At 41.3% G+C, this 107,937-nt stretch overlaps 7 protein-coding genes and 1 non-coding gene across 9 annotated transcripts; 3 read left to right on the top strand and 5 right to left on the bottom strand.

Annotated features, from left to right (window-relative positions):
• Window positions 1-8,166: 8,166 nt before the first annotated feature.
• Window positions 8,167-17,268, bottom strand: kctd7 (potassium channel tetramerization domain containing 7). The gene is made up of 4 exons (XM_061085676.1): window positions 16,684-17,268; window positions 14,299-14,468; window positions 11,768-11,946; window positions 8,167-10,778 (listed from the first exon to the last, which is right to left on the bottom strand). The coding sequence occupies exons 1-4, from the start codon at window positions 17,032-17,034 to the stop codon at window positions 10,402-10,404; spliced, it is 1,077 nt and encodes a 358-aa protein (XP_060941659.1). The 5' UTR covers window positions 17,035-17,268; the 3' UTR covers window positions 8,167-10,401.
• An 86-nt stretch (window positions 17,269-17,354) lies between these two features.
• Window positions 17,355-24,431, top strand: si:dkey-183i3.6 (LAT2 domain-containing protein). Its single transcript, XM_061085300.1, has 13 exons — window positions 17,355-17,440; window positions 18,549-18,631; window positions 20,401-20,505; window positions 21,071-21,113; window positions 21,444-21,487; window positions 21,623-21,656; window positions 21,753-21,778; window positions 21,904-21,945; window positions 22,054-22,099; window positions 22,584-22,639; window positions 22,769-22,828; window positions 22,921-22,968; window positions 24,229-24,431. The coding sequence occupies exons 1-13, from the start codon at window positions 17,355-17,357 to the stop codon at window positions 24,297-24,299; spliced, it is 744 nt and encodes a 247-aa protein (XP_060941283.1). The 3' UTR covers window positions 24,300-24,431.
• Window positions 24,432-25,454: 1,023 nt separating this feature from the next.
• On the bottom strand, window positions 25,455-35,371 carry pgk1 (phosphoglycerate kinase 1). The gene is made up of 11 exons (XM_061085670.1): window positions 35,184-35,371; window positions 31,975-32,025; window positions 31,681-31,836; window positions 31,322-31,466; window positions 29,607-29,710; window positions 29,249-29,368; window positions 27,616-27,730; window positions 27,203-27,382; window positions 26,937-27,114; window positions 26,633-26,731; window positions 25,455-26,231 (listed from the first exon to the last, which is right to left on the bottom strand). The coding sequence occupies exons 1-11, from the start codon at window positions 35,246-35,248 to the stop codon at window positions 26,191-26,193; spliced, it is 1,254 nt and encodes a 417-aa protein (XP_060941653.1). The 5' UTR covers window positions 35,249-35,371; the 3' UTR covers window positions 25,455-26,190.
• A 1,093-nt stretch (window positions 35,372-36,464) lies between these two features.
• On the bottom strand, window positions 36,465-38,972 carry LOC133019479 (cytochrome c oxidase subunit 7B, mitochondrial). Its single transcript, XM_061085982.1, has 3 exons — window positions 38,885-38,972; window positions 37,287-37,402; window positions 36,465-36,700 (listed from the first exon to the last, which is right to left on the bottom strand). The coding sequence occupies exons 1-3, from the start codon at window positions 38,919-38,921 to the stop codon at window positions 36,617-36,619; spliced, it is 237 nt and encodes a 78-aa protein (XP_060941965.1). The 5' UTR covers window positions 38,922-38,972; the 3' UTR covers window positions 36,465-36,616.
• A 209-nt stretch (window positions 38,973-39,181) lies between these two features.
• Window positions 39,182-39,292, top strand: trnal-caa (transfer RNA leucine (anticodon CAA)). Its single transcript has 2 exons — window positions 39,182-39,219; window positions 39,247-39,292. It is a non-coding gene; the product is annotated as a tRNA-Leu (tRNA).
• Window positions 39,293-40,368: 1,076 nt separating this feature from the next.
• pgrmc1 (progesterone receptor membrane component 1) lies at window positions 40,369-46,135 on the bottom strand. The gene is made up of 3 exons (XM_061085453.1): window positions 45,789-46,135; window positions 43,418-43,573; window positions 40,369-42,365 (listed from the first exon to the last, which is right to left on the bottom strand). Exons 1-3 carry the CDS (start codon window positions 46,081-46,083, stop codon window positions 42,271-42,273), a joined length of 546 nt encoding a protein of 181 aa, XP_060941436.1. The 5' UTR covers window positions 46,084-46,135; the 3' UTR covers window positions 40,369-42,270.
• A 2,539-nt stretch (window positions 46,136-48,674) lies between these two features.
• rab24 (RAB24, member RAS oncogene family) lies at window positions 48,675-55,495 on the top strand. Of its 2 annotated transcripts, none has more exons than XM_061085725.1 (9): window positions 48,675-49,061; window positions 50,058-50,277; window positions 50,655-50,723; window positions 51,508-51,586; window positions 52,433-52,500; window positions 52,615-52,714; window positions 53,086-53,136; window positions 53,495-53,554; window positions 53,971-55,495. In XM_061085725.1, exons 2-9 carry the CDS (start codon window positions 50,161-50,163, stop codon window positions 54,036-54,038), a joined length of 612 nt encoding a protein of 203 aa, XP_060941708.1. In that variant the 5' UTR covers window positions 48,675-49,061; window positions 50,058-50,160; the 3' UTR covers window positions 54,039-55,495. The 2 variants fall into 2 exon arrangements, with proteins under 2 accessions (XP_060941708.1, XP_060941707.1); XM_061085724.1 differs by having other exon boundaries at window positions 53,968-55,495.
• An 891-nt stretch (window positions 55,496-56,386) lies between these two features.
• On the bottom strand, window positions 56,387-73,988 carry nsd1b (nuclear receptor binding SET domain protein 1b). Its single transcript, XM_061085299.1, has 24 exons — window positions 73,885-73,988; window positions 72,131-73,029; window positions 71,500-71,641; window positions 70,981-71,153; window positions 67,701-70,830; window positions 66,897-67,009; window positions 66,530-66,785; window positions 66,153-66,253; window positions 65,801-65,843; window positions 65,411-65,670; window positions 64,302-64,439; window positions 63,465-63,588; window positions 62,980-63,180; window positions 62,711-62,890; window positions 62,448-62,604; window positions 61,722-61,927; window positions 61,503-61,615; window positions 61,165-61,311; window positions 60,467-60,589; window positions 60,194-60,310; window positions 59,950-60,091; window positions 59,360-59,466; window positions 58,979-59,174; window positions 56,387-58,791 (listed from the first exon to the last, which is right to left on the bottom strand). The coding sequence occupies exons 2-24, from the start codon at window positions 73,010-73,012 to the stop codon at window positions 58,001-58,003; spliced, it is 7,842 nt and encodes a 2,613-aa protein (XP_060941282.1). The 5' UTR covers window positions 73,013-73,029; window positions 73,885-73,988; the 3' UTR covers window positions 56,387-58,000.
• Between the last annotated feature and the right edge of the window lie 33,949 nt (window positions 73,989-107,937).

Here is a 107,937-nt window from a genome sequence, read left to right as displayed (position 1 = left end):
ATATTAGATCTTTAAAGGTTACATATTTTTCTTTCTTTTACTGGTCAGTTAAAGAAACATGCGGAAGACTTCAGGTGAGAGGAGTGAGTGTCAGGAAACAAGTTCCCCGGCTGGAATCATTATCGTTATTTTGTCGGTATGTGTCATCGACAGCGTTTGTCAGATGGTTGCACCGTTCCCAAGCTGTAATTGTGTCTGACAATTTTAGACAATCTGACATTCACACCCACAATATGCTGTGATGAGACAGCTGTGTGGAGGTGACAAAGTAAACTGGGTTTGAACTCTCTCTCTCTCTCTCTCTCTGCAAAGCTAATTTTCCAGTTATTACAGTACTTTGGGTTTAAATATGCACTATTATACCCATATTTAAATCATACGTAATCTCCTCCTTTCTACATCAGCAGACTTCACTCTTCCAGTGTGGACATTCAGAACAGCTACCCCAAAGGAATAGACCCCAAAACATTAGCATTTTACACATATCCAGCAGCAGCTTGTATATTTGTCAGTATTTGTATAATCCTACAGATTTCCCACAGTAACTAAGGCTACAATAAAATCCAGCTCTAAATGGAGGAATCTCTGTGTATCTGTATGAAGTTTGATTTCCTCAATGAAGGCTCGACTGATCAGACTTGGCGGTTCTTGGACTGGAGTATTGCTTAGGACCCGACTGTGACGTTGCAGTTCTGGCCAAAGCTTTGAACTGCATTTCAACAGGTTACTTGATATGAAGAAAAAGGCAGAAAAGAAGCTTGAGCTAAAGTATTTGATCATCACTCCCATCATATCTGTGTAATCATAGGGGGTGGGGGGGTGGGGTGATTTAGTCAGAGCCTATACGCCAAACACTAAACCTGTTCTACTATTTCAATTAACATTTGAACGTGAGTTGTTTGAGTGAACTGCACTACAAGGCAGCATTACCATTTTCACGTATATACTGTACTCGAACGCAAGATTTCAGGGCACATTTTACACAGAGACTGTTTCGCAGCTTTCATGGTTCAACTTTATATTTGCTGTGCTTTTCAGTAACAAGTCATTTGAGTATGGATCTGAGGGCACCGTCTACAAATCTGGTGGCACGTACTATGAATCCAAGAGCATGTCTTCTAAACACTGCACACCGATTTCTAATCACAAAGCCTACATATTTACACATTGATCTTTTTGCACTAACTGGCCTCAGGGACAAAGGAGCTCTATACATTCAGTATTTTTCTGTAATGGGACATTTTCCACACTGAAAGGGGACTAGCTTCATTCAGTGGCGACTATTAGACTGAGACACAATGGAACATTGGTTGTGTGTTGCCCTGAAAGGACATTCAAAATTAATGAAGGCACCTTTCAAGCAGGCAACGCACTAGTATTTCTAAAGACAGTGCTGCCCCCCCCTGCTTTTTATCCTCGCTGTAAAGTGCATTACATCCTACATCCATTACAACCAGAGTAGAGGCTGACACAGTCTGTTGAATTATTTAATTGAATCAGTTTAAACTTTTGAATTTGACTTCTTTAACTTCTAAATTCCTATTTCTTAATTTCAAAATGAGGATTTACTGCTTTTGATTCGTATTAATTCATATTAATTATAATATCATTTACATAATTAAGAAATAATGAAGCCCTGTGAAGGTATCAATATTTTCTAAAAAAACCAAAATTTAACAAAAGAAAATTAGCATAGAGATTAAACAATACAGAAAATAATTGGGTGCAGCGCTACATAGTTATGAATTAGCTCCACCTTAGCCAAACTACAATGAAAAGGTACTTACGCATTCATGTTTGAGTAAAGAAATTTCTTTACTTTTAATACTTTGAGCACATTCTGATGATATTGACTTTCACTTCAGTTACATTTTCAATGTAAAGCTTTTAATAGAATATTTTTACATCGTTGTGATATTACTTTTACGTAAGGAAAGAATTTGAATACATTTTCCTCCAGAGAAAAAATAAATCCAGTATCTTTGAAATACAATGGAGTCGTTATGTGAATCCTCTGATGTGGCTGTCACAGTTTTATTGTTTTATTGTTTTTTTTGACTGCTGTGCTGTGCTCACTGTCCTGAGGTTGTGGCAGATTTCCTCCCCTTAGCACCAAGCCTAAGCCACCATCAGTGTTTTTACCAGTGGAACAAATAGCTGGGTTGAGGCTGCTCTGCTCTCCATTCACAGGGGAATATTATGAGCTTCGGCAGCGCTGGTTTCTATGGCAACACGCAGCTCACTCTACCAAGTGCTCACAATATATCAGAAATGTAGTGGATGAGGCTGCAGCGTTGGATAACGTTTGTCTGTTTCATCTGGTTTCAGAAAGCCTGAGGACGAACAATGTTCTGTATCTGCTTTGTGCACGAAGCTGTCATTCACATCACAGCTGGGTTTTTCTATTAGCTGGAGCACATGTGAATACAAAAATATAATGATGCAGGTTCTTTGTTATGATGAAACCGACACTTAAAAGCTAATACTGTCAACAAATTGTTAATTTTTGATAGCAGTCGACTGGCATTTTAGCAACATTACTGTTCCCAATTGTTTTGTTCAACTGCAACAAGCAAATTTTCAGCAATTAATCTGTAAAAGACAACACTTAAAACTTCCTGCAGGGAACAACAACATTTCACTACCTCATTTTAAATTCTACCTTATTTTAAATTCACAGTAACAATGGCGTCTTTATTTTGCAAAAGAAGGCAGCATTGGGTATAGACTGGTGTAGCTAGCTTGCTAATTAATGCTAACTGAATGAGTTGGTTGCAACTTTCCAGAAACTCAAGTCTTCATTTGTCCGATTTAAAAACAGGAACAAATTAAAGGTTTTTAACATGAACATTATTGTAGCATACATCATGATTAATGACCAAGGCTTGAGCTAAGGGGTTCATGTCCTGGGTAAAGCGTCATATCCGATTTGCTGCTGGTAAAAGAACAAACTAACATAAATGCCCCACATTATTCAGAAACAATTTATATGCAGAATGTAATTTTATCGATAGTATTTTTTGTTTTGCATTATTGTGCTAGAGTTTATTTATAGCAAGAAGCAGTAGCACAAGAACACTTGAGCTGTAAACACATCAATATTTTCCAACATTACTTTCCCTCCCACATGATGTGAACGTAGCATTGGCATTTTTTATGTACATAGACTTCCTGCAAACAATAGAAGGGCTGCGATCAATGTAATACTGTCTAAGGGAAATATTAATGGGGCTTTCACTTCCTGATCCCAAAATAGCTCCTTCTTGGAATCAGAGGCCACCATGAATGGAATTAAATTGAATCACTGGAGGTTACTGCAAAGAAGATAATCAGTTTCACTCATGGTTATAGAAGAGCATCAACTCTGTGTCTGGTCAGCAGGGTCTGGTGTATAGTGTGGCAGATGGACGTCAATCTCTCCACATGGAACACATGAGCAGACACTCATTTTATGATTCAGTTTCTAGCTTTCTCATTACCTGCTGTGTGGGGAAGATTGTTGAACAGGTATTAATCCAGATGTGGCCAAAATTGAGCTGAGGCTGCATGGGGATGTGCTATTTTTAGCTCAGCTCCTCAGTATAAACATCACATACAAATAATTTTCAGATCTCACCACAGTATTTCTCCATCTTTTAGACCTCGGGTTCAAATAGGATGGATGGATGAAAACAATTCCAATTTAACAACTGATTCTCTGAAATAAAAGTGAAACAAATGTACATGGGCGAACTGTGGGGGCCTTTTCAACCTGTCGACAAATGGAAATAATAGTTACGGAAATAATCCAACTCTTAAACATAGCATGCCAGGAAGCTCAATGATAAGGGCCCATTAAACCTAATTTCCCTTTCACTCAGTGTCAGGTCAGATATTGATTGTGCTTCTATAGTGTTTTCTGCTCAATAAGTTCCCTTTGAGTGAAGTAACTACGGTAAGTGGCTGCCATTAGTAACCGTTGGTCAAAGTCTGTAAAGGTGTTTTGTTGCTTAATATTCAGCAGAACACACTGGATTCTCCTTTACGTAAAGTAACATTTATAGGGACGCACCTTGTTGGCAGATCCATGGAGAAACAACAGTGTGCCTGATTCGATTTAAGAATATCACAGCTATTTTTATACAGTCTACGGGCTATTAGCCGACATGGCTCTACAAACAATACAAGCCATGCTATCTAGCTAGCTACCACGCAGGCCCACTGAGAGTGTGCTGCACTCGTGTCTGCAAGAGTGAACACAGCCCTGAAATAAGCTTCACACACGAACGCTCCTACGCTGATGATAGTACGCAGCGGATCTAGTTTATCTGTCTGCAGAGGAGCTAGCTGCCCTTTTATTGGCTCTCCCGTACAAATTCAATTTTGTTCAGCTTGTGTGATTACCAGACACTTTCACTTGAATTCTCAACATCCAAAAACTATATTAAACCTTGCTGAGAAGTAAACGGGGAATTTTGGCCACAGGGAAGTCGGCGGTGTGGCCGAAAAAAACCCCAATTCTTCTGTCTGAGATGCTGGTGTTACATCTAGTGGCAGCGTTAATTATATGAATGACCTTTAAAGGGTTCTTCATCACATAACAATATGACGGGTAGAAACATAATGCAGTTTATCTGATGGTTTCTCAATCCAGGTCAGTTGTTTTACCAGCCTAGAAACTGTGTCACTTCCTGCATCCTTCAAAGAATGAAGATGATAAACTACAGTGAGAGTTTCTGCTTTCCTGTTGTTGCAGAGAAGGTGGCAGACAGAGCAACACAAACTAAACCAGTCAGAGGTAAATCTTCTTCAGTAGAATGTATCTTTTAATTGAAAATTAAGCAATTGTATTGGGAATAAACCAGTAAGCTTTTTAAAAATTTAACGTTTTATTCCAGTTAAATTTAGTTTAGTTAGGCTTGGGAATAACTATCTTCACAAACAAGATTAAAACTTGTTTAAAAATTACTTATTTCATTGTAGTTATCGGTTTCATTAAAGATGAATTAATTCACTTGAGGTTGAACGCTTCATATAAGCAGAATTGATTTTCCATTTTGTGGTTTTATTAGTGGTTACATAAGCAATCCATAATTAATGGGACGCCACTAATTACATCATTCAGAGCTCAACATCAGATCCAGTAATCTCTTCCACGTTAATTAGCAAGTATTATAGATTCAATAGAAACTAGCTAATATCATTATGGGTGATTACTGCTTTCCGATGCTGATATTTGATACCTCAGGATGTTTATCTATAAAGCTCCTTGACATTCTTCACAATTACTCCACACCTCTTCTCTCATTTAAATCTCATACCTGCAGTATACATGAGGAAATTACCATTTAACTTTAGATATCAGATATTTAAAAAGGACACAAATCATGTTTTCAGACGTGGTATGAACCGTAAAAAATAATTTAGTTATTTTTTGTTCCAATGGACAAGCATGCTGGACATCTGGACTTTTTAACTGCTTTTAATGACTAATGAACAGGTAGAGTTTGACTATAGCTGTTGATATGTAAGGCAAACATTAAGAAAACACAGTGTATTAATGTTTCCCGACATAAAGCGTAACAATATGAATATCTTTCTGAAAAGAGCATTGGGTTTCTCACTTTCCAATGATCCATTACCAAAATAGCTTAGAAATCACACAGCTGTGGATATTTTGTATATGGATTGTGGTACAGAGGTCCCTCAGCCATTTCCATGCAGGAGACCCCCGAAATCAGTCCAAGCGGATGGTCTCCCTGATGACCGTAAGTGCTGGAGGAGGTATATCCATATACCCAGCACCTTAAAAGTTGCTCTTGTAGCCTTAATGGATTATAACTGATATACAACACATTAGTAAATAATAGGCTATAATAATCATTAATAGGGTAATTAATTGGGGAGTACAGCTGAACCTCAGCTAGTGCATAATCATGAAATTGGAATCAATATGTCTATAATTTCCATTTAGGGTCACGTTACAAACGTAAACAGTGATTTCCCATCTACGAAGCTATAGTTCAGATTTCTGCACCTACTCCTCTTGCTTTTAACTAGCTGTGTAGAGAGTAGATGTGGTTAGAGGATACCTGGTTTCACTGCTATTATCCTGTGGCTGCTGTTTTAAAATCCAGAAAACTGCACAACATGATTTGGTCATGGAGCAGGCGGGGCTAAGTGGTTTTGTTGGGATCAGGTGCATCTGCATGGACAGACTGGGAGATTTCCCGTTGCCATGGCGATGAAGGTGATCCAGATGATAATAAAAGCTTAGTTAAGTGTTAGTTAATTTTCAGCCTGTATCAGCTGCAGTGTGTCTGGTTGAGTGTGTGTGTTGTGGTGTGAGGCTGCGGGCCTGCAGGCTCTCTCAGCCCGGAACATTTTCCTTCCAACACCTCCTGGTTTCTTCCATCTACCGGCTGCTTCCCTCCATCATGTCACAGCAGGAAACCAACTACAACCATCAACGGTCCACATGCAGATGCGTCTTTCCCTGGATTCTGATTATTGCCAATTAATCTGTGAGTCGCCTCGCACTGTTGTGTAACCATCCGCCCCCTCCACCGCCCCCCATGTAACAAATGATCCCATTTAAGATGCGATGATCGCCGCCAGCAGCAGCAGCGGGGAGGCTTCATACCTGGTGCAGCAGACCGACGATCACTCTCCGGCTCATCTGCACCCGCGTTGCTCCCATGGAAAGAAATGCTCCACCAAGTTCGTAGCTTGTGGTCATCGAGACGCTCAGTGAGATCTGACCGAGCAGCGAGCCTCTAGTTCCCCTTGTTCTCCATCCTCCTCTCCTCAGAAGAAGCATCGGCCGTCAGCCTCCACCCCTCACAATGGTAGAGAGACATGGAAGAACACCGGGGATAGAGGGAGTGAGAGGGAGAGAGAGAGGGAGAGGGGGCGGGAGAGAGAGAGAGAGAGAGAGAGAGAGAGAGAGAGAGAGAACCCCTGTTACAATATCGAGTTGCAACCAGTTGAAACCTTTATTTTTCTTATTTAAATTAGCTTCATTTGTTATACATTTGTGTTTTTTTGTTGTTGCTTCCATTATTGTTACTGTCAACAATAATTTACACAAAGCAGAAATTGAATTAGTTAATTAAGAGAATTGACAATCATTTTCACTGACAATTACATCTGATGACTGCTTTCTTTAATAATTGTTTGATTGATCGATCATTTGGTCATTGAAAAATTCAGATAAACACGGATATAAATATATATATAACAGTGAAAACTGAATTATGCACCTTTCTATACTGGTTCACAGGGGAAAAGCTGGTCCAAGGAAATGTTTTCCTAAAAATTATAAATACATACATTTCCTGTTAACTGATCACTTACTCATTTATCCCTTCAGTACTGACTTCGGTGCTAAAAGTGAATACAACATAATACACTGCTGCATTTTACTCAGTTACCTTACACCTCAATGCTCATATCAACTCAGTTCAATGACCATCCTTAAAACCTATAAAAGTACTTCCTAATGACATTTAATGTTCATGACTTAGTTGCTTTAGATTCAAACATTCTTATTAATATGTAAGTATATTCTTTTCACTTTTTATTTCTACCGCACAACAATTATATACTCTACTACAATTATTTGACAACTTAAGTTACTAGTTAATTGACAGAACATGCTTTATATACAGAAGAATATTATGAGGACCTAAAATACAATGCTGTGCAATAGATTAGAATACAGCAACTGATAATAAAGAGCTGTCCATGGTACTGAAGCTGGGAGCTGTCCACTCTCCGCACACCCGCAGTGGAAATGCTAACATTCGAATTTTAAGCAGGTTTGAGGTTAACCATGGTCACCATTGTAGTTGAGCATGTTAGCTTGCTCTCATTTGCCAAGTACAGTTGAGCCTGATGGAAAATCTATTCGTTTTTCATGCATTTCACCTTAATAGGACGTATATAATACATAGTGTAAGTGACTGTATGTTGCTGTTTGGAGTTCACGCAGACCAACAAGCTTCTTATCACATCGTAATGTTTTTCAGATTTCAAGATGCATGTGCTGGACCGGCATTGACAATAGACTCTTATCCACTCAGTAATGATGTTGATGTGTTCTTGTCAATGCTTTTTCATGCAGTATTTTCATAAATAGATTGGGACACATTTACCTTTTAACAGTCATATTTAATTTTAGATAAACAATAAAAAATCACACTTTGCTTTTTCACTTTAAACTAACTGAACACATAGAGGACAATAGATCCATAGCTTCCTAGAAGCTAACAGAAAATATAGGTTGTTAGAACAATATAAAAAACATTCAAACCTAGTGCTCAAAACTGCATGTTCTATCTTAGTGAAGATAAATGAACTGATGTCGATGCTGTTACACTCCAGTTAATAACCACAGAGCTGTTTGAGTTTAACACAAAATATCTTGGTGACAATCACAAGGTGCTCAGACTTCATCATCAAGTACAGTAGGAAATACCCATTTAACTTAACTTGTGTATGCAAGTTGCAAGCGGAAGTTGACATTAAATAACTACTTAAGTTGTTTGATTTAAGATTCTCTCTTGTATACTTCGGCTACAACAGCTGCACATTAACATTAGTGTGCAACAAATTCAGCTTCCTTCAATTTGTCTCCCTTCAATCTCCAACTCTCTACAACTGAGTGATTCTACGTAACCACGTCAAATGTGAAGACTGTTCTGAGAAAAGCAGACACCACCCAACCTCATTTAAATCTTTAAAAACAAACTCCTCAGGAGGTTGCATAATTAAAATATACTGTTTTCCCAAAAGGAACAGGTTCACAGTTACACATCTGTATTCTGAAACAAACATTAGTCCTAAAAATACAGATTTGACTTGTTTTCTCGCTCATAATATAATTCTCTATATTTACTGGAAATGTGGTGAGACCATCCTGAACTCATTCACATATCAATCCACGGCAAAGGAACAGATAGACTGATAAACGAACTATGAATAAATTAATGTGGGAAATGACAGTGATACTAATTTTAACAATGGCGACAAGATAACAACATCTAGGATTGGGTTTTAAATGAGGTAAATAATAATATCGTCTTACGTGACAATCATCTCAGGATTTTGATTGTTTTTGCACATTCAGAGTTTTACCTTGTTTACATTTGCTGCAAAGCAAGATGCCAGCGACAGCTACGATCCTTCATCAGTGTCTACACTTGTTGAATTTAGCCACAACACTGCCCAACATTCAGATTGCGCTGAGCAGATCTTGCAGTCGAACACAATCTCCAGTTACACACATAAGTTGGAATAAAAAGCATTAAAAGACAACGTTACGTGTCTTAAAACAACCGTGTAACTTCTGAAAATGTGATAATCCATCTGGGGCGCTTTAGAGTTTTCCATACAGCAGTGTGTCTCTCATTTATAACGTCTCTGGAGTAGACGGCTGTATTGATAACAATAAAAGCTCATCTGTTCCACGAGGCGCGCATAATACTGTCTCCATCAACATGTTTCATGTTTTTTTGACAGATTCACTTCAGTGTTAATCAACACAACTGTCTACAGAAGCTGAAAAATGATCCTACTTTCACTCACACATACAGTAGCTGTGACTTGGGGGGGTGTTTTTTGCCATTGTGTCCTAAGCTTGCATGTAACTACTGTGACTGTGCCAGGCTGTCAGCGTCGCAGAAACAGGTGCCTGAACTCGTCTAGTGCAGAAACTGGTGGAGGAAATAAAAATGTATGTAATGTGTCAAAAATGCCTTCATCTGAAATCAAAGGCTGAGGAGGAGTGTTCTGACCTTTGACAGTTATAAGTCTGTTTCACCTCTTCTTCACAACGGATGTAGTGACATGGTGTCATGAGGTCCCAGAGTAAACCTTTGCATCACACTGGAGGTCAGCAACAACAGGAGATTCAGTAATAGTACTGTATCAATGGCCTGGATCTCAGTGGAAGTGTTTGTATTTATGGCCAGTATATAAGTCACACCAAGTTAAACTGGTTTGGTTTTTTTGAAAGTGTTTTAGTGAAGTTTTGATTCAGTTATATGATTATTCAAGAGGCTCAAGGTTTGAGGTGCTGTTGACTATCACTGCTTTATACTGAGAAGAGTTTCTATTGCTTTGTTCTCGCCATTCAATTAAATGAGTGTTGGCAAAAAACAGAAACACCTGTCTGTATAATGGAGGACATGTTCCAGCTTAACTGAATAGTGTGTATTTCGGTTTTTTTTGCTTCATTGTGTTTGATGAGACAGAATATTTTGGGGAAACTGAATATTTAAAAATTAGAACGGGATTTAAAGGGTCACATTTCAGCAAAAAATATTGGCGCTTTGATACAAAAACCAATATCGGCCGAGTTATAGAAAGAAATGGAACATCCATTTTGGTCCAATCAGCCACGAGTGTCTCCCTCCAGCTTCACCACCACGTGATCTTGAACTCATAGATGGGCCTCTTGCAGTAGTAGTGATTGATGAGGTGCTTGTCGCAGACACCGATGCACTGCTGCTCGGCGGTGATGCCCCGCTCGCCCAGGTCACTGACGATGCAGTGCAGCAGGTCGTACACGTCCGCCACCGCCTCCCAAGGTCCGAAAGAAACATCCACCTCGCAGTGATGCTCAAAGAGCTTGGCCTCGCTGTCTGAGCGTTCAAAGCGCAGAGAGTTAAAGAGAGGACGCTCGTACGGCGTGATGGGCATCTCCTCTTTGTAGACACAGATCTTCAACTTGGCAAATCGGGCCTTTTTTTGCATGGCCCTCAGTTTGGCGATCTCGACAATGCGCTCCAGATTGTCTGAAATGAAAACAGTTATACTTATTGATGCAATTTTTGAATATTTATAAACCTATCAAAGGATTGTGTTCACAAAGTTTAAATTCTGTCTTGTCGGTTGCAATATGAATAGTTTTTGGTTGCTGTAATTTTTCTCCTATTCGTTCTGACTCATCATGTTTCAAAACAAAATCCTGAAGCAAATCCACTGGATCGATCGCGTGTACTGTTAAAGCCACGGTCCTGTGAAACTTACAAAGTGAACACTGTACTCAGCAGTAATCCCTTTGCAATGAGTAGGTCTATAATTTATAAGAGAAATGTGCTGCAGTGTGGATTTTGCAATAATGCAGAGAGTTTTAACCACACAGGAGAGCTGAGCAGGCGTCTGAGAGATGAGGAAAATATGCTGTGTGGGAGGGAGAAGGATGCAGGTGCTCTAAAAACGACAGGAAGTCTGTATTGTATGTTTGGCCCGCTGACTTGGCCCAGGAACGCAATTAAAGCAGAAAAATGCGACTGCTGCATTTTTTTTTTAAAGAAGCATTTTATCTTTTATTCAACAGCACAGAATTTATTGTGAGAGGGAGAGAAAGGGGGGAAGAGTGAGTGTGGTGAGTGTCGCTGAGTCACAAATCAGTCAAATTGTAACACAAACATGAAACACATACTTTAAATTGTGTCTTCTAAAGAAGAACTTATTGCAGATGACCATCGTGAATGGATCAATATATGCTCTGAGAAAAATACGCTACAATATATTGATAGAGCTGATATGAGCTAGTGAAGTATTAATGGTCCCAGTTTGCTAATATGTGAACAAATATTGGCAAAAAAAAAATTGGACTCAAATTGTAATTAACTGAATCCGTAGTTAACAGTGTTTGACTTTGAAAACCTCTACAATTACTCATGGTTAAAATACACGGATGAAGCTTTGACGCTCATTTTGTAATATTTGCCCTGGATAACAAACATTGAAATGGTGATTCTTGGTGATTTTCAGTTACCTCTGTAATAGGGCAGCAGATCGAGGAAAGCTTGTCGAACCTTCTCTCCCGTGAGCGGCTGGATGTCCTCCAGGCTGTCCAGCAGCGGGCCGAGGGAGTAGTACTGAGCTTCCCTGTGCACCGGTCGCACTCGGCTCCTGTGGGGGAGCTCGCCTTCACGCAGGAAGTTCAGGATGTCCCTTTGGGCGGAAAACGGTACGAGTAGAACATGTCCACACATGACTATAATCCCACCAGATGAATCCTACTTTAAATAACACAGACGATGACAGTGCAGGGATTAGTTGAACTACACTGAACAATAAAGATAGTCAGGAAACACAGGTTTTAACAAAACATACTTTGCAATGGTGTAGCCACCTTTTAAGAAGACACATAATACATTTGGATGATTAGTACCTTTTAGTACTAACATTTCTAATTCTAATTTCTAGTAACAAGATATATACAGATGTGCCCGGGTGGGGAAAGTAACTAACACAGAAAACTAAAATAAATTGAAAACATCACACTGTCTTGGTTTCTTGGATGTGCTGGATATTCCAGCCCTAAAATTTCTAAATTTAATTTATCTATCTTTTATGTACATTTATGTTTAAATTTTTTTACAAACACTATTGAGATTATTTTCTTAAATCAGAATTCTATATGCTTGGTTGTATGTGTTTTTATTTATAGTTATTTATCATAACGTTTATGTATGATCTGTAAAATGTCAAGCCTCCATTACATTTCTCTGTCACAACATCTTTTATGTATTTAGCCCACTTCTGTACTTCCTGAAATTATTACAAAATGATTCAAACAATGTCCCTACTCTGCTGAGGTCAATCTGGTCACTATCTAACTATTCAACTTCACCTTGTTGAAGAGTCATTTTCGTTTTTTCTTTAATCCGTGACACTACTTTGCAAAAAGAGTGGCCTTGTGGTGAATGTGGGTAGCACACCTGTTTCTGTTACGATTCATGTTTTCCACACGACTGAAATCACTGACTTTTCAGTAACTGACCCCTCCGTGATCGATACTTTAACTTTCAGGAGTACAACATACATCACCCCCCAAATTATTGTAATTTGTCCTTTGTACAAAACGACATCTGTGGTTTGTGTTGGTTTTATACTGCATCTATTTTCATACCAATAAATTACCTTGTACATACAAGCTTCATATCTAGGTCTCACCATCTCTATTTAGTGGTAACTCTATATTAATCACTTCCTTTACTTCTGTGAGAACATTTATTTAGAGCTTCTGTAGCCTGGTCTCACTTGTACTTGTATGCATCAACATTCTTGGCCGATAAAGTTGATTCTGCTTCTGTGTAGCAGAACCTGCAGGGCTTGTGAACGCTGAGGCTAAAATTAATTCAGAAAAATACAGAGAGGTCCTGGAGGAAAAGCTGCCGCAGTGTACACAGCAGCACGAAAGAAGATTTATTTTCCAGCAATACAATAACCACCAGAGCACCAGGACTAATATCCCAAATGAAAAGGCTCCTTCAGAGTATTTGTATACCTACAGTGGGCCGGCTGCCTCTGATGGGTTTTAATATATCGCTTTTTATAGTTAACCATCATTCTGTGAACTACTGGTGTTTGAATCATTAATAAACACCTCCTCACACAGACGCACAATGGGGGGGGGGGGGCACTCAGACAGAACTAACTGTACCCAATCCTACTCCTCACTTAGGTTGTACATCTTTGCTCTGCTTGTTATCTCAATCATTTTTCATCTAAGTCATTTGCTTTTCGTTTGTAGCCTTGAAAGCGATGTGGCTCCAGGGATGATGATGATGTCGGTCCGTTTTATATCTTATAAAAATCAGCACAGACATTACGGCCCCCTGGGGACGAATCCTTCCGCCTACATGTAAGGATGTAGTCACTTTGGTGATTTCTCAACTTCTCAATCCTCTGCCCTCTGCCCTCTGGGAGGTGCTACAAATCCTCGTCCACCCACACAACCTGGTTTAAGAAAAGCTTTTATCCTTATCCTGCCTCTTAATTCCTAATCCTTACATCTGGTATTGTGAGACATTAAGGTTTTGATTGTCGAGGAATATTGTGATTCATTTTTATTGTGTAATATGACGTGTCTGCCTCTATGTTGTGTTGTCAACACTGACACTTGGCACAACGCATTTTATTCACTACGAGTCTTGTCACGTGAAAATTAAAGTGAAGAGCTAGTTGCCTCCTACAGATAATCCTCAGATTAGATAACAGATCATTCTCATTCACACTGTGACATATTCTATATATTTCACATGTGGATCTTTACAATTTTTATTTAAGTCACAATTTAATATTATGTTGTATGTTACTGTACATGTATCACTGCACTGTTTATGTTTCTTTTAAAGATTGTCTGTATGTTATTTTGCACTAAATAAGATAAAAACATCCTCTCTGTATATCATTAGTTTTTTCTGGACACTGCCGGATCTCTATTGAAGAGGATTAGGGCCACCGGATTTTTCGGGGGGATAAAGAAAACATTCATCACTAGGACTTTTTGCTGCTCACCCAAAATACGTTCCATCCCGATCGATGAAGTAGCGTCCATCGGCATCACGTGGGATGTGGTGACGCCCACTGAACATGGCCGACAGCATCGTGTCCTCGTGTCGCCGCAGCGTGGACAGACGGGTGGTGAAGTACATGCCCCCAACGTTCAGAGAGATGACCTCTGGAAACTGGGGATGAGAATGGAACTAAATTCAGTGAACGAGACTAAAAGTCCACAGACGTCAGACACGAACAACTTACTGAACAGATTAAGAAAATTAATAAAAAAGGGCGATTGTGTTTAGTGCTGTTTCAATCCTTAGACCATTATCAGGGTAAATTAATATAGCTAAACAGCCTCAGTGTTAGGGATGGGGGGAAAAATCGATTCAGTTACAAATCGCGATTCTTGTGAATGACGATTTTAAATGGATATGCTGCCTCCCAAATCGATTTTTGCTACATGCAAACAATAGCCTACTTTTTGTTTATTTCAAAGTTTATATTTTAAGTAAACGTTTATTCATTCTATTTAATTTACCTTTTGTTTATTGTTTAAAAGTAGCCTAAGTGGCATACATTTCTTAATCTGTCAGTTTGTGTGCAGTTGACAGGGGCTATACAATAATAAGGCACATTTTTATTTATTTTCTCTATTGGCTGCCCGGCAGTCATTAAGTTAATGTTAATATCTGAAATAAAACTGGTAAAGCTCTAAATGAATTTGACTGTGTTGTATTTGAAGGAATGATTCAACATTTTTCCATGGTCCAGTATTTAAAAAAAAAAAATAACCAAAAGAAATCCCAGGAAATCGTAATATCGAATCGCAATACCCACAGAAATCGCAATACATATCGTATCGCCACCTAAGTATCGTGATAGTATCGTATCGGGAGGTCCCTGCCGATTCCCGTCCCTACTCAGTGTAGTGTAGTACTACAGACTACTCTAATCAACTACATTATACTATAGCAGTTAAACGATGTAGCTCCCCCACCCCCTGTACTTTAGCACTATGAACACACTATCTTACATAAGGCAGTTGATTACCTCAGCCAAGGAGATTATATGTTTTCTTCAGTGTTTGTTTTTTAGCAGGATTACACAAAAACTGCTCAAGCGATTTCGATGAAATGTTGTGAAGGGGTGGGGCATGAGCCAAAGAAGAACCCCTTACATTTTGTAGCAGATCCGGATGAACAGGTGGATTCAGGAATATTATTAAATGTTCTGTTACATTGTGAGACAGAGCATTAGCCTTGTGTGTGCTCTCTTTATAAACCTTCTTGTTTCTTGTACAAAAGATGCATTATGTTGTTGTGTGTCAGCAAAAGAAACTGAATAAAAACGCTGCCCTGTCAGTTCAGTTGTTAATGTTTCCATGTGAGGAAGAATCTGCCACTGCAGGCCTCCAGTCAGCTGACACTTTGCAGCCACACCACAGAGAACCATAAGAGGATTATTCTGCTGTGGCCATGTTTAGTACACATCATATGTTGGCTCGTTAACGAGAGTCAGGTGACACAACTGTCAGCCAATCCTGACCTGAATCAGGGCCCAGCTGAATCCGGCCAACCAGACAACATACTTCAGAATCATCTGTGGATAATCTTTGAAGCACTCCCTGTACATATTGTTTCCATAAACCTCACTGTGAAAACTAGTATGAGCCCCTAGTTCTGTTTAACACCCATGGACATGGGTATATAGAGTATTACAGCCATGGTGCATACTTTGACTGTGTGTGTGGATGTTTTTCATGTTGTGGTCCTAAGAGGACTGACAAGTGTATTAATATCCACATGCAGCCAACATGCAAATGATGAGGTTCAACAGATAGGAAATTAAGCTGCAGCTATTTTGATAATGGAATACTCGTTATTTCATCATTTGTTTGAATAAACATTTGAAGCTAGATATATACATCCACCCAAAAGGTTTTTAAGTTTTCTTTTTGTTTTGGGTTTCTTTCTTAAGCACTTTGTTTCATACAAACACAGTTTATTATGAGGAGTGAAACAAAAGATTGGAAACGTTGTCAATAGTAAAAAGGGGAAGGTTATAGTTCTGATCAAGGGAAGATTCAGGTTATATTGATCACATGACGTGCAGTCATAATGTGATGTATTGGACACTGTGCTTATACAGACTGGTGTCACATGGAGACTATTGAACTGTGAGGCTGTGTGTTTAGTACTTTACTGGTGTCAGGGATGGCAGCTGTTATTATCCAATGGTAAATTAATATTAGGTTTACGTGTTTATTTCCTTACTGTGTAGCTTTTCTGTCTGAAGCTGGACATTACGTGAGTGTGGTTTCCAGTGTGTTAGCCTGTGTTATGTTGCTAGTTGTGTGACGTGGGGCTGGTCCCTGTCCAGCGGGTCCGTGGAGCGGCCTACCTCCTGCTCCTGCTCGCTCAGCGGGGGGCGAGGCGGCTTGCCCGGGCTGCGGCTCGGCGAGGGGGAGGCCGGCGGCTTCCGTAGCTCGTCCTCCGCAGGGTCCGGGACCGACGCGTCCTCGCCGGGCTTGTCGGTGTCCCCCGCGGCCGAGAACACCACCATCACCCTGGGCAGAGGCAGCGTGCGTCTCTCCTGGATGAAGCGCCTCACCCGCGTCGTGGCGGAGGGCAGCGGGCTGAAGGACGGAAGAGCAGGCTGCCGCTCCCGACCGCCGCCCCCCCCGGGACCGGGACTGGCAGAGCCGCCGGAACCGCCGGAGCCGCCGGAACAGCCGGAGCCATTCTGATGCATGCGCGCGTCCCAGCACTAGACCCGGGCGGTTACACACAACAACCAAAACAACAACAACAACACGTCGTGGAGAGGGAGGAGCCGCTGCGGGGACACACCCAGACTCTAACCCGGCTCCGCGAACATGGAGGCAGCGTCCTCACCGACCCCCCGGCACCGTGGAGACACATCCCGGGCTGCGGGGAGATGGAACAGCCACAGCCGAGAGGAGCGAGCCCGTCATGACTGCTGGCGTGCGTGCTGTGACGCGACAGCGCCGTCATGACGTCACGCAGCGACTTATTTAAAGGGGATGGAGAACCTGTGGTCCGGGAATCAAGATGGACGACGTGACAGCTCCCCGTCGAAGTGAAGCCAAAGAGCCTCCACCGCCCCCTGGCATGCCGCGTTCCGGAACAACTCGGATGTCTGAATTTTCCGACCTCATACTTGAAAAAGTGCAACAGAACGCCACTCAAAGTCAATGGAACGCCTCCTCCATGACACTGTTCACACCCTGTATTTATACCATGTTCCATTACACCTCGGAGCTCGGCCTGAGCTCTGACGGAAAACCTGAGAAACCCGAGTTGACATCGCTCCAGTTGCACAGGAACAATGTTTACGTTAACCATTGTTGCTTAAACATTCATAATTACTAATCACGTTGCATTTTACGCATAATACCACTCTATTAAAACATCCACAGACAGTAATTGGACAGCGCTATATGTATGACATATTAAATGACACGAGTGCTGATAAACATGTTTCTTCCACGAATGAGGGAGTTTTTCTTTCCACACTTCCAAGGGTTTGCTCATTATGGAATACTGTTAAGGATTCTAAATAATTTTGTAAGTAACATTAGAGTTCCAGACATTCAATGCCAAGGTGCAATGAAGTTGTGGTAACACATGGTAGCACAACACCGTAAACACTAATCCTCTATTTCGTCACCTCTCTGTATATAAGTTATATAACAGCCCTTGGTTGAAGCACAAGTCTTCTTGGGTATGATGCCACAGGCTTTTCACAACAGGGTTCCATGATTTTCTGTCTTTCATTTCTGTAGAACCTCTGAAACTTAGTCAGGTTGGATGGGGATCATCAATGACCAGCTATTTGCAGGTCTCTCTGGAAATGTTTTATTGGGTTCAAGCTAATGTTACAAAGCACTTTGGTACATGTCAGGCTTCTGGAAACCCCCAGAGTTGTCGTGCATTGGCTGTATGTGCTGATCATCATTGTCCTGCTAGAACAGAATATTTGGCCCAGGCTGAGAACCCGAGGACTATAGACCAGGTTTTCAAAATGATTGAGGCTAAACTGTTTACTTTAGATTTCTCACAATCTGTTTTCATGCACTTAAACTTAAACACAGCTGAAGTGGAAACTTAGTCTCACCACCAAGGCTTTTTTATAAAGAGCAGCATCAGATAAATGAAGCGGCAAGCGGTTGTCTGTCCAGTTCAAACCACACGGAGATCACAGGCGTGCGCTTCGGGGAGGTCTTTTCTCATCTGTCTTGCGAGTGACGGATGTGGCGAGGTGTTGAAAGAGGAAGCACAGGCTGCTCTGCTTCTCGTGAAGAATGAAGGCAGCCGGACCACTGAAGGTAACACGGCAACATTTTACACATCACAATCTCTCACTAATGTCTGTACCTTTAGAAATCAATTAACAATGTCTTTAATATGTTTGTGTGTTTGACCTGAATATAATGTTACCGTTGGAGACACTAACATTTCTGTCAGGTCTATGAAACCATCCTTCCATCTACTATCTGTACTGCTTAACCTTAAAGGGTCACAGTGGGACCCGAGCTACTCCCAGCTGAAATCGGACGAGAGGAGGGCTACCCTTGACGGTGTGAAACTAACTCTTATATAATTCACTGTTATTTCACATGCTGAAGTCCTACTCTCTTCCTGGTCTTCTCCTGATGAGAGGACCACTGCAGTTTGGGGACAAGTCCGTGTCCCATCACCGACAAACAACTCACCACTTTCCTTCACATTAACCATACCGTTGTTTGCATTCACAGATATTCTAGATTTTACATATTTAGAAACGCTGTCAGTGAACATAAAACCAACTCATTCAAGACGGACATGACAATTTGTCTTTACATTACATTTCATTTAGCTGACGCTTTTATCCAAAGCGACTTACAATTAGTGCATTCTACCCTGAGGGTACAAACCCAGAACAACAAGAATCAAGAAAGTACAATTTCTTCAAAAAAAAAGCAAAACTACAAAGTGATATAAGTAAGTGCAATTTAAGTGCTACTAAATTGCTAGTTTTAAATTTTAAATTTTATAGAAGGTATAGTCGGAAGAGGTGTGTTTTTAGTTTGCGGCCGAAGATGTGTAAACTTTCTGATGTCCTGATGTCCATGGGGATCTCGTTCCATCATTTAGGAGCCAGGACAGAGTGTTTAGTCTTCTGATAGAGTCTTGAGGTGAAGTATGGCGGTCGATCAGAGACATTGTTTACACGTATTTTATCATCAGACGCCATCAGCTTTACAACAGAGTGTCAAAGATAAAATAAGAAACTCAAGCCACATGTGGGAGTGGACCTGTCTGACCACGTTTCGCAGCACAAATGCAGAGAATGAGGACTTCAATCAAGAATCAACACTTTTACCACTGATTTCTTTATTGCCAGCGAGGTTATAGTCTCTTCTCTTTTTTTTCTTCTTCTTCTTCTGCTTCTTACTTTTAATGTTTTAAAGTAAACTATTTTTGTTTTATTTCTTCACTTGTATTTTTTTTTTTCTATTTTTATTTCTGCTGATAATTGCAGAAGTACGTACACTGAAGGTAAGTTCTGTTTTCTGCATCAGTAGTATCACTTTAGAAACAAAGCCCTGGGACTGAATAGTGTAAAAGTTGTGTTTTAAAGGTTAAAATCTAACATTTAACATTTATCAATCACTTTTATAACTTAAATTAATCCCATCTGAAAGCTAAAGTGTACCAGACCTTTGTGAGTCCACTGCCTGTAGATACGGATATAAATAATGACTTAAAACTGTATAACACTTAATGTCACTGTACCATATTATTATTGAGTCGAGCCCTTGCATGTAGGTGTTAGTCTACATTATAGAACCTACACTGCGTTTCAGTTTTGTTTCAGACCACCACTTCCTGTTCATCGGTTTTATTAACAGGAAGACAGCAGCTACCTCAACCATGACAGAGAAGTGGAGAGTTGACTAATGGACCAGCAGTGTCTTCATTGATAAACTCTCAACAACTCAATAACTGACATATCAGTCCACTTGTGAGCCGGCCGATAGTTATTGAGCACTGTTGAGAGCGTGTTTGTGCAAATAGGACAGTGGGTCATGTGTGTCTTTTGTGTCTCTTGTAGGTATGCTTGAAAACACCAGTGTGTTGGCTGCAGTCCTGAGTGTGGTGTCAGTGGTGTCACTGAGTCTCCTGTCTCTTCTCTGTATTTGCTGTAAAAGGAAGACCAGTAAGTGCAGCTGACAAACAGCAGCCTCACTCACACTGAACTTGTGCGTTGTTTTGTTTGTTTTTCTCGTATTCAGGCTCATCATTTTAATTGGAGTTATTACTTGAAAAGGTTTACAGGCTCTAATGTTCAGTAAACACATCACTTTCCTCATCCTGTACATTGCTGCTGCTTCTCTTTTCAGCCACTTAAAACTAAAAGTGACCCATCCCTATTTTCCCAGGGAGTATTTTATGGATCTTGATGGAAAAAACATTTAGGGATCTGATATCTACAAGTGAACGCAATTTGATGCCGTTTGATTTAATTAAAGGAGACTTTTGAGCCTCGGCGGTGGTCTGAGCTCTACTGAGTATCACCGTAGTTCACCGTCTGCTTCCATTGCAAAGGTCACATCTAGTTTTTAGAAACACACAAACTTTCCAACTCAGTCGACATGTGGACGAACATGGAAACTCACAAAACGAGTTTATCAAACGTCTGAGCGCGGTTTCTTAAAATGCAACTTAGTTTAAATTGTTGACTACAGAGTTAAAAATGTTTCACTGTGTTTTATTTTTTGCAGAGGTCATACATGAGGAGGATCACACATACGACCTGCAGACTTTGTAAGTACCTAATATTCAGTCCACTTTCTTAAAGCCATGTTTGCATGTTACTGTCATTTGTACATTCCTGTTGTTTATGACAATTTTACACAGCATCAGTTTAATTGTTGTGACCTAATTTACTTAAAGATATTCAGCAGAAACTGTAAAACGAATATCTAAACTTTATCTTATGAAGCTATCGCAGTGTAAAATGGATCCTATTACGTCATTACAGTAAATTTGTGGGAGGCTAAATTTGCAATACATGTTTTAAAATGTTCTTATTAAATTAGTCATTTTTCTATTACTGTATAAAATGTTGTCATTTTAATATTCTTATCTCGACAGTCAACGCGGGGGAAGTATTTTTGCGGTGATGCAGTCAAGACCAGGTAAAGAACATCAGCTCCAGCTTCAGACAATGACTCTGTTGATCACAAGTTATTAAAGATATTTCCCACAGGAATTTGTATTTTTTAATCACTTTTAATTTGCATATTCAACCAACTCTGACATATTTTTCCCAGTCACCAGAACCAATCAGATAACTTCAACCACAGTGTATGTATATAACAATATATAAGCTACTCTCATCTCTGTGTTTTGCAGTGTTTGTTGTATTATAAACAGAAAACTACTGTTTTATGTGTTTTTCAGAGAAATTCAAGAGGAACCATCACAAGGTAAGCTTATCTTTTATTTTCTCACGGTTTCCATTTTAAGACAAAGATTTAGCAGCTCTCATTTTTCCTAACTCTGCAGTGAGCTGAATTATCTGAAGAGTTTTATCCTTCACCGTGTTTTACAGACGCAGCTGATGATCAGTCAGACTATGAAAATATCAAACATGGTAAGTTTACATACACAACACACACATTAAACACCAGTACATTCATTGTCAAGTGTATGTGTTTTTTATATATCATTGTCTGACTGCATCATTGCTCTGTTGTGTCAGTCGTCACTGCTGCACATCACACAGGGAGACTGGAACATACATATGTGTAAGTACATCAGCTCAACTCATTCCCTTTCTCATCAAAAACAGAGAGAATGCAAAGTACTAAATGGATGTGGATACATTTTTACAAATAGTTTATTTCTGCATCAATTATTTTAAGAATTTTTGTCCTAGCATTAAATTAAATAAAGTATGAGGTCTAAACCTTTTATTCATTAAAAATATAATAAAGTAAAATGATTTCAATATTATTTTTCATATAAAACTGGTTTTGCTCAAAATTCTGAAAACTCAAAAACAAAATAACCTTTACCAAAACTTTGTGACCTCATTAAATGTGTTTTTATTAATTTTTGCTTCTATTGAAATTGAATAACTCTATGGAGTCAAAATCCATGAGGAACATTTTAACATTTAGTCTGAATCCCTGAATAATGAGGGAGTAGCCTACGTGGCCATTAATGTATAAAACTATTTACATAAAAAACAGTGGGTTCACAAATGTCATGTGTGTGTATTGTTTTTAGATCTCCCATCCCGAACGCAGTTTATGGAAATGAAATGGTCCAAAAAGATGAAAATGGTGAGCATTTTTTTTTATTCCTCTTCTCTTTACCCTTTAATACTGAAAATGTGTTTGTCACCAGTTTCTCAAAATGAAACAGTTGAATGTTTCTACATTACTCACACGTATTTGTTGTCTGTTGTCTAGATGCTGATCCAACAATCGGTGTTTATCAAAACTTTATCCAATCCTTGCCTATAATAGATGGTACGTCCCCTGTCCTCTGTATCAACATATCTGGTAGAAAGAAATGCTTACTCATGGTTTCCAGTGCATTAAAGCTTGACTCATTCCAACAGATGAGGACGACTACGAAAACTCTGAATTCCTGCAGCAACAAGAAGATGGTGAGTAGAACAAACAGTATTTGCTTGTGTTATGCATTGTTTATCTGTAATTAACAGTAAATGACAGACTCCCTGTAGCCTCCTCTAGCTTAAGTGAACCTACAGATTGAATTAATCCAGGCAATTATTATAACAGACACGTCCATCAACAGGAAATTTACAATTTGGATCAATTACAAATCATCTTTTAAGGAGAGATGTCAAAGTTTTTCTGGTTCGAGCCTTCTAAACGTTTAGATTTTTATTTTGTATTTTGTAAGCTAATATTGTTAACTTCAACTCTAAGAAGAAAATTTAGAAAATATAATGTAATATTCTTTTACACCTGCAGAATAGTTGAATGAACTGCTGGTATTTAATTTTTCCCTTGAATACAGTGCATTGGCCGTAAGGCATATAACTCCACCGGTGTCTCAGCATAGAACTCGTGTAAAGTTCTCGGATAATGTGGTTAAACCTGCTGCAGAACCTGAGTGAACTCTCCAACAAACACACACTGAACATTGAAATCATTCACCCGTCCTTAGCAATCACCCTGAATCACCCTAGCAACCACAAAATCAATCCTCTCAACTGCCTAGAAACACCATAGAAACGGGCCGGCCAACCCAAACAACCACCCAATCAGATTCCATCGTCCAAACTTGACTTTTCTCTAACAGCTTATCGAGAGCGAACAGTCAAACATCCGGCAGCTTATCCAGCGTGTTTCCCCCACAAATCCATTGATTTCTGTCGAGTGTTACATAACATCTAAGGCCAGTTACAATCAACTTGTTAAAATGCTGACGGATGCCTCTGCCAGTTGTTCACAGAGATAAATAAAACCCCAGTCATAAGGGTTTGTGCAAAGGTCACGAGCAGAGTTAGAACCTAGAAATCACATCAAATATTTTTCTGTACTTGAAAAAGAAGAAAAACAATGTCATGACATTAACACTGCTGCCTGTGGAATATTAGAGATTATATGAATTTATATTTTTGTTAATTCAGATTTTTTTTAATACCCTAAAATGAATTGGTACACTTAACTCTTTTACGCTTTTTAAGACTTTAAGACCTACAGATACCCTGATGTTACAGCTGACTCATACACAATGTAACACAGCATTTACTTAAGCATAAAACCCTTTATGCTGTTGGTGAATATACTGTATAGACAGCTGCTATATTGCTGTGTTCACTTATTACACTGAATGTGACATTTCTCATTTTCTCTCAACCTTTTTTCAATTTTCACCATTTATTTATCTGTGACAGATGAGCTCGATTATGTGAATGAAAGCCGGGTTGTGCACTCGACGGGGACCATGACCAGAAAACATCAGTGAATGACGCAGGCTACCTCTACTGTCTGTTTTCCATGGCTAAAAGTACAAGTTGTTCCCTTTTATTGTGTGACTGCTGTGTGTGATGTGCAAATTATGTGGACAGCTGTGTGAATAAATACACATGAACCCTCATTGTGTATCGTCTGTGAAAAAGGAGGTCGCCACCTAGCGGTTAACAACATGCAAAACATGCAGAATTATAAAGGGTAAGCGATGCATCGTCTCACCACATTTACAGCAAGAGAGCAACTGCCACTTCCTGTGAAAGTTGTTTTTCTTTGATGTTCTTGTGCACTTGTTTTGATACAAGTGATTATTTGGGTAATGTAAAATACTGTTGGAAACAAGTAGCAGTTTAATTCTCAAATTCAAGAATGCATTTAAATCTCTCTAGCTAAACAGACTTGCATCACTCTTTTTTCTCTGTCCAAAACTCTCTTACACAGAATTTATGAAAATGTCAGAACAGAAATAATCTCTATAGTTAATGTATTAAAAGTGGTAGCACCTCTACCAGCCCTATGTTGCGTTTTAAAGGAGCACAAGGTTTCAAAGAGTATATAGTCATTGTAAGTACCAAGTGTTTAAGACGGAGATACTCAGAGAGGTAACTAAAGGTCATATGAAGCAGTCATGTACGTCACATAGTGTATTAACTGCACGCTTACATTTTGATTCAGATATTTGCAGAAACGACATGACTGCTACCTGAAAGTGAAACAAGTGTGTTGCAGTCTACCTCCTTAACCCTGCCTCTTCTGTGTTAGTGGATGGAACAAGAGTCAAACTAAAAGGGTTGCATCTTACATTTTTCATTTAGGTAGTTTTTACACTGTTTCTAAGTTATTTGTTTTTTGATGCTATGAAAAAAGTCATTATTGACATGACACTGACTCACGATTGGTCCATCCCCTGACTGCTGCTGTGCAAATTCTGGCTCCACATGATGTGATTGGTGCAAGATGGCAGCGCTTATGCTTATTTTGGCTTCATTTCTGATGAAGTTTTCTGAAATTCCTGAAATTGAGACACAACCTCCAACTTTATACACCGACAAGGAATTCTCATTGTATCTCAGCTTGTGGATAACTGTGTTGCACATAATATATACATCATGAAAAGCCCTTCAGAATAAAGGAACAGGTCAGAGAACAGTTTTACACAGAAACGGTTTTATTAACCTGAACAGATCAGACTGAGATCGACACACCTCAGTCTGACCACCTCGAGATCGACACACCTCAGTCTGACGCTGCTCAAACCAACAGCCAGAGAGGACGAGAACCGAGCCGACGTCAGTGCGAACAGACAGAAAATATAACGTCAAGGTACACACATTAACCATTTCTATATATATATACCGAATGTATACCACGTTGTCAAAGGAAGTGCAGTGATGTTCCGGGGCAGCTATGGAAAAGTGACGTAGCAGTACACACATTCATACAAGCACATACACTCAAGAGCCAGTGTTCAAGTTCCTCGGAGGTGAACCGATGACTCATCTCATGATTTTTTTAAGAAACACAGCAGTACTCCAGACGAGTCAGACAAGTAAAGCAGAACTCTGACACCCCTGTGACAGTAACACTTCCACCACAACAAGCCATTTGATCTGTTCTAGTCTTAATTCTGAAAAATAAGGCAGAGGGCTCTACTTGTTACAGCCATCATCGATGGATTAGAGGCAAAGGAAAGGATTCCTCCGTGAATCACAGCTGACATTACTTTAAATACAAAGCCTGAATACGAGATGAAATGGCAGAGAAAGCAGTTGGGTGTTTTTGCAGGGTGGAGAATGTTTCAGGAGTAAACAGGAATCTGGCTGAGCAGCTACACACCTTTCACACAATCACTCACACACACACACACCAGTGAGCTGATGGAAAGTTTAGGCACTGCTGAGGGCATCCACGCCGGGCAGGACTTTACCTGAGGACACAAAGACAGTGAACACACCGTCAACATCATCGTTATCATCGTTATGCTTCAGTACAACTCGGCACTGAAATGAGATTTGTATTTGTTCATCATCCTGTGAGGTTTATTATTTTTTTATTGACATTTTATGGGGGGGGGGGGCTCCATATTCAAACTGTAATGATCTGTTTGAGTTTAAAATATTGAGTCTATAAGAGCATCAGATTGCTGAAGTAGTTTGCCTCAAGATCCAGCAGAGGGCGCTCACTATCAACTTGACTGAACGCATGCCCTCTTGACCCATTAGTAAAGGTAGTCAGTCATGTTGTCACAAAGAATTGAGGATGCAAATCAAATGTATTCAAACTTTGGAGTTTTGGGACAAAGCATTGTGTTGTTTTCCTGTCACTCACCCTCCAGCAGCTCCAGGCTGGCACCGCCCCCTGTGCTGACATGGCTGACCTTGTCCTCTGTGTCCCACTTGGCACAGCAGGTGGCAGTGTCGCCCCCACCTGGACACAAACACACATTGTTAGTTTAATTCTAAATTATACAAGAACCTTGTTTGAAGGTAATTTATCTTAGGTTCTAATTACTTTGAACAGCCATGAAAACATACTTGAATTTGTTTAGATTTTGGCAGACTCACCAACTGAATAACCTGGCTACAAACAAGCAAACAGCAAAGGCTTCCGTCCACCTTCTTGTCTTTCTTACCGATAATTGTGATGCACCCAGCTTTGGTCACCTCGACCACTTTGTCCATCATGCTCTTCGTCCCTTTGGCAAAGTTGTCCCACTCAAACACACCGACTGGGCCGTTCCACACAATCTGCTTGGCCCGGCCCACCACCTCTGCATTGGCCTTAATGCTCTCTGGTCCACAGTCCAAACCCTGCAGTGGAGAAAGAAAAGATTATTACCAGTATAAAAAATTATAAAACTTGAATTGAATACTGATGAAAATAAATATAATTTCTCACCATCCAGCCAGCGGGAATGCCTGCAGCGACGGTGGCGGTGCCAACGGTGGCTTTCTCGTCAAACTTCTCAGCGGTGACAAAGTCGACGGGCAGCGTGATCTTGACGCCGTTCTTCTCAGCTTTGGCCATCAGGTCTTTGACAATGCCGGCCCCTTCCTCATCGTACAAGGATGTACCGATCTGACAAAAGCAAGAGTAAGAGAGGAAATGGGGAGTAAAAAATGAACCACAGACTAGTGTTGAGCTGGTTTTGTGATATGTTGACAAATAACAAGGGACACAAAAGTGAAAATGTGAATTAAGTATTTGCACTTCTCAGCTCTGCACAGCTTTATTGAGTCTTTTTAGCTGTGTTCAGCTCTGTGTTTCGGATATCACAAACCTTGATGTACCCTTCCTGAGATTTTGCTCACCTCCATGTTGTTGAGGACTTTGAGAAAGGTGAAGGCCATGCCTCCGCCAATGATCATCTCATCGACCTTATCCAACATGTTGTTGATCAGCTGGATCTTATCTTTCACCTTCGCTCTGAGAAACAGACAGAAGAGAGGCCGGAACACGTCAGTATAGATAAGGAACAGAAGAGCGGCCCACATGAGAGAAAGGTGGTCGATATTTACATACAGTACTAAACTAGTTTAAATCCGTTTCCTGTGATGATGTAATAATTGTTCCTCAAATACAATGTTTCACAGAGATGGCTGTGGAAATATAATTGACACTGTGATAACTTTTGAGAGCAGTGAAATCCTGTATCACAGTATTATGAACCACTGTGCCTGCGACTCTGGTAAATGCATTAATCTGAGACTTAAACTTGAAATACTGGATTCTTTCTGGATCCTGAAGAAACGCAACCCCAACCAATACGGCCCTTTGGATTTAGTACTGAGATGTTTTAGATGTATTTGGATGAATATAGCTCTACCAAATATTTCTGGCCATACAGACAGATTCACTCACAACTACTTGCGACCTTGTGATTTATCTGTTTCACTGCAGCCTGACCTCTGATTACACTCGGCCCCTCTGTCCGTGAACTGGCTGCATTGCTCCACACTGAGCGGATGTGACAGTTGCACAGAGCACTCAGGCTAAAATGGACTCTGACACGAGGCCAAATGGTAGCTTGGCTAAACTGAGTATTACAGCAGCTTCACACACTCTTTCCTCTTTATCCATTCACAACTTCGACTAAAAGAGTAAACAAGGACCCTTCAAATATAAAACCACTTGTTCACCAAGCACTGAAAATATGCTACACAAGTTATATAAGTGTGTTTACCAATTAACAATTTTTTATATACATTAAATGAGTTCTCATTTCCACACTAAGTGCTGAATAGTGACGGCTGTGTCTTGAAGAAAGCGGTGCACTGTGACACCACAGATTACATAATGAGTTTATAATCTATTCCTGGATGGTCACCTGGTAGTTTTAACAAGAGGCTGCAGTGTGAACAGCAGGAGACAGAGAGGACAACACTAAATGTTTCTTTCAGGGAAAGGTTCCCATAACAGGTTTGGTCTGCTGCAAGAGTCTGCGTCACTCTTTGGCTCTTTCATCGTTCAATCATACTCATTCATTTGTGAATTCCCATGGGAACATATGTAAAAGCATTAATATATAGTAACAATTTACATGGTATTCGTGTTTAAATTCTACATTTCATTGGTGACTAACTTTGTCTCAACGCATTTACAGCAAAACCAGTTTTACTTTTTTGTTATTAGTGAGGGCGAGAGACAAAGATGGTCTGTGATCACTTTCCATTTCGTTTGTTGTAAAAATGTTTACCTATTGTTTACCTTGGAGTCGTCTTACAAACCTATGTGTGTCGTTTTGATGCCAGATAAGCCTTAAATTGAATTAATCTCTTACTCCAAACATGCTTCCTGGATAATCTTTCATGCCTCACTGGGACCTTTGACTTACACTTCAAGAAACGCAGCCCCTAAAATGTGTTTTACCACAGTGCTGTTTTCAGTCCCATCACCCTAGAACACGGTCAAAAATGCTGAGTGGTTGAAACTAATCATTCTCACCCTCCGAGGATGGCAAGGAAGGGCCTCTGAGGTTTCTCCAGAGCCATGGCGAAGTACTCAAGCTCCTTCTTCATCAGGAAACCAGCGGCCTTCTGAGGCAGATTCACTCCCACCATGGAGCTGGGAGGGAGGGAGAGGGAGACAAGAGGTCAACAGAGGAATAGAAACGGAAGAGGATGAAGACAGACGATTTTTTCCAATTTTTGTTATAACAGCGTGGCCATATCTGCACAGTTCATCAAGTAAAATGTAATGCCATGTAGATTGCAACCTTTAAAATCCTTGAATACTGAATTTGATAGATCTTCACTAGTGATCTCCATAAAGACTGTACCCAGACAGTCCGAGTCCAGCTCACCTGTGGGCTCTGTGAGCTGTGCCGAAGGCGTCGTTAATGTAAACGTCTCCCAGTTTGGACAGAGATGCCCTGAAGGAATCAATCTGCTCCTGGGTGGCCTTGGTCTGAGGGACAGAAAAGAGGAGAAAGGGTAAGAGAAGAAGACGAACACTGAGGGAACAAAGTTATTAGTATTAGTGGCTGAAGTCTAAGTTTCTTTTCACACCTCTATTTTACCCATAGGGGATGATTTACAATTTGCTTATAGACAAACAATTCTGAATTCTAAGCAAGGCTTGTGTGTTCTCTGTCATTATTTCCTGCCACAAAGGAAAATTTTATTTATTTTCAATAACATTGTTGTGCACAAGTCACCCGTTGTTTGACGTTTAATAATGCGGCTCCTGTTATTGTATCATCGCAATGCAAGATTAACAGTCACTGCTCACGTGACTATTAGTTTAATCCATCATACCAATCAGCAAAATGGTCCATGTCATTCAGAACACCATATTTACAAGCACCTGAATGAAAATCCTGCTTACGCCTGCTACTAGGTGGCACCAGCTTATATGAACAAACTTTGAGAAGCAGTTTTCAGTCATGATGGATCAGGTTCCTTCTGCACTTTAACAGTTAGAGGTCATGACCGAGAGACCGGGGGCCAGAGAAAGGTCAAGAGAGCTCTTCAGTGTCGTTCAAATGTCAGACGGACAAGTCACTTCTTTTTAGGTTCTCCCTCTTCAGCTCACATGACAGATTTTATATAATTACAAATCCACAAAATGTTACACTGTCTCTGTCATAATTCATAGTATTATCTGGTGGAGCTTGGAAACTCATAATTCCTCTCCTTCATTCACCAAATGGTTGACAACCAGTGAAGTGATTTCAGTGTCTGGAGCAGCTCTGTCTCTGAGAAGCGGTACAGTAGAAACCGAAGCACACAGGCTACATACCAACCAGGCCTCTCAGGACAGGAAAAGCAACACATGCAGCCAGGACAGCCCACTGACCTTCAGCATAAATGTCAGCAGGACAAGGCTGCTGATCCACCCGGGATCAGTTTTTATACTGAGTCCTGAGGCTATGCCTGTTTATATAACGAGCATCTGCATCTCATGAAGAAGAACAAGTGCATTGTTATCACTCAGATGTCAAAGTCTCTTCCTGGTCCCCTCCAGAGAGAATTAATGAAAAGATTGCACATTAGGCGCTGTGATCTTTACTGTCGGTGTGACGATCAGTTAAAATTCAAAAAGTGGACGATGTGACAGGTTGAACTGAATCTTTGCATTCACTGCAGAGATCCACTATGACATCAATAGACTATGACATTAATAGATGGTGACTCAGCTCTTTCAGAGAGACACTGCAGCTGGTGTGACTGTGCATTTTCCTCCAGGTGACCCAGCAGTGAGAAGAGCAGAACAGAACACAGAGCACAACCACTACCTCATTTGAAAAAACAATTTAATTTGGTCCCCCTTCACACCAATGGATGATAGACTTTGATGGTAAAAACATCATTACTGAGTTAAAAATCTTGTTTTAATTACAATCTTAAATTAGAATTCATTGATGTGAAATGAATAAATGGTCATGTTTAAGTGATATGAACTGTATTTGCTATTCTCACTACTAACTTAATGAAAACCCAAACATATGACGCACCAAATTCTGCAAAACGTTAGTGACCATGTTCTCAACCAGAACAGGCCGACTGAGAGACTCACCTTGTTTCCTGAGGCGTCCTTGCCTTTTCCCTCCTCAGCGACGTGGAAGCGGAGATTCTCCAGCAGGATAACTGATCCGGTGGCGGGGTTAGCGCAGGCAGCTTCCACCTCTGCACCCACACAGTCCTTCAGGAAGGTCACGTCCCTGAAGAGCCGCAGAGGAACAGTGAGGATGATTCATCTTTTCACAAACCCAATATTCTATGATCTTGACAGACCAAACTTAATTATCATTTTTTCAGTGCAACAAAAAACTATATTCCAGTTATTTCTTCATCTTATGCTTTAAGAAACAAACTGGATGTATAAAGAGGGGGTGAAGAAACGTAGAAAGCGAGCGATTCAGTCTATAAACTCACTTTCCAAGCAGAGTCTTGAGCTCGTCAGCGACGGGCTGCATGGAGTACTTCTCAGGCACGAAGTTTCCATCAGGGCGGCCCAGGTGGCTCATCAGCACGACGGACTTGGCCCCGTTGTCCAGGCAGTGTTTGATGGTGGGAACGGCCGCCTTGATCCTGAAAATGAAGGAATATTGACTTGAGTTCTCCTCCTGCCACTGTTTCTCTACTTCTTTTTAGAATGAACCTCAGGAACTTGCAATTTTTTTAACTGCGAGAACAAAGCTTTTCTGTAAAAACTGAGACGGGCTTTACCTCTGGTTGTTGGTGATCTTCTTGTCCTTCATGGGGACGTTGAAATCGACCCTGGAAGAGAACAAACATAATGGAATAAATGAGACTATTGAGGTGAGTAGTGCATTAAGGAAGTTTTGGTGATTTCCTGTGTTTCCAGTTGAATTTCAATAAGGGATGTTGCTGTTAATAGTTTCCTCTCCCAAGCTAAAGGGGCGCGCCTCATGTGGGTAATTATGTGATATTATATATTTTCAGACAGTTCTATCTAGCGAAAGGCTTCATCAGCTTTTCAGTGGCAGCATTAGCTTATATACTGCTGCTCTGTCCATTGAGCTGGTTGTTCCTCCAGCTCTGCAGTGATACAGTTAATGAGAACATGCTGCATCCCTCATTCTCCCTTCGGTTACATAAGCTCCTCCCTGTCGGAGAACCTGATGCACTGAGACACATGATCAGAGTGCACCCACACACTAACACACATTCTGCACACACACACCTAGCACACAATGCCAGCGCCATCGAAGCAGCAATCCATTGTCTCAGTCTAAAACACAGCGTTCAGCAGTTCAGCGACTTAACAGCTCCTGTAAACAGATAACGCTCGGCCAACTACCAACTGTAGTAGTTCTAAGCTATTTAATTGTTCCTTCTGTTGTCATTAGCGTGGATCTGCCCATCAATGGAGGTTCATCTACACACAAACAGACTCAGACTGAGCTGCTCCACAGGCTGAAATAAGATCAGTGGAAGAGTTAAACCTTGATGGGCCAAGACAAAGAAGTGACTGATCAAGATACCTCGGTGTGGCCAGACAGCTATTTTTACACCAATGGCAGGGAGCTGCAGGCTTTATAACATTATCTACCTCCTTGTTTGCCTGTTAGCATTTTCATTGGAGTTTCGTAGGTTTTGTGTTGAAAGGAAAAAGTGTTTCTTGGGCTCCAAGTCAAGATAAACTCAACCAATAAGACCGATGAGGATATCTGGCCTCTTTAGAATTTGGCTGCTGGATAGGTTTCTGTCGGGCACTGCCAGGTCTCTACAGCAACGTGGCACCTTCCCTTTTATTAATTCTGGACCAGGCACTCACAAAAAGCCTCTCCTGCAATCAGTCTACAGTTCATAGAACCCGTACAATCTGCATGCTGCGACAGGCCCGGGGTGTGATACGAGGTAACTCTGTGCAGCACACTGTCAGTCCACACTGAGACTAATTCAACATGTATTTGACCTTTTAACACGGAGCAGTGCTGGCTGGGGGCTGCTGCTGCTGCCAGTGAACCTTGTCCTATGCAGACTGTTGTTTCACCACCAAATGGCCCTCTGACATTTCCACACAAGTGTGAGTCTCAAGTGCAATTGGTGTTACCAATTGCACTTGAAACTTCACAGTTTGTAGAAATGTCCAGAGAGCAGATGGCAGAACAATAGTACGAACAAATTACACAACTGTCTGTCAGATAAGTGCCGGTTTGTTATTAACTGAGTAATAAAGCTCTTTTAAACCTGGCAGCATAACATCCTAGGAGCCATGAAGGGGAAATGAGTAAAACCAATTACCTGCCATGATGCAACTGCTGTTACAAGTCTTACTGCATCACGACCGGCTGGATTATTACAGTGATGTTAGATCAACATAAGGAGCAGATTCACTTCATTCAATGATAACAATTAAATGCAAAAGACTAAATATCACTGTCTGCAGTGATGATAGTTTAATCTTAGTCTGACCCTCACTGTATTCAGTGATGTTAGTTTAATATAAGCCTGACTCTCACTGTATTTAGTGATGTTAGTTTAATATAAGTCTGACTCTCACTGTATTTAGTGATGTTAGTTTAATCTAAGTCTGACTCTCACTGTATTTAGTGATGTAAGTTTAATCCAAGTCTGACTCTCACTGTCTGCAGTGATGTTAGTTTATTATAAATCTGACTCACTGTATTTAGTGATGTTAGTTTAATATAAGCCTGAGTCTCACTGTCTGCAGTGATGTTAGTTAAATCTAAGCCTGACTCTCTAGTGGTGTTAGTTTAATATAAATCTGACTCTCACTGTATTTAGTGATGTTAGTTAATATAAGCCTGACTCTCACTGTATTTAGTGATGTTAGTTTAATATAAGCCTGAGTCTCACTGTACAGTGATGTTTGTTTAATATAAGCCTGACACTCACTGTATTTAGTGATGTTAGTTTAATATAAGCCTGAGTCTCACTGTCTGCAGTGATGTTAGTTAAATCTAAGCCTGACTCTCTAGTGATGTTAGTTTAATCTAAGCCTGACTCTCAATGTATTTAGTGATGTTAGTTTAATATAAATCTGACTCTCACTGTATTTAGTGATGTTAGTTAATATAAGCCTGACTCTCACTGTATTTAGTGATGTTAGTTAATATAAGCCTGACTCTCACTGTATTTAGTGATGTTAGTTTAATATAAGCCTGAGTCTCACTGTAAAGTGATGTTAGTTTAATCTAAGTCTGACTCTCACTGTATTCAGTGATGTTAGTTTAATATAAACCTGACTCTCACTGTATTTAGTGATGTAAGTTTAATATAAACCTGACTCTCACTGTATCTAGTGATGTTAGTTTAATCTAAGTCTGACTCTCACTGTATTTAGTGATGTTAGTTTAATATAAGCCTGAGTCTCACTGTCTGCAGTGATGTTAGTTCAATCTAAGCCTGACTCTCTAGTGATGTTAGTTTAATATAAATCTGACTCTGACTGTCTTTAGTGATGTTAGTTTAATATAAGCCTGAGTCTCACTGTCTGCAGTGACGTTAGTTTAATCTAAGCCTGATTCTCAATGTATTTAGTGATGTTAGTTTAATATAAGCCTGAGTCTCACTGTCTGCAGTGATCTTGGTTTAACGCAGTGTTTCTTTAACTGGAGGACGTGGTGGATTTCAGACAGTTGGAGAACCACTGGTCTCACGTCACCAGTTTGATTCCCGCTGGCTGCAGTGATGATGGTTGCATCCATGCAGCATCTCCTCACAGGCACGTAACATGGCTTTGAAGCGTGTGAACCAGTAAGTTCACTTCCTGTCCTCCGTTGAAAGGATTGAACTGCTCCACACATCGTGCTCCATCACTATATGTGTCTTCACCACAGCACTACAGCTAGCTACATCCGGTACACGGTGTAATATCTGTTAAATAATCCCATTTCCGACTAGCCTCGGCGGTAGCAGAAGCTAGCCGGCAGACCAGAGACACTCACCTCATGATGACGCGCTTCCCCTTCACGTCCACCGTGTTCAGGTTGAGTTTGTTGGACAGACTCATGTTGCTGCTGTGGTAACTTGTCTCCTGCACCTTCCTGGATGAGTCTCCTCCGCGTCCTTCGGCTGCTTCGCTGGTTAAACACCGAATGACACCTCTGACCTCAGTGCAGCAAGTAGGGACACCGGAGGGGCGGGGCAGAGAACACTCCCCCGTAAATGATTGGCTACAGCGCAGGGAGGGCAGCTCATTTGATTGGATCCGGTGGCTGTCTGTTGTCTGACGTAGGCGAGAGTTCCGCTACTGTCCCCAATCTCCTCATTTCACACGATTTGGAATTATCTCATCTTTTAACAGTTTAATATGGTTTTATTATGAATATATTAATAGTCGGAAACACATTGGCTGACCAAACCAATAATTAAAAATCAAGTACACAAATGATGTAAATTGTTTTCTACGATAGTTGTTAATTGTGCTTTTTAATTTTGGAGAATAAAGAGTAACGAACAAAAGATCGAAAAGGGTCTTACCAACGCACTCTTGTGAATCAAATTACATTTTTTGCTGACAGCTTGTAAATTGATAGATTCTAGTCTAATAAAACATAGGTGGTTAAAGTATTCCAATCCTTTTTTTGGATTACAATACTTGCTGTAATAATTCCCCCAAGTAATAATCATGAAAATGTTTACAGAGTTTTCCCAAATTGTTTATAGTTAGGTCCATGTGAACGCTGTAAGTTATGACTGTAACCATTACTTCTGTTCATACTGACCAGTAACAGATCCTGATGAAGTGTGATTTTACATTTTGTTATTGAATAGACCCAATTAAAGGGAGAAATAGTTATCTATGCATTAATCTTAGGCAACATTAAGAATTTAAGTATTTCACTTTCATGCTCTCGGGGTCACAGGAATTCCTGTTAAGTTGAATATGCAGCAATGATCTCATAAAGGTGAATTATGTTCCTGAGGGGAGACTGTGTACTTTCAGATAATTGAACTGAAACAGCTTTTGAATTTCCAGTCACATGATGTGTGGAATTGTAAATGATCAATTACATACTTTAAATATAGTATGACATCACAGTTGGTCAAAATCTCCTGCCTTTTTTAATTTCCCCCCATTGCTGGATTAACATTATATGATGACTTTGAACATTAACATGTCAAACTTGGACGACCAGAAACTTACTAACAGCTGGAGAGACAACTTTGATCTGTAATGGTTGCTACTTTGTGAATGCATAGCTTCAAAAACAAGGAACAATCAGTCCGCAGAATCACATTTAATTTATTTGAACATAGTAACATGTCGGAATAAGCACAGCAGGGGTTTGCATCCTGAAACCAGATATTAATTATTCATCTGTACAACCAGAGGGTTTATTAGGTGAAACCAAAATCGGTCAGTCATGGTGGCTCTTTACTCTTCAGCCTCTCTCCATGGTTTGGGCATGACCTTTCCGACGGGTGACAGATTCCAGGTGATTCCGGTCTGAGTCAGCACCTGCGCAAAGACAGGAAACACAGAAATTAATCAAAAACATTGATTTATTACCTGTATCAGTTTGCTGATAGATAACCGTGTGCTCACAAACTTAGAATTCTAGATATTGTTGATATTAAAACTTAAGCCAAAGATTTAAGAAACTGTATTTTTAGAAAAAGTGATTTCAAATATCCCCAAAAATCTGTTACCATACTTTAAACTGTTTGTATTAAATTTATAAAGAATGCTTACAATCTACTCAAGAGATTTTAAGGAAAAAAGACAACCATGGCACCCACTTCTTAGATATCATGTAAACAGAGACACAAATATTTTCTCCAGCATGCATCTTTGTTATATTAAGTAAAATGGGCTATTTAACGCGACAATAAACTACCTCAGATCGCCCTCCAGTGGTTATGATCAATAGCTGACATTCAGTCATTACATATGACATAAGCTTTTATTTTATCCTTTCTTGTTAATGCAACCCAATTTACAATACAACCCAATTTGCTCCATATACCAATTTGTGAGCACGATGTAAGTTCAGGTCATTCCTATATATAAAAGTGATGTGGACAAACACGACAGCACTACTTACATATGACCACACACACGTGGCGAAGACAGCTCCACCAATCATCAGGCCGTTGCCGTACTTGGAGTGGAAGTCCTGGCGGTAGGTGGATCCATTCCTCACCTGCCGCACCGCCTGACCTGGATGACGAAAAAACACAGCCTTCATGGTAATGCCAGACATATGTACACTGTACTAGTGCTTATTTGATATTATGACTTCACAAGTTCACAGTTTCAAGCATAGCAAGTTTCCTTTATGAAGACCTCTACACAGAAGGATTATATGAAGCTCCAAAGTAGAAAATTAAAATTTATGTCTGAGCGTCTAAGCAGCCGAACTGAACAGAAAATCAATCAGCAACGATAATAGAATGATAAGTAAAATACGTATTTGAACAAAAACTCCTGCATGATCTGTTTCCAGTTTCTCGGATGAAAGAACTTGCTCCGATTCACAGTTTTACAATATTGAAAATGGTATGTTTGGATTTTAATCCATTGGTCAGAACAGGATATCTGATGTCACGTTGGATCTTTATTTCAGTACTTTTTCTTGAATTTCTAGAACCTAACAATTTATAATTCATAGATTGATTGATTGTGAAACTCATCATTGTCATATGTATCATCTTCTACATCTAAATGTCTGATGAATTCAGGATAAATTATGACTAAAAAGGTGCAGTAATAGTAACCCAAATCAAAACTGATGTGTGCATAGTTACAAAAATTAATGTGCACCAGAAATGTGGTATCAGACAACAAGTCATTATGTGGACACAGCATAACCTTGCATGACCCTTTTACACTTAACCACTTGTATAAATAGCTGATACACTTTTGGCTGAATCCCAAAAATAACATCTGAGGGTGTCAACTTGGGTTTTGGACATTTGTGGAAAATATTCACAATTATCTGATATTTTTCCTGAGTTTGACAGACAAACTAAAATGAAAATCAATAAGTTAATAGATAAATAAAATAATCCTCACGTTGCTTTTCTATAAAATGTGACAGTCAACAAGGGAAACAAACTGTTCTTACATATGATCATATTAGACCTTTGTGTTAAATTATGAAGGATGGGTTGTCTGAAAATACTACAAGATAAGAGTTATTGAGAGACCAAATCCCTTCAAAGCAGTTTCTGGATTATTTAGCAAACTGGGAATATTACCTGGCCCTCCTCTTTCAAGGTCAACACCTGAACTACCGTAATAATTAATACAGATTCTATTTCACTACTCGAGAAGAGAAACGTGACAAGTGACAAACAACTTAGCTCATCATTAAAATAAGTTGCACAGGTCAACGTCTCAGACGATTGTATCTCCAAGAAAATAATTGTATTATAAAGACCACTTACAAAACCTTAGAAGTATCTTAATCAGGGAAGATGATTCTCGTGATTAAATCGCACAAATACGTAATTAAACATATAACGCCTGCTACATGGAGCTGCTAACGTTAGCTAGTTAAGTTAGCAGTATTTAGCATGCTGGCCTCGGTCACAGATCGAACAGAGATCATCTAATCTTGCAGAAGGACACTAATAACCCTTCTCCTGACGTTCATCCACACCCTCGGTGTATATTTCTACAAAGCACCGTTTAACTCACCGGTAACGTTGACCGCAGATTTAGCGAGCCGGTACATGTTTGTTTCGCTTGGTGTGTTCGGTTACCCTTGAAGACCGGAAGTCCAATATGGCCGCCGCACGTACACACAAAACGGAAGTGACGATTGCATCTACGTGAAGGTGCGTGTGTGAGCGAGCTACACTCAAATACAGGACAGTGTAATATATAAACACAGGGGAAATGTTATCGAAATGTATGTTGAACGATTAAGCAATGTCTTGTTGGATTTAGACTGCAGACTATAAATACCCCTGACGCTCTTCGAAGTTACACCGTGTCAGGATGGCCGAGTGGTCTAAGGCGCCAGACTCAAGGATTATCTCCTTCCGCAGGAACGGGTATTCTGGTCTCCGAATGGAGGCGTGGGTTCAAATCCCACTTCTGACATCCTTTTGTCACTTAGGTTTCTTTGTGTTAAAGCAAAAACTAACAGCAGTAACACAACTCATCTATTAGTACACAGCCAAATAATGATAAACTTTATGGTAAAAATAATCCAAAGTCTGCAGTAGTCTAAATACTAATGTCTGATCTATCTCCGCTGCTTTACTTTACTCCTCACTCCTTTTTGAACATGTACATTAAATCATTTTCTTCATCACTGTAAAGTTTTCACTTGTTTGTATATTTTCTTTTTAGGGCCAAAGCACTGACGTGTACTGACAGACAGTGAGGCCCTATTGAAATAGTAAGGATTATTATTATTATTATTCAGGTAAATTAATTGGCTTTTGGAGGGCTTTAACCTGCTCAAATTTGCACCTGCTGCGCAGAAGTGGACTGCGCAGGATTAATTTACTTTCATTTCATTTAATTAAATTTTTTTTAAATTCAATATTTTTTTTACAATTTGTTTTCTTTGCCCAAAAAATTATGTAATCATATGATATAACGATACAGTTTAAAGATGTGTGTAAACATATGGGAGTAAAAGAACAAAAGGAAACATGTGAGCAGTGATATGAAATAATTAACTTGTTTTTATACAATGCAACAGCTCATTAGCTCAAGTGGTAATAAATACCTGGTTTTATTTACATTTTGACAAAAAATTATAAAAAGATGCCTTATAAGCGAGTACTTTTTTTGTCATTTACATTTTCAATTCAACATCTTCAACCAATACCACCTAATAAGTTTTTCTTTTTACATATTTTTTAAACTCCTTGTGACTCCTTTTGGGTTTTTTTACTTTTAAATTAGTATTTCCTCCGTGTAGTATTTATCTCAGTACTACATCATTGAAATTTCACAAAAGAGAATCAAGATGCCACTTCAGATATATTTCATAACCCTTGCTGCTTTTAAACCGACTGTTAGTCTTACATCTTTTTGTTTGAGCAGAATATTTTGTGTGTATTCAGGAAGTCATTTGCATCAGAATCACTTTCAAAATGTTCTCAGTCACGACAAATTCATTTAAACCTTTGTAAAGACACTGAAATAAACAGACTGGCTCTTCCTCCTTTTGAACTTTTCTTTATTAAATCAAAAGCATCCGTCAGGATTATAACAGGCTGACAGTATAGTAGTTTATGTATGTACATACATAGTGTAGATGTTCCCTTATTGAAATTGTTTAAATGGAAAGTGAAAACAGGCTGTTCTGTTTTTTACTGTTTTAACTATTATCTAATTGTCCTCACAAACTCTCATCTGTAACTTTACGGAAGGCATTTCTGTGGATGTTTTTTTTTTTTTTTACTTTGACGGAATCATTGCACGATACTTTCATTGCACGATGTAGAGTCCAAAATCCAAGTCTAAAAACCTGGGGCGTCACTGTGAGAATCACGTGAGGTTCAGTTTAGAAGCGTTCTCAACAGTAATCTAGCCTGGGTCGGTCTGGAGTCGCTCCGTTGGGGAGAAATTATTTCCGAACAGAAGCTTATTGGACCAATCAAATTGTCAGGGCTGGCTTTATACGATGATGGACATTTCAACAGTTACGTAATCAACTACGTCACCAAAGAGTGCTTGGGTTGACTTGTTTTCCACAAACATGCCTGCCGCTGGAGAGCTGAGATGTGTAGATGCTGCCATTGAGTCTGTTTTAGAAGACATCGACAGCGCATTAATTTTGAAAGAGGAACAGAGAAACGCGATCAAGGCATTTGTAGATCGAAAAGATGTTTTTGCCGTCCTTCGTACGGGATTCATAAGTCACATACTACGTTGCTCTGATTGGTTGTAGGTCTATCCAATTGAGCGAAGAGGCATTTTTTTTCCTGGTTCGGTTGAAACACGCACCATAATCACAGCCCAATGGAGCGGTCTCAGACTCATATTCTGACTACAATCATGAGTATGAAAACGTCAGGCTAACAGTAATCAGCAGCGGAAGTGAGGCTTTTTAATTTTACCAAATGTGCAAGACAGTTCAGATCAGCGGTTCATTCGATGTGTTGGAATGTTACAAAAATCTGAACATAAGATTTTATTGTGAAGAGCTGACAAAAAAAAATCCACTTAATCCAATCACTAATTTATGTAGATAGAATTGGAAGTTTGGGGGAAATTAAGTGATATATTTATGAAATCATGCTTTAAAAATATCTGTATCGCTGCATTTATGTTATAACATGTGAATATTTCAGCTCAACAGGTTAGGTGCATTCCGTCCCTGTAGGACAAGTAATGTGAACCTATTAAAACTTTACAAATAAACTTTGATTTATAGTTTTCTCTCTGAGACCAAGCAAAACATTGGCAAGGCCTCTGATTTCAGGGAAACTTGCCAGCCAACTAGACTCAGAAAGGTTTATTTAATAAGTTTTAAGGGGCTTGTGCTGCTTGCTCCGATAAACCAAAATATCTGCATTCATATTCTCCCTAAAGTTTAATCAAAACACCTCCTGAGATTGTTAGTTTCTAAGCAAACTGAGTCAGATGATTGAAAGGATGTGAGGAATTTGTACAACCTGCAACAGAACAGCAGCCATATTAAAGTGTACATCAAAGCTGTGGATGTGGGATGATGAAACTGATGTGAAGGGCTGTTACTGATGTGAGCCGAACAAAGCAGATCTCTCACTTGAGACCAACTAACTTCAACCTGCCGATCATTTAACCATCAGCAGCATCATATTTACATGAACTAATCTGAGCTCTGACCGCGCTGCTTATTTCTACAACAGAATGCAGTACGCTTAACTGTTAATGCCATCAAACCTTCACATAACTTAAAATGGAGATGAACGGAGCCGGCATATCAAATCCAGGATTGTCGTTATCCAAAAACTCTAGAATGCATATCGAGAAGATGGAGAAGTTCTCTCTGAATGGCCCCAACAGGAAGCAACCAGCATCGAATTACAAACATTAAGGCATCTATCATCTTTCCCCCTTGGTCACATCTGTTTGTTCTAGTCCGTCTTCTTGTCTTTTCCTTCCTCGTCGTCTGTGTACTCTGCTGGGTCCTCTCCTGGTTTCAGAAGCTTGCCGATGTAGTCATACTTAACTGGAACGGTGGAGAATAAAGAAAATAAGCAAACATTAGTCATCATAATTATTTATGTATAGCACTGTACAGTGCTTTATTAAGCAGGTATATAAAAGTGGAAATAAAATACCGTGATTATTTTGGATTGATTCTGTGTACTATCTAAGGAGGTCTATATGTGAATGCAAATGTCTGCAGACTCTCCGAGCCTGGCCCCCCCAGTATAAAGTCCATGGAAAGCAGGGAGAGTACGATGTGAGAGCACAGTTGGGAATCCCCCTGCTGGATTCACAGCGATAAGATCATGTGATCTTCGCAGCAAAATGAATACGTTACTTATTTGTTGTTCAGGAAGTTTTGACTATCCTCACACATTACTGTATATGCAACTACATGTTATGTATATTGTATTTTACACATGACATCTGTACAGGAGAATAGTGCCCGTCTAATTCCAAAGATACTCCCTTCCCTCTCTAAGCAGTACCCAAGGTCAGGTTATAGATAAAGGGCCAACCAACATTGTAGTGTCTACGCTCAGGGTCTTTCATATCTAACTCAGATGTGCGAGAAAGAGAGGCTCCAACTTCAACTTTTGTATTTCACCAGGGGGAAGATGTAAGGACAGCATGATTCAGGAATGCATACTTTTGGTTTAACTATCCAATAAGATGCAAACACCTACATGTTACATAGAGAGTGAGAGCAATTCTAGCCATTCATGGATGTGTTCTTAGAATGGCTGACGCATGTAGAGGGAGACATACTGGGATGCAGTGGGAGACATCTTCAGACTTGGGGGTGACAATTGCTCATGTTGCTCTGTTTTCATATTGTTCCACCTTCTGGTCTTCTTGATGGATCAAGTCAACATTAAACTCTTCTGCATAAGACATTAGCTGCTGCCTGAGTTCTCCTTTCACCAGCTTCCAGAAAACTTCCATAACATTTGTGATGTGTGAAAAGCAAACTGCTGGTAAAGTCTAAAAACCCAATTCTCTAGCCTTCATCTGCATGTGAGGTCTGAAAACAGCTTATTTCTAATACGACACAGTCTCATCTCTACTCACTTGTGAACTGGGCCTCCCACTCAGAGAGGCTCTCCGTCTGCATGGCGTTCAGGTCGGACAGGTCGTCGTGTTCATCCTTCAGGGCGTCCTTCTCCAGGCAGAACGTGGCCAGCCCTCTGGATGCATCTCTGCCAGCAAACACGCCGTAGGGCCCCTCTGCAACACACACAACACACAGTCACCGCCTGTTTGAGCAACATATGCTTAGAACAACAGTGTCTCGCTCTTTCAGCAAGGCATGAAGGCTTTTTAAAAATTTAAGTAGAAAGAATTGCCTGACTGTGGTATATACAGCACATGCTAGGGTTGCTGTGATACCTTTCATTTGTGTTATTATTAGGGCTGTCAAACAATTTCAATTTTTTGTCACCATTTCTAAATGCTGGAAAAATTCTCCATCTACTATTTATATTGTTGTGGAAATGGAGAGATAAATGACAGAGGTGGATATATACATTTAACATTAGTTTTTTTTAATGATGACAAGTCCAAATGATAATTATTAAGATTGAAAAATAAAATCAAACTAAAACCTACCACACCATAAATAAATGTGTCTGTCTCTTTGCTATGCCTCTGCCTCTTTTTAATCAAACTCAAAGATAACCTTTATCCTCAACAATTGGAGCAAATTTTTCATCTATTTTTTAGCAAGTAAAAAGGTTGTATAAAACTGTTTTTTTGTAGTTCAAGTTTATTTTTTATTGGGATGATTTAGGTGACAAACATACGTCTTGTGTTTGGTTGTGAATCAATGGTGTCGGATCATGTCTGCAAATCCAGCAAACACTAAGTCAACTTCATGTACTGATCAGGTCCTGATAACTAGTGATGAGTGTTGATTAGTTCCAGTAAGACCAGAGTAGAGGAGGACACAGAAACTCCAGCTCGGTACAAACCAACTGATCACTGAGCAGCTGAGACCAGAGAAACTCTGTATTTCACTGCTCTTCTACAAAGTCACTGACCGGCTGCTTAACGTGAACGACCTCTGATCTCACTGCGTGTGTATATCGTTCACATCCAGTCATTTCAATCGATACCCACACCTGCTACATGTTTTAAGTTTAACGGCCTGTCACTGTCCCACATGCCCTTGAGCAAAACACACAACCAGCTGCCTGGAGTCAAATTTTAAACCAGCTGTTCCTGAAAGAAGTAAGGAGAGGCAGCGTTTCAGTGGGTGTGTATTACACTGACAAGCTTACAGGACTGTGAGCTATCAAGTTGGTCAGAGGTTACACATAACAGAGGTTACAATCTGAGATTAGATAATAACAGAGAGGTCTAACTCAGTGTCTGATTCCAGTGAACAGAAATGAAGCATGACAGACAAGATTATTCAGAGAACTTCTGACAGTGAAAAACTTGCAAAACTCCCCCGACTGATTTACTTCTGGGTGCAACTATCACTGGCTTAAAACTTTTTTTGTTTTCTAGGTAAATGTATGTGGTTGTTTTATTTTATTGACACCAGCAACAACGATATCTCTTTGAAGTGGAAGTCACTCTGAATGTTAACAACATATGTTTCATGTCTGCGTCTTCATATTTGATGAGTCACAACTCAGAGAAGTTCATTCACCTCCTGCAGTACCTCTGCCTCATCCTCAACCTTCTGGACACCACGCTATTCAGATCTGATTATTGATTGTTTTCGTCAAAATCAATAACACAGGAAAAACGAATCTACCATATGTAGAGCATAAATTCTACATAAAGATGGCTGACACATGGCTCTATTTTCACCAACTGTACAAAAATATGAAGCCAAAACATCCTGAGAACAGTTGTTAAAACCCACGTTATCTGAAAACATAACATCAGTGTGATAAGAATGACTTAAAATGACTTGAAATGTACAGAACCTTTTTAGTTTGGTCTGTGTCCCATCTGCTAACATGGAGGGTGTGTGTATGATCTACACTGCAGCCAGACACCAGGGGGCAGTCGAGATGTTTTGGCTTCACTTTTGGTCGCTGTCACGGCACCTTTCTGTACAGTTTCTAGTGTACAGCGTTTCACGAATGCACTTAAAAAGCAGGCCACAGCCACAGCTCACTTTCTCGCTGCACTTTTAAAAACATGGCGACGGCTAACTTGTCCCCGTTATAATTTGTTGCCATTACTCTGGAACGCCTCATCCTGTCGCATAGACGATCTGCGGCGTCAAGGCTCCAGCGGTGCATGTGTTGTGAAATGCGATCTGCTGGAAGGGGGTGTGGCGTCAGCGTCCAGAGGCAAAAGTCAACTTAAAAAACATGTCGGACCTTTAATCTCGATAAAGTATCCGGCGATATTTCACGCAAGAAACCCCGCACGTCTCGCAAGCCCGCCGTTGCTTTAGTAACCCCGGAGCAGAACATCTCACCTGGCCCGTAGAACTTCTTCCCCCGCGTCACGTCGAACACTTTCCCGTTGACGGCCATGAGGATCCTCGGGTCCTGCAGCCCGTCGTAGGGCTTCAGGTCCGCCAGGGTGAAGTCCTGCTTCTTCAGCTTGGGCAGCTGCGGCTCCACCTCGCCGACATCCGGCGGTGTGTCCCCGCGGAAGATCTTGTAGAGCAGGAACAGGCAGAGGCTGAGCAGGGTCAGGTTCAGCGGGGACGTGAAGATCTCCTGGAAGATGCCAGCAGAAGTTAGCTCGCTCGCCTCTGGTTCAGCCATTTTAGCTCCTCTGTGCCTCGGCGCCTGTGTGTGCACTGGGTGAGCGTCGGGGTGGATCTGGATCCGGGACCAATCCCTGCTGCCGCCTCAGGGCCAACGGTGAACTCTGCGGGCCAATCAGGATCCTCTATCTGCGGGATAGTTGAAGAAGTATTTATAAGAATTAGTATAATGATATATTCACAACACTAGATCTTTATTATGTATATACTTCAGTTCTGACCTTGTACAATTTTCATTATTGTTTAATATGTTTTTATGATTCACTGAAGTCCAAAAATACAAATAAAAAACCACTTGAACTATTGTTTTATTAAAATGTCTCATTCATTTGTTCTAATTTGTTTTAGTGCGACTTCCTTTACCTCACTTCTTAAAACCCACAATTGTATAAACTGGCTTTCACGTGATGTCGTGTTTTTATCTCTTCTCTTTTCAGCTTTTATTTATTTTCATTGTCATATTACTGCTTTCATGTGTTCAATTTTTCATGTGTCACAGCTCTATATTTATTCAATGAATTTGAACACTATCTGGATTCCAACCACCTTTTCTGGCCCCTTGTCACATTAGATCCTGCTCATTGTTATTTCTCTTATATGTACTTTTCTTGCTTTGCTGTCAAAGCACTATCTAAAGTCTATTTTTAAAAAGTGCTATCTGAATAAAGGTTATCATTATTATTATTTGTTCTCAGTAGATTTGGTGAACCTAGATAAAACTAGTTAAATACAACTTTCTTCTCCTTAAGCAGTATAAACCAGTACTACTACTTACGGAAACACATTTAAATATTTAAATTAAAATACAAATAAGGTAGTGTGATTGTCAACTAAAACCTGTTTTAAAACCAGAGTTGACACAGGGTCCCTCTATGTTACTATTAAGTAGAGTACATAATAGTGATATAAGTTTGGTGTCTTTCCTAACACTTTTTTTTACGTGATATTTTGTATGTTGCTGTATGAACTGTCAGGTGACCTGAGACTCGTCAGCACCTGTCCGCCCATTGTCTGGCTCTTTGAAAGCATCTGTGAATATAAACAACTTATGCAGATACTGATCTATATGGCTTTGCACTATTGTACCTTCTTGTCTTATCTTTTAGTTTTTGGTGCCGTCTGGTGTCTTTGGATGGTATCAACAAATTTCTAGTGATGTGTTTTTCCGGGTCGAGGCTTCGAAGCTTGTGTTGATGTGTAGATGACGTGTGTGGTGACGTTCAAAGCCAAACCCGCGAACCATTTCCTGTCACGTGGTACGACCGGCCGGCGAGGCTTTGAACGTCAGCAAATCTAGATTTATTATGCTTTTGTAGGGTGTGGATTATTGTGTCCTTGGAGATTCACCTCATATGCCAAAATACTCCTGACTCTTCTGATTCTCATTGAAACTCCCCCATCTCAACTTGCATTGCTGCTATTGGTGATGTTTTAAATGCTCCACTACAGATCAAGGGAGCCTATAGGAGCCTGTTCCACATCTAGTTCTTTTAAGTATGTGTCTGCAGCAGCCCGTAAACTATGCATCCATAATCCAGAGCTGCTCTGATTAGATTAGATTAGATTTTTCTTTATTGTCATTGCACAGTACAAGTACATATGCAACGAAATGCAGTTTAGTGTCTAACCAGAAGTGCAAAAAAAAGGCAGTAAAGTGCAGAGTATTGTGTATATATTGCAGAGTATTGTGCATATAATGCAGAGTATTGTGCATATTAAAGTGAAAATGTAATGTAGAAATTTCAGTAGAAATATATATGGAATATAACAGTATTAACAGATATTGTAATATATAGGACGATGAATACACTGAGCAGGCTAAAAAATATAAATATATATAAATATGAATACACTATAGGCAGGATACATATTTAACAGTGCCTTTCTGCTAGCTCCTCAGTCACAATAACCATTTCTTTATGGGTTTGGGCTTTTTTGATATCTGATTCAAGACATATACCAGGTCTATTGTTCACTTTGATTAACAGAGACTAAGGTTTTACTCTCTAATCTAATGTGTCAACCCTCCGTTCCATGCTTCTTCAAGTGTGCTATTATTCATGTGATCTGAAATCCTGGAACCTACTTGTATCTTTACCTGGACAAGTGTGGCGTGCATTAGAAATGTCTCACTTCAATTAAAAATACTGAATGGTAAATCTAAGTCATCACCTGTTGCAGACCCTTTTATGTTTAATTGCTGTTTTTTGTGCTGGAGTATTTTCTCTGCTTCATGCTTTTTCTGAGCTGTGAATTTAATAAACGTTCTTCTCAAAAGTTGCCTTTTCTGCTTTATTTATTGCATTTAGGTTATTGCTGGTCCGTACTTTTATTTCAAAGTTTTTTCTTTTCCTTATCATTCCCCACACGTTCGAAAGTTGTGTTTCAGTCCCAATTTAATTACACTATTGCATCAAGCATGCTCGTTATGACAATCGAATTGTTTAACATAGTGATTAACTGTGTTAAGTCAACTCGGGTATTTTCCTGGTTTGCCCGGCTACGTAACTTCCCGTGATTGTGTCATGCAACTGGGACACTTCCTGTTCTTGGAAACCGCACCTCTCTCCTCTGTGGTTCCCACCCAAACAAACGAAGCTCAGCTGGATATTGTGGTGTCCTAGGAAAACACGGAGCAGCTCTGTGTGTTGTCATCTCCAGAGGAGGAGCTCCATCCTCTGTAAACCACAGACGATGTTTAACCCCTGTGTCTGTCACCGTATCTAACCTGCTCCTGATTCCAACCCTTGCACAACAACTCTGTCTGGGTGTAGCTAGCTAGCTGCCTGTGTACAGCCTGAGCCCGGACACACACTCACACACACAGCAGGTTTATATGTGAGCTGAGCAAGGCAGAGATGACGAGCGGGTTGGTGACAGGCTTTTCTTTAAAGCGAGTGTGGTAGACCCGGACCACCGACCCGGTTTGGTTCGGCTCCCGGTGCTGAGGATTTGTTGAGTCAAGCTAGCTCCAAGGTGAGTTTCCAGTGTTTGTGTTACGCTGCTGAAGTTAGCCATGCTAGCTCCCAGATCCCCTGCTGGGCTGCTGTGTGTGGCCAGGTCACGTTGAGCTGACTGATTTGATCTAATTTAATCAAAACTTCACTTTGTGTTTCCGTGGAGCTGATTCAGATAAAGAAGTTTAACAATCTGAAGAGTATAGGAACTTAAAAGCTGGTTACTCGTGACGTTGTCAGTAGAAAATACAAAGGTACGAAGTGTACTATTGGGTGATAGATAGAAAAACAACGGTGTCGTTAGATAAAGTCAAATAAAACTAATAAAATACATTTTATTTGTCATTATCAGTATAATTTGGTTATTTATCAACTGTTAATTCTGCTTATATAACTTTTACTACTATTATAGTATTAATTTATCAGAAATATAAATTGTAATACTTTAGGTGTTTGAATCGTTAGACAAATCCAGTGATGTAAACACGATTTTGTTAACTTTAAAGACATATAGCAGTGGTAGAGTTAAATAATAGGTCAGTTGATTGATTTCATAGTTGTAGTGATGCAATTTTCAAGCAAAAAGATTTTCTCTAAATTTTCTCTTTTTCTCTGTGGCATTGTAAATTGAATATCATTGAATTTTGGATTTTTAACAGCCTTACTTACAGGTTTGAAAGAGAAAGTTGAGACTTTGATATTTCACAGTTTGGTTTCACTTTCTTAATCGTTTCACACATGTTGAAAGTACGGAACTTAATTATGAAGTCATTTGTGTGTAAAAAAAAATAGGAAATAGATTAGAGTTCTGCAAACTGTCAAATTGACAAAGTTAGAGGAAGTCATGGAGTTGTAAATATTACCAGAGGGTTTTAGGATTTGTATTCCAATCATAGAGAGCACATCATGTTCAGTCTTTAAATGATCCTATCTTTCTAACTAAATGCAAATTATGTTAATGACTTAATCATTATCGTGACTCATCTGTTGTGTGTCCTGTCTTTTGCTCACTCAGCACACCGACCAGCCCACCTAGTGGCCTCACAAGGTGACTGCCCCCTGGCCCGCACTGTTTGCTGTGCTGTGGCCTTGTCTCACCTTTTCCAGACACTGTTAATATGACTGCAATGCGTGTGGATGCCAAAGTGGTGATGCTAGGAAAGGAGAGCGTGGGGAAGACCAGCTTGGTGGAGAGATATGTTCATCATCGCTTCTTGGTCGGGCCCTATCAGAACGTGAGTGTCAGCTGCTCTGCTATAATTGCCATGTCGGCCCGTTGCTGATTCCCTGAGGACATTGTTTTATAAGAGGCGTCTGTGACCATCATCAAGTTTAAAGGGTTAGGGTTATCTAAATAAAAACTCTGGATGCCGTAACATTTTGATAGGTTTCTTTAAACATAAGAATAAACAAGTTAAAGCTCCTTAAATTGCAGGATTTAGCATTAAGGAACTTTGTGTACTCAGTTAGCACACAAGTATCAGTGTAAAACTACTTTATCCTTTATTGCACATTAAGTGTGTGGTCTGTAAAATGTCACAGTTCCCACAGTCAACAGGGACTTACACAAATGAGTGTCTAATGCTTTACTTCTCTCTCCTTTTCCTGACAGACTATTGGTGCAGCTTTTGTTGCCAAAGCCATCCAAGTGGGAGAGAAAGTGGTTACCCTGGGAATATGGGTGAGTAAGAGGCTTGGGTGAGTTTGAGATCTGAAAATGTGACCCTATAACACCCTTATAGCTGATATGTAAATGCAAACCTTAATTTTAATTTCTGTTGTCATTAAAATGTAAGAGAGTCATATTCTGGTCTTAAATCAAGTCTAAACAAAAGTGCAGTCACTCCAGTTTGCATTTGTTTGGCAATATAATAATCTTCTGAACTTATAAAATGAATATACAGCATTACAAATATATTTTTAAGTGGTAATTACACATAGATCTTATTGTAGATGACATCTTACTATACTCTAATTGATTAAAAAGTTGCATTCACAAGCATGAGTCACATCAGTGTAAAATGTCCACAGCCACGTCACCTCTGTTCCTACTAACACTCTCCGTCCAGCTCACTGTATACATGTGAAATTTGCGAAGGAAGTAACAGAGGGCCAATTCTGCTGTTGCATAACTGTCTCGGAGGATGTAAATAATTAATGATGATAATGACTTTCTTGTAGTGGGGAGTGTCTATTACTTGTTTCCCTTTTCTCTATTGTAACTCGATAAAAAGAAGTCTGTAAAAGTAGAAATTCTGATATTTCCTAATCACCGTTTTGGGTCATTCCACGACTTTGTCTTCGTTAGGGAAGATTGGCCCAGAAACACACATGACTACATTTAAGCTGTTTAACATAGTTTAACAGAAAGCAGGGTTTTCTATCCTGGATCACATTACGTTGACTCCATTCCGATTGGATCTCAGCTTCTTACATTAGTCCCTGTCTTCTCCATTTCTCATCAGGACACAGCTGGATCAGAGCGCTACGAAGCTATGAGCAGAATCTACTACAGAGGAGCCCGGGCGGCCCTGGTCTGCTATGGTAAATCATGTTAGAGAGAGCCTTCAGGGGTCGTAACTCAAAGGCTGGTGGTGTACATCAGCCCTGAGCTCGGCAGCTGGTGTCAGCCTCTTTAAAAATGGCTATTGGTTGTTGTGTTTTCCTCTATGTGTTGTGGATGCAGGTATATATTGTTGATATTGAAGATAAAAACAGTTGCACAAATTATCCCCTCAAATAAGAATGTAAACACAGTTACTATGAGAAATATAATTCTAGCAGAATACAGGCTAATCACACATGATGCTATGTATAGATCCACCACAGTTTACTTTTCTACTTTAAACAAAAATACACAAATTCATATATAAAATCATTCTACTAAGTTTTTTTCAGAGGTATTTCAAATTGGAAATCTAACCAGTAAATATTATGTAATAATACTGCTCGCAGTTGTAAATCATCTTTTCTTTAAGACTGACTGGTAGACACATTTTCTCAATGGTTTTCAAGTCTGTATTTTTGTTCCATTTCGGGGAACTTTGCCTGTTAGAAAATAGCCGACAGTCATGACTCACACTGTTGTCATATTTAATTTAATGCCCTCTATTAGGTCAGCTTGCCCTCTTCTTTACCTTCCTTCTTCTATCTGTAGATTTTATTTCACCAGTATTTTATTACATCCCGTTTCTTTTTAACCGCAACAGCACAAATTGATGATTGTGCCTGCTACTCCAATGTCTTTTAATCATTTACTTTTTGACTATTCAATTAGACAGGCTGTGGATTCCGGTTAACAAATGCTGCGCTCATTCTCAACTGTAAGCAGGGTTTTGTTTATATGCTGTATATATCTTCTGGGGAATATAAAATGCTTTTGATTTTTAGATCTTTCTGACAGCAGCAGCTTCAAGCGAGCTCGGTTCTGGGTGAAAGAGCTGCAAAACTGTGAAGAAGTAAGAGAGTTTTTCTAGTCTAACTTCAGCTACTTGACATTGAAATGTTAAGGTCCAAGTCTCTCAATAACTTTGTTTTGGGTTTGTTTATTCTATCTCTGTTGCGTACTCCAGAACTGTAAAATCTACTTATGCGGCACTAAGAGTGATCTGGTGGAAGGAGACCGGAGCTTGCGCCAAATCGACTACCACGACGCTCAGGACTTTGCTGAAGGTAACCACGTCTCGACTCACATAGTCGCACTGTTCTAAACCTGCTTTCTTCACTGCTCATTTTGCTTATTTAAGGAACAGTTTAAAGTTTACACGTTAATATAATCTCTGGTGTGTTGACATGGGGGCCGCTCACTTCTATTGCTTTTCCCACCCAGTTTAAATGAAAACACTTCCATGTCCTTAAAAACCCCAACAGGCCAAGTGAAGCCATTTTATTGACCAATAGGGAAATAAAGGACATACATGTATTTTTAATGAATAGAATTGTGATAGAACACCTTTGAAAAGCTGGAAATAATAAAAAATGTTTGCATTGTTCATAAGTGAATAGTTGACTAACTAAACCTCATGATTTTGTTGCTAACACAGAGATTGGTGCACAACACTTTGAGACCTCCAGTAAAACGGGAAAGAACGTGGGTGAGTCACAACTTCGTCATCCGCAGACCACAATGTCTTTTGTCTGTCTATTAAGGAACTGGGTTTTCCTCACAATTGTAATATTGAAAACCAACAAAGCAGTTACGAGTCAGCTCTCGAGGGAAGCGTTGTTGATACCAGTTTGAGATTTGCAGAGAGAACAAGACAAGAACAGTCATCATATCTTTTTGAGGCCACCTATTTTGGAGCCTCTGTCACAATGTCAGCTAAAAATAGTGTCGTCGTTGTGTGCAGCACAGTTTACTGTCAACCAGATCTTTTGAATCTGAGCGGATCAGGTCAATATGTGAATGAACTGATGGAAACTGACGGGCCTTATTCTTCCTCTGCTTGTCAGATGAGTTATTCCAGAAGGTTGCTGAGGTTTACAACAGTACGGCCTTCCAGTACATGACGGGTGAGTATTTTATCTATCAACATGTAAAAAGTGCAATTTGAATCTGCTATTTTTCCACTGAAGGCCACCATATGCTTGAAACAAACACAATCACACAAGTGTTTATGGTCATGGCCATCTCTCTAAAATTTAGTAAAACAGCTCACTGTCAGACAGTCCTTCATCATTGATTCATATTTTTTTTGATGTGAAAAGTGTCCATTTCAGGCCACGCGATATGAGCAAATCTAGGTCATATCCAGGACCATAGTGTATTATTTTGAGAACAGATTAACGTGCTATGTTCCAGTTGTTTAGGGCTTAAAACAATTTGTAATGTGTTCATCAACTGTGAGATTATCTGAGTTGGTTTTCTTCTACCTACCTGCCGAATACAAGATGTCAAATGGGCTCTTTCTCTTCCTCTATTTAAGCAGAAGAAACTGGCGTGGACTTGGGCCAAAAGAAAGACTCCTATTTCTACACCTGTTGTCACAACAACTGATGCCGAGCAACATGAAGGGAAACAGAAGTGGTCACCGTCTCTCAGCTGGAGTCAAACCTGGCTGGGTGTCGGATATCTCCGCTTTGGATCTGGAATCCAAATCACAGAAGGAAAAGAGGTCAAACAGTGCTGTTCTTTGTTAGATATGTTTATTTCTTTTGTGCCATAAGGAACAAAAGGCTGCAAAACTATGGAGAAGGATTTGCTACAGCTGGGACTGTTTCTGGGTGGGGAGGGATTTTTAAAAAAACAACACTTCCACCTTTTTCCTCAGTTATGTCCTGTGTTATATCCCAACATCAGCTGGTCACTGTAGCTCTGAGCTGGACCACATTATGGGAGTGAACATGACGTTTTAGTGACCTGCAGTGGTGAGGAAGTTAAAACAGTGCAGACTGGAAGGAAGGATCCTCTCAAACCAGACTGGCAGAGAAAACTTGATTGATGCTGTTTATTGAGGTGGCGACTACAGACAGTGCTACAGGGTGGTGAATGGTTTGTTTACAGCAGTTAATTTTTGTTTACATCAAACTGTTTTTAAGCTCGTTGTGGGAGCAAATCTGTTAGGCCTGCACATCTTCAATGATGCCTATACAATTGTAGTGAAGATGAGGACACATGACTCTAAGGTCCTCAGTCGTACTTCACTGAAATGAACCTTAACGAAACATTTGCAAATCTGGTATAACTTATGAATGAAAGGATACCAGTGATCTTTATAAAGGCCTTTATATGCACAGTAGAAAGGACAGGACAATGCATGTGTCCCAAATGAGCTTTCTAGAGCATTGGCTCGCTACTGTTTACCACAGCTTTTACCATGTGACAGCTATGGATGTAATAAGAGAACTGAGGCTGGGCAGTCATGGAGCCTTCCTGCTAATTTCTCCCCTCTGGCTGCTTGTGACACTGAATTAGACCAAGGTTATCAAAGACATGTCTGTCAAACTGTGGACAGGATACCCACAATTGTTCACGCTTCGTATGACGACTTTTTAAACCAAAAACACGAGAAATATAATATATAAGAGTCCATTTCTTGTAATACATCCATGCTGACTGTATGTACAACACACATCTAAGTTATCTTTGGCAGCAAAAGCTAAACTGATCGGGAAAGTATTTTACATTTGAACTCTAAACGTTCTTCTTTGTACTTCTGAATGGATGTCACACATTCAGAAATATGACTATCAAATTCATTTCTGGTAGTGAAACGATCCTTCAGCGCTCCACCTACTTATCTAAGCTTCCCTCTGCTGTGATGATGAACCGCAGATTTAACCAACACAGGAAGAAGCCTTGTGGCTGAATGGTGTAACATTGTACATACTGTCAACTCTCGATGTTCTCAGAACCAGATCTTCAGCTCTATTCAACACTCAAGCCTCTAATTTATTGCCTTTTTTATTTGTGCTGCCAGATGTTGGAAAATAAACAGACACCATCTTAGTTTTCTTCATGTTGATGCTTTGATGTTAGGCGTTGGATTTTTTTGATGCACATTTTTTTTATTGCAGGTTGTTAAAGAAACTGGTGTAAAATTCAAATGTTCTGTAAAATTAAAAGGTTATTGAAAGAAAATTGCTATGATGAATCTAAAATTTTACAGTAATTGATCCAGCATTTATTTTATGCTAGTTTATCTGATATTCAGCAGTTTCATGCAAATTTTGTGATAAAGAAATATTTGTATTAATCAAAACTAAGGGTAATACAAAAATATTAAGTTAATGTGTCTTGAAAAAATAAAGTTAAAACAACTCAAACCAGCCAGACTACCACTGGAAAAAACAAAATAAATAAGAATAACCTAGTCATCTCCCCCTCTAGTTCAAAATGATACCAACTTACAATGTTACTGTATATAATTAAGTTGAACTGCAGTGTAATTGATTTACTGTACAATTTAAAAAACAAACAGGATAGACTACATTGAAAGTAAAGGGGCCAAGGAAAGAAATAGCACAGCAGTTGTATGCCTCCACCAACCAGTGCAGTTTTCATCTATGCATTTTTTTCCCATATAAGGTCACTGTGACCTTTACTTTTGACCACATAAATCTACTCAGTTAATGTTTGAGTCCAAGTGACAGCTGATCGAAAGACATTTCCCCAAGGCAGTCTTGAGATATCAATTAAAAGGTTATGAGGCCACCATGACCTTTGACCTTCCGCCACTGAAATCTAGCCAGTTTATCTTCGAGTCCAAGTCAAAGAAATTCCGTGAAGGTCTTCTTGAGATATCGCGTTCAAAACGATGGGACTGATGGACAACCTGAAAACACCTAATGCCTCCTGCCGCCGCCACAGCAGGAGGAAAAAAGCATGAGACCAGGACAAAGTGCTTATTTTATAACTTCTTATATATTTATATAGCAGTTTAACAGGTCAATGGTTGAGATCTAACTGGTCATAATTACACTGGAATGAAACATTGCTTGTTGGGCAACTGTAAAAAGGCATTAGTACGGGAACCTGGCTCTCACAGGGGCCAAAGCATTCCTTCAAAATAGCTCCAAAGAAAAAACACTCTAAGGCATTGGCAAATAACACACAGACGATAGTAGAAGCTTGGAAAGTGAAACACATGATGCAAGAACATGTACAGAAGTGCAAGCAACATGGCAGCAGTCCGTCGTTTTCCGTTGTGGAGACTTTTTTTTAATGTAGCCTAAGGAGCGAGGGCGCTGTTGCCCCACTCGCCCTCATTTGTGCATCACAATAGTTTACAAGCTTTCTTCAGTCCACTCTGCCTCAGCAGTGGAGCTGCTAATTGACCTCCTGGTTTCTTTTACGTTTCAGTTTAAATAAGATCTTTCCCACCCCGACATGGAGACTCAGAATCAGTCAAACACTTTTTTTGGCATGACATTGTGTAGAGAATATTTCCTCTTCCTTCTGGCCCCTGGAAGCTTGGATTCCAAAACCTATCGCTATCACATGTCCATCAAGGGTCTGATCTTGAAGCACCATCTGACGATCTGAGACGTGGAGAAGAACCGGAGGTGGAGTGGAGACTCCTGCGTGAGGTGCTTTATTGTAGATTGAAGTCAACTCAGCCTGTTTGTGTCCAATAAAACCCAAATTTCACAAATCACAACTCAAAGTCCAACGGCACATTTCAGTCCAGTCGTGGATGGACACGTTTCATTTGGAGCGATGTTCATGTCTCTAAACACAAACACAAAAAAGACTGCAATTGTTTTATATACGACAAATCCATGATTATTTATTTCTCATACTTTTGTGAACTCTGCCGCCATCCAGACGGCAACTGGTTTATTTACGGACAGATCCATGATTATTATTTTTCTCATATTTTTGTGAAAACCGCCACCATCCAGCTGCAGCGACGTACACAGGACTGAGGAGAAGTCTTTTACCAGATGGGGGCGCTGCTGTTACTCTGTCGGTGATTATCGTGTCTCAGGATTCACAGGCTGAAGAAGAGTTTTTCTCCAGCCCGACAGTGAAGTATTTTCTTACACTAAACACAGACACACCAGATACAACAACTTGTCTCCAACTACTTTAGGGTTTTTGCGGGTCGACTCAGCTGACGTACAGGAAACGACACCTGAACTACTACTCAGAGGAAAACAAACCAGCGGGTAAAAGTTGGTGAAAGAAAGAAAGAAAAAGAAAGCATCAGAGTGGAACATGTTCACAAACACCACGTTTTACGTTCCAGAAATATTTCTTTCGGATCTCACATGTGAAGGTGCAGCCAGTTTGTGCAAAGTCACTGTGTCAGGAACCGTCCCTACTGCAGGTTACATGCACCGAGGTCAGCGAGCGTGGAGTGAGTCCTGTTTCCTCCGTACACTCACCCGCCCATCAGATTCAAACAGTGACAGACTGGGCTGCATGTGTAATGTGACTGATTGATCGCCATTCGTTTACGTCTGCCTGTTCTGCCTTTATGTCCTGTGCAACTATAAATAATAATCCACTACGTGTCACTCTTCCTCTTCTTCCTCCTCCTCATCTTCTTCCTCCTCCTCCCCTTCTTCTTCTCCTCCCTCCTCCTCCTCTTCTTCGTCTTCTTCCTCCTCCTGCTCCTCTTCCTCATCATCTTTGATTTCCAGGTATTCCGCCTCCTCCTCCTCCTCGTCCATCACTGACTCTCCATCCTCTTCATTAGAATCTGATTTCTCCCTCCCCTCCTCTCCCTCTTCCACTAAATCCTCCTCCACCTCTGCCAGCTCGTCCTCCCCCTCGTCCCCCTCGTCCTCCTCCTCTTCTAAGACGTCCCTCTCCTCCTCATATGAAGAAATGGGTGAATAGTGCGGCAAGTCAAACACCTGCGGGCTGCTGGGAGCATCAGAGCTGCTCGGGTGAGGAGGTGAGGCAGCGGGAGCGGCGACGGGAATGGTGATGGGCACCGGGATTGAAAAAGCAGGAAATGACTCAGCAGCACACGTGTCAGCACTGGTGCTGATCTCCCGGACCCTTCTGGTGGTCGGGTTCAAAGTGGCGGTTGCGTTAGGAGCGGCAGAGGGGATGACGGCCATGCCCAGGCCTGAGGGCAGGGCTCTCGGTTCAGGTGTGTACTCCCGGATCTCTCCCGGTTCCAGCGGGTCAGGCCCACAGGGGTCGTGTTCGCTGCAGCACAGTTTCCCGTCCAGCTTGGAGATGAAGAGCAGACCGTCACGGTGCTGGCCGCAGTAAGAACTCGGACACATCTCACAGAACGACGCTGCCTCTTTACAGCATATGTCGCACTGGTGCCATGGACATTCCCAGCGACCTGAAACGATGATACAGGCACAGACAATAACGTGAGAAAAGTGATACGCTTTTTAAATTTTGACCTTTATTTCAATAGCCAATTCGCAAAAAAAGCAAAGATAAATACAATAAAACAGGATCAAATTAATTAGAAACGCGATAACAGTACAGAAGCAACTTTGAAAATGATTTGCAGAGTCACTGACCTGCTGGCCTCTTGGTGAGGTTGAGGCAGTCAGCGTGGTAAACCTTGGGACATCCAGGTCTCTTACAGGAAACCATCTGTCCCCCGTCTCCACAGCTGAAACACTCGTCCTCTCTTTCTTTGGTCACCACCACCTTCTTCTTCCTCTTGCCGTAGCCTCTCCTCTTCCGACCTTTGTCCTCAGACGGAGGGTTGTTCTGGTTCCAGAGGACAAAGGACTTGGTTAATAGCTGAACTTGTATTGTGAGTCCAGACAATTCTTCCATCACCCCTAATTCACATCTCACTACTGGGGAAAAAATCATTCAAAATAACCTCCACCACAATGAACTGTTAACCAATATGTCACAGAGTGGTATTTATGATGTGTCATCGCCCTCACCTTTGGCCTGACGCCCAGGAAGCCGCTGCAGTTTGGTGCTCCACATTTACACACCGTCTTCCCGTTGCCCAAACACTCCAGGTTGTAGTTGAAAGTGAGTTCAGTGCCTGAACAGACACACACACACACACACAAATGAGAGAGGCTGCAACTGTGGAAGATTTGACTCAGACTGCTGGAACCTCATAGCAATTTCAGCTAGAATTAGAATCAACAGGTGGTTGACAAAACAGGATTGTGAACTTTTTTTCTGTACACACAATGACAAAAAAAAATTCAAAATTAAATGTAACATAACAAACCACAAAAAAAACAATGTTAATATTTGAAGATTAGTGAAATTAAATATCTATATAAACCTCCACACATGAGGTTCCATAATTTTCTTGTTTTCTCAAGTCAATAGTTGTATTTCTCAAGTGGATTTAGCAAGTGGAATGAAGTAGCTTCCGGGTTTTAACCTCTAAATACTAAGCATTTGTTTAATGCTTCTGATTCAAAAAGCAGCATCTCATTTCAGTCATTGACAGCTGTTGATCAAACCACTTGTTGAAAGTGTTTGTTTTGAAAGTAGATGAAGCAGCGTGTACCTTCAGCGACGTCGACGAGAGCGAACAGTCCCACCCGAGTGTCTCCGCTCACCGTCCACTTCTGGGTCTCACAGTTTGGCTGACAGCTGTGGTTCATGAAGCGAGCCTCATTCCCCTTCGGCCCGGCATCAATGATCCGGTCCTAACACAAACACACACGTAAAAAAACACCACAAGTTAAACATGTTTGAAACAACCTTCCTTGTGATGCGCACACACCCAGACACACACACACTGGGCGTACCTTGTTCAGAGTTAACATGTAGAAGTTACAGATGTCGCTCTCCTGCGCGTGTCTGATCCTCGACCTGCACTCCTCCTCGTCAATCACTTCCCCGACGTACTCGCTCACAAAATGACCCTGAGAGAACAACACGGGGCGCAGGACGTTCATTATTTAGCCCGAGCCAGTCCCCACTGAACAGCGGTTGCTGAACGGTACAACAGTAGAAGTATCAGTGTCAGTAATGAGTAGCATTAGTAGCGGTAGTACCATTAATGAGAGTGTTGTATTTACCTTCTTGATGTCATGGACGCAGCGGAGCCCCCAGCCTCGGGAGAGAGTTCTGTAGATCTCCACCTGGCTGTACTGACGCTTGCTGAACGCCTGGTTGAGGCAGCGTTCACCTGCCGGGCAAACCTGCAGGTTCAGAGGGTCGACATCAAACTGGAGTTACCACCCTGCGGTTGTATACCTTCATCGCCCAGTGCAGTTTCAGTCAATATACATTTTTTTTGCATGTAAGTGACCTTTCACAACTGAAATCTTATCAGTTAAACTTTGAGTCCAAACGTCGAAAGGGTTTTCCTGAGGTTTTCTTAAAACAAATTAGAATCGGTTCCTCCTTGAGTCCAAGTGGATGTTTGTGCAAGATGTACCTAAAGTCACAATGGGTAAGCTACCAACACATCACACTCACAAGAATATGAGGTCACTATGTCATTTACCTTGACCAACACATTTTAATCAGTTCATCATTGAGTCCAACTTAAAGTTTGCCTCAAATTAGAAAAAAATCCCTCTTGTCGTTCTTGAGATATAGTGGCATTTGGACGGAAAACATACTATGAAGACAAACGTAGCAGGAAACCCAAAGAAGACCACAACACTTCTTGTCTTCACCATGTTCTTACAATTTTACTTTATTGATAATGATCCGTTATGATTCTGTAGCTCTGAGACATTATGCTAATGTAATGGAGGAGTTTCTGTACCTGTGGGTGACATTCGTACAGCAGCATGCGGTTGATGCACTCGGAGTCCATGCCACAGGGGCTCTCGTCCGACGCCTTGCAGTTACACCGCGGGATCTCTGACAGGTCCGCTGTGAAGATCTGGACCTTTCCTATTGGTTTGTTCCCCTGAACCAGTGAGAAAGTAGAAGCAAACATGACGTAAGGATGAAAAAGTTTAAGGCTCGTTACTGGAGGCAATAGTGGGAATAATATTATTTAAAATCAAACTTTGAATTCTGCCTCAAATTTGAAGAAGCCCTGAACCATGCAGCTTTGTCGAATATGAAAAAAAGTATATCACACATCTCCTCCCTGACCTTAACATGTTTGTACGGAGGAGGTTTCCTGTCGTTCTTTCTGTCCTCCTGAAGCTGCCGAAGCTCCTTCTCAGCCTGCAGCTCTCGAAACCGCACGGCCGCCTCCTCCAGAGCTGGAGAGAGAAAAGTCATCATTCCGAGTACAAACTAACAGGTGAAAATAAGACACAAACTTTCAGGATGTGCTAAAGAGACCGCGTTGCTGAACACACTGGATACCTTTCCTATAGGTGGCGTCAACACCTTTGCCCATCTTCTCTTTGCCGTTGGCGTCCACGTCCATATAAGGGAAGACTCTGGCCTGGTACGTCCACAGGTAGTCGTTGGAGCCAAAGAAATGAACGGGGAACTCGCCGACATCGTGCTTCATCCGCTGGATGTTCTCTGGGATGCTTTTGGGATGGCTGACCTCTGCTGGCCACCACCTTTGCAGAGGGGCGGAAAGAGATTAAAATAAAGAAGCTTTTGATGGCTCATACTGTACGCATCTATTTTCTTAAAAGTCTAATATATAAAGCGATCTGTGTGGATTTTGTGAAATAATAGACTTTTGTTCTGACAAGGAAAAGTCATAATAGCTGCAATGTTCGCACTAGCACAGTGCACGGTCAAGGCTGATGAGTATCAAGAAAATCTAGGATTTTTTAACTAAAGCTAAACTAAATTTTTAAAAGAACCCAGAGAAAGATCAGAGAAAGATTGTAAATAAAGTCCAACTGTGCTTCATAATATGGTGATTTTAAGTTTTTTGCTGATCTTACAAAGACCTAACAACTTATAATGAAAAGGGAGAATGTGTTTGTCTGCAACAAACCACAAATGAGTAGCGATGCTACCTGAAAACAGCACGAGCTATTAAACAAACCTATATGTTATGTGAAAAGACAGGAAAATTATTCTGTGTAACAATAAAAAAAAAGTCAATCAACAAACAAGGTCACTGACCTGTACCGCCCGACCTTCACCCAGAGGATGTCCTTGAAGCGAGGTTTCTTCCCAGCCTTGCAGTCGTTGCAGAACCAGCTGCCTTTAGGCATCTCGATTTTGAGACACTCCCGGTGGAAGGCAGCGGGACAGGACTCGCAGCACAGCAGACTGCCCCCTGGAGCACAGGAGAAGGAAACACATCAAACAGCGCTCCTTCTCGTTGTTTGACCTGATCTGAGGCTTCAGAATTTGGGCTGAAATGTCTCCACTTCAAGTCGTACCCTCTGTGCAGACGAAGCACCAGCTGACGTTGACGTGTTCGTGGTTCTTGACGCCACGTCTGGGGGCGAAGTGGTTGGGACAGATGATACTGTTGTTGGAGAGGATGACGCTGCCCGCCGCCATGCAGAGGTCTGTAGCGTGATAGGCCACCGGGCAGCGGACGCACCGCACCAGACGACCTACAGACAACGACAAGAGGACAGATGGACGGTCAGCACAAGGACGGTGCAGAGGGCGAAGGAGTCATCGCAGCGGATCCTCAGTTTACCTTTAGAGATGGACGGGCTGTTTGGATTGGCGATGAAGCAGGTGAGACACACGTGGATGGAGCAGCGGAAGCCCCGGGTCACAGGCGCAGTCGGGGCGAAGCTGGCGATACACTCCCCGTGGTAAAACTTCCCACACACAGGGATCATACAGCGCCGCACGTCCTCACTGCGCTTCTTACATACGAAGCAGGTGTGGACGCCTGGGAGAGAAAAAAGATCATGAAGGTGGTTTAGTCCTTATCAGTTAATTTCTTAGTACATTTTAACATCATATAATATAGTTTTAATAGCAGAACAATGATTTTTTTTGGAGTATTTTCCTTTCTTCAAACCTTTTTATGAAGTGTTCTGGAGGTCAAGAACTTTGAGGTGAGAAATTTAAATGCTAAAATTATTATTTATATTTTTTCTAAATTTTCAGTTATTTTGTTTTTGCAGGTAGTAAAAAGCTTCACTGTAAATTGATAGCATAACTAAGACAAACCTGATTTACACTCTGGACAGACAAACTTCCCTCTGGGTGCCTGGGCCAGGGAGATGCAGGCCAGGTGGAAGGCTCCACAGCACTGACCCTCACAGAGCAGCAGCTCCCCCGTCTTTTCACACACCTGACAGAAAATCACAGCATACTGTAAAGACAGGCCATAAAAACAGTGATTCAGCGTAGCTACGAAAGTGTTCCTGTGTGTTGGGGTATAAGTTTCCTGTGGTCTGATGGGTAAAGCGTGGTATTATCCCTTCCTTTTCACTGGGGATCCACGGTCTGGTACAGTGTGAACTTAGGGTCAAGTAATTTAGGAACAGCTCTGTTAAAGAATGTGACCAAAATAAACACTGTTTCCATTATAACAGAAGATGCTGCTTTATAATATACAACTTCCCAAAGCTGTTAAAGGATCTACCCATTTACAAATGAGAAGACTGTAGCCTGCATAACGAGAAAAAATAACAATGCCTGATTTCTATGGTTTTACTAAATATCATTTCCTACTTGAGATGTAATGCATGGTCGTACCATAGAACACTGACCTACTGCACTTTTATTTTATCAGTGCAGTTTGACACAGGTACTTTCTCAGTGTGTTTTACATTAAATCCAGGTTCAACACTCTGCTGGTTAAATAAAGAACAGACACAGCAACATACATATCAGATAACAAAGTCCTAAGAAGAGCTGATTCTAACAAATAACAAATAGTGTCCAGCTGTTCCAGGGGTTTGAAGGACTGAGGACTGAATGAAGAGAAAATAAGCCTCAGAGGAACGTTTACATTTTTTGCAGAAAGTGTGAAGAGGAGGCAGCTCAGTGTTGGACACTCACCTGACATATGTTCTCCTTCATGGAGGCGGGGCCTCCTCGGTCCCCTATGATCTTCCTTGAGGGCGAACGTGGGTCGTCGCACAGCATCAATTCGTCCTTCATGGAGGAGAAACTGTGATCCAGGCTGGACATTTCACCCTTATGAGACAGAGGATAAACTCACTGTTCATAAATCTGGGTCCAATTTCATCAAATGTCTCAGAAGCACTCAGGAATGCAAGTTGATCAGGAGGTAGGATGTTAATAAATGAATATATGAGCAAAGTTATGATGAGGAGAAATAACGCACTACAGATATTATATGGGACTTTTATCATAGAGCACTGCAACAATAATAAATCACTAAAATGTTTAATCTGGAGCAAAGGATCATCAGACACAGCTATACTGATATATTTATCACCAATGCACAGAAGACACCCGGCTCTGTTCTCATTAAGAGATAAGACTGATCTCATTCTACATTCCATAACAAAATTAAAATCCAACAAATCCCATAAATAAACAATAAGGAATGGATTCTTCTTGCAAGCACTGTCTATGTAATTAAACTTGATATACTGTATCCATGTTGTCCAAAAAGGATTTAAAAACACACTGATGAGTCGCACTGGCTGACTTTCCTTAAACAGACACACACCACATCACAAATACACGACTGAGATATTCCCCGACAAATGCACTATTTTCTCTCTTTTCAGAAACCTACTATCCCCACATGTGTTATCATTAAGCAATTTTTTAAAAGGTCATATCTTTAGCAGTTCAACTAAATATTACCAACCTCACAGTTTAAGCTTTCTTGAGTCAATATCTGAGGCGACATCAGAGCAATGTTTTATACAATTACTGCAAAATGTGTCAATAATAAGCCAAATAAAATCAAGGATCCAATCTCGTTCCACTGCTTAGAGACTGTTTCTGCCTGAACCACAGTGGGTTAGGGAAACTCTGCTCTCCCACATATGGTTTGACAAAGGGTTCATTTAAAGAAGCATCATAAACTGATTTTACTCCCAAGGCCAAAAACTGAGATGAAATATGTGTCAGTTGGAATTTATGGCCAGTTGAGTTAAATCAAATCTGGGACCAAAGTAAAGATGTCTGACCTCTGACTCTGCCGTGTCCCTTTTGACCTCCTGAGCCTCACAGTCCTCTGGCTGAGGAGCATCCAGGTCTTCAGATGCCGCCTCCACCCGGTTGGGTTCGGGTGGTGCTGGTGCAGGAGCGGCGGGTGCAGGAGCGCTGGGAGTGAGGGAGGTCTGGATGGAGGGAGTGGACGTACAGGTGGGAACCTCTGGGGCGAGCGGTGTGGAGGTGGATGCTGTAATTCGCTTATGCTTTAATTTTAGAGATGGTGGTCCTGAATCTGGGAGGGAAATTGACAAGTTAGAATCAGATATCGCAGACAAGACAGAAGGTTCAAGAGATGTAAAAATAAATTAATTATTATGATGAACTACACCACCATTTATATTGTTGTGAGATAATTTACCGACCTGATTGAGGGGCAGCAATTGAATTGTTCTTCAGTGTTTTGACCTGTGAAAAAAGAAACATCAAAAATAAAGGACAGTCCAGGATAATGTGTTGGTCTGAGCCAGAGAGAATGTTTTTCCATCTTCATTGAATTAGCTGTTCATATATTGAAGGTATAAACTGTGTTATAAACATCTTTTTACATCTTCATCTTATCAGGTATTATAGTAGAGCTACTGTATCAGACCTCACTGGATTGTACAGAGGATTGTACCCTTGTGGTACCTCAGAGTATAATCCCTCAGAGACAGATGTCCCAGATAAACCACATGTGAATATTTGCACACACAACACAACATGGCCATGCTGTACCTTCTTCTTGGGGCCTGTTGAAGCCTCGGCCTCCAGACAGTATTCCAGGATCTTCTGAGTGGGTTTCCTCTTCCTCTTCTTCGCCAGCAGAGCAGCGTTTCCTGTCAACCGAGCGTCACAGTCAGGTTAAGACTCAACATGAAGAGGATCATCCACATTTTCAAAACAATATGTAAAAGATTTATTCGGCACAAATCAAAGCACCAAACAGAGTTTCCTGCGTTTTTGTCACATGTAGTTCTATAAAAGAAAACAAGTTTACATTGACCTTGACCTTTGACCTCCAAATTCAAATAAGCACATCCTTGATTGTGCCAGATGTGATGAAATTCAAATGCAGTTAAGTTAACCTGCAGGAACCACGAGCGCTGCCTCACCGCTGTCTTTGACGAGGCCTCCTGAGAGCGAGGGTTCAGCTTCAGGAGGAGGGGTTAGTGTGTCGATGGAAAGCACCGGTGCAATTTGGGGAGACGTGTTTTCAGTGCTGGGGATTTGTAGTTCACAGGGCGTTGTTGCAGCAATTTCCTCAGGAGGTGGCGTCTGTATTTCGGGAAGTAAGCTCGAGGATGGGTGGTCGTGTGCGTTCTCGTCCGATCCCGGGGTTTCAGACATGGAGGTAATGGTTTGAGTGACCTGAGAAAACAAATGACAGGATTTTATTGTCAATCTGATACATTTTTCACATAATTGCATTATACAAATATAACGAAAGTTACAACAGATCTGACTTTATAGGATTTTTACCTTTCCAATTGACTGGAGAAGCTTTTTGGTTTTCTTCCTTGTGGAGAAAATCTGATCGTACTCTTCAGTCAACTCAATCAGCCGCTTGCTCGGTTTTCTTATTCGTTTATGTGCTGAAAAAGAAAAGAGAAAAGAAAGAAAGACACAAAGCATTGTAAACATGTTACATATCAGTTAACTCGATTGCTGATATAGTGGATAGACAATAGTCAATTTAATAAATGAGAATACACAAGGAGTAAACCTTTGTCTATATCAGGACACTTTAAATTTTAACAATCAGCTGGTCTTCTGTATAAAACCATAGATAAGTGATTCCTTTGGTTTTCCCCCATAGCGTGGGCTGAGAGCCTGATTCTAATGGTCAGGGTTAACTTCTAAAGAACCATCCACTCTCCTCTGTCCAAACACCAAATTGCTTAAGTATTGCGCCACTCACTGCTTTGGTTGTAACTCATGTTGTAAACGACTTGTCTGCACCTTACGCTTTCAAAGTTTGAAACAGTTGGCCATGTGCCACCAACACCACCTCCACCTAACCTCTTATAAACAGTGGGTTAGATGTGGACTACAACTTTTTTCTACCATGAAATCAAACCCATCATATCATGTGACTGAACAGCCCAGTTGTTGACTGGGCCCACACCTTTGTGTTATCCCACTGAATGGTGTGCATTTACTGTGTTGTGATCATTTTTGGAACGTTTTGCATTTGAGGCTGGTCTTTGTACGCGCTTAGGAAGCAATGCTGCAGATTTGGGTCAGCTTGTGCTTCAGCATTTGGGCCAACCCAACTAGACTTACCCGTTGTAGCCTTGTCGCGTCCTCCAGCGCTGTGCGTGAAGCTTGGGTTAGTCTTGGTGCGGCCTGCAAAAAAGCCATTCGGTTGTCCCAGATGTAGCGTTGTGTCCGATCCCTGCTGCTCCAAAGGCACCATGTTCTGTAGATTCTGTAGATTAACCATGCTCCACCGCTCATCCGCCTCATCTTGAACCACGTTCTCACTGCCTCCAGGCTGCCTGTCCCAACTGCTGGCCTGCATGCCCAACGGGGACTGGACTCGTGATAAGCAGTCCATGGGTGATGAAGATTCCGCTGTTGGTGGTGATGCCATTCTTGATGTGGACTCCAGTCCTGGGAAACCAGGTCCAGACCTGGCAGGACGACAAGGCACTTTGGGGTTGGATCTCTTTTTCATTCCAGTGAAGCTGCTCCTTCTGTTATAGGGCCTCTTCCAAGTCGGACTTTTGCTGTCTACACTTTGTGTGATGGTGATTTTGTCTGGACTTAAATTCAAAATTGTACCAAGATGTTTAAATTGTTGATCTTGCCCAGCCGTCTTAGCCTCCCCAGGCATCACTGAGGGCTCCTCCTTGACATGTGCACTTGGTGGCCCAATGTCCAGTTCTAAAGGGGTTCCTTCTCGGTCTCTAGTGTCATGCAAGTCCTTCAACATCATGAGAAAAGTGCTAAACTTGTAGTTTGTATCTGGTTTGAAAGAGAGGGGTTTACCATTACCCTCACTTGTCAAAGACTGGAAGGATACCTCTTCCACGTTCTTAAAGGCATTCATGAAAGAGAATGGTGAAGACGGTGAGGATGAGGAGCACAAGGCAGAGGAATGATCGTCATTCTTCTCCTTCACCTTAGAAGTGAGGGGGATGAAGTCCATTGGTGGGGTCGAGGATATTGAGTGGTCTTCTGTTTCACTTTTTACGTCAGCTTCAATGTCAGTTGAGTCAGAAGACCTCGCAGGGGGACTGCTACGGCTAGAAGAAGTGTCCTGATTATGTTCACCATTGTCTTTAGATTTAAGAGATTTTATTTTTGTGCTAATTTTCAGTTTGGCCTTTGGACCACGAGATGAGTTACGTGCTGAATGACACACAGAGTCTTTAACTTGCCTAAGTGCATGTAAGAGTTCTTTGTGCTCAGCCTGCTTTTTAGCGTTTTCCTGCTTCTTCTGCTCCACCTCCTGCATGGCTTTGAGGGCTCTAGTCAGCAGCCGACTGCTGGCTGGGAGGTGGGCAGGCGGCTCAAGAATGACAGTACTCACCTCATCTTGAACCGGTTTTGACTTTTGCACAACTTTCTTGGATTTCTCAGAAGATAGGACTTTGGAAACACAAGCATTCCCAGATACCAAATTTCCTTGAGTGGCAGGAATTGCATTGGAAGATTTACTAGTGACCGGAGTTATTGTTTGTGCTGAGCTGCCTGACAGGTCAGAAGACATGCTGGTTGCATCGGAGGAGGGAATCTTTTTACTTTCAGACTGGTCTGACTGATTAAGAGAGGCAAACGTCACATTACTTGGGCTGACATTGAAAAATGATGTCCTCTCAGCTTCTGGGCGACCTAACTCATCAGTAGACACACTTGCCACATCGGAGACCACAGTAGTTTTCTGTTGTGATGACTCTGATGAGAGTTGAAGCATATCATTCCCTCCTCTTGTTTTTAACCTCACACATGAGACATTAATGGTCTCCGAACTGGATGCCCTATCCATGGAGACACTTGTCTTGTCATCCACCCTGTCTGACCTTTTAGAGGAAATTTTAGTCTCTTTCTTGTCTCTGGTCTTTTTCTTCTTTGTGGATCCAGGTTGGTCAGCTGGACTAATGGTTACACTGTCGTTTTGGATCTTCTTACCTTCTATTTCCTTGCGAACTAATTTGACAAAAGGCAGCCGACATTTAGAGACAAGATTTGTTTGCTTTTCGAGAATTGCTAGTGGCTCAGTGGTGTCAACATTTAAAGTGGATAGCTTTGGAGTTTTCTTTCTTTCTTTTACTTCTGCTTGATCAGAAATCCTATCATATACATGCATTTTTTTATTAGCCGTATTGTCAGGGTGTTCAGTTTGACTGACACGCTTGAGACATTCTGAAAATCTGGATTGGTCATTGATACCAACTTTCATACTGTGCTCTTGGCACTTTTTATCATCTGAGCTACCAAACTGGTCAGACAACATGCCAATAACAGTGTCAGTTATATTCCTGGGTGTCTGTATGAACTTTGAGTATCCACACTTGTCATTGGGCACAGCAGCCTCAACAGAGACCTGGGACCTCGGTTTGTCTGACAGTCCTGAGTGGTCAGCCAGACTGCCAGTTGTACCAAATAGCCTGTTGGAAACTGGAGTGTTTTTATACTTGAGCTGTTCTGACCGTCCAGCAGGCAGATTTGCTTCAGCAGGTACCAGAGTTTTATGCTTGTCTGGCTTCCCTGACTGGTCAATGATAGCACCACTAGAGGAGACGCATGTAACCAGCATCTTTTTACTAACAGCAGGTAGGCTCTTTTTCTTACAGGCCGCCTTACTAAAGAGATTGCGGTCTGGCATCGGACTGGTTGTTTTAGGTCGCCTGTCTTTGCCTGATTTACTGAACCAAAGACCACTCTGAATCTCTGGCTGCTTCTTCACCTCTTTGACAACTGTAACAGTCGGTGGAGTCGAAAGTAGCTTAGATTGACGTTCAAGTGCTTTAGGACACAAAATCTTAGGCACTGACTCAAGGTCAGAATATGGACACTCTCCATTATCTCTCTCTGATTGGTCAGGGCTATTCGGCAACAATCCTTTAGAGTGTTTACTCTTTGTGTCTTTTGATGATTTACTTGGTTTCTTCTTGCCAGAAGACTTCCTTAAAGTGCTTGACTTTGCTGGAGTTGTTATTGGGGATGAAATAACAGGGGATGAAAGGGATCCATTGATCCCGTGTAGCGTTTCAGGAAGGGTGGAGACAGGTGAAGGGGATGGAGAAGAGGTTGGAAGGGCCTTGCTCTCCCTTTCCAGTATGGAACTGATGTGCGAGCCATCATTCATGGACACAGAAATGGAAGAAGCCATTTTGGATCTCTCTGGAAGAATAGATTCAGCTTCTGCCACACTGGATTTCCAGGATTCCTGAAAACGCTTTGCGATCTGCAGACAGGCAAAGAAAAGATGCATCAGCTTGCAGAAGACAAAAAACACATTTGGTTTTAGTATGTATTCTTTCTTTTGTCGAACACTTATTATGAATTACAGAAAATTTTTATTCTAGTATGTAATTATTAGTAAAATAATAATTACAGTATATTTAGAGTTCTTCTCCGTTTGCTTTCCCCTCCGACGCATTAGGAGGAGCTGTTCAAATTCAAAGCCTCCATGGAAAGTGTGCGTGGATTTTTCCTCCAACCAGACGTGCTCCACTGGCTCTCCAAAGGTCTTGATGTGGTAAAGCCGACAGGGCCGGTCACTGGGCTCTAGGAAAACAACACAGCCTCAATCTTATGAGATGCAAGTAAACACCACATAATCCTGCACAGGAAGTACATGATTACATCGACAAAGCACAGGAAGCTTTGAAATGCAACCACTCAATATAATATTAACACAGTGTAAATGCTGTTACATGGTCACAATATGATGAAAAGGTAAATATAGCTGTGGGTTTGTTCTTGTAATGTTATATCTACATTTTTTTTCAATTAAATGATGAAAAGAATACATAGGACACTTCCCACACCTGAAAGCAACTAACATGCAAGTCTAGGCAGTTTCAGTAAGTCAACAGGTAATAACGGTAGGTCAACAATGCTGCAGGCTCACCTTTCAGTCTGTGGTAGACTCCCTGTACGGGGTCAATGATCACCTCACATGGCCACCAAGGTCTTCGGCTGAACTTTGCCCAAATTATCTCGCCCTCTAAAAACTTCAAAGGCGGCAAAGACTTTTTCTTCACGCTGTTCTGCTGACGACAACATGGAGAACAATGAGACGTCTGGAAAATGTATTATCACTCAATGTGCTACAAGTGTTTTGGCAAAACAAGCTGTAACCGTCTTGACCATTGCATTTTGAAGTGCATCTACTCTACTGTCAAAGACATTAATGTCAACATGTATAATACAAAATGTGATTACTCAGAAATGGTGTTGCTTTTGTTAAAATGATCTGTGTTGTACAAAATCATAAATAGAAGTGAATGTTTTCATTTACCCGTTTGTAAAAATAGTGTGTATGAGTGGCAGAGCTACAGTTTTGGAGCCAGGTCACGTCTGTATTTAATATTATGTTATGACAGGTCTAAAGCAGTGAACTGTTCCAAGTTCCATGAGAAAAAAGGTATGTGATCCATCAACAGATTCATTCTGATGACAAAGGGCAATATTTAAACGTTACTATGTTGTGTCTCTCTGCACCAGATAGAAAGCCATATGCCTTTATGGGTCAAACTTGCCATTGAATGTTTTGATGGACTATCCATAAACAGGAGCAGACCGGTGTCGCTCTCCCACTCATCATCTGAGCCGTCCCAGTATCTCCTGCGTTGACCTGAAGACTGGGACCGGGTGACGACCTTGGCTGCTGACCGGGTTGTGTCCTTGGAGTTCAGATTTACATCTCCGGGAGTTGACTGAAGAGTATTCCCTGCCCTCTCGTTTTTTTCCTGCAAGACTTCGATGGGTGACACCGTCTCTCGCCCCTGATTGGTGTCGTCATCCTCGAATAAAGAGGATTCAAAATGGAGGAAGCCATTCGCGAAGGGGCTGTTGCTATCCAGTGAGAAGGCCGGGCTAGGTGGGCCCGAGAAACAACTGTCCGTCTTTTTCTCTGAAGTGACAGGATCGCTCTGATTGGCTGCTGGCGTATCTCTACTTCCACTTTGGACCTCAGGTTGTTTTCGTCCAGCAGAGAAGTGACCAAAGCTCTCCTCTCTGCTTGTACCCTGGGTTACAGAATAATCCCTGCCGGTGCAATCAGCCCAGGAGTCCATCTCCATCTCCTTCCCCCTCTCCTTCTTAGGTGTCCCCCACTCCCAGCTCCTCTCTGGCTCCCTCACCGGCAGCACCAGGTCAGGCTGGCTCACCATGGTGGTGAGATGCTGCAGCCTCCTCAGAGGGCTGTAGGAGGAAGATGAAGAAGAGGAGGAGGGGTGGTCCCTTTGTGCAAACCCATAGAGGGATGCGTGCTTGAGGGATGAGGCGGCAGCAGACATGGTTAGGCCGAACCTGTGGTCATGTCTGGAGGAGTTTGAGTGGGTGGAGAGGTCACGGCCCGGGGTCAAAGGGCAGATGGACTGATGGGCGTCTCGTCCAGGGCCTACATGAGGCCCACTCATGCTGGCATGGTTCCTTCCTGAAAGGTGAAAAGAGGATGTCAGTGTTAGGCCCGGAAGACATCAGTTTGTATTACTTTAAAACATAAACATGGTTCTTCTTGCACCAAACATTGTTACAATAAGCTAATCATTATTATGCAGGGACTTCCACTATAATCACATGTGAAAATCAGATGTGATTTTAGGTTGTTGCTCCCATAAGAGGGCATCATTTAGTCCCTTTCAATCTCAGTGAAGCAGCTGGGAATTCAAAGTGACAGCAGAGATGCACAGCGCAGACGGATCAGTGAAGACATTGCACCGTGACATCATGTCAAAATAAAAGCGCAAACACACTCACTGACCAGCTGATCGGCCTAATGTGACATGTTGGGATGGATCCTGCACCAACACCGCAGCCCCGCTCGAAAAAAAGCCTTCCCAGGAAACAAATATCGCGATATGATGAAAATGACATCAACCCCGATTAAGGTCAGCCGCCTGCAAACCTCCCAGCCTCCACCTCGTCTCCTGCAGGAGGATTGTTATCATCACTGTTGTGGCGCGTCATGAGAACAGTCCAGCCCGACGCCGGCGACCTGGAAATAAAATGGACCCGCTCGTGCGCGTGCGTGTGCCTGACGCGCGCGTACCAAGGTGTGCGTGATGCGTGAGAGCGTAGGTGTGTGTGTGTGTGTGCAGCGGTTCCACGGTTGCACAAACACAAACGCCACATAACATGCAAACACGACACTGACACTGACACGGACACACACTGCTCTACAGGCTTCCCCTCCGACAGATGCAGGCGATGTATGTGTGTGTCAGACAAAACAACACAAAAATCACGCAGGAAACGCCAAGTGACGCGGGATCCGTCGCGGGAATCTTACCATTCCGGTGTCTCCCTCCGCGGATCCGGGCCTCAACCCGTACATTCTGGCGTCTAAATGCGCCAAATTGCCAAAATGTGAAAGCGGATGAGGAGAGTCCCGGCGGCAATACTACTAGGCCTGGATCCTGTGAAACGTCCTCACTCTCCCTCCCTCCCTCTCTTCCTCGCTCCCTCACCCTCCTCCTCCTCACCCCCCCTCCTCTCTACATGCGCTAAAGCCTGGTCCAGCGGCCCCTGGAATAGAAAATCGAGAGGTGTTGCGCTTCTTCCCAACGACACTCCCCCCCCTTGTCACTGCTCAGTGATGATGCCCATAACTTTATAATCCACCGCCTGTGGATGTCTGCTCTGCTGTTCGCCTGCCCCCCCCCCCCCCAGGAAAGTCACTCTTTTCCTCTGCTGTTCTGTGCGCACCGCCTCCCTCCCGCCGCGTGGATCTCAGAGGAAGGGGCCGTGAATCTCTCCAGAAAAAATATTTTAAAAAAAAAGAAAAAAATAATTCAAACAGCTCAAAAAAAGGGCAAAGAACGAACACGACACCTTCAAAAGAAACAAATCGCCCCGCCCTTTCCCCTAATTACCAGCATCAATAATTAACCTTCACCAGGCCGCCATCACCAGGACATGTGACGTGCCCAAACTTGTGCCAACAACTGGCACCATCCTTCTCATCCACCCCGGATCAGATGAAAACACTAATAAATGAAGTGATGCAAAAAAAAAAAAAGGTCCACCACCACTCTCACTATCACCAGCATCTGAGGAGCAGGGGAAATGGTGCTGCAGGCTTGTACCCGGAAAAACCAGATGAGTTTCCTTCCCCCTCAGACGACTTGCTGTGTTACTGCTCTGGCTGCTCACCCGGTCCCTTCAAAATGGAGTCCTCCAGTCTTTTAGAGGAGGAAGAAAAAAAACACACACACACACACACGTACAGAAGAACAGGCCACAAAGTGTTAATGCATGCCTCGATATAAAGTTCACCCAGCCACGGAGGATCTGAGCCCACAGAGCGCAGCACCCCGGCGCCCTGGAGGTGTGAGAGGAGCCTGTCAGGGTCCTGGATCAGTCCTGGATCAGTCCTGTCAGGGTCCTGGGCAGGAACATGTAGATTCTACATGCTGGGGCTGCTGAAGGCTCATGTGCGATCCTGACACACGACTCAGGGAGACTGAGGCACAAGCACTGTACTCTGCTGTGTGTGTGTGTGTGCGTGCGTGTGTGCCCAAACATCGTCTGACAGCATGAACCACGACACTTGGTGCCACTTAAAAACCTCGATCGAGTCTCGTTTGGATGCATGCACATGAGGGGAAACGAGTGTGTTTGCAGAGAGGAAGCCACAGAGCCTCCTCGGCCGGAGACACTGGGGCTGATCCACTGCGAGGTTTCTGTGTCTTTGGTTTTTCTTGGGGCAGGATTTCTCCACATGTGTTGGATGTGGACAACGGTGTGCGAGCGAGGGGCATGCGGGACGAGCAGGGGCATTTTTCAGGTGTAAAAAAAATACAGTCTACCCCCCACCCCCGATCAGTCCAGCCCTGTCACCGGGTGTCGGTTCATGATCGACAGCGCACAGACCCTCCTCTTGCTCAGGGAAACTCAGGGGAAACGTGAGAGTGACGTGGAGAGAAAGCAGCTCCAATCTGCACAGGAAGAGACGAGTCCCTGCAGGATTATAATAAGAGTATTTGTGAGGTTCCCTGCGGCCACACACGGCGAATAACACCAGCTTCCACCTCCTGTTTGCTTTCTACTCGGCCGGGGCGGAAACACGCGTGATCTGCGTGAGCTGCGTGTGGAATACCAGCCTCCGTCTTTTTTTTTAAACAGGAAATGTTAGATTAGAAAGAGAAAGCGGAGAGAAAGGGGGGAGACACGTCGAGACAGACAGGGGAGAGGAGAGGAGAGAGAGAGAGAGACAGGCGGACAGGACGGGGCCTGCTGCGGGACTGCGCACCGCAGAAACAGCGCCGCCCCTCGGCAGCCCCGCGCATCGCCCACTGGTGCGCCCTCATTATTCCAGTGGACGTGGATTTACTCTAATTTAGACCATGGATGCATTATAAGAACTTATAAGATCTTATGTCTAATACTGCTTTGATTTAACTGCTCTATAAGATCAGGGTTTTACTTAAAAACTGCTGATTTATAAGTCTTTATTTAAATAAATACATTATAATAATATGCTTCCATCTGTAATAGGTTGTACCTAAGAAATAACTTTAATATATATCACAGTTACATAAATATTACTCTTATCAAATATACGACACCCATCCATAAATTAGTAATGCAAAAATAACACAACACGAATCTGTACACAGTACTTAGTCTACCCCTATGGGTGAGGTCAACTATTTAAAGCACCTCTCAGTTCAACAGTAATGCAAGTAAGAGCCTCCAAAATGATGATGAATGAACCTGAAACCTCTGAAAAACAGGTCAAATAAAAACAAAGCTTTTTAAACCTTCTCCAAGGTGGTAATTCTTTTGATCAAGTTCCCAAACTACAGCTTCACAAATTAGCACAAGATGAAACCAACACCTCTGTGAAACAAATGCAATACAATAATAACCTTAATCATAGTTAACAGTTTGTTTCTTACACAGTTGTCCTTCTTCCCCAGATCTGTGAACAACATTAAAACAACCTGTAAACAAATCCTAAAAGTCTGTGAAATTCCCCCCAGAGGTTGTTTGTAACATTTGTAGGAAGTTATTGGTTTTAGTAGCAACAGATTACAAAGTAAACACTAAGTAACATGTTACGGTGAAGTAAAGACAACTTTTTTCAGTAATGATAGTGTAGGAGATTATATATTCAGTAGGAACATTACAGCTAGGATTCTGGTAACCCTCTGTTCAACCTCTGGGAGCAGACTTGTTACTGAGAGTCTGATGGATGGAGGGTTGGTCAGTTTCTGCTTTCAGACTGGTGTGTGAAAGGTTGAGGTGAGGAGTAGGTGGTCACTTCTACCAGAAGAACAGAAGTAATCCAAAGTTGTCTGGTCTAAATTCAGTTTGTAGTTCTTGGCTGATGTTTTCACATGTGCGCCTCCATTCAGGAGTCACCTTCTTTTAGAGTTGCAGGGTCAGTGACCCCCTGAGGTTGGACTTGTGGAGAACTGTGTATAGTCACCGAGGCTGTTTCAGCTGGATGGTCAGAAAATCCATGAGTCACATGTTCCAAAGATCTGTCATGTGGTTGTTTGGTTTATAAATTCAGTGTGTAGAATTTAGTTTCATCTAAGTTGCATGTTGCAGCTGAAAACCCCTCATCCCCCCTCTCCCCTTCCAAACATGGAAGAGAACCTGTGGAAACCTTCAGTTGTCATAAAAACTGTTGTTTTCAAAACTCAACTCAGTCTGGATTAAGTAAAAAACATGGCTGCCTCCATAGAGAGGACCCGCCCCAGATGTTAATATAAAGTATTTAAAAATAAAGGGGCAATTTTTGGATAAAGAAAGCAATTTGTACAATTTAGATGATTACACAGTGTAAAACATCCCTGGGATTAGCAACCACTCTGTATAAAATTCCCTTTCACCTAAATCTTACACACTGAACCTTTAAATGCACCTTTAATGTGTTCACCATACTGCAAAGACTAATATAACCCATTAATGTTGCTGCTGAGATTCCTTTAATAATACAAGTAATGTGAAATTAGTAATCGATTACAGTTTTCAAGTAACCAGTTCAACACTGTGAACCACATGTTTATAAACCAACTGACATGTGAATCTGGGGCTTTTTGGGCCTCCAGGGCCCCGGTACCTTGGCTGCCAGAGGCCTGGGGCTGACCCCTACATTAGGAACCACTGGACTAACTACACCTTCTTGACAATGCAGCTAGAACAGTAAACTGCTGCTTACTCATTGCATCAGATGCATCAGTAATCCCAAGTGTATAATGTCAACTATAAAAATCACACAAAGGAGACATTATTCTGCTGAAGCATTATTTTTACAATGATCCTTTGATTCCATTTCACTGATGATACTTTTATATATTTTTTTCTTTAAGTATGATTTTGAATGATGTAAGTATTTGTAGCTGATTCCCAGTTGGTTGGGTCTGAGATTCTTGTGACATTTAGATTCAACACAGGGACTTTGAAGTTCACTGAACCAACACATAATTAAGCCAGTGGCTGAGTCATCTGTTATCATCGCTGCAGAACAACCACATACATCTTTTATTATTTGATGAAAGCCTCAATTGGTTTTAGTCAATCAATTAAAACAATTTGTAATGACTCAACTTGTCCACTGAAGGGCAGCAAAGCACACGATATAAAGTGGAGGCTTGAGACTCGAGCACATCTCTGGGATTCTTTATCTCTTTCAAAGAGCCTCCACTTGAATAAAGCAGTTATTTGACTTGGACATTATGTATTCACTTGATGAAAATAATTCAGATTTCAGGTTATAAATACATCAAGTTTTACAGTGACTGAACAACGTAAGATTCCCAGAAGGTGACACCGTCACTGGTATAAACTATTTTTACTTCTGCACATTTCTTTTTTAAGACAAGGTCTCACCTCCCTGCATTTGTTTCATATTTACTACATATCTGTTTTATTACTTTGTCAGCTCATATCCATATGTTTTAACTTATATTAGCAGCTCGAGACAAAAGCATGACCATTACTGCATCGAAGTGTGGGAATGTATTTATGATTTTCCTCTCCTGTGGTTCCATAGTGAAGTGGTTATCATAGTCGTCAGTTATCCCCAATGAAACCATGATTTTTTAGTTATGAAATGTCTTATATAGGTGGCATGCAACTGGAAGACAAAGGGTGGCGTCTTTCACCATCTCTCTCACTGACAGGGTAAATCAGGAACATGTACTGCATTAATAAAAGAAAGAAGTTGCTTGCAGTGGGACACTTCTTCTATGTTGTAATAATACGACCCTGCCCGGCATTTCTTGCCTGTTAATTGCTTGACATTGAAAAACCTGAAGTAATTGAACGAAACACAAAAAAATAGGCTCCTTAAAAACTACGATAAGTTGATGCCACAAAGTGGAACATGGAGGACAGGGCTAATGTTCTACTTCAGTGGTGCAAATTTGTATTTAATCAAATTATGTAGAGTTTAAATGATATGGAGACAACCTGGGGCTTTTGGGGCCCCCGGAGCACTGGTGGTAATTCAGCCTGACACACACACACACACACACACACACACACACACACACACACACACACACACACACACACACACACACACACACACACACACACACACACACACACATAGGGGAAGCTTCCGTGGAAGGGGGTGTCCAGTCCACACACTGATGAATTTTTCGTCCGAGAGAGAGTATGTTCCAGAGGCCTGCGCTCATCTCCTGTGTGTGGTTGTGTGTGTGGTTGTGTGTCTGTGTGTGTGTGTGTGTGTCTGTCTGTGTGTCTGTGTCTTCCTGTTGTTTTAGATTCCACTTCACTCCCCCACTGCTGCCAATCCGTGACCTCTGACCTCCTCTGAACCCAGCTGTCAGCTGTCCTGGCCTCATGGGACAACTCTCTCTCACTCCGTTTCCCTCTCTCCTTCTCGCTCTCTCCATTAACTCTCTTCTTTTCGTCTCAGTTTCACTCTTCTCCTCTCAGAGTTATCGCTCATGTCCCGAACAGAGGTGGAAATCATGAATCACTTTGCAGATTTGTTCACTTGTACTGCGGGGACTGTGTTTCAAGAGTTAAGTACTAAAACTGACGTGAGGACAATTTCAGAAATAATTCCATGAGAAGTTTGTTTTTTTTAGTTTAATTTAGATCCCTACGAAGTGTAGTAAACAGACAAACTCAAATAGAAATTTGGTTTGACCACTGCTTACATTGAAAACAACTCAAGTTCTTCTCAGTACACATATGCATACTTGTTCAAAATGTCACCAACCAGAATAGCCTGACACACACACACGTACACACACACACACACACACACACACACACACACACACACACACACACACACACACACACACACACACACACACACACACACACACACACACACACACACACACACTCACACACAGTCCCCTTATGAAACCACATTTTAATTCAGTATTATTATTTTGATCTGCACGAAATTTCACACACTCATAGATATGAATCCCATAATCTCTGAGAAAACTACAAAAGTGGTGAAAAGTGCCCTATCTCACAATGTTAAAGAAATCAACAACATTTCTTGACTTGCCCCTTCGTCCTGATCCGCTCCAACATTTATTGGGTTGTTCATTGGTTTACACACCCCCTTCCACAAATTCCATGGAAATTGGTTAAGTAGGTTTTGATAATCCTGCTTACTGACAAAATAACACAGAGGAAGAAATAACCTCCTGGACCGAGATAGAAATATACAGTGTTCAGTGTGAGGTCAGATAAGGTCGGATTTTGGTTGAGATGTTTTGTTGAGTAGAGACCTAAACTCTTTGGTAACACACGGCTGTTTTCATCGATGACATGGTGCGCATGATACCATAGAGCAGGTTTTAGATAACACTGATGATTGTGATGCGTTTGTTAATGGTCTAAACCTGAAATGATGTCCTCGTTACGCACCATCAGCTACACCCAGAAATCTCTGACCATTTCATCTGTTAACTTTTCAGAAGGTGATGCAAATCTTTGTGTCAGCATCTCATCCCGAAATGGATTCTCCCGTTGCATCTCTGTTTATCGTCTGCAGATTGTATCGTTTTAATCATGAACCATTACTGCATGTTTGTTTTTATTTCAGTGGGTCAGGTTAAATAAAACTGTTAGAGCTTCATATAAAAACATCTCAGCGACCTAAATCAACAAACCCAGCACTTCTACCAGCATATTGCCAGGATATAAATAAGCCCTCTCGCCTGTTTTTATTTTACACATACAGTACTTTATGTTTTATTTGTGCAGGATCAAAACAGCCACTCAGCGAGGACAAATCGAGGACATGTCACAAGAGGAAACACAGAAAGTCAGCATCTGTGTTGTTGGTCAGCGGTGACTCAAGCTGAATCATCTTATCACCATGGAGACAGATGTCTGGCCTTTGAGGTCGCCCTGCATGTCAATCATCAGATCAATGTCTTTGAGTGAGAGAAGCATACGGAGCTGCTCTACTGATAAACCCTCTGACAAACACGCCAGGGAGGCAATGGACAACCCCACTGAGTTTTCACCACAGGAAAAGTACAACAAAGCTCCGAGAGCATCGTTCAACTGCAGCTCCAAAACACAACAGGTCTGATTCATACCTGTTTTATTTTCTTTTCTTTCATTGTTGGCGGAGAAATCCCTAATCTGGCATGGATGCCACTGAACAAGAAACAATATTAAGACTTGTTGCAGGTTGCAAACACATCACAAAAGTGTAAATACTTTGCCTCCAAACACACGAGAAAGTGAGTATATAATGAAATGTCAATGTCTTTGCTGCTGTTATTTGGATCAGTTCAATATTTCAGAACAGACAGTCAGCCTGTTGGCCTCTGCAGTATTTTGGGATGAGGTGTGTCTGCCGAGATGCAGCAGCAGTTCCTCTCCACACAGGGGAGGTAACAGCATCTGTTTCAGAAGAACCTCAGACACGACACAGCTTCTCCCTTCATCGTATTTCTGAATTTTATTCTCTGAAAATAAAATAAATTGATTCTCGAATGTTTTGTCCTTCGTTTCATTATCTCCTGAGAATGGAGTGACTCAAAAACAGCAGGAAAAGTCGGGAGCAGCTGAAGCTGCCAAGTCCTGACTCACTGAGATGTTTTGAAATCTTACACTAAATATCCTCTCTAGTCTCATCAAAACTCATTACCTCTCCTCATATACATAATCCTCATTAATCCTACTTGTACTCATGAACAACATGTGAAAAAAGGAAGAAAAAGCTCTTTGAAATGAGAGTCCGCTTCATTCCAGCCACTGACGCCTCCAGACAAAAATATCTCAGGAGACCATTAAAAAATGTCAAATTCAATTATGCCTTTCTCTCTTTTGCGCCTTAAAAGACATCACACACACATACACACACACACAGACACACACACACTTATGTAAAAACTGAATGAAAGGAAGAGGAAGTCCTGAGGGCTTTGAAAGCATGATTGGGAGAAAGCTCTTGTGCGGTTGAGAAAGGAAAAGGTGAATAACCGGCCCTAGTAGCCGGCAGCCAGCACAAAGTGGAGTGGAGAGCTCCATTCTCCCTGCCAGATAGGGAGACCCCTCATGGGGGGTGGGTGAGGGCCCAGAGGGCCCGGGACCTATGTTTAATGAGAAATTCCTTGGGATTTAGAGGGGCGCAGAGGTCTTCATTTTCTCACTGCGCCCACAGGCCCCCGGTAGCCGGGTGGTGAGGGTTCTCTTTCAGCCCCGAAACGTCCCCAGAGGAAGGGAGAGTCCCCCCATTCAACAAGAGCAGGGGCCCGCCTGCCTGCTGGATTATGTATATGAGATGTGGGTTGTAGGATCACAACCTGCCACCTTCTGCACACTGCAAAAAATGTCAACAAGTCATTTAAAGCTGCACCTGCCCTCACAAAGTGGGACTTGAGCAGGGAGGAGCGTCCCATCCCTGCTAATTAAGATGCAGCACATTCACACTGATCAGCGCCAGTGGAAAAATGTTCCTCCACAGTAAGAGAAAAACATGTAAATTGAATTCCCCAAATGTTAAATATTCTGAATAATAATTTTCACAACAGCCTCTATGCATTGTCGCTGCGGTATAGTTACAGTGTAGCCAAGGTTTGGAAAACATGGCTCTACATGTTCAGTCACTTTGTGTCTTTGCACTGCAGCAGCAGGTGGAAACACTGACGTTGAGATGATTTGATGCAGCATCACATCATCTGACTCATTCACATTAGCACGGTACATGAACATCACAGGTTAACATGGGTGCTTATGAGGCTGAGGGATCAGTGTTCAAAGTTACATCATCATTTGATCATTTAAGTTCAGGAATGGAAGGGAGCTACTGTGTTTAAACGTTATGATCTTTCTGTAACAGAAGATAAAAAACTCACAGCATCCTCTGCATCATCATCTCTTGAAGAGCAGCAACATCCTGCCGATAAAAACCTAAACTTAAAACTAAGGTGGCAGGATGTGGTCCTACAAACTGCAGCAAAATAGAAAAAGCTGCTCAATGATATATACGACACAGGCTAATGAACCAAAATCCACATGTGCTGCTGTAACAAATGATATGGGGCTTGTCAACTGGACACAGATAACTGAGGCTGAATCCTCACTCATCTACATTTTCATCTCTGCTACAGATACGTCTGGTGTCCACCCTACCTGGAGTTTCAGAGCCACTCTAAAACATTGAAAGTGTTAGTATGGACAGAGATTAAAACTGAGTCAAAATGCAGACAGAGTGGGGACAGAGGTCGTTTTAGTTTGAAAGAGGACACGTCCAGTACAGTAAATATCTTCATTACACTGACAGACTATCAGTGCTTTTAGTGAAATATCAATTGAAAAAACTGAATAAATGATCAAGTGAAGTTCTTTTTTTCCTGTCCATGGCTCTGCAGTTCAGGAGGAGTGTAGGGAGACCCCTTGCCGGAGTTGATTCTCCGAGTGTCTAATTAGAAGAATGGTGTGCTGAGGGGCCGCTGGGATACAGCTGCCCCTGTCAGAGTCCCCCAGCACCAGGCCTCTGGACCTGCTCTGGCCTTGGGCCCCCGGCTGAGTCTCCCTTACAGCTGGCCCCTCGGCTGATAGCTGGAGAGCCGGGGGCGTCGGACATTGTGTTGAGAGAGCTCTTGCTGAGGACGGACTCGGCTGCCGACACAAACAAGCCCAGCAGTCGGCTGTTTGACGGCTTCACAGGTACCGAGATGGCGTCCTCTCTCTGGGACGCAGCTCCTCAGGAAGCCGGTATTCATGTCGGGGCATTAGGGGAGTGGTTTGTGGCGAGCTTATGTCTGCATTCACATCTTTGGCATTTCACGGCGTCTTACAGTGGGCTGTGGCCTGGACTGACCTCTGCCGAGACAAAACAAGATAAACCTTCTGAGGAGAATATAAACCATCCACTGAGTTTGTCAGTGCCGAAAACAACCCTTTGTGTTAGAGCCTATAAGCAAAGGGACAGTGAGATATAATAGATCTTTCAAACTTGTCCATAATTTAACTTGTAAGTACAAGAATGGCAGCACTTCCCAGCATCTCACCACTGTTTGGATTAAACCTATGAGAGTTTCATGGTTTCAAAAACATATTCCTCCTGTCCAGCAGAATTATAGAGTATGTTTTAAGGAGTGAATAAAGATATTAAAAAGTAAACTTTTGTGTTTATAAAAGTTCCAAATACATTGACGTAGTTTTCCAATTAAATGATATTGCACCCACAGCTGCTAAAACAAGTTTGACCTTTGTCAGGAGAGAAGGTAATGAAAATAAAAACTTTATGAAACTTTATGTAATGTCCTTAAATTGTGTATTATGGCCTATGCAGCTGAAAAATCTATAGAAAAATAAAATGGCTACTCATTAGAGATCCAGTCTATCCACTATACTTTTATTTTATTAAAATGTGTTTATCAGAATCAATTTCTGAATGTGAAGTTGAACAAGCAATAGGTTTATTTATGTCCTGTGGTCGCATGACCACCGGTTACTGGCATAAAACCTGCATTAAATCTCCATGGAGATCCTCAAGGTCAAATCCTAAAAAACAAGAGAAATTAAGCTCTATTTTCTGCCTCCGGCCCAAAATCAAACATCCAAAAGCTGGTTGTTCACTATTTAGCAGGAGTGTAAAGAAGTTGTTGTTGCAGGTGGAATGTCCGGCTAATTGGTTTGTTAATATGAGAGAGGGAGTGAGGGGAGAGACAGGGAGAGAAATGTCCCCTTTCTCTCAGTCCAGACAGGTTAAATGTGCAGTTAGAGCCGGACAAAGGAGCGTCCTTTCACATGCAAAGATGAGGTATATGGAGTGAGCTGGGTTTTGTGGCCGCTGTTCAGACTCCAATTGAGAGGCACCAAAGCGTGAAGGTATATCCCCTCCCCTTTATGCCTCCTACTTTCCCTCCTTTCCTCATTGCCTCTCCCTCCTTGCCACCTTGCGTGTTTTCCTCTCTCCCCACATCCATGTTTTCCTTCCTTCCATCCTCCCACCTCTACCTTCATGTCAGGCCAGTATCCCTGAGAACTGTGTACTGGGTTTATCTGCACCTCAAGGTTCAGCATTTTCAGTGATCTTTCCTTGTTATTGTATCTTCCTTTTTATTGATACAGCTCTTCCGCCTCCTCTGCAATATTTTTTTTTTTTTTATAGTTTTGCAAAACGTCCCTGACCCAAAGATTTATGATATTCTCTGTTGTTCATATTCAAAGTTTCCATTTGTTTTACCTGGAGATTGCACTGTGTCTTTATTCTACTCACGGTGGAAAAGTACTCTTGCAGAGAAATGGCCTCTCTCATTGATAAATTATGATGTGTCTTATTCTTGGATTATTAATTCATATACGAGACTATCATTTTTGCCATATAGCTCAAGGTCGTTAAACCTATACTTAAGATAATCATATCTGTTGTTCTTGATCATAATTTACCTACTAAATAAAAAATAAATAAATGAAAATGAAAATGAATATGATGTGAAGTGGAAGTTATAGCACTTAAATATAAAAGTACCTCAAAATCTTTCTTAGGTTAAAAACATTGCACTACTGCACTTAATTCCCTCTTGTTAAATAATATATAATTTTAAAACATCTCACTCTTCTCTCTTTTCTATTTGTTCCTCTTGGTGGCTGCTTTTCTTATAATTACCGCAGCTACATCCCATCAAAAACCAGTTTCACAGAAGTAGGACAGTATTAACACAGGGAGGGGTTGTGGAGAGAAAGAAGAGAGGGGAAAAAACAGAATTTGGGGGGGTGGTGGCAGAGGGCATATTGGGTGTTGTATGGGGTTTGTCATACAAAGACTGAAGCCGTGAAATGGTGCTTGTAAAAGCCCGGCGCTGGTCGTCTCATTGAGTTGTCAATCTGCCCGGCAGGTCCCCTGTATGATGAGACCTGTCAGAGCACCACAGAGGGCGAGCAGGAGGGGCGAGGATGACCTAATGCCACATCAGCTCCCTCCATTTTCTCCTCTGAGAGGTTTGAGTGACACCCCCATAATACGACCCCCGTGGCGCCATGGCAGCAGACGGGCCGGACCAATCAGGGCATGGGATGATGGCTCACTGATCAGTGGGGAGGAATTGAATATACAGGTGGTGGAGAAAATTGCAGCGACAAAGCTGGTGCACGATTCCAAGATGATTATCAACTAATTATATTTGTCAGTACAAGATCTTCTTGTTAGCACCTCTAGTTTCCAAAGTGAAGGGATCTAAGTTGTCATCAGGGTTAAGATGCTAAGAGTCCTTTACTTGTAGCAGCAACTTCCACACAAGTGGAAGATGCAATCCACAAGTATAATGGCCTTAGACATAAACTCTGGAGGATGTCTGCACAAATGGGTTTGGACTTTCTCCGCAGTTCTCCACATTCTCTGCTGTGACGCGTTCACAACAACACAGAAGTCTCCGGAGCATAAATTCTGTTTAATAAATGTTTTTGTCTACAGCACTTTAACATCTTATCACGCAAAGCTCTGTTGACATCTTCCTCTGTGTCTTGTTAGTGTGTGGCATCGTTTTTTTATTTGTTTTCTTTTGGTTCTTTTCATTTTTGTGTCTGTCGCGTGTAAGAAGCATCATCAACACTCCCACTCGCTTGCGGTGAATCTTCTGGAAGATCTCTGGCTGTTTTTCTCACATGGGCTCACTCAGACATTATCCAGAGATTTTAACTTAACTCTGGATAACAAGCTAGCAGGAGAATCTCCAGAGGATCTCTCTCAGACATTTGAGTGGTCTCACATACATGGAGTTCAGTGCAAGCCATGAAAGCGGGTCGAGAGATTCTTTACAGTCAGCTGCAAAATACCAGAGTGCTCACAGGAGGTCACAGTCCACTGAAGCTCCATCTTCTGCAAAGAGGCAGAGACGAACTCCTGAGACCAACCTCCTTTGGGTCTATAGTGGAAAATCACAAACAGAGTCTGAGTGAAAGTGATGATGGGTAAAAACCTCACCAACAGCAGAACAATGTGAACATTTTGCTTGTCCTTCAGACATCGGGGGGGCAGGTGGCGACACAAACAGCGTCACCCACTGGCCTCTCGTTCTCCGTCACCTCCTTCCACCTATCGCACCATGTCTTTGTCTGCCTCCATCTCCCAGAGTTCAACCCTGGACCAGACGCATTGTCCTCTTTGATGACATGACGTCTCTGTCTATCCCACAGACCCAGACACAAAGACACACGCACAATACCAACACACACAGTGCTGACCCAATCACAGGCATTCGGACAGATTCTCTTTCAAAGGTTACATGTCAATTTAATTTGACAACCATGATAAAGATTACTTAAAATTCAATGTCAGTCACAAAACAAAAAGGAATTCCATCCCAGATGAAGCTGCATCACGAGGCATTTTTCCAAAGACACAACTCTATTTGCTTTGTAACCATCCAAAGAGAAGTTAGCAGAGAAGGAGTTGCGGTGGAAATGTCTTTTCTAGATGTGTGTGGCTGACAGGGAGAAGGTAACTGAACCTTTTACAACATGTTTCTTGACGTCTTCACACTGCATCAGAGACTTCATTGAGTAAATATAAGAAGCCAAATTCTGACCAGTTACGCAGTTTGTGTCTCTGCAGCTGCAGAAGCCCTGACTTGAAGGCACATGTCATCGAGCTTAGAACGTAATGCAAATCGTCTACAGTGGCCCTCCAGGTCTAGACACAAAACAAAAATGCTCTTTTATTTTGACCCTCTGGGCTCCCTTAGAAGTTGTAGGTAGGTTTATGGCTTTAGGCAATAAAGACGACCAATCTCAAGTTTGCTGGGGATTGATTTTCCCAGTTTTCCCAGTTACCCCAACCAAAAAATTTATTTATTGAGACAATTATTAATAATCATCTTATTTTCAGTTTGGTAATTCACACTTGTAAGATCAAATGATATGATAATGATAATAATAATAAAATATCTTGATTTCATACATAAGAAATGCAGCTCAATGTACTTTACATACAATATAAAGGGAAAATTAAAACATGGTCAAATGTAATTCAAAATAAGAAGAGAACAGATTTTAAGAAACACAAGAACATGTTAGAATGACATTTAAAAGAAAATTAAATTAGAGATCTATGCAGGAGTTTGGGCAAGAGCAAGATCTAGTTGAAGCCTGATCAAAGAGAAAAGTTTTAAGTTTTCTTTACACGACATTCACTAAACTTGCTCCTCTGATATCTAGCGGCAGTATGTTCCACAACTCTGGAGCATAGTTAACAAATCCTTAATTCTCGAATCACAATTTACTATCTACAACAGCCCTTCAGTTTGGAACTGGCCATAAAATGTTGTCTAATTTATTTTTCACTGTGATTTTTAGTGGGACTGTCTAAGTTCCACTTGAACATCTCTCCATTATTCAAATTGTTTAAAAAGTTTTAAATGTACATGTGATTCTTTTTCATTTAACTTTTCTTTTTGAAACAAACAAAAAGGTTTAAAAAATTTACTGAACCATCTGTGTTTGCGTGTGTCTGGTTTGATGTAAATACCATAATTTGTTTAAAATGTAAAAATCCATTTGAGATTCAAAGTTGGAGGGAGCTCCTCCAAGGATTTGCATCCACAGACTTCAAACGTGGACAGTTTTCAACCTTCACAGGCACAAAGGAAGCTATCAGCACGATTATCACAGGAGACCACAGAGAGGAGGCCAAGAGGGGAAATATTTCCTCTGCTCCTTCTGCCAAAATAACATTTACATTGTACGCACACTTCTGAAGGGAACAGTATTGATGACGCAAGAACCCTATCAAAACATGTTGGGGCGATTCTGTAAAACATTAGATCACATTCAGAGATTAACCTTTCCAACTTCACTTTCTGAAATGTCTGTGATGTTGTTGAAGGTTTGTGGTCGCGGTAGATTAAACTGAGTGAAAAGACACATTTCTTCCTACACTGGATTTGGGTGTAAATTGTGAAATGCAGACTCATCCAATATGAACTATATCCCTGTTTTTTTAAACCAATGCTTGTGTCCTAACATGCCATACTATAGTGAACACAGCATGGATTTTTCATGTTTGATGCTTTTTGATTTTCAGGAAAAGAACTTCCTCAAAGTTATTGTATCGTACAGGGGAGACAAATCACCTGTGTTAATTATCTCCACAACAAACTGACCAGGTGATTAAAACCAGTAAAAATACTGATATAAACAGGTTTAGATTAAAAATCGTCCCAGGGTTCCTGCTAAAGTTGTTAGTTTGTAACTTTGAAAACTTATGATCCTTATACTCAGCAGGTTTCTACCTGCATGAGCCTAATTATCTGCAGGTCTCCCTCAATATAAAGATATGAGACCTTTAAAATTGTAAATTTGTTTCAGCTAATAGTTTGATGTTTTTTTTTTATAGCTCTGGTCTTCATTTTGAAATGTTTGGCGCCTAAAATTATTTTTGTCTCTCCTGACACTACACAACACATTTAATTTCTTTTTCTTTTTTTTCTGTTTTAATAAAAACGTCTTCTTGTATTAAAAAAAGCATGTGGCCGAGCCTATTATGATGGAGCAATGCCTTGATCAAACTGTGGGAGCACATTTCAAGAATAACCAAAGATGTTAAAGATCCAGTAAAGTTTTATGGTAAATCCAAATACCATGGCTGGACTTTATGTTTTAGTTTACAAGTTGTGCTGTGCCTCTGTTAGACCTCATTGATGTGTCGCACATGTCCCATCATCCTCTCTGGTCTCACATTTGCGCAACTGCCCACACACACACAAGCCTGCATGAAAAAAACATGAGCCCTTTTCATCCAGATGTATTCGGACATCGCAGAAAAGATGTTTCCCGAAACAATTTCAACAATTTGTTCTTCAGAAAATGTGAATTTCCTTTCAGAGAACATATATGTTCATTTTGTCAAATAGTATATTTTCAGGTATGTCAAGAGAAAAATCCGTGAGAATCCAGCAACATTAAATAACAACTTCAAGACAGTGACAAAAAACGACACAGTTGATGTGTTAGTCATACACTAACCCACAAAATGAATGTGGCTAACAGTTCCCTCATGTCTTGGAACACTACTATACTCTAGGTATAGTGCTATAGATGCTAGAAACACAGTTCGGGTGAGAACAGAAAAACTCTATCCATTTTTTCTCTTTCTGTCTTTTGGCTAGTTGTCTGTTCTGGGAATGCAGAATCTGTAAATGCAGGTTATCGCTCTTCCTGGGACCGTGTCCACCAGTTTGGCCTGTGTGCGATTCCTCAAAATGTCAGACGAGCTTGTTGACATTTAAATTCATATCTTTGAAGAACACAGGTTGATTCAGTGGAGGATGACGTCTGGACATAAGAGACGACAACAACAACTTGTGCCGCAACATGTGGAATGACTTTGTTTTTTAACAGAATGAAGCAGCGTCTTGTTCCTGGAGTTAAAATAGAGCGTCTATATTTTAGGACCGTCAGAGGTGGGCGGTTTGTCCCGGCTTGGCTTGGCACGGCCCGGGAGGCCTTCTACGACTGGCCTTGTTTGTTTGGACAGCAGGCAGTAATGTGGCGAGCTGCAGCCCAGGAGACTGACCAAGAATGTGGGTGAAGGTCTCATCTGGCCCCATCAAAAGACGACCATGAGCCTCGCTGCTGTCTCCTCTCCAAAAAAAACCTAAAATCATCAACTCTGACATTACGCTGGACTCACCAGACCTCACAGCTCCGCTCTGTTTGAAGTCTAAAGACAACTTAAAGGAGATCTGATCTAAATCAAAAGGCTAATGGTTAGAGCCCAAACAACTATTTTTGTTCAGTATTAACATTCATAGTCGGCTCCTTTTAATTATATTTTCATATATGTATTATTCAGCTTCATATGATTTCACTCTTCACTCATACTTCTCTTCCGTGTTTGACTGTATTCATAGTTAGTTAATTCTACCTTTATACAGATTGGTTTTCCTGTTGTCATTCTTTAATATTGTTCAGGATCTGAAGGCTAGGGTTAGTAAACTTTATATACATATGTATGATTTTAAAATTATACAGTTTGTGTTTATATATTACAGTATGTAAATATTGTTGATCCCACAGCCCAGAGAAATCTGCTCATTTCCCAATAAGATGCAGATTTTTTTTTTATCTGACATTCTACATTTTGAACAGATTTTTTTGTTCTTTATTATACAACTTAAAATGCAATAGGCAGACAACTGATATACATTAAAACATAATGGGCAACAAAGTTTTCCTTGATGTTGCTCAAGTGTTGCAGGAAGGTTCGGTCCAGATTTAGAAAGATGGCTTTTTACCTCAACATAAACAAAATACCGAGATGTGGTTGAGTTGCAGAATGAAATGGAAATGAATGTAAAATAGACCCGAAGAAGCCTTGCCTCATTAACTGTTTTTTAACAGCTGTCAGTCCTGTTGCAAACAGGTTCAGGTTTTATCGAATTCCTATCAAAAAATGATCCCCTCCAAAAATGATAATTACAGTGTAAAAACTGAAAAGAATGTCAGAAACCTTGCATAAAGCTGCCGCAGGTTAGTTAGTATTCTAACAGTGGGGTTAAGCCGTATTTAAACACAGAGCAAAACATGTTTTTCCCTCAAGATATTTAAAGACCTGGAGGTGGGTTTGATGTGTCTTGTCTCAAACTTCAAAAACATCACATTTAAAAAGCAATAAATAACACGCTTCACAAACATGCCTCAGATGTGGCGAGTTTGTCCGGGGGCCGCCGTGGTTTTGATGAGGTGTTGTGTGTTTTTTCATCGGCTCTGACACGCTCTTTTCTGCCTCTCTTCCTCAAACTCTGCTGAGACACGTTATCAGACAATTCGGTTTACCATTCTGACCAATCAACAAAAGGAGACGTTCAAAAACAACTCCACTATTTCATTGTTTTCTTCACTTATTTCCTGCTTTGCTGAACTAAAATAACTAACAACAATTAAGACAATTAAACAATGAGCTTCAGACAGAGACCTGATCATTTGTGCTAACTCTCACTCACATGAATAACATTTGGAAGAAACTGTTGCCAGTTTGTTTTTCTTTGTTTGTCTCTGGCCTGTTTCTTTGTCTCTGGATCATTAACGTCTTCTGGAGGAGACCCCGGTCGCGTCTCCCTGTCTGTCTCTGTGTAGACTGACCCAAAGCTGTGTGGGCAGACGTCGGTCACAGTGTGAGCCTCCCGGTCACCAGGGCTCTCGCCAGACTGTCTCAGTCCCACAGTGCTCGGCGTGGCCTGGAGACAGGCAGGTGCCTGCAGCTCATGGCTGGTCTCAGACACTGGTGTTTGGACGTTGAACCCAGTCTGACTGATCACAATCACTGATAAAACTGCTGTTTTTCCGGAGCACTGATGTGCATCAGTGCTTGGATAAGTGGCAGACCTTGACGCGGTAAAGCACCTCAACTTGCAGTGAACCCAGGCATGTTGATGCCGGTGTCGGGGCTTATGACCATGTCTCCTAAAACTTACAGTAATATACCATAACCTGATTCTGTCAAATACAGGATGTTTGTATTTATTGTCTGATTTGTATTATTTTCTAACATTTTAACTGGCTAAAGAAACGGAATGCTACGTCTGTAGGGATGTGATCAAAGGGGTCACATCTGGTTTGTGTCCCATAGGTGGTTACGTTTCATCTTCTTCAACTCACTGGTTGAGATTAGAACAGAGATAATGATTATATATATGAAAAGTAAACAGGACTTAACTTTAAGTATGGAAGCTGAAAACGGACTAAATTTAGTAGAATATTCAGCAATCAGAAAATATACCTCAATGAATCAGTATACAAACAAAATCAATTCAGAATATGGAATACATGTGTAAACACAAATTATTAATTTACCTCCAATCAGTTTGTGAAATAAAGTGAAACTCTAATCACACAGGCATGTTTACCCGAAATATAAATTGATATCCAATTTTCTAAATGCCTTATGGTTTTATGATAGTGAGACGTATATTTATCCATGTTCATCTAGTGTTTATGTGTGTTAATGTGAATACACAGTACACAGTACACAGTAGTATACACGGCTGTAGCATCACTGTATAAATGTTTGGAAGTTTCGAGTTTCGAGTTCTGTTCCAGAAGTAAGAAAAAGGAATAAAAAAGCTTTATCCCACTTGCTTGATTTGTTTAGATGATATATTTTTGGTTTGTTCGAGAATAAACCTAAAAAAACAGGAATCAATTCATATAAGATATAAGAAACACTGAAAGAGATTCTTGATAGGGCCACCATGGAAATAATTTGAGCATAAATGTAACTTTTACCAAGACAGAGATATATACCGTTTGTCAAGTTCACAAAATCTTTACATCGGGATTACCCCGCTCCCAAACTCATGGCCGACCCCTGACCTGTGGGTGAGAGCAGAGGGTCACTTTCTCCGGCCTCCAGCTGGTCCTCATCTTGTTGCGGAGGTTGGTAGATGAAAGCAAAGCGAAGGCAAACAAACACCGGGAGAAACGCTGATTCGTCATCAGCGCCACAAACACAAAGATCACTGACAAGCCACGGAGCTTCGCGACACAAACATCTGTCTGATCTTATCTTCATTTGCTCGTGCCTGCGCTAATATTGACAAACTCTTAATTCACATTTTTTATCTCTCAGACATCTTTCCGCTCTTAGCTGAATTTACTTGTGCTCTCGCCCAGAGAGAGAGAGAGAGAGATGGAATATCATGAAATAGAACTAGACAGCGATTAGCTTAGCACTTAGGAAACTGGGGGGAAATAGCAGGTTTCAGCACTTGTTTAGTTCATTATTTACCTTTGCCCAGGAGGTCATGTTTTTATTGGTGTGTGTCTGATTCTCTGCAGCATTAGAGAAAAAATATTAAATCGATTTCATTGAAATTCTGGACATGGGCCAAGGGAAAACCCAGTAACTAGTATGATCCTGGCAAAATGGCTGATCCAGGAATTTTCTTTCACTTTCTGGGCGATTTAGCCTTTTTCTGAAGTTTTCCCAGCAAGTATTTCATTGATCTTGATGAAATAATCTCACTTATTTTGGTGACTGTTAAGAATTGACGGAGGTTCAGGCTCTATTCTTGCTAACACATTCTCATGGTTGAAATATAATTTTCTGTTAAGTGAGCTTAAGCGAGATGTTGGTAAGTTGATTTTTTTTAAACTCCTCACCAAGATAGCAAATAAATGCATTTTACGTATTCTGAGCATGGCCATTATTATTACAGCAGGACCTTAGGTTTCCAGTTGTTTCACCTACATCTACAAAAGAGCTACAAGTTTGTTTTAATTAACCTCCTACTGGGACGTGTGGCCGGAGCTGCTGCTGCCCACCTCTCTTCAAGGTGGAGGTAATGGAGGTCTCTGAGGCTGTATCAACAGAGAAACAACACAAACACTCATGTAATCACTATGTTAGAAAGGAGAGTCCATCATTCATCATGTAAGTCACAGAGCAAAACACAAAATAAGAGAAGAGGCCGATCTTCTTCCTCGTGCATCCGTCACTGTCAGGTTCTCCACCCCAAAGGTTCCCGGCAGGAGGCGGGACTCCCAGGGAAATCTTTATTTGCTGGATCCTGGAACACACGTGACTCCGCTGCAGCATGTTTGACTTACCGAGGGAATGTAAACAAAATGTTGATGTGAAGTCTTTGAATTTCACAAAGGGAACTGTTAAACCTGTTTGTTTGCCAAACAATCAAGTTTTGAGAGCGTTTCCCTTCAGTCAGGGTGTGGTGGACCAGTCTGCAGCTGGTTTTAGAGACAGGATATGGGACCTTGATCCTCATCTGTCTGCTGAAGTGATTTGGTATTTTGATTTTCAGTTGGTGTCATGAAAATGTTCAGCTTTATTCCGCCTCGACGAGACAGTTATAGAAAGAACCACAACTTGGTCAAACCAAAAATGAGACAACTGGAAACGAGACACGAAGCACAATTATACCTGGTGTTAAAGCTTCCATATTATACACTATTTAACTAAATGTTTAAATACATATTTGAGTTGCTTAACACCCCCCTCAGATGCTGAGGATTTCAGCCCTGAATGAGTAAAATCACATGTTAATGAAAGTGTATGAGCAGATGGAATTAACTGTGGTCAGAATTTCCTTGGATTAGCCTGATCACTTTCAGATGTATGTGTGGCACATCAGCCAGGGGATCACTGTTAATGTTGTCTGTCTATTTTGAGAACTTAGTTTTATTCTTAGTACATCGTCTTATATTTAGGGCCTCTCTAATCCAGGATGACAGTAAATCCATGATAAAATATCCGATTCCCCTTTTCTCTCTTGCTGTAATTGTATAAGGTTGAGTTTGGAAGCTCGGTAGATAACAACTTGAATATCTCTTTTTATAATCTGATTTTGTAAGGACAGTTCCGATTTGTTGATGGTAGTACAACCTTCATTAACTTTAAATGTTGGAACAACTCATCAGCCTAATCTTGGGACTATTTCTAGACATCATCCGTCCAAGAAAAAAAAAGGGTTATTCCTTCAACCTGCAAGATTTCCCTCACATTCACATTCTTACTGTACAAAGAAAACCAATGAACCAAATCTGATCTGCCGGTGTTGCTGGAGGAAAACTCATGTTCTCCAAAGCTGGCAGTTTTCATCGTCTGGTCACCATGGATATCTGTACCAACATTTATGGCAACGAAATCTGTAGCTATACAACATGTTGGACCAATAACAGCATCTCCAGAACCACGTCCCAATCGTGGTTAAAAATACTTATACTGCGTGAGATTTCCCACAAATCAAGATCTTAAAATTTAGCCCCGTCTGTTTTCACAATCATAACAGATTGTTGTTAAATGTGGGCGAGAGAATAAAAAGTGGATTTTGATTATTGTGGGAGACGGAGGATTGAGCCGCTCTTGGCTGTGAGATTTCTTAATGCCACTGTTTTTTATAGTTCTTGAGACAAAGAAGTGAAGCTCAGCAGAGGATCAGACATGTCTGTTTATGAAGTGTGTGTGTGAGTGTGTGTTTGTGTGTGTGTGAGAGAGAGTGAGTGGTTTTTAGGCGGCTGAGAAAACAAACACACACACATTCACTCAGGAAAGAGGAGAACATATAAACAGGAGGAGGAGGTCTGCTCTTCCGGACTGATAATTATATATTTCACCGATAAAAAGGATGAGTAGCGGGTGATGACAGCCTTATTCTTCTTCTTTGTTTTTTCTTAACATTCTTTCCTATTTTTTCATTCCGCCTCACAGAGACTCGGAGGCTTTGCGTTGTGTTTCACTCTGTAATGTTTTATAATAACTTTGCCGGCTTTCAGTGATAAAAAACATTATCTGCAGTCCTCACTTAATTAGACACTTGTTTGTTATGCTTTGGTTAAACTTCCTGCCTGTACTGTCTGTACTGGGTGTTTAATTACATGAAACTATAATCACATGCTGTATTTTGTCACTTCAAAAATGGCCGCAACGGAATCCGGGATATTTTGGCTTTGTTTGTGGATAGTGTGAGGAAGTGGAGACACGTTGTCCATCCTTGTTTACAGTCTGTGTGCAAATTATGATCATTTGACCGATATTGTTTCCTACCAACATATCTCCAAGCTGCTTTGCACAATTTAAATCATATTATAACTAGGGCTGGGCAAGTTAACTAGTTAATTACGAGTTAACTCATCCCTTATTTAACTCAACTAATTATTTTATCTCGCATTAACTCAGGTTTGATTATTTATTGTTTTATTGTGAAAGTCAGGCTTTTATTTTGTGAAAGTCTGTTGCTGACTGCTGCGGAACCGGAAAAAAGAAAATAATTGGCGGATAAACAACCATGGATAAGGCTACGGAGCTTTTACATGGCCATTTTCATTTTAAAGTCCTTCCAGACGGCGGAGTCGACAGAACCAAAGTTATTTGTAGCCACTGCAAAGGTGAATTTTCTTATCACCGGAGTACTTTCAGTCTAAAATATCACCTGAATGCAAAACACACAGTTGATATCAGCAAATCATTCAACGAAGCAGCGAGCGGAGCGAGGCTTCGGCCGACTACGTTAGACGCAGGGAGGAGTATTGATTTTTCATAACGAAGAGGATAACATTAATGCCCTGGCAGTGGCATTGAGCTTTAACTTTGTATTTGCTTTGATAACATTGTTAAGTTGAGATTTACCCTGAATATTTTATTTAACTGCTACTGTATTAAATGCTGATGTTATAAGTGTTTGCAACAAATGTTATGGCACTTTCGTTCATATGGCAGAACATTGAAAATAAAATTGCGCTATACACTACTTTTTAATTCATTATTGGATTTTGCGTATACAAATGCGATTAATCGTGATTAATCAGGGAAATCATGCGATTAATCGCGATTAAAACTTTTAATCGTTGCCCAGCCCTAATTATAACGTTACTTTCTCATAAATATAACCATGACATGTCGTTCCTGGGCTGTTTGGAAATATGTTGATGTCCTTTACTTTCCACGCTCCATGGTTACACCAGGAATCAGGTTTGAAGCTTTTTTAAAACAAAAACATATTCGTTAACTTTTCACCATTTTTGACAGATTCGAGTGCATCATCAGTGAACCACACATTGCTGCAATGGTTAATGTGAACTGTTTTCAAAAATGGGGAATATGACAGTCTCCCAAAAGTGAAGCCAGTGTCTCACTCACAACCTGCCTACTCCATGTTGGTGGACATGGTACAATCTAAAAAAACAAATTTTCCAAAAAGATGTTTGTATTTACTTTGGTTTTAATTAATTATTTTGTTCTATAAAATGGGGTGAAATATTGTGTTTAACAGCTGAGACTATCAGTTTAGCATGTGCATCAGTGGGACCTCATTACTTCAGCTCTACTGCGCAGAGTTTGGCTTCAAATGTAATAGATGTACTAAAAATGTGTTTGTATCTGGGATATTTTGGCATCATTTCTGCAAAATGGGACAAGTGAAGATACATAATATATCTTCATTTACAGTATATGGTGTGAATGTACTCATGCACTCAAACTGGCAAGTGTGAGCATCGAAGTATGACAATCAAGAGCCAGGATTAGTCTTGCAAAGCTGTAATAAGGAACACATACAGACAGTGGTTACAGACACAAAGGATTTGTTGTACTTGGTTGGTTCATATACAAAAACACTCTCCGCTCTTTGTTGTGTTCGGCTTGTGTTGTAAAGTTCGGCCGTTAAAAAGTCTCATGGAATGGCAGCGTTATAAAACCCTCCAGAGGTCTTTGAACATGTTTTCGATTCGCTGTCAGAGAGGCACCAACACGAAATATAAACCACAAACACGACCGCGCCCGCAAGTCACAGAGTCCACACACAGACCGACACCTCCCAGAGTGAGTTGTTTCAAAAAACATCAGGAAACATCACGAGCAAAGAGTAGAAATATTCCGAGCATGAACACACAGAAGAAAACATGTTGTTTTTTTCAGATGTGGGAAAGAACTGTGTGCTGAGTGTTGCGCAGAGACTGTATTTAAATGTATTTTAGTAATTATAGTAAATTAAAGAAAGAATTTGCCAAAAGCAAGTTTATTTCGAAATAAAACAAATCTTCCTTGCAAAATTGATCCAAATTGATCCAAAATGTTCCTCGTGTGGTATGAGGATTTAACAGCGTGAAACTGAGAGTTATTATCTGAATCATCTGTTTGGTGCCTCAGTCGCTTTTCTGGTCTACAGGAGTCTGCTTTGGAAGCGAAGGCTTTTTAGGTCGGACTCAGAGAAACGTTCCCACGCAACAGCACGTGAACGCAGCTGTTTCCACAATTTGCCCTAAAATCATTGAATTTATACTCTGATACTCTGAGATTTTGTCGGAACACCCCAGGGGGAGACGAGCTTGATTGGTGCAGGTTATTTGAGAAAATTACAGAATAATTTCACGAGTTATCTTTCTACAGAAATTTAAATCTGCTGCATAAAGTAAAACATCATGTTCAGTCACGGGAACAGTTTTTTGCTCATATCCTGCTTATACCAAGATACTCTAATCTCAACATGGAAATATTTTATTGATTAACGTCTTTTTGGTGATGGATTTGCAAAGTCAATCCCACTTGTATTGTTAAGCAAGCAACAACTTGAGGTGTGTGTGTGTGTGTGTGTATGTGTGTGTGTGTGTGTGTGTGTGTCGTACAGTAGGAAGCATTTAAAACTTCAGAGGCCTAAACTGCCACCTGGACCTCCCGAGCCATTAGCCGCCCTCTGAGGAGAAAGTGCAGGGTTGAGACAGAGGTAGTTGGACTGTATTACACTTTCTACATGTCCATTGACGCACATTTGACATAATGACGTCCAATCAGTCACATCCTCGGGGCTCCATACACAAGCGATTACAGGCCTGCCCGGCTGCAGCGGACGGTAAACGTTCACATCAGCTCAGTAATGACTCGTTAAAACTCCAGACAACCTGTTTACAAATGTACATTATTAAAGGACGTATAGCTGTTTTTAAACTGAGTGCACAACCCTATGCTGCCAGCGTAAAGGTCACATGACAAACATCCCAGTGTTCACGGTCATTTATGATACCATTAATGGAATTAGTTAACTATGATATAATAATCATACTGTTTCTTCACAGCCTTACTGTAAGTAATAGGATCCAACATGAACAACCTTTTCCATGTAAAGTTTTGTGTATTTTGCAAGAGAGATTTCTGTATATAGAGTTTAGGAGGTAGAGTGGGTTGTCCACTAACTGGAAGGTCGATGGTTACATGATAGTGAATTCAAATAGGACCATTTCGAGCTCAGAACCGACAGAATGGGAATATTTTGGGAAAGTGAGGACGCCTTTGCTGTTCCTCACTTTCTGATCCGCTCTGAGTGTGTGGTCCAGTCATTACTCATGTTGTTTGGACACAAACCTGTGTACACATTCACATTATCGGGGGCTTGTTTTCCTTATGGGGACAAAAAAAGCAAATCCACCATAACATGATCATTACATGTTTTAAGGTTAATAAGTTAATGTTAAAGTTGGGATAAGGGTTGGATAAGCCAAGTAGTAAATATGGTTAAGGTAAGTCAATTTTTTCCCTCTAAATTCATGGAGACACGACTCAGTGTGTTTGTGTGTGTGTCATAGTATGTGTAGAACAAAAAAGACGAATGTTGTTTGAATGTAACTTGTAATGTAAAGTGCGTTGAGTGGTCAAAAAGAGTGGAAAAGCAGAAAACAAATTCAGTATATTTACAATTAAAAACCAAATTCACATTATAAACACAACACAGCTGTGATTTTGATTTAGTTTTGGCCGTTGAGTGTCTTTTGTGGGTGAAATTGTAGCTTCCTGCATAAGAATTGTGAGCTTTCATCCATCGCCTTGTTGAATGTGCACATTCAGAATTGTTGCAGGTGTTATCATCGATCACAAGGTCAACACAGAGATGTTTTCACTAAATATCTTAATTGAAGGAGAGTTTTTTAACGAGTGGGTTTAACTTCCTGTAGTTTTGGGAATAACCAAACCACTTGTTTCCTCTTTGAGGCGACAGGAAGAGACAGAGAATCACAGGGAATCAAACCTGCTTGTAAACGTAAACATCTGCGGTTTCTTTTTAAAACCCAGAATAAGCTGCTGTGGTCTGTGTACAGTGAGAGTAGATTGAGGCCCATTCACAAACACCTGACATATTAAACTTTAAGGTATCAAACCTCTCAACGTGCCATTGTCGGTGCCTTGCTCGGGCCTTTGTGGATGATCTGGCAGACGAGACAAACATCCGGCTCCTCTTTGAAAGAATCCTCCTCCTGACTTGTTATTGGTGCGTGTGGTTTCCTCGACGGAAGTGGCTGTCGTTGTTGTTGAAAGTGGGTGTGAGGGCTGCGTTTAAAAAACCTGTGATTTATGAGACCTGTGGGCTCCTCTTTTGTCTTTACAGCTGCAGCTTCCTCACGACTTGGTCTCTCAGACAGCGCACTCCTAAATGCCAACGTCCTTTGTGATGTGTCCTTGAATGTCAAGGACTCGAACCTCCTGACTCAGGAGCTTTGAGATGCACTGGACAAATGTTAACGCCTGCTGCTTCTCATCTTTACATCATTAAATAGTATTTGATGTTTTTAAGAGTTCACCAAACTATTTTGGATGACTAAATATTGCAGTAATCATTAGCTTTCATCAATATGTTGAACACACTATCCACTCTGACCCGTGACATGGTAAACAAATTACCTGTGAAACATAAGTAGGGTTTTGACACAAAAAAGTAAAGAAAGCGAAGAAAGTGCGGTCAATCATGTCTGTGTAGAAGCTGAGAGGGTCATTATATTTTTTATAATTTGTAAAAACAGTATCATTTCATATGATGAACAACATCTTATAAACAACATCATAAGAATGGATATATATGATTTGCTTACACTGGTTTGATTCTGACTTTAACGTTATTCTCGTCTTGATTTCTGGGACTTTGAATGAAAATATCAGCCACCGATGAAAAGTGAAACGCGACCGTCAACAACTCCCGTCCAGCGTGCTTTCACTAAACCCGGGAGAAGCAGGTTAACTCAGTTAGTGGGGTCTTAATTGCTTCCCTGTGGGGAGCTCAGTGTGTCTGAAATGAGTTATCACCACAGCCAGGCAACATAAATCTACTTTGACACAGCCACTCTGCCAGCCAGGAAACAAGTCAGTCTGTGAGTCCAGTAAGTCAGGCCGGCTGACAGCGAAGCAGACAGGCCGGGCGGCCGGGCGGCCAGACGAGCAGGACGACGCCGGCCGCTCACTTAGTGCTGCTGTCAGTCAGATAAAAAACAGCCAGCCTGTTTGTGAGGGAGTCTTAAGGGCAACATTCAGCAGCCTTCGTGCCCGGCACCATTACAGTTGTTTGCACCTCTCTTTACATTATCTGCGAATGTACACTACATATTCATTATCTGAGCGTCTTTGTCACTTCTCTCTAGGAGGATGTCTGGTGTGAACCCTGCAGTGTCAATGTACCCTCGTTGAAAGGAATGAGGAAGCCTGTGTTTTCTCCTGCTTATCCATCAACGTCAAGTTTGTTTGAAAACTCTCACCTTTCTTTCATTTATGTACACAAATGGATGAAAGGTAGGGTTGCACTCTGGAAACAACCCAACAATCATTCACAGGCACATTCACGCCTAGGGACAATTTTAGAGTCTCAAATTAACCTAAACTTTATCAACATATCCTGTTGGAAGCCAGAGTTTCAATAGAGAAAACCCTCACAGACACGTGGAGATAATGCAAACTCCACACAGAAAGAACTTGGCCAAACCGGGATTCAAACTAATGATCTCAGTGTCCTGTAAATCTCAATGATGCATCTATATCAACTGGAGCTGAGGAACAGTGCTAACATTTTGTTGAGAGAAACTAAATGGTACAAACAGTAGTGGAAACTATCACAAGCTTATACTCAACAAATCAAATATAACATTTCCTAACCAGGTGGAAAACCCCTCAGTGCTTTTGAAACACAGAGCAAATGTTTCCAGCCGCCTATCATTGAGAAACCGTTTTCAAATTAACCTGCAGTAAAAGGCTCAGTTGTTGGTAGCAGAGGGTGTGACTGAAGGGCTACAATTAATATAAAAAAAAATCATTTTCCGATTTATCCCATTGGGACTAGCAGAAAATTACCTTGGATAAATCTGTGTGTGTGTATATGTATGTGTGTGTGTGTGTGTGTGTGTGTGTGTGTGTGTGTGTGTGTGTGTGTGTGTGTGTGTGTGTGTGCGCTGAAGCTAAAAGAGCCTCTATAAGTCATCGAGCCAGGGTGCCAGACCTACGAGTCCGTGAATAACTAAACTGTCTCACCGGCTCACTGCTCCGCTGGCTGTCTGGCTGATGGGGCAGTCAGGTGATTACAAGGACGCCATTTGGTTTTACAGCAGAATAATATGGCCACTGTTCGCCCTCTTTCCTTTCTCTCTCGCCCCATGAGGATATGGAGGGGGCCGGCAGGGGAGTGATTAAGATTTTAAGGAGCTGCCTGGCTGGTTCAGGGGTTGGAGGGTAAAGAGAGGGGGATTTATTAGGACCATAAATTAGACCCAGACTTTGTCCCCCTCATCCCTCCATCCTCCACACCCCCATTATTTTAAATCACTGCCTGCCCCATCCCTCTCTTGACACTCATAGATAAATAGATACATAGATAAATAGATAGATAGATAGATGGATAAATGGATAGATGGATATGTCCGACTCATTTGCTCTGGAAACTTTTCCTGCCAGCTCCCAATAAAATGTCCGGAAAATGTCTGAGTGAGCCAATGCAGTGAGTGGATGTGTCAACAATGCTTATAACACAAGATGGACACAAAACTGGAGGAATACAAATATTTTAAGGATGAAAAAGAGGAGCCGTACACAAGAAAGACACAACTTGGAAACACAACGAGATTTGAGAGTTTTTGACGTTAGGGGTCGATGCGCCGTAAAGAAAACCTGCCCTTCATATGTGAGAGGCAAACTCCAGAAAATGTATGGACACGTATCAAATTTACAGCTAGGAAGGTGGATGCATGAATGGTTCTTTACTCCACTCTCTAAGCCACAGCAAGGCTTTCAGGTCGGAGTTCTAAATCATCCTCGCATGTTTGTAGATGTGTCAGCTCCACAGAGATGTGACTGTGCTCCAGCCCGGCCCTCATGACTCCTGACACTTGTGTTTGCTTAAGGACGACGCAGGAGTAAATTCAAAGGTTCTTCCTCAACTGGAGAATCCAGGGTCAAGATTTCAATCAAATCTGCCTCAGACATGATCTGATCATTATTGATGGTTGTGTTGAGTCCTAATAAAACTAGTTTCCAGCACAAAGAAATCTGCCGTTGTTAAAGTCATTGATACAAATTTTTTTTGATAATTCTTTAAACACGTTTGACTGTTCGAAAAGTTAGACTTTAATAGAAAAAAATAACCAAAAAAAGGTGGTTGATTGGTTTGTCTACTAAAAAACCGAACCCATATATTTGATGAAAGTCAAACATTTTTCGTGGTTGGACGGTTTGACCGAAAACACAACTTCAGAGCTTCAGTGCCAACCACCGGAATCTTCTCTCCTCTGTGTTTGGAGGCTATTTGCATCATTAAAGGCCTGGGCCCCGGAGCGCCGTGGGTGTGTGTCAGTCCTTCGATTAAAGGGCGACCATTGAGGAGTGTGTGTTTTGTGGTCTGAACCAGCAGCATGCAGGACGCCACACGGGCCCGAGCTGACGCAGCAGCGCCACAGCGACATGTGAGCGCGTGCGGTTGAGCGGTGGGGGGGGAGAGGTTGAGTTATGTGGACGAGGGCTGGGTGTGGGGGCAATAAAGTGTCAGGTTATGATACATAAACTAAAGCTCAAGTGTTAGCGTACCTGTCATGTTGATGAAGTGAGGACTGTTATGTGGTCTAATATGCATTTATCCTACTGTGTATTAAAAGATGTGGGTATGTTAGATCAAACCCGTTAGAAAATCAGAGGAGTGATACTGATGGGGTAGAAAATACAGCAGACGATTTCACTCCACTTAAAAGATTTTATCAGACTTATTCCTGCACTTCTCTCTCTCTGTTTACATCCACTCTCCATCTTCCCTCCATCTCTCCCCCCCTCTCTCTCCCTCTCCCAGTGAGCGACTCCACTGACATACCAAGGGCTTCTTTCAGCATGTCTCCAGGTCTCTGGCTCTCTTTAAACAGAGGACGTTTTCAAACCGACCCTGACGTTGATGAAATGCCTCCGGTAGAGTGCAGGCGCTGCAGTTGCACACACACTGGTGAGAGTGTTGACGGACACCACGGGTCGATGTGTGTGTCTCTGTGTTCGCGATAGAAGTCGTTTTCTGAGAGTCAGACAACGAACAGAGGCCCATTTGATGTATGAAACTTTGAATCTCCTCAAACCATTTAGAGAAAACTACTTTCCCGTGACGGCCCGCCGCAGTTTGATAATTCGTACAGTGTGAGTAAACAAATTTAGGAAAACATTTTTAAGTATCAATGTTTTTTACATTTTGGCCTAATATGAAGGTTTCACATTTTCGGTCATAATACTATTTTCTAAGGAAATATATTTCAAAACCTTTCTTCAATTGTTTAGTAAAATAAAAAAATTGTACTCTAGATTGCACAACTACCGTCTCTTTACAAGATGTCTTTGTGGCATTAAAGGGATGGTTTAGTGTAGCAGTGAAAACTATCCCTTTAAGACTGGTTGGTTTCTGTGTTGAGTAAAACTTTGATCCTTTTTTGGGGTCAAACTTTAGTGGATTGCTGATTCTCTTCTTTGCTCCTACTTAGCTTTGCACCAAGTTTTCAAGACAAATATCTGGTTCCGCAGCTTCTAAATCTTCCTGTGCAGGTCAGCGGCTTGTTCCTGAATGTGTCTGTCTGCTGTTTGATCCTGAGCAGGTGGTGTAAAGAGGGACTGCGGAGCCGTTTCACTTAAAACAGCTTCCTGCCGCAGCGCTGATAAGATCAGTGAGAGTGAACCAAAGCAGGGAAGTTAGCAGATGTGACATCAAGTTGCTGAAATGCAACGTATCACTGAGGAGAACTGGGGACTGAGGGGAGCCGGAAAAAGAAAGAGGCAAAGTAGGGCTGGAGGATGGATGGATGGAAGAAGAAGAGGAGGTGGTGGTTTACTGCAACAGATCTCATTAAGAGCTCAGGAAGAACACGAGGCACAGGAAGTTTGGCGCTCCGTGTCCTGCTCTGCCCCGCTACATGCCTTTACTACTCTGTTATGGTCTGCACTGTCTCAGTGTGTGTGTGTGTGTGTGTGTGTGTGTGTGTGTGTGTGAGAGAGGAAAACAGCGGCTGGCAGTGAGGAAGGAGAAAGTGTACAGAAATCAACAGAGTAGGTGTGTTTGCCAGGTGGAGAGAGTGGAGAGAATTTGTGTCGTAGAGGCCAACACACTCACACACACTCACCAACACACACAAACACATACACATACAGAATAAGTCTAGAGGAGCAGTTTCCTGGTTGTGGAAGTGAATGTGACTATTACTGAGGTATTACTGTCTCCAGATTGCAGGCCTGTTCCTGCCCCTGCATCCGCCGGCACTCCTCCGTCCACAACTGTGAAATTGGGACCATGTGTTGCTGCTGCTGCTGTACTCCTCCACCTTCTCCATGCCTCTTCTACCTCTTCTACCTCCTCCTCTACCTCCTCCACCCTTTCTCCGCAATTGACTGAAGTTAGGTTTTTCAGCATCTCTGCCTCTACACACCTCTTCTCCACAACACTGTAAAGCCGTTGTAGACCTGAAATTAACTGGTGTGTGTAAGGAATTGTCCAACCATGTCTAATGGCAGAAGTGTTGACACTTGTTCTGAATGGTCATTCACAGGCGGAAGGGGAAAAGCCTCCTCCCGGCTGCACCCCCTTTCAGAAAGTCCAGCAAATCTGTGTCTTTTGTGTCTTTCTAGTCTCGACACATCAACTGTACAAGCTGGGTTAACACCGCATGCTGTAAAAGAAGGTTTCACATTGAAAGCATTCAGGGTGTTAGAAGCTTGTGAGCGGAGTTCAAGCCTGCAGACTTTCTAACCTCTGTACCAGTTGTTATGAAGTGGACAACATTCTCTCATTGTCCATTCGTCTTGTTGATGTGCGTTAACTCATTCGACGTGTTTTAATCTGCTGCTGGGCCAGAATCTGGGACGGTAATGATAACACTCCGAGCAGTCGATTTAACATAAATCCACTGAAAACCTGTTTCAGATAAGAGAGCTGTGCCTGGACAACGTTGAGTAAAAGAACAACTGCTGTTACTGTGCAACTATTTCATCACAGAAAACAAGAGGACAAAAAAGAATCTTATAGTAAATTCTCCATTTTTAGCCAGCTTCTAAAATTATACTACAATAATATTTTTGTTAGATGCATCTATCTATCCACCCATCCATCTATCTATATGTCTCTCTGTATATATTCTGTATATATATGTCTTTGTGTGTTCATTTAAATCTTTTTGTGTTTTTGTATGTATTTTAACTTTTTAGTGTCATTAAAACAAAAATCAATTCAATAACAATTTTCTATTATTAAGCCATCAGCCAATTTAGCTTTTTAATTAGAATTAGGATATAATTATAGCCACTGAAAAACTTGATGAGCCTTAAAATTAGACAAAAATGCCAAACTTAGGCAAGTTCTGCTCATTATAAATTAGTATTTTGGTGTCTTGTTTGAGATGACTTCAAGAATTTATAACTTAATCTTCAGTCATTTTCAATAACTTGGTATTGTATATTTTTAGTTTCTGAGATTGTTTTTGAGCTGATTTTTAACATCAGCCCTGTTGGTTAATCAAATTGTGAAACTACACAAACTAAAACACAGCCTGAACAAAATTTCAGCGATCCGACCGACCACATAATCGCCGATCGTTCACGGTGACAATCAGCTGTCATGTCCTCCCTCTAACTGCATTTTAACTGAAAACCAATCTGGTTTAAATTCACCCTAATTCTAAAATTAGGTTTAAATCAGGCTTAATCTGTCCAGTGCCTGTTTCAGATGATCTGAGAAGCACTTTGCTTGGAGGATGCCTTTCCTCTCCTCCCTCATGAGAGACGGGTAAATGCACTTAAATGCCTTTTAAGAGCTAAAGATTTAATTTTGGACATAAGGCAGAGAAAGGATTAAAGCGATTCAGACTCAGAGGGTGACAGGGAGGAGAGGAGAAGACAGCTGAGGTTCGGATAAAGCGCATATGAAAGAAATTCAAGCGAAGGAGAAAGGCGAGGGGCAGGAATGAGGAGTGTTTGTGTGTGTGTTCAGGGGTTGCTGAGGTGCGGAGGTCACATCTTGCCAGAATGCAGGGGTCAAGTTTATTTTTCCTGCCAGGGGAGGCGCTGACAGGGCGGGAGGAGAAGATGGAGGGATGAATGCAGGGCGAGAAGGAAGAGAGTTAAGAAAACCGTGTCGAGAGTGATGTTGTTTGGAGGATGCTC

Source organism: Limanda limanda, chromosome 14 (genome assembly GCF_963576545.1).
Source record: "Limanda limanda chromosome 14, fLimLim1.1, whole genome shotgun sequence".
Classification (NCBI taxonomy): Eukaryota; Metazoa; Chordata; class Actinopteri; order Pleuronectiformes; family Pleuronectidae; genus Limanda; species Limanda limanda.
The sequence above is the reverse complement of the archived record's forward strand: the minus strand, read 5'-3'. Positions and strand labels throughout refer to the sequence as shown.

Coding starts and splice junctions, on each gene's coding strand:
- kctd7 (XM_061085676.1), bottom strand. CDS start 17,034: ATGCATCAGAATGGCTCCGGCTGTTCCGGCGGCTCCGGCGGTTCCGGC. Junction 14,469..16,683: donor TGAGCGAGCAGGAGCAGGAG/GTAGGCCGCTCC, acceptor TCTCATCCCCAG/TTTCCAGAGGTCATCTCTCT. Junction 11,947..14,298: donor CGGGATGGAACGTATTTTGG/GTGAGCAGCAAA, acceptor TTCCGCCCAAAG/GGACATCCTGAACTTCCTGC.
- si:dkey-183i3.6 (XM_061085300.1), top strand. CDS start 17,355: ATGGACGACGTGACAGCTCCCCGTCGAAGTGAAGCCAAAGAGCCTCCA. Junction 21,114..21,443: donor ACATACGACCTGCAGACTTT/GTAAGTACCTAA, acceptor TTATCTCGACAG/TCAACGCGGGGGAAGTATTT. Junction 21,488..21,622: donor GGTGATGCAGTCAAGACCAG/GTAAAGAACATC, acceptor TATTTTTCCCAG/TCACCAGAACCAATCAGATA.
- pgk1 (XM_061085670.1), bottom strand. CDS start 35,248: ATGAGTCTGTCCAACAAACTCAACCTGAACACGGTGGACGTGAAGGGG. Junction 31,467..31,680: donor CTCAAGACTCTGCTTGGAAA/GTGAGTTTATAG, acceptor GCGGCTCTTCAG/GGACGTGACCTTCCTGAAGG. Junction 27,383..27,615: donor AAGTCCTCAACAACATGGAG/GTGAGCAAAATC, acceptor TGCTTTTGTCAG/ATCGGTACATCCTTGTACGA.
- LOC133019479 (XM_061085982.1), bottom strand. CDS start 38,921: ATGTACCGGCTCGCTAAATCTGCGGTCAACGTTACCG. Junction 37,403..38,884: donor ATCTGCGGTCAACGTTACCG/GTGAGTTAAACG, acceptor TTCGTCATCCAG/GTCAGGCGGTGCGGCAGGTG. Junction 36,701..37,286: donor CCACGTGTGTGTGGTCATAT/GTAAGTAGTGCT, acceptor GTCTTTGCGCAG/GTGCTGACTCAGACCGGAAT.
- pgrmc1 (XM_061085453.1), bottom strand. CDS start 46,083: ATGGCTGAACCAGAGGCGAGCGAGCTAACTTCTGCTGGCATCTTCCAG. Junction 43,574..45,788: donor GAAGAAGTTCTACGGGCCAG/GTGAGATGTTCT, acceptor TGTGTGTTGCAG/AGGGGCCCTACGGCGTGTTT. Junction 42,366..43,417: donor GTGGGAGGCCCAGTTCACAA/GTGAGTAGAGAT, acceptor CCACCGTTCCAG/TTAAGTATGACTACATCGGC.
- rab24 (XM_061085724.1), top strand. CDS start 50,161: ATGACTGCAATGCGTGTGGATGCCAAAGTGGTGATGCTAGGAAAGGAG. Junction 50,724..51,507: donor TGGTTACCCTGGGAATATGG/GTGAGTAAGAGG, acceptor ATTTCTCATCAG/GACACAGCTGGATCAGAGCG. Junction 53,137..53,494: donor TAAAACGGGAAAGAACGTGG/GTGAGTCACAAC, acceptor TCTGCTTGTCAG/ATGAGTTATTCCAGAAGGTT.
- nsd1b (XM_061085299.1), bottom strand. CDS start 73,012: ATGAGTGGGCCTCATGTAGGCCCTGGACGAGACGCCCATCAGTCCATC. Junction 70,831..70,980: donor AGAAGAACTCTAAATATACT/GTAATTATTATT, acceptor GCCTGTCTGCAG/ATCGCAAAGCGTTTTCAGGA. Junction 59,467..59,949: donor TCTCGTCGACGTCGCTGAAG/GTACACGCTGCT, acceptor GTGTCTGTTCAG/GCACTGAACTCACTTTCAAC.